The sequence below is a fragment of the Musca autumnalis genome, unplaced genomic scaffold (genome assembly GCF_047663935.1).
Source record: "Musca autumnalis isolate F117 unplaced genomic scaffold, ASM4766393v1 scaffold_3, whole genome shotgun sequence".
Classification (NCBI taxonomy): Eukaryota; Metazoa; Arthropoda; class Insecta; order Diptera; family Muscidae; genus Musca; species Musca autumnalis.
Window position 1 is genome coordinate 186,775,825 of NW_027411866.1, and position 123,237 is coordinate 186,899,061.

At 37.3% G+C, this 123,237-nt stretch overlaps 3 protein-coding genes across 6 annotated transcripts; 2 read left to right on the forward strand and 1 right to left on the reverse strand.

The window, feature by feature from the left end:
- The first annotated feature begins 3,474 nt into the window (after positions 1 to 3,474).
- On the forward strand, positions 3,475 to 74,824 carry LOC141398596 (synaptic vesicle glycoprotein 2B-like). Of its 3 annotated transcripts, none has more exons than XM_073976006.1 (8): positions 56,289 to 56,427; positions 62,654 to 62,762; positions 63,116 to 63,220; positions 63,285 to 63,609; positions 63,690 to 64,050; positions 73,744 to 74,070; positions 74,155 to 74,444; positions 74,514 to 74,824. In XM_073976006.1, exons 2-8 carry the CDS (start codon positions 62,750 to 62,752, stop codon positions 74,722 to 74,724), a joined length of 1,632 nt encoding a protein of 543 aa, XP_073832107.1. In that variant the 5' UTR covers positions 56,289 to 56,427; positions 62,654 to 62,749; the 3' UTR covers positions 74,725 to 74,824. The 3 variants fall into 3 exon arrangements, with proteins under 3 accessions (XP_073832106.1, XP_073832107.1, XP_073832108.1); XM_073976007.1 differs by having other exon boundaries at positions 56,399 to 56,415; XM_073976005.1 differs by lacking the exons at positions 56,289 to 56,427; positions 62,654 to 62,762 and adding an exon at positions 3,475 to 3,843.
- Positions 74,825 to 81,595: 6,771 nt separating this feature from the next.
- On the forward strand, positions 81,596 to 96,765 carry Had1 (beta Hydroxy acid dehydrogenase 1). The gene is made up of 4 exons (XM_073976008.1): positions 81,596 to 81,901; positions 82,058 to 82,436; positions 96,154 to 96,571; positions 96,642 to 96,765. Exons 1-4 carry the CDS (start codon positions 81,858 to 81,860, stop codon positions 96,752 to 96,754), a joined length of 954 nt encoding a protein of 317 aa, XP_073832109.1. The 5' UTR covers positions 81,596 to 81,857; the 3' UTR covers positions 96,755 to 96,765.
- Positions 96,766 to 101,471: 4,706 nt separating this feature from the next.
- On the reverse strand, positions 101,472 to 122,147 carry LOC141398598 (protein rogdi-like). Of its 2 annotated transcripts, none has more exons than XM_073976009.1 (6): positions 121,900 to 122,147; positions 117,533 to 117,604; positions 117,178 to 117,309; positions 116,703 to 116,860; positions 109,573 to 109,693; positions 101,472 to 103,822 (listed from the first exon to the last, which is right to left on the reverse strand). In XM_073976009.1, the coding sequence occupies exons 1-6, from the start codon at positions 121,939 to 121,941 to the stop codon at positions 103,577 to 103,579; spliced, it is 771 nt and encodes a 256-aa protein (XP_073832110.1). In that variant the 5' UTR covers positions 121,942 to 122,147; the 3' UTR covers positions 101,472 to 103,576. The 2 variants fall into 2 exon arrangements, with proteins under 2 accessions (XP_073832110.1, XP_073832111.1); XM_073976010.1 differs by lacking the exon at positions 121,900 to 122,147 and adding an exon at positions 119,167 to 119,334.
- Between the last annotated feature and the right edge of the window lie 1,090 nt (positions 122,148 to 123,237).

Sequence of the window (123,237 nt, forward strand, 5' to 3'; positions counted from 1 at the left end):
CAAAACAACACTTTGAAATATTAATTGATAAATTGAGTGCAAATCCAATGTGCACATGGGTTCCATCTATACAGCCGAATACACCAGGGAATTTCGTTTTTGAATGAAAATGATTTTTGTTTTGTCTTTTTTCCTCCTCCGTCAACTTCGAAACGATCCAATTTGTCCTCTATCAAGTGGACAACTTCCTTCAATACGTTCGACAATGTAGGTTGAGCCATGGAATTGTTGTAATCATTGCCATGGGACTTTTGGAAACTTCCCTCCGCAAAAAATCTGAACGCAGCGCAAACTTTTAAAAGTGGGGTTATTGCTGTTGATCAGTAACTTACTTTGAAGTCATCCTTTAACGTTACCATAATGTAAAATACGGCATCCTTTGGCAATCGGAAATACGCCTTAAACCTAAAATAATTTAGTGATTATACAGATCTTTCCAACATGAGCTTCAACTTACAGTACAGATGGCAATTCCATTTGATTCGACTTGTCCCTCAAATTTCTTCTAATAGATGTCATGTTCTGTACATTTTCTTAATCATCAAAAAATAAAACCACTGAACTTATCATTTTAAAATAGTTTCTTTTTGGCGAATTGTGCCTTTTGGATATAATAGAGTTCACAAGTTTGAAAAAAACACTGATCGATAACACGTTTATCGACAACCCACCAATAATACAAAATTTCATCTCAGTTGTGCTGACAATTGAAAACGCAACTCAAGTTTAGTGGCAATGCATAATCGACCCCTTAGCCCCGTACGTCTGTCTGCCTGGCTGGGCTGCGAAGGATAACTCTCGAACGGATTAACCGAACAGGTCGAACATTTGGCTTTCGTAATATTTTAGTTTAAATTCGAAGATGGACCATATCGGTCCACTCCAGCGGGTACCTTTCCCACAAAAGTTCAAAATTTGTCTGTAAAATGGTGTGAACGATAACTCTCGATTTGGTCCAAACCTTGCACATCGTATTATTCCCGATCTATATCTAGGTAGATCGGGTATGGAGTATATTAGTCCACTCTTTCGGGTACCTCCCACACAAAATTCGGTTAAAGTGAAATTTAAGAGCACCTCGCGGAGAGTTTTGAACATTTTTTCAGCAGGTTGTCTTTGCGGCTCCCTTTACGACGGTACACTTTTTTTTGGCGCAAGTCCATACTTCCTAAGAAATGACCTAAAAGCTCCAAGAAACCCTGACGGAACCAACCAAAATGGCAAATCTCAAGGTAATCGTCTTGAATTTTTTTTCATCAGGTTGTCCTTGCGACTCCCTTTATGGCGGCACAATTTGTTTCTTGCGCAAGCCCATACTTCCTGAGAGAATGGCCTAAACGCTTATAGAAACCCTGACGGCACCAACCAAAATGGCTAATCCGCAAGAAAATTCTCGCAGGGAGTTTTTGATTGGTGCAGACTTTGCACATCGTATTATTTCATCTAGTCATGTATCAGTTTGGAATATAAACTACTTCGGTCTACTCCCACAGCAAAATTCGAAAAAAAGTAAAGTTCAAGAGCTCCTCTTGCATCGTTTTTGATTCTTTTTTCAGTAGGTTGTTCTAGCGGCCTCATTTTCAACGGTACAATCTTTTTCCGGAATAAGTCAATACTTCCTGAGATAATGATCCAAGCACCAAAACTCTCCCCGCACATACTAAAATGGCTATTGTGCCAGATAACTCTAAAACTTCTTCAAAAATTTCTTTCAAACATAGTTTAAGTCCCAATTTGCATTAGGCGAGTTTACTTGCGGCAAGTCTCACTTTGTAGGAGAGACACGTAAGGTGTATGGAAGTGGAAAAAATTTGCTCGTACCGGCAATTTTCAGGCAATTCCTTTTATATTTTTCGTTTTTGACATTATTTCCAACTTGCCGAAACAGAATTGTTTGTATAACGCAAGAGGCAAGTTTAAAAGAGAACGAGAAAAATTGCCGCATGTAAACTCGCCTAATGTAATTCGGGACTAACGTAATTTAATATTTCGAGTCCTTTATGAAGAAGTTTAGTTACTAAAAATTTTTGGTATATGTCAATGATTTGGTATAGCCCCACATTACGGTACATACAGATTTTAAAGCAGATTCGTGATACAAGATCAATATATTTTGATTTTTTGTCAGTGGCTGAGGGTATATCTCCGTCAGCACAGCCGACTCATACTTTCTTATTGGTTTTGGGATAAATCGGATACAGTTTCCATACCGGTTAACTTTTTAAACCTCTCGTAAAAACGCGAGTGATGTGTCGGTTTCTTAACTGATAAAGAAACGATACACAGAAAAGGCGAATTAATCCTCTATACTTTCAAAAACATTTCTCGCATATTTTTCAACTTTGCAGTAACCGTTTCTGCCGTTCTTGTGGATGGATTTTCACGATCTGAGATTTATATGATCCAGAACGCAAAAAAAAAATAAAGTATCGCAGGGTACCAGCACACTCAAAATTATATTGTAAACACTGTACCCAAAAAAATAGGTTTAAAAAATCGCACTAAATGTTGGTCTTTGGCAATAGATTACTGTGATGCTGTATAGCCCACATAGTCAATACACATATCAAATTATGCGTAATCGCGAGTACTTTAATCCTACGATTGTTTTTTTGAAATACCCGAGTGCGCGTCCAAGTTAAATCAAAAATACAAAAAACACATAAAATCCGGCTTCAAAATGCCAGCAAAGGTGAAAAGTGATACATTTGAAGTGTAATCTTCCTTTTGTATTCTTCTACTTTTACTTTGGACCGATGTCCGTCATTTGAATGGTTTAACCAGCAATCGAATAGCAATGTAAAAAACCTCGATAGCTTCAACGTGTTTTTGCCTATGGTTATTCCTTAACGCGGTCATAACTTTCACGCAAATTATTTGTTTGCTAAATTTTTCAGCTTTGTTCAAAAACACTTAATTTGATCCAGTGCTGGTAAACTACAATAGTTCGCGTATTATAATTGTACAAACCTTGGCTTCATGGAAACTAAATTTTTTTGTCCTTTACTCATAAGTATTTTCCATCACGAAAAAGGCAATTAAGTAAGCTTTCAAAAAAGGGGAAAAACAACAAAATCGATTGAAAAAATATATGAGTTATGAAATTTTTTGTGTTTTAATATTTTCCCTTACTTTTTAATATTTTCTATTTCTTAACATTGGAACCACAGTGCGTATTATTGTTATAATAACCTTTCTAATTAATAACAATAATACGCACTACATCCCAGTGCTTTTAAGTCCAACACATGCCTCAGAATTCCCTTCCCAATAATGGTTTTATATATTTTTCTTATTATTCTCAAGAGCACATGTACTGACAATAGCAAACCATTCCCTTGGCATGCACTGTACATGTATGTAACTGTGTGTATATTAATTATTGATTGTATCGCAGCGAGAGAGAGAACATGAAGTATGTTCTGTTAATGTACTGTACACACATGTTCTTGTTAAGGCATGCAAATGTATTTCGTTGGTCATTGGCAATTTTTAGTTTACCAAAGTTGCTCTTCGAAGCAACAACGCGACTACGGCGACGACCACGACACAGAGAAAGCAGAAAACAAGTAAAATGAAGAATAATTAATTTGTTTATTTTATATATAAATAAAAGAAAAACAAAAAAGGAAACTAAACAGGAACGGTGGGAAATTCGTACGGTACATACACATGTATTATTGTTTTGGCATGGTGACAGATACAAAAAAACCAAAACAAATTAAATAAATATTTTTTTCACGGGCTAAAAGTTACAAAATAGCGGCAACAACAAAATGACTTCTTCAAAGGTGAATGAAACTAAAAACGTGAATGTTAAAGATGATGGTGCCAGTGAAAATTGTAAGTTCTATTATAAAAAAAAAAAAAAACAAAATTGATAATACCGAAAAAAGTGTTTAGATTATAGCTACTACTACTTATTGTAAGTATGGTATATAGTTCGCGGAATCAACAAATTGCTAATAGCGGCAACAAAGTCAAGTGGCTGCATGAAATATTAAAAATTTTTTTTTATCAACAGAAGTATAGAATAAAAACAAAAACCAAAAAATGTGTACAATTCAAAAAAACATAAGCACGTACATAGGTACATATTTACACTTAGCAACTATGAAGAGACCAACTTATCGGGTTAGTGGGATAGAGTACTATTACAATGTCAGAATTCACTGAAAAAAAACAGAAAATCACCGAATGGTATAGAAAATATTTTGAATAGTATATCAACATGTGCTTCGCTAAATTGTAATTTTTGTGCGTTTACACCATTTCCACGCTATACTACGGCTTCAAATTTGATTCACACAACAGAAACGTGTTTTTTTTGTGAATTTTTAATTACCGTGTAACAACGGTAAGTTTTATAAGATCACGCAGTATCTTATGCAGTATTTTGTGATAATTTTATTTGTTGATACATATATTTATTATCTAGCGCTTTACATAAATGACTAACATGTAATAAATTGGTGATAGTGTCCAGTTTATTTTGATAAAAAAACAAGTAACAAGTAAAAAATTATCAGTCGGCTTGGCCGACAGAGATATACCCTCAGCCTGTGTATATTGAAACCATTTTTCCCAAAAAACGTATGTATTTAGAGGGTTTTAAAAATTTTGGGCGTATGAAACGACAAAAATATTGATAAGGATTAAAGAGCAAAAGTTTTGCGGAGGAAATACTTAAAGGAATGGATCGACATTGACCATTATGGAAGCGGATCTCCAGCCACCCTTCGGGCTGTTTGCTCAAGAAGTGTGTATTTGCCCCTGAAAAAACTTTTACCATCGAAATTGAGGCAGCGAATGCAAGTTGCTTCAACAAAAATCAAAGTGATTCGATAGCAGGTCTTAAAGTGAACTTATGCGAAATTTTGTTTGGAAGGTACTGGATGAAGTGTACAAATATAGTCCATATTTGAACCTGATCTATATCTGGTAGATATATTAGGATGTGTAAAGTATGGACCAATTCGGCCCCTCCCTTCAAAAGTTACCGTACGAACAATTTTTTTTGTGGGGGAGGTACCTGAAGGAGTGGACCGATATGGCATATGTTCAAACTTAAACTATGTTTGGACAAAATATTGCTAAGGCCAAATTTTGGTCCCAATCGGCAGATTCGTTCGAGAGTTATCTTGCGCTCCAACCACCTCACACGGTGTCATTGGGGTTTTGTGCAACTTTCAGGCTATTTTCTCAGGAAGTATGGACTTGCCCCTAATGAAACTTGTACCGTCGTATGGGGGGCAGTGAATACAAGTTGCTAAAACAAAAATCAAAGCGATTAGAGAGATGACCCTAAACTGAACTTATCCGAAAATTTGAGTGGGAGGTACCCGAAGGAGTAGGCAGATTGAGTCCATATTGAAACCTTATCTAAGTCTGGTACACATTTCACGATGGGCAAAGTATGGTACAAATCGGTTACGCCCTGCAAAAGTTATCGTGCGCACAAATTTTCCGAAAATTTTCGAACTTTTGTGGGGGAGGTACCGGAAGAAGTGGACCAATATAGCCCATCTTCGAACTTAAACTATGTTTGGCCAAAATATTACGAAAGCCAAAATTTGAACAGAATCGGTTGATCCGTTCGAGAGTTATCGTGCGCTCCAGCCAGCCAGACAGACAGACGGACGGACAATGCTCAATCGACTCCAATTTGTCTGAAACACATTTCGTCCAAACATACTTGGGGTCTAAAACCATTATTTCGATGAGGCACATTTTGCCCGTATGAAAGTGTTTATACCCTCGTTAACATAAATGCTGAGGGTATAAAAATCAAAATTATTCCAGAGGAGGTCCTAACCTGCACTTTCCCGAAATTTGGTGTGGAAGGTATCCGAAGAACTGATCGATGTATCGTAGGAATATTACAATGTCCAAAGTATGGATCGGTTACTGCCTCCGAAAGTTATCGTGCGCACCATTTTAGCGAAGAGTTTTGAACTTTTGTGGGGTCCATATTAGAACTTGATTTAACGTTGGGCAAAAATATTACGATTGCCAAATTTTGGATCGAATCGGTTTATCCGTCCATGAGTTACCTAGCGCTCCATCCTTTTTCTCGGAAAATATGGACTTGTCCCTGAAAAAACTTAAACCCTCGTAATGGGGGCAAGTTGCTAAAACAAAAATCAAAACCACCGAGATGAAGTCCTGCACTTTTCCGAAATGTTGTGTGGGAGGTACCCGAAGGAGTAGACCGATATAGTCCATATTCAAACTTGATCAATGTTTCGTAAAAATATTTAGAGTTGGACATTTTGTTCCTTTTCCAAAAGGAACTAGTTCCTTAATATAGTTCCAAATAATTCCGTGAGCGATATAGTTCAATGAATCTTTCTCTTTCATCGTTCATTATGTTTCCTTCGTTCCAAATAGTTCCGAGAACGACATATGTAGTTCAATGAATCTTTCTCTTCCGTCGTTTTTTTTATTTCCTTCGCACCAAAAACTTCCGAGAGTGAAGTAGTTTAACGAATTTTTCTCTTTCTTTTTGTTTTCATCTTATGGTGGATTAATTTACATACAAATAAATAAATTGCAGGAGGAGTGGTTTACGTTTATATTACAATGTGACCGCATCTGAATGATGAATGAACCAAACGAGAAAGATCGAAGTGAGTGTGGAATTAAATAAAGAAAATCAACTATACAAATGTAAGGAATTATATGAACGACTGGAACTACATATACGAGGGTCACTAGAAAACTTTCTGGCCTAGGCAACACGCAGTATCGCCAGGCCTCATTTGACATTTTTTTTTTTTTTTTTTGGAAAGTTTGACAGTTTTTAGCCTAGGCGTACTTAGGACAATTTGTAATGCGACCATTTGTTGGGTTGTTTTCAGTGGCTTTATTGTGACACCTCCAAAACACGGTTTTTGAACGCTTTTACAGCATCTTCTGGCGACGAAAATCATTGACCACGCCTTTTTCCTTGATGTCCTGCAATCGAATGAAGTCATTGGATCCCCAATCAGGGCATGGCCCATCAATTCCACGTTTTGTCCGGTCAAACAGGCGCTAGTTTGAATCGATGTGTGAGAGCTCGCATTGTCAAGATGCAGATCGATTCGATTTGTTTTGTTCGTTTTTCGAAATTCTCAGAAGACTTCAGGCAAACAAATTGTAGTTTAACACTCAGAATTAACCGTCCTTCATATCTCAAGCCGTATAGTCGCCACACGGTCAGTTTTGCCAAAGAAACAGGGGACCATTTGCTTCGAAGGACTTCTTCCATGAACAACTTTCGTTGGATTGGACACGCTTTCGAAGACCCAAATGGAGGATTCTTGTTTTGTTTCGGGCTCCTAAGCATAGATCCAAGAATCGTCGTCTGTGACAATCTTATAAATGTCGTTTGAAGCACCGCGATTGTTCTTATTCATCCGCCGGATCTAGCGAGAAAAAAACCATTTTTTGTGGACAGGTGTTCATGCAATATGTATCAAATGTGAGTTGGTGGAAGAAATGCCCATGGATACCTCTATCTCACGGTATAAAACTTGGCGACCGTTCACCAACGGCTTAATTTTTTCCTGGCCAATTTTGGAAGACCATAACGACCTTCGTTATTTGCGAGTGTCGGCAACGATTGAATTCATTAAACCATTTTTTCATAGTGATATAGGATCGCTCTTTATCGGCATACAAAGATTTAATTTGATCGCTGCACTCTTGAGAGATTATCCATGTGGAAATTTGTAAAAAATTATAGGACGAAAATGTTCACAAGTAAATTCCATTTTATTGCAAAGTGATTTTTTCAAGTCAGTAAACAACACAGCACATAGTCGTATGTCAAACTGTCCTGAGTACGCTTATGCTAAAAACTGTCAAACTTTCCAAAAAATGTCAAATGACGCCAGGCCAGAAGGTTTTTTAGTGCCCCTCGTATGAACTAAAGGAACTATATAAATCCAAGAGCCGGGTATAGTTCCAATAGTTCCTTGTCCGGAATAGTTCCTTGGGAACTACACAACTCTAGAAATCTTACGATGTGCAAACTATGGACAAAATCGGTTGGTCCCTTCGAAAGTTATCGTGCGCATAATTTTTGCAAAAAAACAAATAAGTTTTGTGGGGGAGGTACCCAAAAGAGTGCACTGATATGACCCGTCTTGATTTAAGTTTGCGCAAAATACTACGACTGCCAACTTTTGGACCGAATCGGTTTGTCCGTTCGATAGTTATCGTGAGCCCCTGAAAAAAACTTTTACCGTCGTAATGTGGGCAGCGAATACAAGTGGCTACAACAAAAATCAAAACTATTCGAGAGGAAGTCCTTAACTTCTCTTTTCCGCAAATTTGTGTGGATGGTACCCGAAGGAATGGACCGATATAGTTTCTATTCAAACTTGATGTATGTCTGGGAGAAATATTTCGATGTGCAAAGTATGGACCAAATCGGTTACTGCCTTCGAGAGTTATCGTGCGCATACTTTTTGCGGAAAATTTTGAACTTTTGTGAGGGAGGTACCCGAGGACCCATCTTCGAACTTAAACTATGTTTGGACAAAATATTACGAAAGCCAAATTTTGGATCAAATCTGAATCTGTTCGAGAGTTTTTGTGCGCTCCAGGCAGCCAGACGGACATTGCTAAATTGACTCCAAATTGTATGAAACGTATTTCGTCCAAACATACTTGGGGTCTAAAACCATTATTTCGAGGAGGCACATATTGCCCGTATGAAAGTGTTCATCCTCTCTGAAAGATAGGGTGTTTCGTATATGTCATTGATTTGGCATAGTTCCTACCCCATTTTGAAGCAAAATCGTCATACAAAATCAATATATTTTATATACGGCATAATTATTATGATTGTTTCTTTTTTTGGTCAGAGTACGGCTGACTGATACTTTCTTACTTGTTAATCATACCAAGTGCATATACGGTCGTTAGCTTAAAGGTTGATATGTTCCCCACGATGTTAACGTGTATATGAATAGTGATTACAATAATAAACATCAGTTTTTGTGTGGAGATCAACTTAGAATTAGTAGAATAAACATGTCGGTGATTTTTCCTAAATTTTCTGTTACTAAATCACAAAATAAATTTCAAATTATCGGCTTGAATTTATCACAAGTAGTATGTAATAAAAATTGTCCTCTTTTATCACGAATGTTATGAACCTTAAGTAGCCATAAAGCTCAATAAAATATATAGGGTTAAAAAATCGTATAATACGGATTGAATGTGCCGTAACTTTTGCACGTATAACCAAAAATTAGCTCAATTAATTCAATTAATTAAAAACTTTCATAAATAATGACCTTCGTCCCAATAAGACAACAATAAACAATTTTTTTTGGCCGGATTCGAGAATCGGATTTTCTTTTCAAAATTAATTTCTTTTAAAAAATGTTAAAAATTTAAAAAAAATTAAATTGAAATAATGATCTGGCAGAAGGTATTCCTTGTGCACCTGATTACAGTAATATCTTTTTTAATGGCAAGTTCGCTCTTCCTGACATAATACCCCGAACTAAAATTGCTAGTGGGCACTATTGAAAGGAGTGGCCCCCCCATTCAGATTAAGTTCCAATATGGTGGACTATATGATCCACTTCTTCACATACCTCCTTAATCCACTTTAAGATCACTTCTCGAAACTAGTTGGGTAGTCCTTTTGATCAGGACTAGATCACACTATACCTACCAAATTATAGGCCCTAAAGTGTTCCAATATTTAGGGAGCTCTTTTTCATATATGTATCTCCCGGACAAAAGTGCAGATAAGTACAGATTTATTATTCTTTGTGGTCCCTATTTTAATCTCAATACTTATTTCGATAATGGCCCGAAAGTTCCAAAAACCCCGCCCAAGTGTTGTTCTCTTAATTTATAATAGGTTTAAATCCATAATACTGGAGTAAAAATGTGGAGTAAAATGTGTTGAAACTGTCTGTGGTATAATTAGGTGCAATGCTTAGGACACCTACCACACAATCGCTTAAAAATGTTTGAAAACTTCCAAACACACATTTTACAAAAATGCGATTTCTTTTCAAAATAGGGATTAGATTAGATAGGGATTATTATTTGTACAGTCATAGTCTGAGGGTATTTAGCTGGCGAGAAAGCCCACTGATTCTTTTTTACTAGCTTTTTTCTTCAATGCGTTGAAGTGTAATGCGTTTTGTGCAGATTGTTTCGATGCCATTGCCTGACATGACCTAATAAAGACACAAATTTCAAGCTAAAACTGTGTCTTTTGTTTTACCATAATCAAATATTTTAGCAATTTTTTGTACATATTACCTTGTTTAAGGACATACACTTTAGTATAGATTGAAAAAAAAAATATATAATAACCCCACGGTCAAGGTTCGTTATTATTATTTCCAGTAATATTATTTTTGAGAGTTGGCCTTCTAAAAATAAGTACAACTATATAAAGTTAATGTAACTTTAATTGTACATTTACATTTGTGGCAGACAGGCAGAATAAACAACATTTAGCCATTTGTATGACAAAGGCTGCTTGTATTGAAGAGACAAGAACGTAAGCGATAACAACTCTCATGGGATTGCGTCACGTGACTTTTATGGAGTTCAATTACCTTTTGTGTACACAGGGTGTTTTATACCCTCAGCCGTTAGGCTAAAGAGGGTATATACACTTTGATACGACCAAAAATGTGCCCCATCGAAATAATGGGTTTAGTGCCCAAGTATTTTTGGACGAAATTCGATTCAGACAATTTTGAGTCAATTCGGTCCAAATTTTGGTAGTTGTTATACGTTGTTTCGGGGGGAAGTCCATACTTCTCGGGACAATGACCTCAAAGCTGCAAGAAACTTTGACAGCACCAACTAAAATGGCAAATCCGCAAGAAAACTCTCGCAAGGAGTTTCTGATTGGTTCAACTTTTCACATCGTATCATTTCATCCAGTAATGTATGGAGTTGGATTATGGAGAATAACGGTCCCGTCCTTCGGGTACTTCCCACACAGAATTTGGGCAACGTGTAGTTTAACAACTCGTCTCGGATAGTTTTGAGATTTGTTTCCAAAAAAGTTGTTCTTGCGGGCCCTGTTCCGACGACGCAATTTGGAGGCAAGTCCATAATAACTAAGATAGTAATTCTTCCACAAACATCTCATACTGGACAAGGGAGACTTCTCTCATATCTTGTAGAGAAGTTTTACATGGCTGAAATACTCAGGAAATGTCACCAACATTACTGAGTGGTATTTTGCCACCGTTGAAAAATTGATGTTGACTGGCCGGAAAATCGAACCCGCGACATTCAGCGTGCAAGACGGGTGTGCATGCCTTTGCACTACGGTGGCACCTACTGAGATAATGGCACAAAACCGCCAAAAAGCCTGATGGCACCCAGTAGTTTAGGAATCGATTTTTTGGCGTCACCGATTGTTAATTTTCATATAGGATTCGATAGTAAACATACTGAAACTAAGAAAACCAAAAAAATATGTCAAAATTTTGGAAGGTATGGGTCCAATTCGCAATTTTGGAAAATACGTAATTTTTGCAAATTTTTGGAGAAGGAAATAGCAATTTCTCGAAAACTATAGCAGATATTGTGTTCATTGTTTTTTAGTTAGGAAGGTAGGATTGTTGTCTTAAAGAACCATTTCAATAAATTACCGTAGCGTTTAAACGAAATGATCTATTTCATTTTTCCTCAGGCACTAAATTTTAGTGAAATTCCAACTGTAGTGGACTAGAATTTTTAGAGAACAGCTTGGAACAAAGTTGCATTTTCACAGAATGATGCTTGAGAGAGTTTCCTTTTTAAGTCCATATAAACTTTTGTACCCGTTCCGTCGTTTTTACACTTTTTTATTTTTTTGAATTTAACCACGTAAAATGTATGTTTTTATACCCTCAGCATTTATACTTTCATACGGGCAAAATGTACCTCATCGAAATAATGGTTGTATGTTTGAACGAAATCCGTTTCAGAAAATTTGGAGAGGATTTAGCTATGTCCGTCCGCCTGTCTGTCTGGCTGGTGCGCACGATAACTCTCAAATGGATCAACCGATTCGGTCCAAAATTTGGCTTTCGTAATATTTTGCCCAAACTTAGTTTAAGTTCGAAGATGGGTTATATCGGTACACTCCTTCCGGTACCTCCTCCACAAAAGTTCGAAAATTTTCGGAAAATTTGTGCGCACGATAACTCTTGAAGGAAGTAATTGACTTGGTCCATAATTTGCACATCCTAATATATCTACCAGACTTAGATGAGGTTTTAATATGGACTCAATCGGTCCACTCCTTCCGGTACCTCCCACACAAAATTTCGGAAAAATTCAGTTTAGGGTCTGCTCTCGAATCGCTTTGATTTTTGTTGTAGCAACTTATATTCACTGCCCCCCATACGACGTACAGAGGGGAAATTTGTGTTAAAAGTTGATTAAAAGGCCTAGAAAGCTCATTTATAGTCGGATTGATATAAAATTTTGCACATCATCTGTACAAGGATTAATCCTATAGAAAATAATGAAAATCGGTCCAGATTGCAGCTTCTATATATATTCGCATCTGATATGAGATAAAAATTCACCAAAATCACTGAAATTTGACACATGCAACCTGAACTAGCCTAAAAACACATTGAACCAATTTTCAAACAAATTGGTACAGATGTATATATAGTCCCATATACATATATTTCATTCCAAATTTTATTTTTTGAAACTTACTTAAATTAAATTTTTCTCAATTCACATGAGAAAAGCCGTGAATGTTTCTGAATAATGCAAACATATTTGATAGGTGTTGGTTTAGTCTAATAAATAAGAGTCCCGGTTATAAGGCGGAACAAAATTTAGTGTGAGTAAACCTTACAATTCCATAAAAAATATTTCATATTTTAGTTGAGAAAAATTAGATTTTTTCGGAATGGCGCAAATATGCGAAATTTTTTATGATTGAATCTGATATTTGAAACTCAAGCGCATAAAACATTAGAAGAAACTATCGTCGGGAAACGACGGGGAAATATACTTTTTCACTATTGAAATTGTAGTAATCTTAAAAATGATAATAAAAAATTTTCATAAAGAGGATATGTATCACCATTATTAAAGAGCAAAGATGTAAAATCAATCTGAAAATTTTAAATGCTAATCTTGTTCGGAGACTGTACAAAAACAATAAACCTTGAAAAATATACATTTTCGCGAAAATAATGTCATTTTAATGTTCACCTAATTTCTTAGTTTTCGAAAATTTACTTTTTGTTTTCAGTATGGCTGAGTTTAATCGACTGCTGCATTGGATCGGTTAATCTTACAAAGTCGAGGGTGGTTATAGCAAATGTTGAAAAGAGTCTGGTTGCCGTTTATCAACATTTTTTCTCAAAATAAAACGATTATCATACTTTGGGTTTTGAGCAACTTTAGGCCTATGTTTCCCCTCTGTGCGACGGTACAAGTTTCATCAGGGGCAAGTCCATACTTCCTGAGAAAATAACCTGAAAGGTGCAAAAAGCCCTTATTACACCGTGTGTAGTGGTTGGAGCGCAAGATATCTCTCGAACGGATCTGCCTAATCGGTTCAAAATTGGGCCTTCGTAATATTTTGCCCAAAATTAGTTTAAATTCGAAGATAAGCCATATCGGTCCACTCCTTCAGGCACCTCCCCCACAAAAGTTCAAAAATGTTCGGGAGTGACCGATTTGGTCCATACTTTACACATCCTAATATATCTACCACATATAGATCAGGTTCGAATAAGAACTATATTTGTCAGCTCCTTCGGGTACTACCCATACAAAATTTCGGATAAGTTCACTTTAAGACCTCCTCTCGAATCACGTTAATTTTTGTTTAAGCAACTTGCATTCGCTGCCTCCATTACGACGGTAAAAGTTTTTTCATGTGCAAATTAATACTTCTTGAGAAAAAACCCCAGTGACATCATATGTAGTGGCTGGAGAGCACCATAAATCTCGAACTGATCAACCGACTTGGTGCAAAATTTGGCCTTCGTCATATTTTGTCCAATCTTAGTTTTAGTTCCAAGATAAGGACAACTTCCGGTACTTCCTCCCAATATTTAAAAAATTTCACTAAAATGGTATGAGCGATATTTCTTCAACGGGGGCAACTAATTTGGTCCATACTTTGGATCCCCTAATATTTTGTCCAAATTTAATTTCTAAAATGGCCCATATCGATCTCCTCTTTAGGCTACCTTCCCACAAAAGTTTTACATTTGTGTCTAAATGTCTGTTCGTAGATCCTTTGAAAATGTATACCGATGCTGTTCGTTGTGGTCCTGTTTACAGCGATATTATGTTTTCTGTGGACCATGCTTCCTGGCATACTGGTCCAAAATATATACGATGACCCACTGCAATAACCAATGGGTGTGATATTTGCCGCAAAGATGACTCCCAAAATAATATCCTCTTCCATAATGGACAATATCGGTCCATTCTGTTAAGAACCTCCTCTGCAGCATTTTGTACTTTAATCGGCAAGTTTAAATGTCCAAAAACGGCCACAAATTTCTTAAAGACCCTAAATACATTCAATCTGCCCGTAGGCGAAAGTTTCAATTCACATAGGCTAAGGGTATATCTCTGTCTGACTGATACTTTTTTACTTGTTTCCCACAAATGGAAATTTTTTTAATATATGAATTTTTATAAGAGGTATATGAGTTTTATGAAAAACCAAAGTGTATTTTTTTTAATTTTGAAAACAATTTTCGAAACATTTTTTTCCAAAATACAATGTTTTTAATTTTTCCAAATTTTTTAATTGAAAAACTCAAAAACACTCATATTTTGGTGCAAAATATGAAAAACTCAAATTTTTAACTTTGGCCTTGAATTCCTCTGCAACTGCTCGACCGAATTCGAATGTTTTAAGTGCATCGAAAGCTGATTATGTTATTAAAAATATGAAAATATTTACAGAGTTTTGACCAGAAAAAAAAACGATTCTAAACCACTGTGCGGAACTAACAAAACCGGGCAGTAAGTTGTACATCACATTATTTCTTACAGCCTCGAATTATGTCCGAATACTGACTATATCGGACCACCCTTTCGGGTACCTCCCACACAAGTTTTGGAAAAATGCAGAAATTGACCCAAAAGCTCAAAAAAACCCTATATACGTCAGAAGTATTGTGTGTGTTTCCATTCCTTAGATCCGGACTGAGGGCACATCTCTGTCGTCCTATGTGACTGATACCTTCTTACTTGTTTCATTTACATACATATATATTTGTAATGAAATGTCATTCATACTTTGGGAAACATACGAATATGTATCTTCAGACATACTGGGTTCAGTAAATACACAAATATTTACCTGTAGAACATAAGTGAGTCCACTAAACAACATACGCATTTAATTAGACTAAGCATTTCAATGTAATTCAATCTTTGGAACACCTTAAATATACATACGATACTTCCATCACCACCAAAAGGATGTATGTTCAGGGCACTGAACGACTGAACGAATTATAAACCAAAACAAAAAACAAGTGAGCAACGGCTATAGTCGGGATGGGGCCGACCATGTGATACCCTACACCACTACCCCTGTGCATAAGCTTTTCACTGGTAAACATTTCTTTTGGGAATATAATCCGACTACCACCAAAAATAATATGCCTCTTTCTCTCTGGGACCCCCATAAGCAACCAAAATTTCGTGACAATCCGATCAAAATTACGACCTGTAGCTTGATTGCAAAAAATGGAAGAATTGGATGCATTACCGACTATTGTGGTATATCCCTTGTTTGGCCACCTTCTCCAACCTACTTTACACCAATTTAAAGACAATATTTTCTTCTTCTATTGACAGGCTTTGCCGTTGGAATACCCATACTAGAAGTTGATATATTCACAAAGAATAAAACTTTGAATTTGTCTCCACATGAGCTTTTCCCCATTCCGACCCTTAAATATTATCCGACTATCGCCACAATCAATAGGCTTCTTCCTCTGTGGGGCCCGCATCTATTATGACTATCCGATCAAAATTTCAACCGGTAGCGTGATTACAAAAAATGAAAAAATTGGATATATTAGTGACTTTTGCGATATCTCGGTTGTTTGCCCACTTACGCTAACATACTTTGTATCAATATAAAGGAGATCTTTTCTTCTACCATTGGCGGGCTTTCTTTTTGGAATACTCCTAACAGAAGCGGAAATATTCGCATAAGAAAAAACGTTGACTTTTCTCCACATAAGCTTTTTGCTTATTCGACTCCTGAATATTATCCGACCATCACCAAACTTTATAGGCTTCTTCCTATGTGGGACTCCCAAATTCGTGACGATCCGATCAAAATTGCGACCTGTAGCGTGATTACAAAAAAATCGGAAAATGGGATGCATTACCGACTATTGCGATATCTCTGTTGTTTGACCACCTACGACAGTCTACTGTACATCGTTATAAAGATGATATTTTCTACTTTCCTTGCCAGGTTTTGCTTTTGATATACCTCTTAAAGAAACAGAGATATTGGCTTTGAAATAAAACGTAGACCTTTTCTTCAAATAAGTTTTTGCCCATTCTTACCCCTGAATATTATCCGACCATCATTAAAATCAGTAGGCTTCTTCCTCTGTGGGACCCTCATTAACCCCCAAAATTTCGTGACGATCCGATCAAAATTGCGACCTGTAGCGTGATTACAAAAAATTGGAAAATTGGATGCATTATCGATTATTGCCATATCTCTGCTATTTGATACCTACGACAACCTACTTTACATCGTTGTAAAGGTGATATTTTCTACTTTCCTTGCCTAGTTTTGCTTTTGATATACCTCTTAAAGAAACAGAGATATTGGCTTTGAAATAAAATGTTGACTTTTCTCCAAATAAGTGTTTGCCCATTCCGACCCCTAAATATTATCGGACCATCACCAAAATCAATAGGCTTCTTCATCTGTGAGACCCCTATTAACCCTCAAATTTTCGTGACGATCCGATCAAAATTGCGACCTGTAGCGTGATTTCCAAAAAAATGGATAAATGGGATGTATTAACGACTATTGCGATATCTCCGTCATTTGGTTACCTACGCCGACGTAGTTTGCATCATTGTAAAGACGGGATCTTCTACTTTCATAGTCAGGCTTTGCTTTTGGAAAGTTTACAACTTAAGCTGTGATATTCGTCAATATAATTAAAATCGCAAAAATGAAAATTGGTGTTTTATTTGCTACTATTGTGATATCTTCGTTGTTTGATCACCTACGAGCACCTACTTTACATCATTAGAAAGGCGATATTTTCTACTTTAATGGTCAGATTTTGCTTTTGGTATACCCCATATAGAAGCTGAGATATTCGCTTTGGAAAAAAACGTTGTCTTTTTATCCACCTAAGTTTTTTGCCCTTTCCGACCTCTAAATATTATCCCACCATCACCAAAATCAATAGGCTTCTTCCCCTCCGGGACCCCCATCAACATGCAAAATTTCATGACGATCCGATCAAAATTGCGACCTGTAGCGTGATTACAAGGTTTAGATGGACAGACGGACAGACGGACGGACTGACGGACGGACACACATAGCCAGATCGACTCAGCTCGTCATTTTGGTATATATAAGTATGGGTCTACGACCATTATTTCGATGCGTTACAAACTTTTTGGGCAAAACCAACTTATAATACCCTCCCCACATAGTGGTGTAGGGTATAACAAACAATGCCCTCATCATTACGTAGCTAATAAAAATGTCAACCCACATGTCGAAATTAAAATACTTTAACTGTTATTTATAAGTAATTAAATGAAATATTTGTGTAAGCGAGTTAATTATATGAAAGGCAAACATACTTTTGTAATTATTTTCTAAAATCGGCGTATCTGAAGTTTTCTGTCTTGTGCACTTTATTAAATTAAATTTTGTAATTAAATGGAATTTATGGAATTAAAATTAATAGTTGGTATGTTTTTGTTTTAAACGTGTAACAGGAACTATAACAAATAAGTAGGCTGATATTATTGAGAAAAAAAATCTTATGTTGCATGTGCGGGAGTTTAGAACATTCAGGTCATTACCGAGAGAAGTGTAGATAAAAGAATTATAGCGTTGCAACAAATTACCACCAGCAATGCTAAACACTTTAGTTCGGTGGTTTATGAAGGAGTGAAACAAAATATTGGCTTTCCCTAGAAAAAATAACATATTGTAGTCATGTTCTTCAGCACTATCCGAGGCTGGAATTAAAGCACAAAAATTTTGTACTTTTACGTAGGAGGTATCCCAGCAAAAATAGTCATTACAAATTGGCCTACTTTCTCATTATTTTAACACGGGCATGTCATAGGGAGTAAGTACTTATTTTTTGGCACTTAAAAGTAAGTTAATAAGTACTTAAATAAGTACTTACGACTTGTAGTAACCAGGGAGTAACTACTTATTTATCTACTTTTTAGAGGCCAAAAAATAAGTACTTACTCCCTATGACATGCCCATGTTAAAATAATGAGAAAGTAGGCCAATTTGTAATGAGTATTTTTGCTGGGATCTTAAGCAATGGAATGACATAGTCCATCTTGGAACTGCATCGAACCCGCAAAGAACATTATATTCGGTAAAATTTTCAAAACTATCCGTTAATTGCTTGCTCATCAACTGATCTTTAGGGACAATATGGGCTTTTGGTGGTACCCGAAGGTGTTTTCCGAAATTGATGCACGTATTTATCATAAAAAAAAATTAACGGTGGGCTTTAATGGAATTTTCGCTGATGCATTTTCAAAATCGAAAAATGACGCAGTTTTTAAGATGTTTGAGATAAATTCATAAATATAAAATCAAAACAAATATTTATAAATGAAACTTTTATTTTTTTTTTAATAAAATAATAAATTTTGCACAAAGGTATAAAGGCAAAATTTAATTGACAAATTTTAAAAAATTCAGAAAAAATAGTAATCGTCCAAATCCCATTACCACATAGGACTTAACATTTTTGTAATTGAACGTAGTTTAACCCAGATATGCCCACTGTCCTATATATAGGACACACAAAATTCTTGCTAATTTGATATGTTATGTTTATAAAAGTACCGTTTATGCTGGTGATATACTCAGTACACATCTGTAGCTCTTGGGATATTATGTGATTCCATTATTTTGAGCTACTATTTTTGAGTTTTGAGGTCTAGTTCATCGAAATTGCCACCTATCCCTTAGTTTTTACAATGATTTGCGTTATGACCGATTAATTATTGGGTAGTTTTATAACGAAAACATACACGATGTGGAGCCTACTACGAAAAAATGTTAACTAGATGCCGGAAAGGTGTCTTTGGACTATATGTCAAATGTTTTGTGTCCCATAACTCCCAGTTATATGATAAAACCCTGTGCCCAAAAGTGGCCTCAAAAACCACTTTTTTCAAAAAAATTTTGAAAAACATATAAACGTTCTGTCATTATTTTACATTTGCTTCTAAAATAATATAAAAATACTTTTAAAATGATCACGATCAAGCAATGGGCATATCTGGGTTAATACAAACAAATTTAAAGAAAATCGAAGGGGTCGAACATCTTTAAAAATTGATTTTAAATATTAAATCGCGAAAATAGCATCCAAGCCCACTGTGAAATTTTTTTGCTATTTTTTATTTAATAGCCGATAAAACAACAAAACATAAAAAAAAAAGATTTTTTTCAAATTGGACCAATATAAAGAAGTTATGAGTATTTCTTTGCATGTAGTTTTTACAGAATTTAACTTATTAAAGGCGCGATATCTCTGGAACCGTTAGTCAAAAGAAATCTGAAAATACATATACTAAAATGTTTTGCTAATGAGCAGCATCACCACAGCAAAAAATAAAGGAAATCAAAAACCTCATCTTGAAAAAGTGTCCGATTTCACTCAGAAATCCCCATATATAGTTGTAACCAAAATCAAGGACAATCTTCAATGAAAAATAATATAAAAAATACTTAAAATTTTAATAAAACAAGTATTAAAGTATCAGCCAGCTGTACCCACCGAGATATACCCTCAACCTCGAACCTAAAGAAAAGAAGCAAAATAAATATTACTGACGTTTATAGGTTTTTTTTGAGTTTTTGGGTCAATTTCTCAGGAAGTATGGATTCGCTCCCGAAAAAAATGTACCGTCTTAACTAGGTTCGCATACACAACATGTTGCACAAAAATTAAAAAACTATCCTAGACGAGTCCTTAAATTGTACTCTTTCCAACCTTTGTTTGGGTGGTACCCGAGAGATTGATCGATTGTAGTCAATATTCGGACATAATTCGAGGCTGTAAGAAATAATACGATGTACAACGTTTGGACCAAGCCGGTTTCTTCCTTCGAGGGTTATAATACGTACTACTCAGTTTAGTTGGCGCCGGTATGCTTTTTGCATATTTTGGGATATCTCAAGAAAAATTACTTCGTCGTAACAGGCCCGCAAGAAGAACTTTTTGGAAAACATTCCAAAACGATCCGAGATGAGCTTTTTTTCTTTATTCAAAAAATTTCTTAACAATTTTAACAATGTTGCCCCCAGCGCCTTGGAGGCATTATTGGGGCGAATTACTTAAAATGTTATCATTTATGACATGTTTTATTTACTTGGGACTCAAAAATATAATAATAATAATAATAAAAAATCATTAGGTTTTTCTTTACATCAGAAGCATCTCTACGAGTATAGTCTCTGGAGTATAGTGGTGGATCCATGTCTCATCAACAGTTATGAAACGACGCTTAAAATCCATTTTATTTCGCTTAAAACGATCCAAACAAGCTTGAGAAATGTTTATTCTTATGCGTTTTTGATCGACTGTTAACAAATGCTGCACCCATCTTGCAGAAAGCTTTTTCATCTGTAGTTCTTCATGCAAAATTAAATGGACTCGATCATTTGAGATGCCCATGATATTAGCAATTTCACGCACTTTTATTCGTCGATCATTTAATACCATATCATGCACTTTGGCTACAATTTCTGTTGTTGTTGCTGTTTTTGGACGTCCACTACGTGGTTCATCTTCAATGCTTGTACGACCACGTTTAAATTCAGCAACCCAATTTTTTACTGTTGCATATGAGGGAGCACTTTCACCTAACACATTCACCATATCATTATGAATTTCTTGTCCCGATAAACCTTTTTTATGTAAATATTTAATGACAGCACGCATTTCTAATTTTTCTATTGTAAAAAATTGCGGATGCGTCTTTTTTGAACACCTGTTTCTATATGAAGGAGTTGCCAGATCGAAACAAAATTTAACATGTGTTCATAACAGAGATGGAAGTTTCCAAAACACTTTTTTCTGTTTATACCGCGCTTTTTGTGCTAGGCTAAGAAGTTGCTTAACCTTAAATAATTTTAATTCTCTTTTGAAGGATGCAATTGTCTCTAGATTTTTAATACGATTTGGGATGCGATTCTACTCTAAGCATCCATTATGTTCTCTGCGTTGCTTTGATAATTCCAGTCGACACCTAGCTACTCTCAAATTAGATCTATTCCTGGTATTAAACGCCGTCTGATTAATGTAAAATTGAATTGATCTTGGTCCCATATTATGCACGAATTTAAATATATATGTCGACAGTTGTAACTTGTACATACCATATAACAGTAAAATATCGTTTGCAATGTTTTTATAAAGGCAATGGGTAGGATATAAAAGTGTCAAATTAAACTCTATTTTTAGCGATTTATTTTGCAATCTCTGCAGTGCTTTCAAATGAATAATTTTACTGTATGCATAAATCATTATCATGTAATTAAAGTGGCTTTGAATGAGAGAATTGTAAATCAGGAGCTTCGTATTGACATTTAATATATTCTTTAGTTTGTATAGTACTCCGATGGCAGGTGCTACATTCTTTTCAAATAATCCATATGCGTATTCCATTTCAAGTTATTTTAGAGGTATATTCCTAAATATTTTAGTGATTCACATTCCACAACTCGTGTATTTTCAATTGTAATACTGAAAAATAAATCATTTTGCAAACATCGAGGACGGAATCTAATTATTTTGGTTTTACTTGAGTTGATTACAAGCTTGTTTAGTCTGCAATATTCCAAAATAAGCTCAGCGTCATGTTCCATTTGAGACTTTAGAATAATATCATGGTGATATGGGTAGAGTAGAGCAATATCATCCGCGTACATAATCAATTTTCCGTAGAGCTTCAGATTAGATAAATCATTAAGGTACAGAGTAAATAATAAAGGACCCAGAACGCTCCCTTGAGGGACACCATGCTTTACTTTCCCAACGTCTTCTTTTACTCCATCAGTTGCAACAAATTGTTTCCTATTTGTAATATAACTCTCGAAGAGTTTTAGCTCTTTCCCCTCACACCGTAATAGGACAATTTTTCCAGTAGAATATTATGATCAACGAGATCATACGCCTTAGAGAAATTGTAGAATGGTGCACCTACACCACCAACGTTTGCTTCAATACCATCACAAATTAAATTCATAATATTTATTACCGCTTCTTGTGTTCCACTACCCTTTTTAAAGCCAAATTGCATGGGATACAATTGGCCAGACTCCTCCAGAAAAGACGTAAGTTGCATATGTATTAACTTTTCAAACAACTTATCTACTAATGACAACAAAGCTATTGGACGGAAATCTGAAGTTTTGCATGCATTTGTCAACTTTGGTATTGACACTAGCTTTGCCAGTTTTAACACCTCAGGGTATGTTGAGATGCTTAACATTGCATTAAATGTTAAAGCTAGATGTTGACTAATGGAATTCTTTGAAGCAATCATAACTTTCCCTGAAATTCCATCAGGCCCAGGACACTTTCCAGTTTCAAAACTTGAAATTAATTCAACAATATCAGTTGTATATACGGAATGAAAATGAACACGGTGTGCCTTAACCAAATTTAAATGGAAGGTGCTTACACCTGGGAAGTTTTTGCAGATTCTGAAACTACAATGCTCATAGATGAGAAATATCAAGAAAGAAAAAAAAACGCCGGAGGGATTTTCAAATAAATCGCGATTTAAGTTCACATTTTAAGGATTTCACGATTTTGCTTGGAAACCGCGAGTCCTATGTAAATGGGCCTAAGGAAAATGTTGTAGCTGTGAAAATTCTCCACAAGAATGACCTTTATGATATTTTCGTAGATTTTACCGTTTTTGAGATATAGAAGTTCAAATTTAGACAATGCACTGACTGTATCGCCTCCTTATAAAACAATAACTAACTTTTGATGAAAACCGCTTACACATGGGAAGATTTCGCGGATTCTGAAACAGCAATGTTCATAGATAAGAAAAATTAAAGAAATAGAAAATATCGCCGGAGGGATTTTTAAATAAATCGCGATCAAAATTCACAATTTTAGGTTTTCACGTTTTTGCTTAGAAACCGCAAGTCGCAACAAAATGAGTGTAAAGAAAATGTTGTAGCTATGAAAATTCTCTACAAGACTGACATTTAGGTTTTTTCGTAGGTTTTATCATTTTGGAGATATAGAGGATCAGTTCAAATTTTTAGGTTTTTATCTTAAGTCTTCACGATTTTGCTTGGAAACCGCAAGTTATATCAAAATGGGACTAAAGAAATGGGAAGATGATGTATTTTTTCCAAGGTTGTACTATTTTCAAGATATATATGTTTAATTTGGGAAATTACAGTAATGACATTGTTTTATAAGGAGGCTATACAGTCAGTGCATTGTCTCAATTTGAACTTCTATATCTCAAAAACGGTAAAACCTACGAAAATAACATTAAGATAAATCCTGTGGAGAATTTTCACAGCTACAACATTTTTTTCAGACCCATTTAAATAGGACTCGCGGTTTCCAAGCAAAATCGTGAAAACCTAAAGAACCCCTAAAAATGTGAACTTAAATCGCGATTTATTTGAAAATCCCTCCGGCGATTTTTTTGTTTCTTGATATTTCTTATCTATGAGCATTGTAGTTTCAGAATCTGCAAAAACTTCCCAGGTGTAAGCACCTTCCATTTAAATTTGGTTAAGGCACACCGTGTGAAATGTTGAAAAACATCGTGTTAAACTGTTTAAGTTGTTATAATGATCACCATTATTGGATGTTATAGTATTCTTTAATAGTGTTGGCATATTTAGAAAATACTTGTTGAAAATATTACATTTCGTTGTCACATCATTTACAATTTCATCCCTATCATTTTTTGAAACAAGTGGCTTTTTACATTTTCTCCCCAAGCATTCATTAAGAAAATTCCAACCTTAAAGCTCTCTTTAGATGCAATTTTAATAATACGACTTATACGTTTCAGTGTACAATCAATTTCCGTATTCCTACCCTGCTTCCTTCTCCTTTCAAGTAGTTTCTTCTTATATTTCCTAAGTAGTTGTTGTTGTAGCAGCATTTAAACCTACGTAGAAGCATAGGTTTAATGCTGGATTGGCAGCCGCTGGCCGAAACACTATGGTTCCGGGTCAATGAACCCGCTGCCGTGGGATTGTATATTTCCTAAGTGATTGTAACTGGTTATTTTCCCAAGGTGCTATAAGACTCTGTGATAACAGTTTGTTGTTCTTTATTGCGGTATTTTCATCTACAATGTCTTTAATAATAGAGATTATATTTTCTGCATCAATAGAAGGATTTCCAGAGTTATTGTAATTTGCAAAATAGTTCCGAATGGTTCTGCTTATATTGCTGTAATCGTACTGCTTTATTATTCTTCTGGTTACCTGAGTATTTTTAGACCACTATTCATTTGGCACCATATAATATTGTGATCAGAAATATCGCACTCAATAGAAAATGTAGCTCGGGCGTGAAATAAGTTCATGACATGATTTATAACATACGGCAGTTAGTGTCGTAAATAAATCAGAAGATGCCAAAGGTGTTAATTGATCAATATTAGAATCACCAACAATTAAACATGCAGTGCGACAGGGATGACACAAGTGGTTTTCCAAATATGCTAGGAATGTATTTAAGTGGCATTTAGGAGAACGATAGAAGGTAGTAAATTTTAGCGGCATTCCATTAACTAAGAATCCATTTAACGAGATTCGTATAGCTTCGACAAAATTTGTGCTTTCACATACTTCTATTGTGTATGTTAAATGTTCACGAACGTATAAAGATGTACCGCCATAGCCATCATCTCTGCAGCAATGCAAAACATTATATCCCGGGATATTATACATTTGAGTTATAGCTTTATCAAACCAAGTTTCCTTTATAGCAATTATGCTTGGCAAAACTGGGAAGTTAGCAACAATAGATTTAAATTTATTAAATTTCCTGAACGAAGAAATGCTTCTGACGTTTACAGATATAATACTGAATGGTCTGTTCCAGTACTGCGAATTTTTACTATTTTTTTTCGATAACATAAAGGAAAAAATGTTATCGTAGTAAAAAATAGTAGCTTCTTGCAGATTCTTGAACAGATCAATAATTTTTCAACAAATGAATCAATATTTGTAAAATATTTATTTTTATTTATCATAATGTATAAAAAAGGATAAACAAAAGTTACTTAATTCATGATATAATTAAGGTTAACAGGAGATACGAAATCAGCTTGATCATCATTTTCATTATCAGCATCATCTTCAGAGACAGCCACTATTCTCTAGGATCTTCTTCCATGGAAATTATTAGTTGTAGCTTCAAGTAAAAGGACAAGCTTCGGCTTGTTTATAACACTCTTTTTAACATATATCTTGTTACCGTTGGTATAAATATGATTGTATTAAAAATTTTTCAGGGTCTTTGTATTATTAAATAGTTCCAAAGATTCTCTGCTTAAAAAGTCATTTATATAGATTGATTTTGTGTTATAATTTTCTTTCAATTTCTTCTTTGCTTCCATAATCTTATTTTTCGCAGTTTTTGAACTATTAAACTGCACTTTTCCCAAATTTTTGTGTGAGAGGTACCCGAAGGACGGGATCGATACATCCTGATACATGACTAGATAAAATAATACGATGTGCAAAGCTTGGACCTATCAGAAATTACCTGCAAGAGTTATCTTGCGGATTTGTCATTTATGTTGTTTGGGGGGTAAGGTATCATGGAGCTTTTAGGCCATTATATCAAGAGTATGGACTTGCTCCCGAAAAATTCTAACCGACAAATTTTACAGCCGCAAGGACAATATGCAGAAAATGATTCAAAACGATCCGACAGTAGATCTTAAACTTCACTTTTTCCGAATTTTGTGTGTGAGGTACCGTAAGGAGTGGACCGATATAGTCCATATTCGAACTTGATCTTTGCCTGAAAGTAATATTACCATATGCTATGTTGTGACAAATTCGTTTACTAGTTTCGAGAGTTATCATTTTAGCTGAAAATGTTGAATTTTTGTGGGGAAGGTGCCGGAAGGTGTGGAGCGATATGGCCCATCTTCGAACTAAAACTAAGTTTGGACAAAATACTACGAAAGTCAAATTTTGGACACGATCGGTTGCATCGTTCGAGAGTTATCGTGCGCACCAGCAAGTCAGACAGACAGACGGACATTGCTCAATATTATACTTGGGGTCTAAACCCATTATTTTGATGAGACACATTTTTAGTCGTATCAAAGTGTATATGCCCTCTTTAGCCTAAAGGTGGAGGGTGTAAAAATATTTCATTGAAATCATGACCAGAAAGACAACCTTCGGTAAACATTTCCAAACGATCCTCGAACAGCTTGTAAATGGGAATGAAGCGAATATTTTGAACATTTGTGAGGAGGGCCCTTCCCTTGTCAGAACTTGATTTAAGTTTGAGAGATATATTACCTACGCTGTACAGATATTAGGGCAATGTAAGTCACTCTTTTTTAAAACGATCGTGTCTACTACACTGCCGACCAAGAAGAGGGCACACAAAATTCTGAATATTGGCATCTTTTGACAGTGTGTTAGTAAGGTTGTATGCACGCATGCTGCAAAACAAAACCAAATCAAAACATTTGCTCTCTTTTGTGTGCTCTTTCAACAATATAAAAGAACGGCATTGGTCTACTAGCCATTTTACTGGGTCATCGTAGGCTTTTTAGACATTTTGTCAGGAAGCATGGACTTGCGCACGAAAAGTTGTAAACATGACCTCAAGGAGTACATTCGTTGAACGTTAAAAACGATGTTCGAACTAGGTATAAGCAATGGAAAGCGAAAATCGAGTTTTAGACTTTTTGATTTTTGCTTTAACTAAAACATTGACTTTTCGATCTTTGGATTTCGACTTCGATTTTTTCCTGCCAAGGAATATCTCCTGCTGTTCTGCAGGAAGGAACTTCTGTCTGTCTGTGAGGTACCAAAAAGAGTGGACCGCTATGGCCCATCTGCGAAATTTATCTAAATTTGGACAATATACTACGAGTCGCAAATTTTGGAATACATTTTTCGATCCTTTCGAGTGTAGTCATGCTGGTGGGTGTGCCAGTTCGGCAGGATGGACAGAGCGAATTCGACTCCAAATTGTCTGAAAATGATTTTGCCCAAACATACTAGGATCTAAAACCATTGGTCGAACGAGACCAATTTCACTGTGTGTAATTTTTTGAGTCATGGTTTATTAACCATATTCTGACACCGCAGCGTGATAGAAGACCAAAAATAAGACGATACGTGTTCCGGCATTCTCTATCACTTCAACTTTCGCGGTTATGGGCCCCCAAAGACCTGAGGCCTTGATGTCGAAAGGGATCATTTTGTCAGGCACATATCTTCTAAACCACTAAGAATTTGGGTTAACTCGTAGAAGAAAAGTTGTAGCTCTCATCTTAAAGAATAATAATTGTAAACGCATAAAATGCATTCAACCTCACCTTCAAGGTCAAAATCGTCAAGGTCAAATTTCCCTTTTAATTTTTTCTCGGATTTTAGTCTACAGATATCAAACCGATCAAAATTGAAGCAAACAACCAACTGGAAAAATGTTCCTTAGATCTTAGTAAACAACTTTCTAGTCGGTGAATTGTTTGCTTTGCTATTTTGACCATTAAGAACCGTTTCTACAGAGTTCGTATGTTCTAGAAAGTTGTTAACTATGATCTAAGGTACGTTTTTCAATTTTGATCGGTTTGATATCTGTAGACTAAAATCCGAGAAAAAATTAAATGGGAAATTTGACCTTGACGACTTTGACCTTGAAGGTCAGGTTGACTGCATTTTATATTTTTACAATTATTATTATTTAAGATGAGAGCTACAACTTTTCTTCTACGAGTAAAACCAAATTCTTAGGCGGCCATCAGACCATCTGCATTTTCGCATGTATGCTGTCACTTTGAGCATACTAATATACAGAACAGCTGATGTCATACATGTGAAAAATCAGATGGTCTGATGGCGGCCTTAGCGGTTTAGAAGATATGTGCCTGACAAAATGATCGCTTTTTACATCAAGGCCTCAGGTCTTTGGGGGCCCATAACCGCGAAAGTTGAAGTGATAGGGAAAAACGCCGGGACATGTATCTTCTTATTTTTGGTCTTCTATCACGCTGCGGTGTCAGAATATGGTTAATAATTTTCGTGTCGCTCAGTGTTTTTTATCGTATCCAAGTAGAATACTTCTCTTTTGCCTAAAGGCTAAGGGTATACATTTCTTTCGATATTGACAACTTACGACAACCTACTTTTTATCAATTTAAATTTGGCTGAAAAAAGTTGAAGGCGCAGACATATACACTAAGCAACCCTCCACAATAACCCAGCAAAATGTTCGATGCCAAAGATGCTATTCAAGAATGGGTGCAAGTGAAATGGAATGTAATTTTTTCAGCATCTTCACTCATTCTTTTTACAAGAGCGTGACCCCCAAAAGATGAAATTCATTTTCAGATCCAAAGCATGTCATCTTTACTAACTCGATGGAATGGCATCTTCGACAATTCTTTGGCATGGCATCTATACCAATCCTTTGGCATCCCATCTTAACCAATTCACAAGAATAGCATTTTCACAAATCTTTGGCATGTCATTTTCACCAACCCTTTGGCATGTAATTTTCACGTCTTGTTCGGAAAATGGAAAATGCTGTATTGAAAAATGATTTTCATTTTTTTTTTATTTTATTAATTCAAAGGAATTAATGAAATAACTATAATTTATTTATCATCATAAAGTTTACATCTATAATTGCAGTTTGTTCTCGTTGTTGTAACAGTAGTTAATATGTTTGTATTCTCATTTTTCTGCTTAATCTGAATCTGGGTCTATCAGTCGTAAGAATGTGGCTATTTCACTATTTATATGCAAACTTAAGTTTCTTAACAGGATTGGTAGGGCAATTGAAAAGGAGCAGTGTGTCGTAGGGGCCTGTGCTGTATGCTGGGCAGATGTTTTCCACTGTGTCATTAGTACTTGCCCTAAAGGAATTTTGACGGCTGCACCATCCCGAGCGTATTGACCCAAAAATACTCTGGTTTATCCTGACAGCTGGCGCTTCTCAGCTGCGATAGATGGTGGATGTTCTCCAAGGACCGCATTCACACGATAACTGTTTACTGCATCTGCGACTGCATTCGTGTGAATGCTACTTAAACCTGGTTAAAAGGTTTGTCGTTAGACTTCTCTTTCTAGATTATGAGCACGGCTTTCTCTGAGAGAGTCCTCTGCTAATATGGAGATGGCCTTCAGCGCAGTTGTTGTGCTTCTTACGGATCCTATGCTATGGATCGGCAACTGGAAAGTTATTTCTGATGCTAGAAGAACTATAGGCACAAGGGTCCTTGCTACGGGCGACAAAAGCGAAATCGGATTCACCTTTGCTGGCATCCTTTTCGGGCTTCAGTAGCTGGCCTATTTTCCAGACTTCGTGAACGATGTGTTTGGCAAGCGACAGGTTGTAAATTTAAGTGAGAAACTTGACTTCCGGCCGTCCCAGCTGTTGCAGTCTAAACACCGCCGCTGCACGCAACAGAGTTTACTTCCTCCGCAGCAGGTTTTGATTTATCTTACAAAATGATTTTACTTCCCATCAGTGCAGTGCAGATTTCGACATTGACTCCAACTGCAGATTACTATTTCGTGAATTTTATTTTACAACGTTTTGGAAATGTTTGTTGTTTTGTAGGGATCTACAAATCGACTTGTTGAGCAGGGTTCTCTAGAGCAGGCAAGGAAACTTTTATAATTGGTATGTTCCTTTACTTTTAAAAATGGTAATTGTTGCAAAAATGGTAAATGTGGTGAACTACTCTCATATAAATTGTATGTTTTTAAAAGTAAGGAAACACTTTGCGGGGAAAAACTGGTAACCTCAGGCACGTAAAGGAACACGACTAATACCAAAGAGTGCAGACCGACTCTACTTTTAGCTTAATGATTGGGACTTCCTAGCATAATAAATCTTACATTGCTTTAAACGTACATACTTAGATAAATAAAAGAATGCATACATGTGTAAAAATAAAACAAGTAAGAAAGTATCAGTCAGCTGAGCCGACAGAGATATACCCTCAGCCACGTACCCGAAGAAAGAAAGTTAACACAATACTTCTGTAGGTTTTTTAGCTGTTGGGAAAATTTTCCAGGATGGAAAGGGCCACAAAAAACTACATGTTGCAACAAAATTCAGAATGATCCAAGACGAGTGCATTTTTTCCAAACTTTGGGTAGGGTGTACCCATAGGAGTGATCCGATGTAGTACATATTCGGACCTAATACAAATCTGTAGGAAATATTTTTTTTATTAGTCTATGGATATTTTCCTTACAGACTATATAATTAAATATGTTGTACTTAATTTTCTGAATTTAAATATATTACAATTTTACTTTTCAATTTACAAAGTTTGAGCTAAATCGATTTCTCTCTTAAAGCGTTATTTTACACATTAGCCAGTTTAGGTGGTGCCGGTAGGATTTTCATTATCTCAGGAAGTATGGACTTTCCCACTAAAAAAAATTACAACGTCGTAACAGGGGCCGCAAGTGCAACCTGCTGCGTCACAAATTAATAAGATCAGAGAGGAGTTGTTAAACTATACTTTTTCCAAATTTTGTGTGGGAGGTACTCAAATGAGAGGACCGATATAGTCCATATTAGAACTCGATCTATGCCTGAAAGTAATACATATTACCAATAGCAAAGTTTGGCTCAATTCGGTTATTCCCTCCTAGAGTTATCATGCCCACAATCTTGGCGAAAAATTTTGAACCTTTGTGGGGGAGGTACCGGAAGGAGTGGACCGATATGGTCTATCTTCGAATTTAAACTAAGTTTGGACAAAATATTGAAAGACCCAAAATTTTAACCAAATATGTTGATCCGATCGAGAGTTATCGTGCACTCCAACTACGACACATGGTATTATATGGGTTGTTTGCAGTTTTCGTGCTGATTTCTGAGGATATATGGACTTGCTCCTGAAAAAAATTATATCGTCGTAATGGGGGTAGTGAATACAAGTGGCTGCAACCAAAATCAAAGCGATTCGAGAGCAGGCCTTAAACTGCACTTAAGCAAAATTTTGTGTGGGAGGTACCCGAAAGAGTGAACCAATAGGGTCCATATTGGAACCTCATCTATGCCTGGTAGAAATGTCGCGATGTGCAAAGTATGGACTAATTCGGTTACTCCCTTCAAGAGTTATCGTGCGGACAATTTTTCCGAACATTTTTGAACTTTTGTGGGGGAGGTACCGAAGGAGTGGACCGATATGGCCCATCTTCGAACTTAAATCAAATCTGGACAAAATACTTCGATACCCAAAATTTGAACCGAATCGATTGATCCGTTCGAGAGTTATCGTGCGCACCAGCCAGACAGACGGACGGACATTGCTAGATCGACTCAAAATTGTCTGAAACGGATATCGTACAAACATACTTGGGGTCTAAAACCATTATTTCTATGAGACACATTTTTGGCCGTATCAAAGTGTAAATACCCTCTTTAGCCTAAAGGCTGAGGGTATAAACACAAAATTTATCTCTATTGGATCGATGGGATGGGTTCAAATGCTAAGGAAAAGATCGGATCTATCACGACTTCCTTTGAATTGGTTCAAATGCTGATGAAACGATCGGATATTTCACGACTTCCTTCGAATGGGTTCAAATGCTAATGAAAAGATCGGATCTTTCACGAATTCATTTGAACCAATGCAAAAGATCTAGGGAAATCATGGCATCTCATGGAACCACTTCCATAAAATTTTGCTGGGAAACTGAATAGCTGAATGATACTCAGAACTTATTCTAGAATGTCCCATGTCTCTACTTGCAGGGTATTCATATTAACCTGTTCTTTTTCCTTTTCTAAAGAATCACATCATTAAACGTCACTTTCTAACAAATGTCTATAAGCACAGGTAGGTGTAACATCCTAACACCACTCTTGTATAACCGTTTATGGATGTCAAACTCGATCTAAACACAATTAATAAATTCTTATTAGCTATTTTGAAATCTGTCAATGTGCATTAAAAATAAAGATCAACAACAGTAGGAGGGCACACATGGCCAAATGAGAAGACTGTCAAGAAATTTTGACATTTGTTAAAAGCGGAATATCTTTGCAATGTGTCACATCGTCTCACAGTAAATTCCCCATTTTATTATTGCATTAAACGTTTTCTATCAAATAATTATACCCTATACCACAATGTGGAAAAGGGTATAATAAGTTTGTTTTCCCAAAAATTCATGTAACGCCGCGAAATATTCGTCGTAGACCCCTCATGTGGTATACCAAACTTCATATCTCGACGAGATAAAGCGATTTAGCGATGTGTGTCCGTCCGTCCGTCCGTCCGTCTGTCCGTCCATTAAAAATTGTAATCAAGCTAGAGGCCGCAATTATGGACCGATTGTCACGAAATTTAGTATGGAGGTCGGGTTTGGACCAGAACAGAACTGATTAGTTTTTGGCGATGATCGTGAAATGTTAAAGGGATGAAATGGACCAAAAACAAAATTTTTGCTCGATTTTGTAGCCGCTCTGTAGGTCGCAATAATAGTCCGATCGGCGCGAAATTTTAAACGTAGTTTTGGTTTGAGATGAAGAAGTAGCGTGCAAGTCAACGGTATGATCGGATAATATTTAGCGGGTTAAATTGATCAAAACTTTTGTGTGAAAATTGGTAAAATTTCTAATGCACATCTTATAACAGCTAGCCCGGAAAGCTAGTGCACAGGGATAGTGGTATAGGGTATCACATGGTCGGCCCCGTCCGACTATAGTCTGTTCTTACTTGTTAACTTTTAAGGTGTTATAAAAACTAACGGCGAAGCAGTTTGAATGGAAACTTCAAAACTAATATCGCCTCATTTCAGACAAATAATGAAATGAAAATATATTAAGCACATTTATATGAAAATTTATATTAGCCTTAAAGTATGCTTACTTTTCAATTGAATTGTATCAAAAGAAAAAAATAAATTTTACTTGACTTACCGCATGGATAGAAATTTAATCTGTTCTTATCTATGTCACAAATGTTAAAATAATGGGTCTCATGCATAAAACGTTAGCTTGAGCTCGGACTCGATTTTTTGAGTAAAAGGTGCTTGTCGTATGCATAATAAAATTTGATGTATTTGCTTTTACTCACTGCTCACGTTTGATCTCTTCTTGCTCAGTTTGAACTTAGAAGTTGAAGTTAGATGAGATTGTTCTCATTTTCATATGCATTAAAACAAGGTTTTGCTTACTTTTGTGAGCTCTTGCTTAAATTTTGTGGAGCATGCCTTTTAGTTGACTCGCCTACATTAAAAGGGAATCATGGCTGAATATTTTGTACCACAAATAAATAAAAAATGTTATCAACAGCGTAAGACAAATTTAGCAAGTGAGGATAAAAAATTATACAGGTTTGTAATCTTAATTATTATTTTTTATATAACTAATAATAAAATGATAAATGCATCGATTTGATGGTAGTAGCATTTGCTGGTTAGCGAATTATTTTTTTGAGGAGTCAGCAGAAAGACGTGGTGGTGCCATCAGCAACATTGATAAAATTCGACTCTATTTAAGATTCTGTGCAGATCCTGGATTATAAAATGGTATAGCCACAGATATTGGAATCCATCAATCAACTGTGTCGCGAACAATTGCGGAAGTTGCAAAACTTACATCTGCCAAAGCAAGCGAATGGATAAAATTCCCGAAAGATGCAGATCAAATAAAAGATTGTCAAAGGAAATGGCAGGCAAATTATTGCTTTCCATTTGCAATTGGAGTTATTGATTGTACTCACATAAAAATTAAAAAACCCACAAATTTATTATTATCATTTGCTTCTACTTCACTTCCACTTGACGACATGTTTGCACTTCAATAACAATTAGACGTTTGATCTCAATTTACTCAAGTAATTGCAATTGGTTTGAACTCATTTTTATGCATACGAAATTGAGCAAAAGCTGTTGCTGTTCGATCTAACTCAACTTACGAGCAATTGCTTACTTGACTCAACTCATCGCTTTTACTCGTTTTTATGCATGAGACCCAGTGGGTTCACCTAAAAAACAAAAAGCGTCTTTTTTAATCATTTCAATATGGAAATGGTGTTATTCATGTATGTAAAATATTTACGTATTTTTCCATGCGACATATTGAACGTTTATAAATTGTTATTCATCACGTTTTTAATTGAAGCGCGTAGCGATGGAAAGCAAAAACCAAAAACAAAACAAAAGAACAAAAAATATAAATAAACAAATTCAAAGAATCAACAACTACTCTGGCCTCAGATACAAACAAACCAATAGAATTCGGCACCCTATAATATAACATGGTTTTGTGGTCACGTTTTAAACGACAAGGCAATTTTGTAAGAAGAAATGCGAAATCCGAACAATAATTTGCATAAGAAAGAATTTTGTAAACAATGTTCCAAATATTTATTTTTTATATTTTTGGTGACCGACTCTTAAGCTGAAAACACATTCAACGTTTGAGTAAAGTTTTGTGTCATTTCTGGTAGAAGAATCATGGTAGAACAAATACAAGGTAAAGTTAATACTACAACAAATACAACTCAACAACAACCACATTGAAATTTGTTTTTGTTTGTAAACCTTAGTGTCAACGTAAATGTAAACAAAACAAGGAAATGTCTATAAATTATTGGAATTTAAAAAACAAATAATTTTTCACATTTGATTGAATATTTTGGAAAACATGAATGAAAACTCGTTAGATTTTCAATTTGAATGTTTCCATATCATTCCACTAAATGCATAATTTCTCGCAGAAAGTAGAATACTTGCAAAAATGTTTCGGGTCGCTGGTAATTCATTGAAAAAAGAGAAGCTGTTTCAATCATTTGCTTTTGAAAACAAAAAAGCACATGTTTATTAGGGCTTTATTCTTTTCAAGTTTAACAAAATACCACACATATTAACAAATATCGTACCGTCTCTATAAGCGGTGTTTTAGTGTGCGGAATGTCGTTCGGACCTGGAGGAGGTTACATGTCAATGATATAAAGTCGTCTTTATGGGAAATAGTTTTTTTTTCTGATGAATAAATTTGTTCTTCAAAAATATGTATCCCTAATATACATCGAACATAGAAATAAATACATAAAATGTCGTATGGAATTTGACACTAACACTTCACCCCAGTTCAGTCAGCTGGGTATTGCTGCTACCTTTTCTTGTTCTACCATGTAGAAGAATATAGAAAATTTGAAACTTGACAGCACTTTGTATTTTATTCAAACTTTACTCAATCGTTGGATGTGTTTTCAGCATTAGGGATTTATCAAATGGGAAAAGACAAATGTTATACAGTCAGCAGCAAAAGAGTATCAATACCACTTACTTAGATGGCCCGCTACAAGACATTTGTCCCATAAGCCGAACTAAGAAATGTTTTCAATTCCTCTCTATTTCACTTGTTTACTCCACCGAAGCCTTGGCCTTCCAGTTCTGCTTGTGCCACAATGCGGCCGTATTTATTTGCCTTTTTAGCGAGTTCATCATCACTCATTCTTATGACATGGCCTAGCCATTGCAATCGTTGTATCTCGTTACGTTTAACAAAACTGATGTCGTTATATACCCGATACATCTCGTACTTCAATATCGTTAGCATAAGCAAGTAACCTATGGCTATTTGTGTATACTATGCAATTTCTTTTGACGTTTGCATCTCGTATAACCTTTTCCAACAGGATATTGAATATATCACAATAAAGGCTGTATCCTTGTCTGAAACCTCTTTTGGTACTGAACTGTTCGGAGAGGTTCTTTCTTATTTTAACTGAGGACCGAGTCATTTAGAGTCATCTTACAAATGAGCTTTGCGGATATACCAAATTCAGACATGGCTTGGAATACCTTTGAACGTAAGGGAATGTCGAAGGCTGCTCTGTAGTCAACAAAAATATGGTAAGTGTCGATCTGCATCTCTTGGGTCCTTTCTAGGATTTGGCGCAGTGTAAATATCTGTTCATGCGTTTTGCTTTAGCCGTTCACACAATATCCCTGACACTATCTTATATGCCATTGGGAGCAGACTAATGTCCCTATAATTAGAGCACACATTCTTACCTCCTTTCAGCAAAGATATCAGCAAACAACTTTCTGGAACATACAAATGTCTATGACCGGTTCTTAAATGTGAAAATAGGCAGAAACTTTTGAAAATATTCGATTTTTATACTTTTTTCTCCGATTCCGGTCCACAAACTTTTAGACCTTTGCTGCAAAAAGGTAGTGGTCTGAATCTATGTTTGCTCCTCGGAACGATCGTGCATCCAACACGCTCGATGAATGTCTTCCATCTATCACAACATGATCAATTGGATTATTTGTTCTTTGATCTGAAGACAGCCAGGTGCCCTTATGAATATCGAGATGCTTAAATCTGGTACTGCTGGTCACTGTGGACACAGATGCCGCCGAGTCGAACTGCAGATATACCGACACCAGGTATATTTTTTCATTTACTTCAGCATAGTAGCGCCCGACGTTTACAACTATAGAGAGAAGAAAAACACACATAGATAGTTTATATAGTTTAGTCCAGTCAGTGGGCTCGTCCTGTACAGTCCATAGTTCCCTTTATAATCCTCTCAATCGGAGCTTTAGTTGCCTTTTCAGTTTATTTGGATGACCTCGACAATTGGTCCTCCAGTAAACGGGTTTCTTGAGTACGCAGATAGTCTAACTCCCTCTTATGTGTCGCTCAGGAGTTCAAGTTACTGGATGTCGTTTTTGACATCCTCATCCTACTTGATTCTAGCCCGGTTTACTTTAACATAGACTGCATTTGAGACCTAATACGTCATGCTCTTAATCTTTTCCAGACTGACCAGGGGCCCCACCACGAGAAGATGCAATTTCTCCCTGTGGAAGAAATCCCATCCCTTCACGTTGAAGGTCTGATTTTGTATCAAATTCACAACAACAACTACTGTATAGAATTTCACTCATTATTTTCCATGTTTATTTTGTTATTGTTTTTGTCGTACACTCTCTGCGAGTCGATTGACATTTCGCTTGACCATTGCATAACAAACCAGATTGAGGATTCTAGAAGAGGTTATGCTTCGGCTAGCGAGTATAAATACGCGAGAATGGGTGAGTTTGTTGTAATTCAGATCACGAAATATAACCGTCAGCTAAGTATAGGGAAGAGTAAACTAAGTAAAGTTGCGTGCTTCGAAGAGTTAAGTAGTGTACTTAATAAAAGTAAAGTTGTTTGTAATTCAGTGAAGTTACCTTAATAAAGCCTTGTAAAATCTTAATCTAAAAGAACCCTCGCTTTATTTGGTACAAATCGTATCGGGAATAAAACGGAGTCTAGACGGGTAAGTAAAACCTAATTCCATAACAATATGTTTCGTCTCGAGTTTGTTGTCCGATCGAGCAACGAACACGGTCGCTTTGGTCAGGAGATTTTTATCATATTTCCTCAACAGCTTTATTTTGCCCTCTTACAAATGAGTTGTGATATATTTGCTGATTATCTTCTCGACTACGAAAGAGTTTGCATGCGGGCCGAAGTGGAACATTTACAGGTTTCTCCTTAACTCACTGCTGACGATTTCAATTCAACCACACCCCTGCAGAATTGATCCAAGAGATTTTTGTTCACCATTTCTTTATGGTTTGCTAATGGTCCGAAGGCTGATGAATACTACCAGACCGTCTACTGGTGTAGACACATACGCATAACGAAGATCGTCCTTGTTTTGTTTTTAGCTATTTTGTCGTAAGTTAATGTTGAGACTATTCCTGTCCACGCGACTATCTTCTTCATCAGAATGTTTCAGGATTTTCTTTTTAATCCTTCTTGATTTCATCAGGAACATCCTTTAGTCATGTTTAGACGTGACTGGTTCTTCTTGAACTTGTGTCACACGTCCCCCCGACTGCTGATCCTTATTTGCAAACCATCTCGTGAACATACTCATTAGTAGGGATTACCCCGACGGTAATGATAATTTGGCTATTGCTATCAGATTCGGAGTCTGAATCGACATCTGTACCTGATGGTTGGTTCAAGATTGAAGTATTCCTGAGCTTTCCTCTTCCCTCTGTTTGCCAATAGTATGAGTGCTTGCAGTAGTACCTTTGATCACATGTCACAAACACATAATTTCCCCTGACTTAGACCACTTTTCCTTTTATCGTCTTCGTAAATAGACAACCCGATTTCATAACCTGTGATTGTCGTACTTTTCTTAACCATGGGAAACCTGATGGGCAATGGTTCGGAATGCAACATTGGTAGAGGATTAAGTAAATATTGGGCAACGGGTAAATCGCCCACAACTCTGGGAATAAGGATGATAGAACGGCTGTTACTTTCAACGGCGTGACAGTAGCATACTCAAAGCTATTTAAAACGGCAGTTCATAGAGGACCCCCAGAATGATAGGGCGAAGAGAAGTGTACTACGCCGTATAAGAAGAGCCTCCCAGGCGAGAAGGCGCCACAACAATGGGTGATGTTGCACACGTCATCCGCAACGCGAAATCATCCAAAGCGTTGGGACCACGAGGAATATCAATGGAAATGCTTAAGCAACTGGATGAATCCGGAATTGAGTATTTAACAAGTGTCCTCAACCTATTGTTGGTCATCCATATTGTTCTAGAAGCCTGCAATGTTGGCTGGATGGTTCCGCCACTCAAGCCTGGCAAGGATGCCAGCAAAGGTTAATCGTACAGACCGATTTCCCTCCTGTCCCAATTGCAAATATTCTAGTGGCTCTACTCCTCCCCACGATGAGAAGTTGTTTTCCAGTTGCCCAACATCAACATGGATTCCGGAAAAAGCATTGTACTACAATAGCATTACATGGCATATCCACACTTATCAGTATAGTCCTGAATCAGAATAAGCCGTGCGACCGAACAGTCATGGTGACACTTGACCTATAGAAGACCTTCGATACCGTCATAATGCTAAGCTGTTCGAAGATATAGAGATGACCACTCTTCAGCCATGTTTGAAACGTTGGATAATCCACTATATGTGCGGACGCCAGTCGTTTGTGGAACCAAGAAATCCAAAACCCGTAGAGTGGAATAGGAAGTTTCCTAAGGCGGGGTGATATCTCCGGAACTGTTTAACTTCGAAATTCCGAAGTTACACATCCTTCATATGGCATAGAGATCGTAATATATGTGGATGATATTATGTTCTTGGCGTCGGGTCGGGTCGTCGATGACATTCGGGACAGGTCAAGTGTCTACATAGCTGACCTATTGCCGTTGGTCCATCTGAGTAATATGTAAATATCCGCCGCTAAATCCACTACCACACTGTTCACCACTTGGATGGCTGAAATAAGGCTCCCACTGAACATATTGGTCGACCACTAACTATCCCAAATTATTGGGTGTAACGTTCGATAGCAAGCCACAACTACAGGGTGCGGCTAAAGTAACTATATGATTTGTTTTTTAAATAACTATTGAATGGAATGAAAAAACAAAAAAATTTATGATAAAAAGAAAGTTTATTTTATGTTATTTTTTTACATTAATTATGAAAAATAATATCTGTTAAATGAGAACCGTTTTCTCTAACGCAAATTTCTTCTTGAATGTTGTCCTTTAGTTGCTGCAAGGTTTGATAAAGATTTTTGGGATTTTGGGATCTCCAAAATCTGCTGTTTTGTTTATTTACGAAACCGTTCAAGTGAAAATGCGCTTCGGTCATCATTAAATTTGGCAAAAAAATTTCATTTTGATCAACGAGATTTAAAACTGCTCTAGCATATTCCAAGCGCAATACGAAGTCCTCAGGATTTAGTTTTTGGACTAGTTGGATTTTGTAAGGGAAGAGCTGCAAATCGTGTTTTTTTTTTAAATTCGCCGAAGAGTACGGTCAGAAAGCTGCAACTGGGAACATCGTCTTCTTGTTGATGTCTCCGGATTTTCTTCGATGCTTTGTCGCACAGCATCAATATTTTCGGCCGATCTGCCAGTTCGAGGTCTGCCCGTACGTCTTGAATCTCCGACAGTCCCATATTCAGCAAAATTATTCACCAACGAACGAATGGTTGGACCCGTTGGAGCAGTTCTTACACCATAAAATCTTCTGTATGCACGTTGAGTATTAATTATCGAACGATCATTTTCAATGAATAGAAACACAATCTTAGTTCTTTGCGCAATTGTATAGCGTTCCATTTTTAAATATTCTCCCAAGTTTAATTTCTGAAATAGGAAAAAGAAAAAGTTAAATACTCGCAAGCAAAGAAGTTACAATTGTTTTACATCATATAGTAACTTTAGCCGCACCCTGTATTTGCAGTAAGATTAGGTCCAAAAGTCGATGGCCGGCAGCACTTGGGGGTGTTGACAAAGAAACCCTGTTGACCCCTTACATAGCAATAGTCCGGTCTGTTGTAAGCTATGTGGCGCCAGCGTGGTATGCAAATGTTAGCGCTACACAGAGGAAGAATATTCAATGCCGCCTTGAGGACTGCGACCTTTTACCTGTGCATCAGCAAAACATGATGTTATCGATGCAGTATCTGCTTGGGTGTTATCGCAGGAAACATCTCTGTCAGGGACAGGATTCCCCTTCCCAAGCACGTCAGGAGAAATCTTCATGATCTAGTGAGAGAGAGATCCAAAGATATAAACGAGAATTTCTAGACCAATGAGCATATCAGACAGGCTTGGATAGCATTCACACTGATGAAGTCGCACGGGCAGTGTGAATGCCGTACTTGTGGACCACTCCCATCATTCGCAGCAGAAGAACGACAGCTGCCAAGGTAAACAAAAGTGGTTTTAGCTCAGTTAAGATCCGGACAAAAATTAAACATACAGGAGTCGACTGGTATCCAAGATGTTGGAAATCTTCTCAGCGAAAGCCGAAACAAAAAGTCATTTGCTGAAATAATAGAAAAATTTTTAAACACCAAAATTACATTTTAATTTTACAGATATAATATGTATGTAAATAATAGCATTGATCGCCTAAATTCGAAAAACGAATAGGCAAATAAAGAAGGAGATCCGGACGATCAGTCGCCTTAGTTCTTATTGGGCCCGAATTGATGTCACTATACCAGACATGACCAAAAAGAGAACGGAGAAAATTCAAAATATTGGCAACTTATAACAGTGTTTTAGTAAGTTTGTATTCACGCAAGCTATAAAACAATAACAAAGCAAAACATTTGTTCTCTTTTGTACGCTCTTTCTGTGCATTCGGGTCGTGTGTGTGTAAATTGCCGAAAATCATCGGCACCGCCGTGCCAAAGAAGAACACATTTGCACTATACCCAACACTTGCTCATCATGTGAATTGGGACCACACAACAAGCAGCATTTATTTTTTATGTTAGAACATATTTTTTGTGGGTGGAGAGAGGATTTTTGTCAAAGAGAGTAACAACAAGGCTCTAGCGGCTGCGGAATGTTGTTTTATAATAAAGAGCTGTGTGTATGGTGTAATAGGGGACGCAGAAGCTTTGGCCAAACACGTGTGTTTCGTGCTTTGTAGTTGCTAGCCAACGTAGCAAGCGAAGAGGAAAAGAACAAAATGGTATTAATTATGTTGTTCTTTTTTCTTCAGTTTTCTAAATACAATCGTTGAGTAAAGACGGTAAAGTGAGTGAATAAATCAGTGTTCTGTGTTTTTTTAAAGAAATGGTGATTTTCAGTAAATTAAATGCCCAATACATTTTATAATTGTGGTGTCAGGTGTCAAGGCTCCCATATCTGTGGGAGAGATTTGCTCACGATCGCTGTCCGACGACGACTGCTGGTCATTGTTTATTTTGTCCCTGAAGCGTATCTTCCTTCTTCCATTGATGTTTTTTTTTTTTTTTTAGAGGAGCACCCCTATCGAGAATTTTTGTTCGTAGGAAACTCGACGTTTTTTTAGGCAGGTGATCATATAACTTAGATTCCAAGCAGGTTGTATTACTTAGACTTAGTAAATATTTATAAATGTTCCCCACTAATAAATTCGTTTTTTTTAATAAAATACTTCAGTTATATTAATTTATTTCTTAAAATATCCCCCCCTATGTGCGCCGATCTAGGGATCGTCGATTATACCCTGACATTTAATTCGTAACTTATCGCCCTCAGATCAACTGAATTGTCTATTATTTTTATTTGATTTACCCTCTACCCAAATACATCTTTATACTGGGTATACCGCCATCCATAACTTGTGGATGCGCCTAATAGTATTTAGCTGTGCTTCCCAAGGACGAATATATTATTTGGCTTTATGTAATTGCGCAGGTTCTATTGTATAGGGATTCTTCCGCAGTTTCATGTTATGCCGTAGTTTGATTTATAAGAATTTTAAAACACATAAATTGATGATATTGTAACACAACAAATTTCCAAAAATTAATTTGCATAATAACCTTTAACCATTACAATGAGTTCAAGGAATTTCTTTTGAGCGACCTTAAAATTGCTTCCAAATAAAATATGAAATTCGTGCTAAGCTTAAGCAACAAAATTAGCATATTTTTGAAAATATGCTAATCTTTGCAGGAGAACCGAACAAAATTATTTACTTCAAAATGCAACGCACTCGTTGAACTGAAAGGTCACACATGCAATGTAATAAGGATTTATTGTTTGATAGTTATCACGCCCTTCTCTTGACATACGATTTTCAGATTTATAATTTGTAGGGTGCATTTCATAGTATCCTATCAGTTCCATGGTACAAGAATACTTGTACTATGTACAAGTATGAGTTAATGGTTTTTAATTATTGAAAGAAATAAACAAACTTGACAATAAATAAAATATACACACACGTACGACAATGTTATTGCCACAAAAGAATAAGTTGGCAGTTTTTATTTTTAGTAACACGTGAATATTTTTTGTTTTGATTTTTATTTAGTGCAACAATTTATTTTATTAATTGTTAAATAAAAATTAAGATTGATGGGCAAGAAGCGGATAAAATATATCGTCACCATAAATGCCAAAAGTCGTAACTAACAAAATAATAATTTTACAGGAGAAGCAAACAACGTTATAAAATGAAAAAGTGTTTTATGGAATATTAATCTTATGATGGCGAGTATATGGGAAATTATAAATCATTTACGAATGGGAGTAAGTAATAAAACCAAAACCGTGGAAACGCTTGTTTATGGGATCCGTCATTACAACAAAATCTGCAATGTTATGCCATTTTCCGAAATGCCTTTTGTTGAATAGGATCGTTATTTTTTAACGTAGAAGTTTGAAGCTTTTTAACGTAGAGTAGGGCTGCTCAAAGGGCGCACTTCTGTTGTCGGTGTGTGTCAATTTGCTCACTCACACAATTGAAAAAGAGAGCTTTTGTTTTTGATTGAATGAATGAAAATTTTCAATACATACATTTTTTCCATTACACAGGACAACCCAACAAACCAACATTACTCGAACAAAACATCATATTTGAATTATAAATTCTTGTGTAGCCACTGGAGAATAAACGAAACTCGATTCTCTTGAAAATAATGAATGTATATGCTAATTATTAGCTTATCCGTGTAATTGTAAAATGTATTTATACGAATTGTTTTTCGTAAAATTTATAAAATTAGACTGAATGGTATGTTGGGAAACTATAAAAATGTTTGTGTTTCAAAACCACCACAATAGCAAAATGTGTTTGTAGTTGTATGAGCAGCCCTAACGTAGAGCATGTATTTTAGTCTTATCTATTAGATTCAATCAAAAAACTAATTTTGACTTTTTTGGTGATACGACTTCGGGCATTTATGATGACGATAGCGCCAAAACGGCCTAACCCACATGCCAAAAAATCGATTGCTGATATTTTTCGGGCACATACGCATAGTTCCATGATTCGACACCTGAATCCATCTTATAAGCTACGTTTGAGGCACCGCTATCGTATTTTTTCGAAATTTCTTGCACCGATCAACACGGGTTCCAACGAGAAAACCCCAGTTTTGCCGCCAGGTGTTCATGCAATATCTAATGATAGTTGGTGGAATAAATGCCCAAGGTTGTCTCTATGTCACACTATATACCATAGCGATCTTCTATTATCCATTCAGGCACGGCTTAATTTTTTTCTGACACGACGGACGTTTTTGGACGACCCTCACGATCTTCGTTTTTAGCGAATTGAATTCACTAAACCAGTTTTTCATAGAGCTATAGGATGGTCCTTTATCGACATACACCCTTTGACCCACCCACATCGAAAGATGTGAAAAATAATCGGACGAAAAATGTTCGCAAGTAAAATACATTTTTTTTGCAAAGTAATTTTTTCAAGTCTCTGTAAACAACACAGCGCATAATGGTATGTCAAACTGTCCTGATTACGTTTAGGCAAAAAACTGTTAAACTTTCCAAAAATTTCAAATGACCAGAAACTTGTTTAGTTCCCCTCGTATCTATAGAATGGTAACGCATAAAGTCTCCAAATTTTGGATGTGTGAAGGAATTGGTTCTAGACCAATAAATTGCCAAATTATATTGAAATCGATTCAGATTTGAATATAGCTCCCATATATATTTTCGTCCGATTTCATGTATTTGGTGCTTGAAACATGCTATACATGCCCGATTTGAATGTAATTTAGAATGTGTGACGGAAGTTGGCCTACAAATAAATGCGCTAAAATTAATGATTGGGAAATAGCTCCCATATTTTATTTCATTTTCAGCCTATGGCCTAGTAAACCTTACAGACTGACGAAAATCGTATATCTAGTTTACATTATTTTAAGTACATAATCTTATTTTCCTCTGATTTCTTGTATTTGATGACCGATTTCATTGAAATTTGGAATGTGTGACGGAAGTTGGCATACATATAAATGCGCGAAAATATATCTAAATCGGTTTAGCATTGGATATAGCTCACATGTATTTCATGTATTTGATGCACCAACACTATATGTATGCCCAAGTTCAATGAAATTTTAAAGTGTGGCGGAATTTGGTCTAGATATATGTAAGTTTGCCAAGTTATATTGAAATCGGTCGAAATTTGTAAAATGTGTGCAGAAATTGGATTAGAAAAATGTTCTACAAAATATTTTTAAAACGGGTTTCAGGTTATACTTTTGTGACAAAATATCACGCGGGTAGACATAAGGGATAACAAATAAAAAATTATCAGTCGGCTTTGCCAACAGAGATATCACGAAAAATTTCAAAAACTGTCTTTTCCATTTGAAAAAAGTAAAAAAAAAAAATTTGTTATTAAATCAATGATTTTTGCTACATAATAATTATATAATAATTGTTTCACAAACATGCCAAAATGGACAAGGCAGACTTCTCTCATATCAATGAGTGCACCCCGAACGGCGTGTCTAAAGACACCACTTGTAGAGAAGTATTACATGGCTGAAATACTCAGGAAATGTCGCCAACATTACTGAGGGGTATTTTGCCACCGTTGAGAAGTGTTTAATATTGCCTGGTCGAGGTATCGAACCCACGACCTTCAGCGTGCAAGGCGGGTGTGCAATGCCACCATTGCACCACGGTGGCACCCAATTTGCTACATAAATGAAGAAAAAAATTGTCACGTCAAATCTTTTTTTTTGTAACTAACATTGATCGTTGCGCGCAAAAGATATATGCGTTTTAATTTTAATAATTAGAAAAAATTCAAAAAAATCGCGGCTTAACATAATAAGATGCTATATCCTATTACTGTTTACAAAATTGTTACCATTTGCGATAATGGAATAAAACTCATGAAAAGCCTCAGCGAATTCGCGAAAATTCGATTTTTTTACAAAATTTTACGTATTTACAAACATATTTTTCAAAATAATAGCGCTTGTACTTGCAAAAATATTTTAAAAACTTACAACAGCATCCATACATTGTGAGAAATACGAAGAAAATATGAAGAAAAAATAAAAATCATATTTTTTGTTTTATAGAAAGAAAAATTTTGAGTTCTTCGTCTTTTTCGTCAAAATTTCACCCAATATTGAAGATATTCCGTTGCAACCAAATGTTGGCTTAGTTTTCCTTTTACCGAACATTTTTAGCTCATTATATTAAATCAGAAGGATTTCCAATTGGGATATAAAATTAAAATGAGGTTAAATCTAATTATTACAACACTTGAAACGCATAGAAACCGCGTAATAGTGGAAATGACATTTTAGAAAAAATCTGTTATATCTCCGGATTCGCGAACGTTTTTAAATATCTGTTTTCGCACATTTTAAACAAGCGTTTCGCTACATTTATCTAAGTAGGAATGAAACATCTAAAACGCGTCAAAATACGCGATATTTTCAAAAACATTTTTTCAGATTTTCGAAATTTCCGAACATATCCGCCGATCTAGTGGATGAATTTAGACGAGCAATGGCTTGTTAGATTCAGAAAGTAAAAAACTAAATTTACGCAGGTTTCCACTGAAATCGAATGACATTTGTAAATTTTGAATCCAAAAAACATAGTTTTTAGAAAAATGTACGCACAAAAATTTCGACTTTGAGCGCAGATTGCCGTGATCCTTTGAAGGTTACACGCCCTAGTTATACATTAAAAAAGGCGAAGTTGCGAGTACTACAATCACATAATATGCTTTTGGATACATCCGGCTGCGCGTCCCGATTGGAGCAAAAATTCAAAAAACCCAATTTTTCAGTCTTCAAAATGTCAGCATCCGTTTGAGATATATACAGTGGATATATTAAAACATCATACATTAGAAACCTCATCTCTGAAGTATATTCGTTAACTTCTTCTTCGAGCAGTAAATTATACATTGTGTTGTAAAGCCACTAATTGGATATTAACACAAAACAAGTAAAAAAGTATCAGTCGGCTTCGCCGACAGAGATATACCCTCAGCCTGTGTAAATTGAAACACTTTTTTCCCAAAAAAAAAAAAAAAAACCTATGTATTTAGGGGGGTTTCAAAATATTGGTCATATGAACCGACAAAAATGTTGATTAGAATTAAAGTTCAAAAGTTTTGCGGAGGCGGTACTTAAAGGAATGGACTGACATAGACCATTATGGAAGTGTATCTCCAGTGGTGTCATAGGGGATTTTTACACCCTTCGGGCTGTTTTCTCAATAAGTATGGACTTGCCCCTGAAAAAACTTTTACCGTCGTAATTGAGGCAGCGAATGCAAGTTGCTTCAACAAAAATCAAAGTGATTCGGTAGCAGGTCTTAAAGTGAACTTATTCGAAATTTTGTGTGGGAGGTACCGGAAGGAGTGGACAAATATATGATGAGCCGATTTGGTCCAAAATTTGGCTATCGTAATATTTTGTCCAAACTTAGTTTAAGTTTGAAGATGGGCCATATCGGTCTACTCCTTCAGGTACCTCCCCCACAAAAGTTCGAAAATGTTCGGAAAATTTGTGCGCACGATAACTCTTGAAGGGAGTAACCGATTTGGTCCATACTTTGCACATCGTGTAATGTGTACCAGACTTAGATAAGGTTTTAATGTGGTTCAATATGGCTCAATCGGTTCACTCTTTCGGGTACCTCCCACACAAAATGTTGGAAAAATTCAGTTTAGGGCCTGCTCTCGAATCGCTTTGATTTTTATTGTAGCAACTTATATTCACTGCCCCCCATACAAGTTTCATCAGGGGCAAGTCCATACTTCCTGAGAAAATAGGCTGAAATGTGTAAAAAAAAACCCTACGACACCGTGGTTGGAGCGTAAGATAACTCTCAAACGGATCTGCCGTTTCAGTCCAAAATGTGGTCTTTGTAATATTTTGTGTAAACTTAGTTTAAGTTCGAAGATAAACCATATCGGTTCACTTCTCCAGGTACCTCCCCCACAAAAGTTCAAAAATGTTTGGAAAAATTGTGCGTAAGATAACTCTTGATGAGAGTGACAGATTTGGTCCATACTTTACACATCCTAATATATCTACCAGGTATAGGTCAGGTTCGAATATGGACTATATTTGTCCACTCCGTCGGGTACCTCCCACAGACATTTTTGGATAAATTTACTTTAAGACCTGCTCTCGGATCACTTTGATTTTTGTTGAAGCCTCAATTACGACAGTAAAAGTTTTTCAAGGGCAAGTCCATACTTCTTGAGAAAAAAGCCCAAAAGTTGTAAAAAACCCCCTATGGCACCATATGTAGTGACTGGAGAGCTCGAACCGAATACTGCGTTCGTCCAAACTTTGGATATCGTAATATTTCTTCGAATATTACATGAAATTCGAAGGTGGAAGGAGTGGACCTTCCGATACCTCCCCCACAAAAGTTCAAAAATGTTCGCTGAAATGGTACTGTAAATATTGTCGAAACTCAGTTTAAAAAAGCCCTATTTATCGATATCCCCGCAAATTTTTGCGCTTTAATACTATCCATATTGTTTGGAAAACCCCCTAAATACGTAAGTCTTTTTTGGAAAAAAAGTATTTCAATCCACACAGGCTGAGGGTACATCTGTGTCGGCAATGTCGACTGATACTTTTTTACTTATTTTGTCGGGCTAAAACAGTTTATTTTACCAAAATGCGTTCAGAAGTTATGGTATAGTACAACTGTTCGCTAGTCACAATACCCCATACCTCATTTGCAATATAAGTTAATTTTCTACAAAAAGGTCGATATACCCTCAGCCTATATGAATTGAAACTTTCTTTTATGAACAGATCGAATGTATTTAGGGTATTTATGGTCATTTTTGGACATTTAAACCTACCGACAACAATGTGGATTAGGATTAAAGTTCAAAAGTGATGGGGAGGAGGTACTTAAAGGAATGAACCGACATAGTCCATTATGGAAGTGGATCTTATTTTTGAGTCATATCTTTTTGATAGATATCGCTACCACTAGTCATTTCAGTGGGTCATTGTATAACTTTTGGACCAGTATGCCATGAAGCATGGAATTGTCCACGGAAAACATAATATGACTGTAAACAGGACCTCAAAGAACAGCATCGGTATACATTTCCAGAGAATCTTCGAAGAGACCCTAAACTGCAGTTAGACATAAATATTGAACTAAATTTGAACTAAATAAAGTTTGGAACAAATTGGTTGCCCCGTTCAAGAGATTTCGTGCATACTATTTTAGTGACATTTTTTAAATATTGGGGGGAGTTCCGGAAGTTATTGCTCATCTTCGAACTGAAACTAAGTTTGGAAAAAATATGACGAAGGCCAAATTTTGAACCAAATCGGTTGATCAGTTCGACAGTTATTGTGCTCTCCAGCCACTACATAGCTACTATTTTTTTCAAGAAGTATGGACTTGCCCCTGAATAAACTTTTACCGTAGTAATTGAGACAGCGATTGCAAGTTGCTTCAACAGAAATCACCGGAAGGAGTGGGCAAATATAATACATATTCAAACCTGATATACATCTGGTAGATATATTAGGGTGTGTAAAGTATGAACCAAATCGGTCATTCCCTTCAAGAGTTTTTTACATTTTTGAACTTTTGTGGGGGAGGTACCTGAAGCAGTGTACCGATATGGCTTATCTTCGAACTTAAACTAGGTTTGGACAAAATATGTTCTGGAGTTATCTTGCGCTTCAACCACTACACACGGTGTCATAGGGGTTTTTTGTACCTTTCAGGCTATTTTCTCAGGAAGTATGGACATGCCCCAGATAAAACCTGTACCATCGTAGGGGGGCGCGGTGAATACAAGTTGTTATAACAAAAATCAACGCGATTAAAGAACAGACCCTTAACTGAAATTTTCCGAAATTTTGTGTGCGAGGTACCCGAAGAAGTGGACCGATTGAGTCCATATTGGAACCTCATCAATTTGCAAAGTATGGGCCACATCGGTTACTCCCTTCAAGAGTTATCGTGCGCTAAAATTTTCCGAACATTTTTGAACTTTTGTGGGGGAGGTACCTTGAGAAGTGGACGGACAGACGGCCGACCATGGCTAAATCAACTCCAAATTTTCTGAAACGGATTTCGTCCAAACATACTTGGGGTCTAAAACCATTATTTCGATGAGGCACATTTTGTCCGTATGAAAGTGTATATGGTAATTTTCAAATTTCCTTTGCAATTCCATTGGAAGAAATGTTAAAAAAAATTTTCCGAGCACATCCGCAATTTTTAGAACATAGATTAAGAAAAAAGTCGTGGTTTCAAATCTGTTCGCGTTCACAAAATTGGATGCTGCGCTCCAAAGTTATGGGGGGTTTAATTCCCTTATAAAGAACAAATATTTAAAAATTCAATTTTTGCTGTAATAAGAAAATGTATATATAAAGCGTTAACAGCATTTAAAATCTATCCGTAGATGCCTAAATATTTACTAAATGTATTTCTATTTTCGCGGAAAATCAAGAAATACTGAAAAAATCTTGGAGTAAATTTAATTTATTCTAATTTAGAGTCCAAATAAAACTTGAAAAAAATAAATTAAGAATACGTACGTATTCTAGACAACGCGTAGAAAAATATGAGACCAAAATTTTAACGATAGGATTTATAACTGCCATATTAGAGCAACAACAAAAGACGAAAACTTATTGTTGGAATATTATTTCAAAAAAATATTTTTTGTTTAATACGAAAAATAGAAAAAACATTTTTGGGAGTTATTCTACTACTTCGCTAAATTTCGATGCAAGGACTGGCGGACTTCGCTGAAACTTCTTCAGGGAAAATGCGATGACAAACTCGAAAGAGTATTTGCTTACTTTGATAAATAATAGGATTATGAAATAGAAAGTAATATTGAAATTACAACCAAAGAAAAAATATAAAAGTTAAAAAACGTATAAATCGCGAATTCGTTAAAATCAGTTAAGGCGCATGCGCTTTTCAGATACAGCGAGTTCATCTCTATCAATATGTTGCGATTTTTCCACTTTTCATTCAGCGGCCAAAGTGTGCCGTCAGCTGCATCTTACTGTTCAAAAAACCTTTAAGTCGGTAAAAATTGCGCGATGTACATAAGATTATAAGGCGCATCCGATTTCAGTGACCGCCTATAAAAAATACGTCATTATAACAAATTTTAAACAAATTCGTCAAGAACCGCGGATGTGCTACTAAATTCCATTTTGTACGAAATACGAATATTTCTCCAGAATCTCGGCAATTTATGCCACATGGTTTCGGAAAATAATATAATCGCGTATAAAGGATACCATTTATGTAAAAATAACCAAAGAAAATCGCGGTTCAATGCGCGGAATCATCAAAATATAATTTTGCAGAATTTCCTACTTTCAACGTATCTATGACCGCCGTTTCAGTGGATGGATTTGAAACCGGAAGGGTTCATTAGATCCGGCGCGTAAAAAAACTAAAATCACGCGGGGTTCAAGGGTAGCTGAGTCACAGTTGTAAATTTCGAAGCCAAAAAATAGGTTTTTAAAGAAAATTTACGCACCAAAATTTCGACTTTGGACTCCTACTACTAGGGAGCTGTATGAAGCACACTCATGAGATATACATCAAACGACGTGGAATCACGAGTTCTACAATCCAATAAATTTTTTGGGTAATTATCTGGATGCGCCCTCCAATTATAAGAAAAATTCAAAAAACCCAGATTTCAAAACTTCAAAATGTCAGCATCGATTTTAGGGGGATGCAGTGTATATATTGAAAAGTCATACCTTAGAACCATGTTGCCCAAGGGGTATTCTTCAATTCTTTCTTTGAGCTCAGGTCTGAATTTTCCGTGGTTTGACCAGAAATCAAGAAAGAACACAAAAAAACTTATAAACTTCAACACATTTTTACCCATTTTTTAGTATTACCACCAACACAGCTTCCACATAAATTATTTGTTATGGTTCATTTTATGCGACCGCGGCTAAAACACTTCAATTAATATAAATATATTCATATTGTATAAAATATATTGACAGTTCGCGACTTATTAAATGGTGAACCTCAACTTCAACGATTGTAAAACATTTTTGAATATTACCATATACCCTCGTTAGCATAAATGCTGAGGGTGTAAAAATTAAATTATTTAATTTCTGATTCATTATTGAAGGAAGCTACTTTGAAGTCAATAGAAGTCATCATTATAGTGTACTTATAGTGGGTGAGGATTAAATATCATATATCTGAGAGACTTCTTAAGTGGGATGGACGAAGGGGGATACAGTTATCTATATTTGCTTATGGCATATCTAAATCATTATTGGAGTAAAAACTGTCAATTCAAGTGGGAGTTACCCATATATATGCACAAGGAAAAACTATGTCCTCAAACTTAAGTTACTCAATCGTACTGCTATTCCTTATTTAATAAGCTATGTTCAATTTGTCGAAATTAAGAGTGTATAGCGTGCTTATAGCTGGAAAGGTTTAAAGATTTAGGAAAAGTCTTACTACATACAAACATACCATACAAAAATACCATAGCATAAACGCCAAACAAGGGATTGAATGGGTAGAGAACGTCTTTCTATCTCCTAAATTTATACATTAAAATATTTTAAAGAATAAAGCTATTGTATATATAAATATGAAATAGCTTAACGGCATCTATAATAAAAGCATTATTTGTTGACATAACAAATAAAAACTTTGTATATACAAAACAAATATGATGATAGAAAATACGAAATACTCGTATGTATGGCTTAGTGAATGAATCAAATAACCCTTAAGACAATCAAAGAATCGACCAATTCAATTTTCAATGTTTCATTTTACATATCAGAAACTGGAGCACTTTTATTTTTTTTTTTTATTTATTATATTTTTTATTATTTATTATATTACACAAACAGTTTATTTATTATCGATCTAGACATTTAGCACTTAACGAAAACAAAGTAATTTAAACATTGTCATAGCAACTGGTATTCTTTAGGGTTTTTTTTTCTTAGACAACAAAAATAATGTCTGGAAATCATAAAAGTCATTGACACACAAAATGTAAATAGAAAATATTCAAATTAGATAAAGAACAACATCATACACTTGAAGAAATAGCAAATGTGAAGATACATGCATATGTACATATAAATTACACTCTTAGTCTTATGACTAATGATATGGACTTTAGATACGTTTCAAATGAGCTTCAGCAAAAATATGCGATTGGGTAAAATCCATTTTAGAACATTTGTAGTCGATTTCGGCAAGTCCGCATGAGTCGAATAGCCCATTACAAAATAATATAAACAAGCTACTTTCTGCATTACCAGTATGTTGAAAAATAATGGGATATTTCTTTAAATATTTACAAGCCAAAACTACTTGCTTTACTCATTACTAAGTAATGAGTACGGTGGAGCATAGCGTTTGTGTCCGACTACAAAACTGAGAGTTCAACGCTCACCGTCAGTACTCGAGTTTTTATGGCCATCGAATAACTAGTTATTCAGTGCGATGTGCCCTTGTTAAAATAATGGGTTATTAAGTTGATTTGTAAATAGTTACGGCTATCAACAAGTACTGCAAAAACCCATTATTTGGTAATGGGAAGTTTTGCTTTGAAGTATTCCATTGTAAATACATGGTAAGATATTCATGGAAAAGTCCCTAAATAATCACATACGCAGTGTGTGCTAGAAATTTGGATTGTTAATTTCTATATGGGATTCGATAGTAACAATATTCAAAGCAAGGAAACAAAAAGGTAGGTCAAATTATTGGAAGGTATGGGCGTGGCGTCCTAAAGACAGCAATTTTTTTCCAATTATGGAAAATACGTCATTTTTACAAATTTTTGGAAAAAGGAATATCTATTTAGTAAAACTTGAAGCAACATTTAAGGGAGAGCATGCCAAAATGGCTTTCTCTTTTACTACTTTCTGCTCGGCAAATGTTATGGTGTAAAAAGTGGAAAATCTCTAAAACTGCCTATTTATTTTACAATTAAGGCAAAAGAAAAGTAAACAAGTAAAAAAGTATCAGTCAGCTTTGCCGACAGAGATAAACCCTCAGCCTTTGTATATTGAAAAAAATTTTTCCCCAAAAAAGTATGTATTTAGGGGGTTTTAAAAATTGTGGGCGTATGAACCGACAAAAATGTTGATTAGGATTAAAGATCAAACGTTTTGCGGAGGAGATACTTAAAGGAATGGATCGACATTGACCATTATGGAAGTGGATCTCCAGCCACTACATATGGTATCATAGGGGGTTTTTATAACCTTCGAGCTGTTTGCTGAAGAAGTATTGACTTGCCTCTGAAAAAAATTTACCATCGCAATTGAGGCAGCGAATGCAAGTTGCTTCAACAAAAATCAAAGTGATTCGATTGCAGGTCTTAAAGTGAACTTATCCGAAATTTTGTGTGGGACGTACCGGATGGAGTGGACAAATATAGTCCATATTTGAACCTGATCTATGTCTGGTAGATATATTAGGATGTGTAAAGTATGGACCAATTCGGCCACTCCCTTCAAGAGTTACCGTACGAAAAATTTTTCTGAACTTTTGTGGGACAGGTACCTGAAGGAGTGAACCGATATGGCATATCTTCGAACTTAAACTTTGTTTGAACAAAATATTACTAAGGCCAAATTTTGGACCGAATCGGCAGATCCGTTCGAGAATTATCTTGCGCTCCAACCACCTCACATGGGGACATGGGGTTTTTTTTTTTGCAACTTTCACGCTATTTACTCAGGAAGTGTGGACTAGCCCCTGAATGAAACTTGTACCGTCGTATGGGGCAGTGAATACAAGTTGCTAAAACAAAAATCAAATCGATTCGAGAGCAGGTCCTAAACTGAACTTATCCCAATTTTGTGTGGGAGGTACCCGAAGGAGTGGACCGATATTTAAACCTCATCTAAGTCTGGTAGGCATTTCACGATTTGCAAAGTATGGATCAAATCGGTTACTCCCTTCAAGAGTTATCGTACGTACAAAATTTTCCGAACATTTCGAACTTTTGTGGGGGAGGTACCGGAAGGAGTGGATCTATATAACCCATCTTCGAACTTAAACTAAGTTTGGACAAAATATTATGAAAGCCAAATTTTGGATCGAATCAGTTGATCCATTCGAGAGTTATCGTGCGCTCCAGCCAGACAGACGGACGGACATTGGTCAATCGACTTCAAATTGTCTGAAACACATTTCGTCCAAACATACTTGGGGTCTAAAACCATTATTTCGATGAGGCACATTTTGCTCGTATGAAAGTGTATATACCCCCGTTAGCATAAATGCTGAGGGTATAAAAATCTCATATTATCCAGAATTCAAGAGAACAACCGAATAATTTTTCACAACTTAGCAATAGACTTATTTTAAATAAAAGTAAATTTATTTGTTTTTACACACATCCCTATAAAAATGACTTCCATTTAAGTCATTCATAAGAATCCCGTTTAAAATAATTCAAATGATTCGTTTTACCTGTAAATCCATGGGTAAACATATCGTCTGGTGTAAGGTACATTGTTTTGAAACGATTTGTTTATTGGTATATTTACTCTGGTTCAAGGTGATTAGATTATTACACTAGTCAACAAATGTTATTTCTGATTTTAAATAATTTCAACAATTTTCAATTTAGAGGCCGCTCTCCAAGTACATATTTGAAATATGTACGAGAAAACGATATCAACATTTTTTTCTTGTTAGGTAAACAATTCCGAAGGGACAATGGAGATTTCACTCATATCAATGAATACACCCTAATTCATATTAGCTCAATGATATGGGGCGCAAATTTTATAGCTCAGTCTGAACGGGGTATCTTACGGCACAACTTGTAGAACAGTTTCACATACTACACAGTTTCACATGAGAATCGAACCCGATCGTACAAAATACAAGGCGCCAACTTTCGTATAAAGATTTAGTTTGACACATTTCTTGCAACAGTTATTTCCTTTATCACATCCCTCGCGATTATTTTCAGTAACTGTAGTTAAGTGTAGGTAAGTGTTTTCTATCACATATGTAGCTAGGGAAGATTTTTATATAGGCTGCTGCATTAATTTGAGGTCAGTTTTATAAAGACATGGAAACAGTTAACAGATCATCATCAACGTGATATTTTCGTCTAAATGTTAAAAGATAAATAAAAAAAGTTATTGTGAAATGTTGCGTCGCTGTTAAATAAGTGTACAAATTAAGGTGCCAATATTGAATATTTTCAAAATACCAAGAATAATGAAAACATATTATAAATAGTGAAAGATAGGCTCCTGAAAGAAGAACAAAAAGGGTTTCATAATTAAGTTGATAGAATTGTGATTACATAAGTGTCAAATGAAAACAAATTTCAAGATCTTTGTTCTAACAAAATTCGCATCGATATTAAAAATGAAAGTCTGACATAATGCCCGAAAACTCTAAAAATTCTTCTGGTGACCAAATAAAATGGCTAGTGGGCATGATAACTATCGAATAACTGACATTGTAATATTTCTCTCAAGCTTAAATTAAGTTAGCTTAAATACTGAGAGTTTATAAAACCAGTAGTCAATTCGAAGGATTATCCAGGGGATAATTACACTATGCAACACTGAAAATGCTTTTTGAAAGAACATATTTAGACTACAAAAACTCTAGTAGCGTTTTGTCCTGTCAGATCTAGTTCGGATTTTATGGCGTAGATGCGGGGCTAAATCTACACTGTTTTGCATTTATCAGGCCTTTATCTCAGAAACGAATAGGAATTTGGCCTTGCTGTCTTTAGAAATATTGTAGCCATAAACTAGTAGAATTTACATTCTAAAAAAACCACATAAGAAAAACTCCATCTAGGGCATCAAAATCTTTAAAATATAGACAATTTTACATAATTGCTGAAATTCTGGTCAGTATCGGCTAAACTATTGGGAGTTGAACCAAGTTACCTTTTGCAAAAATCTTCCAAATAAAGTTCTCAACAATTCTTTAGAACATTCTGAAACTCTAAAATGCTTACTTCATGTTGTTTCAGCGGTATTTTGCATCATATATTTTACAACACGTATTTCAAACACAGTTTACACCAACAGTTTATTCTCGCATTTCGGATTTCACTACATTATTGACATTTTTATTAAATCGTCGTTGAAAAATGTACTGAAAACAACGGGATAGAGACATTTTACAACAATGACATGTTCTGAAGAAGTGTGTATTACATTCCAGGGAATATTTTTCCAAAAGCAAATATTCAGAAACAAGTAAGAACAGCGTTAAGTTCGGCCGGCCCGAACTTGTTATAACCTCCACCACCAGTTGTAATACAAAATTTCAGCAATTTCGGTAAAACAATGTGAAGCACCGTTCTATCGGGGGTATTTCAAAACGTCGATCTATGCAGAGAAATTTCTGACGGAATGTTTTTAGACTCAAAGAAAATTCAATACCAAATTTCAGCCATTTTGGTGGAATATTGAAGCCACAATCTTTAAAATACCGAAAATCGGGAGGTACCTTTCCATGGGGGCTATATGAAGGCGTGGACCTATGCAACAAATTTAAAGAGGAAAGTTTAAAACACCCAAACGATGTCTAAATACCAAATTTCAGCCATTTCGGAGCAAAGTTGAGGCCACAACCTTCAAAATACCGTTCTATGGGGGCTACATGAAGGCGTGGACCTATACCGACAAATTTATAGGGGGAAGTTGTATACCCCCAACAAAGGCTATATACCAAACTTCAGCTATTTCGGTGGAATATTGAGGCCACCACGTTCAAAATACTGAAAATCGGGAGGTACCGTTCTATGGGGGCTATATGAAGGCATGGCCCGATACCGACAACATTTTGGCAGAAAGTTAAATACCCCCAACGAAGACTAAGTACCAAATTTCAGCCATTTCGGTGTGATAATGAATCGAAAACCTTCAAAATACCGAAAATCGGGAGGTACCGTTCTATGGGGGCTATATGAAGGCGTGGACCGATACCAACGAAATTCTGGGGGAAATTTTTGTACCCTATAAAGAAGACTAAGTTCAAAATTTCAGCTATTTCGGTGTGATAATGAAACTAATACTTTCAAAATACCGAAAATCGGGTGGTACCGTTCTATGGGGCTATGTCAAAACGTGGACCGATATAGCCCATTTTCAATACCAACCATCCTGCAAGTAATAAAAACTTCTGTACCTCTGGCTCTCTATCTTTAAAATTGCGAGCTCTATCTTGATTTCAACAGACAGAGGGACGGACGGACAGACGGACATGGTTAAATCGACATAGAATTATGGGGTCTCCGACGAATATTTCGATGTGTTACAAACGGAATGACAAATTTAATTATACCCTCCATTTGGTAGAGGGTATAAAAATTTAACGGTTTTGGAGATACGGTGCGAAATATATAAAATATTGTGGCATTTTTGCATATATTTGGAAATTTGAGGCAATAAATGTAGTTTTTCGAGTTCATTATTTCTCCAAATATTTTATTCTTGTCCTTATCTACAAATTTGCTTCAGTGGTCAGAAGAAGATTCGCATTGCTTTCAGAGATATAGCCCCGAATTTCTTTAAGAACTCAATATTTAACCATGTTTATATGGGGTCATAAAATCCGAGCTGGATCTGACACAACAAAACCCAACTAGGGTTTCTTGTCGTTTGGGTCTGTACTTTCAAAAAATCCTCAGTTCGAATTGTTTGCACAAGATCACCTTAAAAATGTTGCACAGTGTTATCTAATGAACATGTCTATTAATCAAATTATTGTGTCATACTTTGGTAAAAAAAAAACTAACAAGTAAAAAAGTGTCAGTCGGCTTTGCCGACAGAGATATACCCTCAGCCTGTGTATATTGAAACAATTTTTCCGCAAAATACGTATGTATTTTGCGCGTTTGAAAAGTTTTGGGCGTTTGAACCGATAAAAATGTTGATTAGGATTAAAGATCAAAAGTTTTGTGGAGGAGATACTAAGAGGAATGGATCGACATTGACCGTTATAGAAGTGGATCTCCAGACACAACATATGGTGCCATAGGGGTTTTTTTCGGGCTGTTTGCTCAAGAAGTATGGACTTGCCCCTAACAAAACTTTTACAATCGTAATTGAGGCAGCGAATGCAAGTTACTTCAACAAAAATCAAAGTGATTCGATATAAGGTCTTACAGTGAACTTATCCGAAATTTTGTGTGGGAGGTACCGGATGGAGTGGACAAATATAGTACATATTTGAACCTTATCTATATCTGGTAGATATATTAGGATGTGTAAAGTATAGACCAATTCGGCCACTCCCTTCAAGAGTTACTGTACGAACAATTTTTCCGAACATTTTTAACTTTTGTGGGGGAGGCACCTGAAGGAGTGGACCGATATGGCATATCTTCAAACTTAAACTATGTTTTGACCAAATATTTCTAAGGCCAAATTTTGGACCGAATCGGCAGATCTGTTCGAGAGTTATCTTGCGCTCCAACCACCCCACACGGTGTCAGGCTTTTTTCTCAGGAAGTATGGACTTGCCCCTGATGAAACTTGTACCGTCGTATGGAGGAAAGTGAATACAAGTTGCTAAAACAAAAATCAAAGCGATTCGAGAGATGGTCCTAAACTGAACTTTTCCGAAATTTTGTGTGGGAGGTACCCGAAGGAGTGAACCGATAGAGTCCATATTGAAACCTTATTTAAGTCTGGTACACGTTTTGTGTGGGAGGTACCCGAAGGAGTGAACCGATAGAGTCCATATTGAAACCTTATTTAAGTCTGGTACACGTTTCACGATGGGCAAAGTATGGACCAAATCAGTTACTCCCTTCAAGAGTTATCGTGCGCACAAATTTTCCGAACATTTTCGAACTTTAGTGGGGGAGGTACCGGAAGGTGTGGACCGATATAGCCCATCTTCGAACTTAAACTAAGTTTGGGTAAAATATTACGAAAGCCAAAATTTGTACCGAATCGGTTTATCCGTTCGAGAGTTATCGTGCGCTCCAGCCAGCCAGACAGACAGAGTGACGGACGGACATTGCTCAATCGACTCCAAATTGTCTAAAACACATTTCGTCCAAACATACTTGGGGTCTAAAACCATTATTTCGATGAGGCACATTTTGCCCGTATGAAAGTGTATATACCCTCGTTAGCATAAATTCTGAGGGTATAAAAACGCCCTGAATGTTAGGAGGGAGGTACCTGAACCAATTGACAATAATATTCAAAGCTTGGACCAAATCTCTTATTTCCTTCAAAAATTACTGTGTGCAGCAGATTGAAACTAGATTGAATCCAAATTGTCTTAAAGTGTGCGCACGATAACTCTCGAAATAACCAAACGATTCGATCAAAACTTTATTCTCGTAATAGTTTGCCTCTGTCCACTCCTACGCATGGACAAAAATTCAAAATGTTTCCCTACAATGGGGAGTAACGGATTTGGCCTAAACTTTGGAAATCGCAATATTTCTACCACACAAAGACTAGGTTCGAATAAGGATTATATCTGGTCATTTCTTTGAGTTCTTCCCACTTACAAAATCCCCGAAAGGACAAGGGAGATTTCTCACATAGTCATGAGTGCACCTCGATTCATATTGGCTTAATAACATGCGGTCTAGTTTTTATCGCCGAGTCCGAACGCCGCACAGTGTTGTCGCTTCCATACAAAAGTGGACAAAAATAGAAGGCGTTGACCTAGGGTAATTAATTTTTGCACAAGTACTTATGAGGGAAGAGGAATAAAAAATATCAACTTTGGTCCATATCGGTTCAGATTTAGAGATATCCCCCATATATATATTTTCCCGTTTTTGCTACAAATCGTTCAGCCTTCAAATTTAATATGTGTTATTTTCTTAGGCTCCTGAATAGCTCCCATATATATCTTTCCCCGATTTTGGTATAACTCGGTCAATTTTAATCGAATAGCCCTCAAATCGTATATGTGATATTTTCTTAGGCCCCTGAGTACTTTTAACGATTTTCGCAAAAATCGGTTCAAATTTGGATATAGCTCCCATATATATCTTTACCGATTTTGCTATAAATCGCTCAATTTTTGATGAATAGCCTTCAAATTTAACATGTGATGTTTCCTCAGGCTCCTGTTCAGCTTTACCGATTTTGATTTGATTTCGCAAAAATCGGTACAGATTTGGATATAGGCTCCATATATATCTTTGACCGATTTTGCTATAAATCGGTAAATTTTTGAAAAATAGTCTTCAAATTTAACATGGAATGCGGTGTGGCTTTTCTAGTTTCACTGATTTTGACAAAATCGGTTTAAATTTTGATATAACTCTCATTTATATTTTCGCCCGATTTTATGTATTCTATGCACTAAACACGCAATGTATGTGAAATATTGATTAAATTAGGAAAATGTGACGTAATTATTCGTAATTGAGTGACATCGGGTAAAATTATATATGGAATCTATATTCAAAACTGAACCGATATGGACCAAAGTTGATATCTGTCATTCCTGTGCCCTTATAAGTACTTGTGCAAAAATTCATCAACCTAGGTCAACGATAAAACTGAAGAGGAGCCTGAGGAAACATCCAATTTTAATTTGAAGGCTATTCATCAAAAATTGTAGCAAAATCGGGAAAAGATATATATATATATATATTGAATAAATACTGAATTTTTGGTGTAGCTACTCAGGGGCCTAAGAAAATAACACATAATTAATTCGATTAAAATTGACCGAGGTTTAGCAAAACCGGAGAAAGATATATATGGGGGCTATATCCAAATCTAAACCGAAGGTTGTAGGGATGGGCAGAATGTTTTTACACATTTCGCTTCCGAAGAGATGTCCAATTAACGAAAATCAAAAGCCAAGGTGGCAATAGGTGGCAATCAAAAGATATACTCTACAAAATATTAAGAATTTATATTTTTTTATCAAATTTAAATGTTTAATTCTTGATAACGGTATTTTGCTCATGTCCAGTTGATGAGAGCTTATTGTACTAAAATTTTATATTTATAGCCCATCATCAAATTCCCATCCAAAACTTTTAATATTATCATCAAAATTTTGAGAAATAAATATTTTAGTGGTCGTCTAATTTTCATATGAGTATCGCTTTAGATTACCTGGGAAATAATTTTTAATATTTAAAGAGCTATAACTTCATTATGGATACACATCGTATCCGATGTGTTTACTGTAAGAAAAAAACTTAAACATATATAAAAGTTAACGTCACATTTAACCCCGCTGCTTACATCCCTGGTAGATTGTATGATTCCTGAGCCTTCTAATCTTTCACTATATTTAGGCATGTGCTTACATCATGTCTTGGTATTTTGTTGTAAATTAATTTTTTTGTTTAATAACATTTCTCCTGCTCTGTATTTGACTAAATCTTCTTATCTTTTTTGCAAATAATTTAACACCTCCTTCCAAACAAAAAATAAATAAACAGCCCTACGCGAGTTATTTATAAACGGAAATTTTCGAATAGAGTTGAACGTTGTTGTTTTGTAAAAAGAAAATAAAAGTTGTTGTAAAATAAGTAAAAATGGTTGTAAACGGTAAGCGAATTATATTTGAAATAATACTGAATATATAAAATGATATTATAAATAAAGATAAATCACGTGTTTGGAAATATCTAGAAAATCATTTAGTGACAAAAAATTCAGAAATACAATGTACTGCTATATGGTATAAAAATATAAAATTTAAAATATGTTAATAAGGTTATTTTAACACGAATATAAACTCATTAATATATTACAGTCTGCTGCACATAACATTATTTTTTTATCTGATTTGAAACATGAAACTATAGCTGTTTTTTTTCTATTTTAAAAATAAATTAATAAAACATATCGAATTTTTCCCAAAACTGATCACGCAAACCTTTACCGTTTTCACATTTCAGTACTTCCGATTCAAAAAACTTCAAATGATTCCATAAAGGCAACAAATGGTAAACTCAAATCATTGGAGGAAGCGATAACATTTTCCGAGGCTTTAGAAAAGACTGGTGAGTGTGGAACCCAATAATTTGAACACTAATTTCATTAACTTTGTAATTTCCTCCACTGTAGGTTATGGAAAATTCAATTATCTTGTGATAATAGTTGCCGGCCTCATCTTGGCAAATGTTTTGCTGGAAACCTCGGCGGTGGCATTTTACATGCCTGTGGCACACTGTGATCTGGAGTTGACAAATTTCCGTAAGGGCCTGCTCAGTGCCATTGGTTATGTTGGCATGATAATCAGCTCACATTTGTGGGGCTTTTTGGCCGATACCAAAGGTCGCAAACGTGTCATTATGCCCACTTTAATAGCTGGCTTTGTGGTAACTGTAATCTCAAGTTTTGCCATGGATTTTTGGACCATGTTAATTTTAAGGCTAATTAATGGTATTTTGTAAGTATTCATCCGCAATTGTTTTACTTGTATTTCAATTCCACCAATTTCAATAACGTGACACCAATTTAATATTACAGTGTCTCCGGTGCCTCGGCCACTGTCTATGCCTACATCAGTGAATTCCACGTTGATCGTACACGTTCCAAAGCAATGATGATCTCTTCGTTTATATTTGCCATCGGTGCCATGTTTATGCCTTTCCTCTCGTTTGCCGTCATCAATCGTGAATGGCGTCTAGCCATTCCATTCATGGGTTTAGTTTATAAACCATGGCGTTTGTTTGTCATCGTTTGCGGCATTCCCGGTCTTGTGTGTGGCATTGCAATGTTGTTCCTACCAGAAAGTCCCAAGTTTTTATTATCCATCAACAAGGAAAAGGAAACCAAAGAAGTTTTACAACAAATGTACCGAATTAATGGTGGAAAGGAAAAGTTGTTGGTAAGTGAACCCGTTTGGACTTTTTGACACGAACTAGAGATGTCATCAAGGGACTTTGTAAGACATGTTTTTAAGTATATCATTGAGGAAATTTTAAGAATATGTTTGGTTAGACTATCATAATTGCGCTACATATTCGCACTTAGAGAATAATTATTGTGAGTCTTCGGTTAGATGCAATAGATGCGGGGAGTGGGTGCATCTCGGGGGTTGTTCTGAACTCGTCCATGCGAGAGATTACGACGTGAAAACAGTCCCCACGACTCCCCGCAGTCCCCCAACAGCAGCCGCACATGCAGCAATTAACTCTTGCCATTGCTGTTCCAATCTCCGAAAAGACATCCTTTTTCCAATTTAATTGCAATGGACTCCGAGGTAAGATCGATAGAAAAATCCACTATGATTTCGTGAGTCGGAAGAATGTCATGGTTGCGGCGGTACAGGAAACCAAGTTCAACCACAATTGCAATTCCACGGCAGCGAGTTCTGTCGTACCGGATTGACATCCGTGTTTCGACCCGCGGCTGCTACACCAGTGTACATATGCTTGTATTTGTATCCCGGAATTCCTGCTCCGCATTCTTTTGGTCCGTGCCGGGACGGAGAAAAACCCAGAACCACTATATTTGTGCTTAATTTTTCACATCCGCAACTATAACCATATCAAACCTTCGGTTAGATGCAATAGATATGAAGAGTGGATGCATCTATGTGGTTGCTTTGGACTTGTCTACGTGAGGGACTATGTTGCTGCATGCTGCTTGAACACAGCCCCCAGTGAGTCGTCGTCATCAGATTACGAAACTCCCCCGCAGTCACCCCCAGCAGTAAACGCACACGCAGCACTTATCACCTTCCGTTGTTGTTCCAATCCCAGAAAATGCATTCTTTTTGCAATTTAATTGCAATGGACTCCGTAAGGTAAATTCAAGGAAATAGTGGACTTCAAGAGACGGAAGAATGTCGTGGTCGCGGCGGTGCAGGACACAAGCTCAACCAAAACTGCAGCCTACAGCGGTTTGATGGTTACAACGTACCGAGAGAGGATCGCACAAGCAGTTGAGGTGGAGGATTAGCTTTCCTATTGCACCAGTATTGAACCTGGCTCTAATGACTCGTACATGGAATGTTTGGGGTTGGCAGTCAGGTGCGGAACTGCCGAGGTAGAGTTGCTGAACGTATACATCCCACCGATAAATAGCTGTATCTCAGATTACAAGTCTGACATTAGCCCGCTTTTGGAAGGTCATAATTATCTGGTCCTGGGGGACTTTAATGCTCAACATGAGTTGTGGCATTCGGCCCACGGAAACGACCAGAGGGGTATGGTGCGGGTAGAGCAGATTGCTAGCTCTACATTTTGCACGGTCACTGAGGACGCCCCTACCAGAATTAGAGGAGAGTGTCACCGTTCGCTGGGCATAATACTCGTGTCACCTGGGCTGACAAATGACGTCACCTGGCAACTCGTCGTTTCTCTTGGAAGGCCGCATTTGGAAGATCATAATCATCTGGTCCTGGGGGACTTTAATGCTCACCATGAATTGTGGCATTCGGCCCACGGAAACGACCAGAGGGGTATGGTGCGGGTAGAGCAGATTGCTAGCTCTACATTTTGCACGGTCACTGAGGACGCCACTACCAGAATTAGAGGAGAGTGTCACCGTTCGCTGGGCATAATCATCGTGTCACCTGGTCTGACAAGTGACGTCACCTGGCAACTCGTCGTTTCTCTTGGATCAGACCATCTACCCATAATAGTCTCCATCAGCAGAACGCATGACTCCATCACCTCTAATTACCACTTCAGAGACCTTCTGATGTTCGGGTAGCAGAAAAGACGTTCCGAGATATCGTCATGGTTGCAGCCACTAACCATCGGGTATGTTCTGAGACACACTTCACCTCTCACTTCACGCCTCAAGCATTTTGATCACCACATTTACTCCTATTTTTGCGAATTTTTTGGGTATTCAGGGTATTCAGCGTAAATGGGGAGAACAAAGTGCTTGAGGCGCGAAGTGAGAGGTGAAGTGTGTCTCAGAACATACCCGCATATACCTAGTGGTCGAAAACGAGAATAAGACCAAACTTTGCAGCAGAGGCGACAGGATTAGCAAATGAGAGTGATGAGCTTCATCGTGCCAACCCCAGAGTCAGGGAGCTGACACTGAAAGTTAACAGGTTGGTCAGTAAGCACAAGCGAAACAATCATCTGAAGAGTTGCAAATTTGGAGCCGGAATAAGTGAATTGTGGACAATGATTAAGTCACTATCGAACCCTCGAAAATGAAAGATATGACCTCAGTCACGTTCGGCCACGCATCCAGGGAGTGACAGGGCGAAGAAAAAGTGTACTACGTCGCATTAGATCTCTTTCTGCGGAGAATGAACCACCACAAATTACAATGGATGATGTTGCGAATGTCTTCAGGAACGCTAAATCATCCATCATAATGTTGGGCCCTGATGGAATCTACATGGTAATGCTGAAACAGCTGGATGTGCCGGGAGTCGAGTATCAATAAAATTCTCAACCTGTCCCACATCGTTCCCGAAATCTGGAAAATGGGCAGGGTGGCCATGCTACTAAGCCAGACAAGGATGCTAGCAAAGTTGAATCGTACAGTCCGATTTCGCTTTTGCCACCCGTAGCAAGGCCCTTTGACACTTCAGTCCTCTCCAGTGTTAGAAATAGCTATTCAACCATTAGCATGGGTAAGCAGCATAGCACAGCAGCGCTGCACGCCATCTCCACACATATAAGACGAGGACTCAACCATAGCAAGTCGTGTGATAGAACGAGTGATGGTGGCGCTTGACTTACCACAAGCCTTTGATACTGTCAAGCAGTCCACCCTGTTTGAGGACATCGAGCAGACAACCCTCCGGCCAAGCTTGAAACGTTGGATAGTCAATTATATGTATGGACGCCAGTCGTACGTGCAATTCAGGAAAAATAAGTCCAAACCCCGTAGAGTGAAACAGGGAGCTCCCCAAGGTGGTGTGATATTTCCGGAACAGTTTAACCTCTACCTCTCCTGTATTCTACCCTCTCCAGACAGCATTGAGATCGTAACGTATACGGATTGTACGATTCTGACGTCAAGTAGGTTAGGTTGTTGTTGTAACAATACAAATATGTTCGATCGTATATTATTTCAGTTATCAGGTTCAGGTTCCTTTTTATCGAGATTCAAAAATTCTGCAACTTGGACTGGTTGCTTCGATAAAGAATCTGAAGATAGGTGAGTGGGGTTAGCTGGGCAGCTAAAAACAGGGTGTTGTGTTGTCCAAATCCACTCCTCTTAGCCTATAAAGGGGGTAGGGGGAGGAGAGGAAGGGAAGGACGCTGGAAAGATATAGGATAGGAGCAGATATAGGAGAGAGTTAGGGAAGAAATTAGTTTGTTGATTTTCCTATGGCATCGGGCACCTTCCTTGATGTTGTTTTGTGAAAGGCTGAACTCCTATTTGACTGATCTTACCGACTTTTCCACGCGAGGTATATTCAAATATCCGACACTGAATTGAGCCAGTGTGGTCCTCAAATATAAGTGCAACGCAATGGAAAAGTGTTCAAACCTATATCATGTTTGCAGTGGGCCATCTACATGAGGAGACAAAGATTCTTCCAGTACAGCAACACAATGACATGCTTTCGTTGCTGTACTTTCTCGGGTGTAACCGTGAGAGTGGAGAGGACCCCAATCCCTCACCCTAACATGTCAGCACTTGCTCGGGTGTAACCGTGAGAGTGGAGAAGACTCCCCATCCCGCATGACATGTTTGGTTCTGTCCTCGACTGATATGCGGCGATATGGCGTGTAATGCAGTGGAATTGCCGTAAACCATGTTGGGGAGTAGTGACTCTAGAATCTTTGCTAACCTTTGCACAAGAGGGAGACGGTCTGTACGGCTCCGCTCTGTTGGCGTCATCAGTAGGAACCACCTTGTCAAATTTCAAGGTTTCTGGTACAATATGGGTGGATAACGATATATTGAGGTAACTTCTTAAATTCTCAACTCCTGGCTTAAGCACTCCTCTTAGCCTATCGCTATCGGGGTACTCTACAACTTGCAGGTGAAAATAACATGAGCACATCTTCGAATCTCTAACTGTCACGCCGTTGAAAGTAACAGCCGTTCTATCATCCTTATTTCCCGGATTAGAGAGTGATTTAACCGTTGATGACCAGCTGCCAGGGGTGATCGGGAATGATGACGATGTTCGTTAATGACGAACAACGTTGATGATCGGGTTCTACACTGGTCGGGTACGACGAGCCTGATTGACAATCGGATTATGCGCTGGTTGGGAAGACGAAGCTGTTTGACATTCGGGTTCTTCGATTTAACGATGATCGGGAACGTGTTGATTACTGATTATTTGGTTGACGACGATATGATAAACTTCGGCAACTCGGCTGACCATGATCGTGAATTCGGCTGATGAACGATGACAGATGTCGATGAACCGGAGCGACAAAGCTGGTTCGTTATACGATTTAGTGACGATCGGGAACGTGTTGACTGATGACTTGTGGAGCTCGGCTGATGATGATCAGGAACGACGATGTAATAACTAACTAACGCTACTATAGTTACTGCTACGAACTCGTACAAACTACTACGTATCTCTATAAACAGGGAACCGACATTCCTGTGAGGGACAGCCTACCGAAGTATCTGTGTTGGACGGAAAGCCGAAGCCTCAGTGTGGGACAGAAAGCCGAAGTGTCTGTGTTGGACTGAAAGCCGAAGCCTCCGTGTGGGACAGAAAGCCGAAGTCTCTGTGTGGGACGGAAACCAGAAGCCTGCGTGTGGGATATAAAACCAAAGTTTCTGTGTGGGACAGTAAACCAAAGTCTCTGTGTGGAACAGTAAATACTGGGGGTTATCATGAATGAAATTTCCCCCTGAGTTCTGTTTTTCCGCCGTTGCAACTTAAGGGAGAAAGTGAAAAAATTCACGGAGAATTGCAGTTCATGATAACCCCCAATAAGACTCTGTGTGCAATGTATCAATAGAACCGCCACAATGGGTAGTCCTTTCCAAAATTTACCAACACTCCACCTTGATGGATATCAAGCCGCCAGCAGTAGCAAGCTGACCTCAACGGCGAAAACTGGAATACTAAAGGCTCAACTGGAATGAAGTGAATGCGAATTATTGTGCATTGATTAAAGCAAGCAAATTACTTCAATGTATGACTGACGTAGATGGAGGTGCTGTTGACTGCATATCGACGCATTGCTATTATGATTGTAGGGGAAGACCGTAGGTGTTGTGTTGTATGTATGCATGTGACACTTGTCACGTTACAGGTTTAGTCACTTTTTCCGCTTACGCTCACCCACTGGCCTGGCCTTTTGATTTCGAGTCTAATGGCCTGTTTCTCTAAGACGATTCGAATTCAAATTCGAATTACTATCAAAATCCTGTTGTTGAAGGAAATGTTTGTTTGATTGAAAATAAAAACAATTCAAACATTTTTCAAAAAAAAAAAACAGACGTTTGGTAGTAGTTCGAACGAATTTGTATTCGAATCGTCTTGGTGAAACAGGCCATAAGTTCCCTTACACGAAGCTCATCGCACACATTTGCTTATCCCATCGCCTCGGCTGGGAAATTTGGTATAATTTCGGGTATTCGACCAGATGGTATGTATCGAGCAGCCGTATTTCGTAGGTACTCCTGTTCGTCCATCCGTCTCGCTGGCTAGTGCTCACGATAACAGTCGAACGCATCAACTGATTTGGTCTATAATTTGCCATTATTGATCTGTTCGCAAATGGGTCATATCGTTCTACTACTTCACACAAAAGTTAAACAAAAAATCGCTAAAGTTGTTGCTCTCGAAGGCAGCAATCGATTTGGTCCTCACCGATTTGGTCCACACTACTATTTTCTTCAGACATAGATCAGGTTCGAATAGGGTCTATATCGGTCTAAATTTCAAAAAATTTTCACGAAAGTGCCGTTTTGAATATGTCTCAGATCCTTTGGATTTTTTAGCCCTGGTCCTTCTCGTGGCCCCAATTAACTTTTTTAAAATAACTTTTTTAGGTGGAAAATCCATATTTACACCCGCCTTGCACGCAGAAGATCGTGGGTTGGATTCCCCGGCCAGACAACATCCAAATTTTCAACGGTGGCAAAATACCCCTCAGAAATGTTGGCAACATTTCCTGAGTATTTCAGCCTTGTAAAACTTCTCTATAAAGTGGTGTCGTCAGACACGCCGTTCGGACTCGGCGATAAACAGCAGGTCCCACATAATTGAGCTAATATGAATCGGGGTGCACTCATTGATATGAGAGAAGTTTCCCTTGTCCCGTCTGGAATGTTTGTGGAACAATTATATTATTATGATTATATTATTAAGTCCATGTTTCATGAGATAATGATCTAAAAACAACCCAGCCGGCACCAACTAAAATGACTGATGAGCAAGATAATTTACGAACTGAGTATCAGATTTGTCGGAAACTTTTCACATAACAAAATGTCTTCCCAACAATATGGTCTTTATCGGACAACACCTTCGGATACTTCCCTCACAAAATCTTCAAAGTTTTCAATAGGGTGCAATTTAAGGGTTGTTCTAGAATCGTTATGAAAATTTTACCGAAGATACTTCTTGTGGTCCTGTCCGGTGGTATGTTATCCGGATGTGTCTAAGGGAAGGACTCTAAACCACATCTGGCGGTTTGGATGCTTGGGCATATGCCATGCAAGCAGGAAATGTCGAGTGAGCAACGCATTATATTGCTGCACTAACTGTATCCTTGCTTCTTAATGCATGAGGACACATCCGATTGCGGTGCACAGGGCGATAGTATCGCTAATCGTCTAATTGCTTTATGGGTAGTGAAAATAATATCCTTGTCTTTACCCCTGGTGCTACCGGAGATGTCTGTGGACTTGAAGCTTCAGAACTGACGCATGCTTGAAGAATGTTAGAAGGCTGTCGAAGGTTAGGTTTGGGGATGTGTAGTCAATATATATTGACTACGCCACTCGGAGACCTATCGGTCCATTGTGATCATCCATAAATCAGAAAAAAGAGCTTCAGAATTACCTGAAAAGACAAAAGAAGAGAAAAGAGAGAAAAGTAAATAAAGGAGGGTGGGGTTGGGAAAGTAATAATAAATGGATTATTAAAGATGAAGATGTAATAAAGAAAGGAGGATGGTTTATTTGGTGATTGTAGAAAACTATCAGAGAAGTAGTCACGCTTATGGGTCGCGCCGTCCCAGCCAATTCAAATTTTTGATGATGTTTATGATTGTTGGTTCCATGTTTGAGTAGAAGGTTATATCGCTTTCGAGTTAACATCGGGCAACGACAAACGACGTTTCCTCCTCATCTTCACAGAGCCTGCAATAGTCCACGCCATCATCCTGCAATTTGCCGATAAAAGCTCGGATGTTGCAATGACCGGTAATGACTCCCGTCAATACCCTGATTTCTGACTTGCTCAAATTTAAGAGTGAAGTTGTTCTGTTTGTTGGTAGAGTCGGCCAAATGGCCCTTGACACGTTGCACCTTGGTTCATTATGCCATAGTTCCTTGGCTTGTTCTTCAAAGAACGTCTCCACTCTCCGAAAAAGGTGACATATGGGTGGTTTGATTGAATCAGTGATTGCTAGACTTGTTGATTGGGATCTATGTCTTGCCAGTTCATCTGCCTTCTTGTTTTCCACAATGTCACAGTGTCCCGGTACCCAGCAGAGTAGAACAGCGTTTGTGAGGTTCGCCAAAGCAGTTCTACATTCAAGAACGGCCTCAGACTTGATGTTGGAGGATTTGATGGCTTTAAGAGCCGGCTGACTATCAACGAAGATAGTCAAAGGTTCAAAGATTTCTGCATCCAGACTTTTTATCAACTCTGCGGCCATTTTGATCGCGAAGATTTCTGCTTGGAAAACACTACAGTCGCTGTTCAACCTATATGAGTATTCGAGACAAAGCTTTTCGCAGTAGACGCCAGCTCCGGTACCTTCTTCCATCTTGGAACCGTCTGGGTAGAAAGCCAGACCGTTCAGAGAAGGGTTACTACGGATCCAGTCATCTCTACTAGGGATAACGACCTCAAAATCTTCAAATCTTTGAATTGATTATAAGTAGTTGCTGAATTTCCCCTGCAGATTTAAGCTAAGGTTTGGTCCTAGCTCCCGAAGAATGCATGCATGTCCATAGGTGCTGTCACGCCAACGATTCAATTCATGTAGCCTTTAACGGCACTACGTGCTGCTTGACCTTTGATGCTGAGTCTCATGGGAAGGTTAATCTAGGTACTGTTGGATCGTTGGAAATATACCATTTTCCGATCTGAATAGAATTTCGGATTGCTGGTTGCATCGGATTTTTGTGACCAGAACCATAACTTTCTATGCTGCAGGAAAGTGTTGAATGTTGTTTGTACCGATGTCAGCTCCAGTGGCTAGTATGTATAGTACAATAATCCGCATACGTGATGAGTTTTATGGCTTCTGGTGGAGCAAGGAATTTGGAAAGTTAGAAGTTGAAGGGCAGGGGCGAGATGACACCGCCTTATGAAACACCCATTATTAATTTACGGCTCTTTTACTTCTCGCCTCTGAATTCCACATATGCCTACCTGCCGTTTAATCTCCCACCTGTTGGTTATGTTCGACAATGTAGAACCCATGAAAGCCTTTCACAAACCTATAGCCACGACTATGGTGCGTTCGACGGGACTTGTGTGATTTAGTCCATTAGCAATACAATTGACGATCAATAATAATCAATAAGCCTCTTACCTCCATAAGCCACTTAAGCACACACAAGTGTTTTTGGGTCTTATGTGTTTTAATACAAGTGTTTTAATGCACTCAAGTATTTTTTCCACCACGACAAAAAACAATTACGACGCATCCTGACCGTTGTTTGTGCGTTAAGAGTAAAATAAGTGTCCATTGTCAAGTGGCTCAACAAGTGGAAGCACACACAACATTACAAACATTTTCCTTACAATCCACTTTTTTATCTTTGCTCTCAGTCTCTCTGAGAGCATGAGACACTCGGTTGAATTACAAGGATTAAAAAAAAGGAAATATTATTGAGTACACAAAACTATTTGGCAGAGCATAACCAATTGTCTAAATATATACATTTTAAGATAACTTATTTTTTGAGCGGCTAGCCACAGTTGTACTTAATTTCTTGAAAAATTTTCCTTACAATCCACTTTTTGATCATTTCTCTCAGTCTCTCTGAGAGCATGAGATACTCGCTTGAATTACAAGGGTTAAAAAAATTAAATATTATCAAGTACACAAAACAACTTGGCAGAGCATAACTTATTTTTTGAGAGGCGAGCCACAGTTGTACTTACTGTTTAGAGTGGTTAGCTACACTTACACTTGTTTCTTAGAGTGGCAAGTCATACACTTGTTTTTTAGCAAGTGGCTCATGAGTGTCGAAATCAGCTACTGGGACATTTCTATGCTGTAGTGCCTCCAGATTCTAGAGCAGCCAAGATCACCCACATACGTTAACGTGACTACCGCAACAACATACGATCTCTTCATTCTCATACGTCGTGGTTTAGCAAAGGAAAGAGACTAATGTACACTCTTCAAGAGTTTAGAATAAACTCACAAATACGGACTGACTTTCTTCCTTAAAATGCAAAAATAATATAAATTCCCATTCTGTTTTTCAGATACCCCATTTAATCTCCGAAGAAGATGTCGATACTGGTATTGAAAATTCAGAAAATAAAAAATCCTATGGCATATTGAGTTTTCTACAAACAATGTGGAATCAAACAGTGCCATTATTTCAGCGAAAATATATTCGTTCAACGGCGATTGTTTGCATCACCCAATTTTGGCTTTATGTCATTACCAATGGCCTGTACATGTGGTTCCCCTATATTATAAATGCCATGGGTGAATTTATGAAAAATAATCCGGGGCAAAATGAATACCTCTGTCAGATTGTTTACTATAAACATGAACATATAGATAATAATGCGACAGATAATTCGGTAAGCAATGGAAGATGGAAGATAGATGGTCAGAAATAAGACAACTTTGAAATTCAATATTTTTTTTTTTTGTTCTTTTCACAGACATTTATTGATTGCCCCGATAAGCTGGAGAATACCACCTATATGTATTCCCTGCTAATGGAAATTTTATATGTTTCAACATTTGCCGTTATAACTGTGATAGTAAATAGGGTTAGCAAGAAATGCATAATGGTCATTATGATCATATTCTGTAGTTCCTGTGGTCTGGCAGCTATTTGGTTGCCATACACCTCAATATCGGCCATATTGTATGTGATGTTGTTTTTGGTGGGGATATCGATAAATGTCCTGGGTGCCGCCACAGTCGATTTATATCCCACCCAATTAAGGTATGTATTCCTCAACTGATATTTGTATTACTAAAATTAAATTTATATTTATTTTTCCGACTTTTCCAGAGCCATGGCCATGTGTGTCTCACTGATGATGGGCCGCATTGGCAGTGTGATCGGTACAAATATTGTGGGTGCCTTAATTGCTACCAGCTGTGAGATGACTTTTTACATCTCCTGCTTTGCTATGCTATCCTGTGCTATTTTAATTTTATTCTTACCACGAAGTATTTCTACAGAAGTCTCACAAAAGAACAAAGCCCAAGAAAATCCCTAAGGGAATTCATTTGTATTTGGTATCATTTCTAAAATGGACCATCATTACAAAATCTTCAATATTGATACTTAAAAAATCAGTGATATTTCGCCTCAAAATATGTAGTTAGAGTTTTTTTACATAAATAATTACAATCTATTTTCATAGCTATAATTAGAATATGAATAAAAACTGAAAAGTCAATTCCATTTTAACTTAAAAAAAAATAGTGATTTGTTTTCAAATGAAGTGGACTAAGAAAGTTGTTTAGAAAATAAGTCATTATCAAAAGATTTTTTTTTACAAAGAAAGACAGACTTCTTTAGGATATATATATTTCAGAAATGTTATTATCGGCTTGAGGTAAAATTAAAACACTTATGAATGGAAGTCGACTTTGTTCAGAGCTCTGCCTAGTTGACATAGACCGATGACTTGACGTATGTAGCCCCAAAAAATCTAAGAGTCGTCAAATCGCATAAACGAGGCAGAGAGGATTGGACGATTTTTTAAGATTTTTTTGGTCATCAAATTTTCTCTTAATAAATCGATTGAAACGTGTGTTGTGTGGCTTGTGATACCATCCTATTGAAACCAGATGTCGTCCAGTAGTGGGATTCTGTAACTCATTACTGTTGGAGTATAGGATGGGGATGTGGAAATAGGATGGAGATTCGTACTTACGTGTACGAAAACTACAAAATGGTACTCAATTTAGTACAATTTGGATTTGTGTGAACGGATCAAGATGGAATCCTGAAATTTCGAATTAAGATTATTGTTGGAGTGTATGAATGATGTAGTTTTGAAATTGATACTTATGTATATGAAGAGTACTAAATGGTTCTAAATTTAGTACAATTTGGATGTGGGTGAACGGATAGATTTGGAAACCTGAAATTTGGAATTAAGATTATCGCTGGAGAATAGAATTGAGATATGGAGGTAGTTTTGGAAAATCGTACTTATGTGTACGAAAAGTACTAAATGGTACTAAAGTTAGTACAACTTGGATTTGGGTGAACGGTTAGAGTTGAAAACCAGAAATTTGGAATTAAGATTACAGTTGGAGTATAGAATTGAGATACCAGGTAGTTTTGAAAATTCGTACTTATGTGTACGAAGAGTACTAAATTTAGCACAACTTGGATTTGGTGAACGAATAGAGCTAACATTTGGAATTAAGATTACTGTTGGAGTGTAGGGTTGAGATATGGAGGTAGTTTTGGAAATTCGTACCTACAAGTACGAAAAGTACTAAATGGTACTAAATTTATTACAATTTTGATTTGGGTGAACGGATGAACCTGAAATTTGGAAAAAAGATTACTGTTGGAGTATAGGATTGGGATGTGGAGGTAGTTTTGGAAATTTGTACTAATGTGTACGAAAACTACTAAATGGTAGTAAATTTAGTACAATTTGGATTTGAGTGAAAGGATAAAGATGGAATCCTGAAATGTCGAATTAAAGTTATTATTCGAGTGTAGGATCGAGGTTGTTTTGGAAATTCATACTTATCTGTACGAAAAGTACTAAATGGTACTAAATTTGGTACAATTTGGAATTACGATTATTGTTGGAGTTGAGGAATGAGGTAGTTTTGGAAATTCATTCTTATGTATACGAAAAGTACTAAAAGGTGCTAAATATGGTACCCTTTGTATTAGACAAACGGGAAGAGCTAAAATTGTGAAATTTGGAATGAGAGTCACTGATGGAGAGTTAGAAAGGCGTACTAAAGGGTTTTTGAAAATTCGACCTATGAGTGTACGAAAAGTACTAAAAGTTACTAAATTTAATACCAATTGTATATATTGAACGTATACAGCTAGAATCTTGAGATTTGGTATGGGAATCAAGGTTGGGCGTGGTGATGATATAAGGAAATGGCTTCGGAAATTTTTACTTATGTACTAAATTGTATTAAATTTGGTAGAAATTTGATTTGGTTGAACGGATAGTGCGGGAAACCCAAAGTTTGGAACTAAGATTGCTGAGGGAGTGTACGATAGATGTATGGATGTAGTTTTGGAAATTGGTTCTTATGTATACGAAAAGTACTAAATGCTACTAAATTTGGTACAAATTGGATTTGGGTCAACGGATAAAGCTGGAATCCTTAAATTTGGAATTATGATTACTCTACAGAATTTACATATGGAGATAGGTTTCGGAATTCGTACTTATGTGTACTAAATTGTACTAAATTTGGTACAATAGTGCTGTTGGAGTACAGGACTAGAGTACAGTACTAAATTTGGTAAAAATTGGAACCTGAAATATATCTTGTAGAAATATTACGATATTCAAAGTACGGATCAAATCGGTTAATCTCTTTTAGAGTTATGGTGCGCACAAGTTTTCCGAGCATTTTTTAACTTTTCGAACATAAACTAAGTTTGGACAAAATATTACGAAGGCCATATTTTGGACCGAATCGACAGATCCGTTCGAGAGTTATCTTGAGTTCCATCCATTACACACGATGTCAAAGGGATTTTATGCTCCTTTCAGGCTATTTTCTCAGGAAGTATGGATGAAACATGTACCGTCGTAAGCAGGACAGTTAATACAAGTTCGCGAAAACCTAACAAAAAAACCTAAAAATGTGACCTGAACTTCTAAATCTCAAGAATGGTAAAACCTAGGAACAAATCATAACGGTCAATCCTCTAGAAAATTTTCACAGCTACAACATTTTCATTAACCTCATTTGGATAAGACTTGCGGTTTCCATGCAAAATCACGAAAACCTAAAATAAACCTAAAACTGTGAACTTTGACCGCGATTTATCTAAAAATCCCGACAGCGATTTTTTCTTGTTTTCCGATATTTTTCATCTATGAACATTGCTGTTTCAGAATCCGCAACAACTTCCCAGGTGTAAGAGGTTTTTATTTAAAGTTAGTTGAGGCGCATCGTGGTGCATGACATTGTTTTATAAGGAGGCGATACAGTCAGTGCATAGTCAAAAATGGTTAACCCTACGAAAATATCATAAAGGTCAATCTTGTAGAGAATTTTCATAGCAACAATATTTGTTTAACTCTTTTTGATAGGACTTGCTGTTTCCAAGCAAAATCCTGAAAACTTAGAAAAACCATAAAAATGTGAATTTTCACAGCGATTTATTTACAAAGCGCTCCGAGATTTTTTTGTTTTTTGATTTTTCTCATCTATGAACATTGTAGTTTCACAATCTGTTAAAACTCCCCAGGTCTAAGCTCCTTTCATTTAAAGTTGGTTCAAGAGCACCGTGCTGTATCATACCGACAGTCTGTCTGGTTTGTCGTGCTGCTGACGCTTCTCAGATGCGATAGATATGCTTGTTGATCTAGGGGTTCTCTCTTGTAACACTGGACCTCTTCTTCTAGATCATGAAGATTCTCCTTGACTTGCCTGAATGAACGGGACCTATTCACCTATCCATGGTGATTGGGATCGCCCTCACAGTAATACCCGAACAGTTACTGCAGCGAAAGCATGTAAATGTGTCGTTGTACTTTACGAATCATTGCCTCCTCATGGTCCATTGGAGTCATGAGGAGGCACCCTGTTGCTGTTCACTCAACGCGGCTTTGAATCAACGGCGCTTGGACTTCTTGTTCCTAAATTCGACTTACGACTGACGTACAAACATATACTTGATTATCCAACGTTTCAAACTTAGTCGGAGGGTTATCTGCTCGAGGACCTCAAACAGTGTTGAGTGCTTGACAACATCAAAAGCTTTTGATAAATCAAGCACCACCATCACTGTTCTATCACACGTCTTGATCTGCTTGAGTCCTCGACTAATATGTTGCTATGCTTACGGTGCCCATGCTTATGATCGGTAACTGGATAGCTATTTCTGACACTGGAAAGGACCAAAGCCTCAAGGGTCTTTGCTACGGGCGACAAAAGCAAAATCGGTCTGTACGATTCACCTTTGCTGCTATCTTTGCCTGGCTTCAGTAGCGGGACCGACCACCCGGTCCATTTTTTAGACTTCGAAAACTATGTGCGTGAATAGCGACAGGCTGAGAAAATTAGTGAGATACTCCACTCCCCACTCAGCATAATTTGATGCTCTTTTCTTCGCCCTGTCACTCTCGGGTTGCTCGACGAACTGTCGATTGAAATAACTTGCGCATCTCTTCAGCTCAGTCAACGTAACGTCACCGAACGTGACTGAGGTCCTATCTTCCTTCCTTTCAGGGTTCGAGAGTGACTTAACCGTTGCCTACAATTTACTTATGCCGGATCCAATTATGCAACTCTTCAGATGACTAACCGCTTGCTCGGCTTATGCTCGCCGACCAGTCTGTTAACTTCCACTGTCAGCTCCCTGACTCTGGGGTCATTGGGGTTGACACGACGAAGCTCATTACGCCCATTAGCTAATCCCGTCGCCTTTGCTGGGAATTTTGGTCTCACTTCGGGTCTTCGACCAGCAGGTATAAGGTCAGCGGTTGCAGCGGTGTTGATGTCTTGGAACGTCGTCGAACATTTGAAAGGTTGGACAGATCTATGAAGCGGTGTTTAGTGAATTCTGTGAAACTCCCATCCGCTTATGCTCGCCGACCAGCCGCTAACTTCCAGTGTCAGCTCCCTGACTGTGACACGACGAAGCTCATCACGCCCATTAGCTAATCACGTCGCCTCTGCTGGGAATTTTGGTCTCACTTCGGGTCTTCGACCAGCAGGTATAAGGTCAGCGGTTGCAGCGGTGTTGATGTCTTGGAACGTCGTCGAACATTAGAAGGGTTGGACAGATCTATGAAGCGGTGTTTAGTGTATTCTCTGAAACACGGCCAATAAGCTTTTCCAAGATTGATGAAAGTTCGACTTCATTTGTCACCCGAGGTGACGCGATGGTCATGTCTGGCGAACTGTGACACTGTCCGGTAAATCTGGCATGGGCGTCCTCATTGACTGTGCAAAACATAGAGCTATCAATCTGCTCAGCCAGCACAATATGCCACTGGTAATTGCCGTGGACCGAATTCCACAACTGTCCCTAAGACCGGTCGGACTTTGCAAAAGCGGGCTAATGTTGGGCCTATAACCTTCGGGCTAATGTTGGGCTTATAAGCTGGAGTACAGCTATTTATCGGCGTGATGTATATGTTTAGCTACTCTACTTCTACCTTTTGGTGCGATCCTTCCGCGACCATGATACTCTTCCGACTCATGAAATCAACTATTTCCTCGATCGTAACTCCCTGTCGTAGTCCCTCGTATGGACGAGTCCAGAACAACCCTTGAGATGCACCCGAAGGTAGAGTGTGGTGAATGCGGATGTGACAAACTGAGCACACGGAGCAGACATTCCGGGATATGATGCTCCCAACGAATGTAAGTTGTTAGAAAAAAAAAAACAAGTAAAAATGTATCAGTCGGCTTTGCCGACAGAGATATACCATATACGCATAGTGTCATAGGGATTTTTATAGCTTTCGGACTATTTTCTCAGGAAATATGGACTTGCCCTTAAAAAACTTACACTGTCGTAATGGGGGCAGCGAATACAAGTTGTTACAACAAAGATAAAAGCGGTTCGAAAGCAGGCCTTAATCATTTTTCCTAAATTTTGTGTGGGAGTTGACATATATAGTCCATATTCAAGCCTGATCTATGTCTCGTGGAAATATTACGATGTGTATGGACCAAATCCGTTATTGCCTTCAGGAGTTATGGCGGGCACACATTTTCCGAATATTTTCGAACTTTTGTGGGGGAGGTACCGAACTTAAACTAAGTTTGGACAAAATATTACGAAAGCCATATTTTGGACCGAATCGGTTGATCCGTTCGAGAGTTATCGTGCGCACCAGCCAGACAGCCAGACGGACGGACGGTCATTGCTAAATCGACTCCAAATTGTCTGAAACACATTTCGCCCAAACATACTTGGGGTCTAAAACCATTATTTCGATGAGGCACATTTTGCTCGTATGAAAGTGTATATATACCCTCGTTAGCATAAAGGCTGAGGTTATAAAGAAGCAAAACGATTCGAGAGCAGGCCTTAAACTGAACTTTTCCCAAATTTTGTGTGGGAGGTGATTGAAGGAGTGGACCTATATAGTCCATATTCGAACCAGATCTATGTCCCGTAGAGATATGAAAAGTATGGACTAAATCGGTTCTTGCCTTCCAGAGTTATCGTGCGCTCTATTTTTGAGAAGAGTTTTGAACCTTTGTGAGGGAAGTAGCTGAAGGAGTGCACCGATATGACCTATCTTCGAAGTTAACCCAAGTTTGGACAATTATTATGACGCAAAATTTTGGACCGATTCGGTTCGAGAATTATGGTTGGCTGCAATGACTACACATTGAGCCATAGGGGTTTTTTTACAACTTTCGGGGAATTTTCTCAGGAAGTATGAAGTATGAAAACATACTTGGGGTGTAAAACCATTATTTCGATGGGGCACATTTTGCCCGTATTAATTGTATATACCCTCGTTAGCATAAATGCTGAGGGTATAAAGATGTGGAGACTCAGGTGTGCGACGAAGGCTCAGAAAGAATTTTAATTTATTGCTAATTTTACCATAGAGCGGGCATCTAATTAATAACCACTAAGAGATTTTTCAATATTTAAGAGAATTCATCAGGTGAGAGCTTTGAATGTTGGCCAAACAGACATTAGTTAGTGATTCTCCTGAACTAAGCAATAAAAAAGACCAACAATTGAAAGATGTGGCATCGTTCTCCCAAATCAAAGATGTGAACATTATTCAAAGTTCCTAATTAACTAATGTTGTCAGACAACATAAAACAGATGCCCAAATTTTTAACTATCTAGCTTTTTTGCAATCAAAAATACTACAAGCCTTCGGAAGTCTCTTGCCATTACAAGTCTCCCATGTGCTGTGTTGTGAATAAACCAAGAGAGTAAAACCTTATAACCACTAAAAATTCTACCTCAATTCGCTCACCTATCCATCAACTCTGCTGGTATTGCGAAACAAAACAGAGGTTTCTTGAATGGAAAAGAATCAAAATAAAAATTAAAAGTTGTTTAGCTGTGATACAGTTCAGTCAATTAAAAAACATTCCGCGGTAGGCCAACAAATACAACAAACCCTATTTTTCAACAATAATAATAAAATAAAAAATTATAAAAATAAGTCCGCCAGCAGAGAAAAAACGCAAAACAATGGCCACAGCCGGTAAACGAGAAAAGATTGGTATTGTGGGAAGGTAGGTCGGGGTGGGGGTGGTGTTGATGGTGGTTTGTTGTACCAACACGTTTGGTGGCCGGTTTTGCGACAGTGTAAATTTGACCTAATTATTTGGATATTTTGTTTGCAAATAATTGAGGGTATTTTTTTTTCTTCTTCAAAAATGTTTTTACAGTGGCTTAATTGGACGTTCCTGGTCTATGCTCTTCGCCTCTGTCGGCTATCAGGTGATGTTGTATGACATTCTACCAGAACAGGTGGCAAACGCATTAAAGGAGACACAAAAAGAGTTGAACTCTTTGGAATCGAAAGGTCTACTTAGAGGCAAATTAAGCGCCAGTCAACAATTTGCCTGCATTTCGGGTACAAATGATTTGAAGCAGTTGGTAAAGGGTGCCATATTCATACAAGAATGTATACCCGAACGTTTGGATATGAAAACCAATCTATATAAACAACTTGATGCGGTCGTTGAAAGTCACACAATCTTGTCCAGTTCGACGTCGACATTTTTGCCCTCACTGTTTAGCAAAGATTTGAAACATCAATCAAATGTAAGTATGTACAGCAGATAATTTTTATTTTCAAATCAAAATAATTTCAACGATGAATGTGAATTGAGGTGATCTGTGCCAGCTGAAGGCAAACTTGAATAATGAATTCGAATATTTTTTCAAATGACAATTAATCGATTTTGATTAATTTTAAATGAAATGGTCAAAGCTGCTTAAGTGCTAATTATGTGCTAGATATACACGGTGCGCCTTAACTAACTTTAAATGAATTACAATGTTCATACATGGGAAAAATAAAAAAAAGAACAAAAAAATCGCTGGAGGGATTTTAAAATAAATCGCGGTCACACATGTTTAGGGGTTTTCTAGGGTTTCAAGATTTTTTCATTGAAACTGCAAGACATATCGTAATGGGACTAAAAGCAATCTTGTAGCAGTCAAAATTTTCTACATGATTGACCTGTATAACCTTTTCCTAGCTTTTACCAATTGTATACCCTCAGCATTTATGCTAACGAGGGTATATACACTTTCATACGGGCAAAATATGCCTCAACGAAATAATGGTTTTAGACCCCAAGTATGTTTGGACGAAATGTGTTTCAGACAATTTGGAGTCGATTGAGCAATGTCCGTCTGTCCGTCTGTCTGTCAGTCTGGCTGGCTGGAGCGCACTATAACTCTCGAACGGATCAATCGATTCGATCCAAAATTTGGCTTTTGTAATATTTTGTCCAAACTTAGTTTAAGTTCGAAGATGGGTTATATCGGTCCACTCCTTCCGGTACCTCCCCCACAAAAGTTCTAAAATGTTCGGAAAATTTGTACGTACGATAACTCTTGAAGGGAGTAACCGATTTGGTCCACACTTTGCAAATCGTGAAATGTCTACCAGACTTAGACGAGTTTCCAATATGGACTCAAACGGTCCACTCCTACGGGTACCTCCCACACAAAATTTGGAATAAGTACAGTTTAGGACCTGCTCTCGAATCACTTTGATTTTTGTTTTAGCAACTTGTATTCACTACCCCCCATACGACGGTACAAGTTTCATCAGGGGCAAGTCCACACTTCTTGAGAAAATAGCCTGAAAGTAGCAAAAAAAACCCTATGACACCGTGTGAGGTGGTTGGAGCGCAAGATAACTCTCTAACGGATCTGCCGATTCGGTACAAAATTTGGCCTTAGTAATATTTTGTCCAAACATAGTTCAAGTTCAAAGATAAGCCATATCGGTCCACTCCTTCAGGTCCCTCCCCCACAAAAGTTCAAAAATGTTCGGAAATTTGTTTCGTACGGTAACTCTTGAAGGGAGTGGCCGAATTAGTCCATACTTTACACATCGTAATATATGTACCAGATATAGATCAGTTCAAATATGGACTATATTTGTCCACTCCATCCGGTACCTCCCACACAAAAATTCGGATAAGTTCACTTTAAGACCTGCAATCGAATCACTTTTATTTTTGTTGAAGCAACTTGCACTCGCTGCCTCACTTACGAGGGTAAAATTTTTTTCAGGGGCAAGTCCATACTTCTTGAGCAAACAGCCTGAAGGGTGTAAAAACCCCCTATGGCACCATATGTAATGACTGGAGATCCACTTCCATAATGGTCAATGTCGATCCATTCCTTTAAGTATCTCCTCCTCAAAACTTTTGATCTTTAATCCTAATCAACATTTTTGTCGGTTCATACATCCAAAATTTTTAAAACCCCCTAAATACATACGTTTTTTGGGAAAAAAATGTTTCAATATACACAGGTATATCTCTGTCAGCAAAGCTGACTGATACTTTTTTACGTGTTGAAATATAGAAGTTCAAATTGGGACAATGCATTGGTTTTTTTGATTTTTCCCATCTATAAACATAGTAGTTTCAGAATCCGCAAAAATTTTCTAGGTGTAAACACCTTTCATTTAATTTAGATATGAGAATATAGAATAGAGATGGTAAAAAGTTACTGAAAAACATACATTTTTGACATGTAGTATGATTGATTACAGTACGTGATTGAAGAGAGGGTTTGGAAAGTCAAATCTAAGCATTTTTTTTGGAAAGATTTCTTATCAGAATTGATGGGTTGGCATAAACAAATGTCTTTTTTTAATAATTGTCATTCAAACCCATTTCATACCTCATACAGCTCCCATCTCTGCTCATTAATAAGCCAAGTGCTAATCAGATGTGACTTCATTAACAACGCTACGAATATCTACAGCACTTACCCATTAAGTCCTAAGCAATTAGAAGTACACACTTGTTTCATTATTTTTCTATAACAATAGCCATGCCATAAAGATAACACCTGTTGAGGTTTACCAACCAACCGGCAAGGTGAAGACAAGTTGATTTAGAAGTTGTTTTGTTTTTTTCTAAGTACATCAACACAACTGCATTCATAAATTCAAGTTAATGTTTATAAATTAAAAAGAGCTTCAAAGAAGTGCAAACAAACAGCTTGTGACAGTTAAGTGGTAACTTATTTTACAAAGAATGACCCAATTAGGAACAGTTCACCCCAGTGCACGATGGGGCCGATGACAGGTTTTTGAGGCAAAAAATCACAGGAGCAAGCTAGACCTTCCAAATTTCGTGCATATGTTTATAATCGGCCTAGAAACTAATCTGCCAAATTTGGTTGATATCGGTTCATATATAGATATAGCTCTCATATATATGTTCGCCCGATTTCGAGTAATTGATGGGCCAAACACGAAAATTCTGTCCAATTATGATGATATTTGGAATATGTGGCGGAATTCGGACTGTTGCCAAGTTATTTTGAAATCGGTTCAGATTTGGATATATGTAGCTCCCATGTATATTTTCGCACAATTTGAGGTATTTGGTGCAACAAACACGCAATTTTCGTACAATTTCGATTAAATTTGAAACGTGTGACAGGATTCGGTCTAGAAATATGTTTGCCAAATTATATCGAAATCGGTTCAGATTTGGATATAGCTCCCATATATATTTTCACCCGATTTTAGGTATTTCGTGCAGCAATCACGCTATATTCGTCCAATTGTGATGAAATTTAAAGTGTCTGACGGAATTTGGTCTAGAAAACATTATTGAGACATCATATTGAAATCGGTTCAGATTTCGATATATCGTTTATAAATTTTCTCTGTCGAAGTTAATTGTTTTCTCATTTTAGTTGTTTGATACAGAACTTCCTTGAGAACATAGTTTAAATATTTTTATACCCTCAGCCTTTAGGCTAGAAAGGGTATTTACACTTTGATACGGCCAAAAATGTGCCTCATCGAAATAATGATTTTAGACCCCAACTATGTTTGAACGATATCCGTTTCAGACAATTTTGAGTCGATCTAGCAATGTCCGTCTGTCTGTCTGTCTGTCTGTTCGTCTGTCTGTCTGTCTGGCTGGCTGGTGCGCACGATAACTCTCGAACGGATCAATCGATTCGGTTCAAATTTTGGGTATCGAAATATTTTGTCCAGATTTGATTTAAGTTCGAAGATGGGCCATATCGGTCCACTCCTTCAGGTACCTCCCCCACAAAAGTTCAAAAATTTTCGGAAAAATTGTCCGCACGATAACTCTTGAAGGGAGTAACCGAATTATTCCATACTTTGCACATCGTGACATTTCTACCAGGCATAGATGAGGTTCCAATATGGACCTTATTGGTTCACTCTTTCGGGTACCTCCCACACAAAATTTTGCTTAAGTGCAGTTTAAGGACTGCTCTCGAATCGCTTTGATTTTTGTTGCAGCCACTTGTATTCACTACCCCCATTACGACGATATAATTTTTTTCAGGAGCAAGTCCATATATCCTCTGAAATCAGCACGAAAACTGCAAACAACCCATATAATACCATGTGTCCTAGTTGGAGCGCACGATAACTCTCGAACGGATCAACATATTTGGTTAAAATTTTGGGTCTTTCTATATTTTGTCCAAACTTAGTTTAAATTCGAAAATAGACCATATCGGTCCACTCCTTCCGGTACCTCCCCCACAAAGGTTCAAAATTTTTCGCCAAGATTGTGGGCATGATAACTCTAGGAGGGAATAACCGAATTGAGCCAAATTTTTCTATTGGTAATATTACTTTCAGGCATAGATCGAGTTCTAATATGGACTATATCGGTCCACTCATTTGGGTACCTCCCACACAAAATTTGGAAAAAATATAGTTTAACAACTCCTCTCTGATCTTATTAATTTGTGACGCAGCAGGTTGCACTTGCGGCCCCTGTTACGACGTTGTAATTTTTTCCTGAGACCCAAAAAGGTCCAGAAAATCCTACCAGCACCACCTAAACTGGCTAATGTGTAAAATAACCCTTTAAGAGTGAAATCGATTTAGCTCAAACTTTGTAAATTGAAAAGTAAAATTGTAATATATTTAAATTCAGAAAATTAAGTACAACATATTTAATTATATAGTCTGTAAGGAAAATATCCATAGACTAATAAAGAAAAAAAAATATTTCCTACAGATTTGTATTAGGTCCGAATATGTACTACATCGGATCACTCCTAAGGGTACACCCTACCCAAAGTTTGGAAAAAATGCACTCGTCTTGGATCATTCTGAATTTTGTTGCAACATGTAGTTTTTTGCGGCACTTTCCATCCTGGAAAATTTTCCCAACAGCTAAAAAACCTACAGAAATATTGTGTTAACTTTTTTTTTCGGGTACGTGGCTGAGGGTATATCTCTGTCGGCTCAGCTGACTGATACTTTCTTACTTGTTCTTTTGACAAATTGGCCGAAACAGAGGCGGCATGAACAAGAGCTTGGTATTGTTGCCGTGTTCATAGGAGACTTCCGAGGCAAGTTGTCTTCCTTCACTATAATCCACATTAGGGCGCCCTCTCTTCTTTCTATCATTACCTTGTTCTAGCGTAAATACTGTGTCGCTAGCTAACCATAAGCTTTCAAATTGTAATACACGATTTGTTTACCTCCAATTTTTTTTCCATTTTTGGTTAAGGCGTGCGTGCACAAATGTTATAAACTTGTTTTTTAACTCCCGTCACGAAGTTGTCTTTGACACCTCGATTAAATTTTGCAGAAATCCAGTCTATAACGAGTTTAGGTTTTCGCTGATTTTCCAACCAAAAATAAAAAATATCCAAATTTTTAAGTTTTACGAAATCTGGAAGTTGATAATTTTTTTATTCGCAAGTATACGCAAAAATTCTTTTCAAAATCTGTTAGCCGACATTGTCACCTTTCACCAGATACATATTTTTACGAGAAAGCACGGTGAAGCCAAAAGTTCTACTCCAAAGAACACATGGACGATACCACAGACTACATCAAAAACAATCACTTACTGACACAACAAATTATTGACCACATCTAATATAACATTTACACTTTTAATAATAATCTTAATTTACATACCATTACCCGTATTTTCCATTTTTAAAAAATATATAATATCCACAGATCAGGTTTTGGCGCCAAATTACTTAAATTGTTTAATTACGACTGAATATCAGAAATTAAAGGAATGCAAATTATGACATCTTTGGCAGCTTGGCATGTCGCCGGGGGCAGTTGCCAGATAGTAATTTTTTAGTTTTGGAGGTTTGAAAGTGTTAAGAATATAATTCCGTTATTATTTGATTTCAATCACTGACTTGAAAAAATGACTTTTTGCCTCAAAAACCTGCCATTGGCCCCATCGTGCAGTGTTAAAAAGGAACTATTAGTTTTTTTAACTGAATTGGAAAGGACACACACAAATTACTTTGAAATTATATTTTTATACCCTCAGTCTTTCGGGCAAAAATGTAAAGACCTGCTATCGAATCATGTTGATTTTTATACCCTCAGCCTTTAGGCTTGTGTGCTAATTTCTGGTTTTAATTCAAAGGGGAAAATCGATTTCGTTTTTTCGTTTTATTCGGCACCCTCCTAAAATATTTACTTTCTTAGCTGGCTCATTACAGAACATTTGTTCCATAGACCGAACTAAGAAAAGATCTCCAATTCTCTCTGTTTCGTGCTTCGCTTTTTGGAATACCGCGCCTTGACATCACTTCATCCACTTGTTTGCGCCATCTATTCTTTGGCCTGCCAATTCTGTAGCTCAAATTTATACGCCTTTTTAGCGGGTTCATCAACGCTCATTCTTATGATATCGACTAGCCAACGCAATCGCTGCATTTCGATACGTTTAACAATATTGATGTCGTTGTATGGCAGATACAGCTCGTGGTGCATGCGACGTCGATATTCACCGTCAACGCAGATTGGTCCGTAGATCTTTCAAAGAATTTTTCTCTCAAACACACCAAGCACTGCCATGTCTGCTTGCGCAAGTACCCAGGCTTCGGAGCCATACATCAGCACGGGTAGTATCAGTGTTTTGTAGAGCGTTATTTTTGTTTGACGAGATGTGGCTTTGTTTTTAAACTGCTTACTTAAACCAAAGTAGCATCTGTTGGTCAATACAATTCTTCTTTTTATACCCTCCACCATAGGATGGGGGTATATTAAGTTTGTCACTACGTTTGTAACTACTCGAAATAATCATTGTAGACCCCACAAATTATATATATTCTTGATCAGCGTGCAATTCTACATCGATATAGCCATGTCCGTCCGTCTGTCCGTCTGTCCGTCTGTGGAAATCACTCTAGCGTCCGAACGGATTGACGTAGGTTGATGAAATTTTGGGAAAATATGTTATATTTACGTAGGACTTTTGGTATTGAAAGCGGGCTATGTAGTTCCACACTTTCGTATAGCCCCCATACAGAATGACGCGTGACGCGTCGGCGTTTTTAGGAATTTTTAAGATATTTGTCCCATTTTACCACCGAATTGGTTGTAATTTGGTATTTTGTGTCTCCAGAAGCCAACGTGGTGCAATGGTATGCACACCCGCCTTGCACACATAAGGTCGTGGGTTCGATTCCCCGGTCAGGCAACATCAAAACACTTTTCAACGGTGGCAAAATACCCCTCAGTAATGTTGGCGACATTTCCTGAGTATTTCAGCCATGTAAAACTTCTCTACAAAAGTGGTGTCTTAGACACGCCGTTCGGACTCGGCGATAAACTGTAGGTCCCATATCATTGAGCTAATATGAATCGGGGTGCACTCAGTGATATGAGAGAAGTCTCCCTTGTCCCTTATGGGATGTTTGTGGAACAATTATTATTATTATTAGAAGCCAAAAAACATTGCTACCAAAGTTGGTTTATATAGGTCCACGTTTTGGTATAGCTTCCATATAACGCCCCATATAAAGTACGCGTCACTTTAATATATTTTGAATGTATTAGTCCCACTTGACAACAGAATCGGTTGTAGCTTTGTATTTTGTGTTTCCGGAGGCTAAGAAACATTTCTACCATAAAATGTTTATATAGGTCCACGTTTTGATATAGCCCCCATAGGACGATATCTACCGATTTTCGGTATTTTGAAGGTTTTGGTCTCATTATCACACCGAGATGGCCGAAATTTGGTATTTAGTCTTCGTTGGGGGTATAAAACTTTCCCCCAGAAATTTGTATGTATAGGTCCACGATATCATATAGCCCCCATAGAACGGTACCTTCCGATTTTTGGTATTTTGAAGGTTGTGGCCACCGAAATGGCTGAAATTTGTGGTGGAGGGCATAACAAGTTCGGCCCGACCGAACTTTACACTTTTTCTACTTGTTATTGTAACAACTTGTATTCGGTGCCCCATTACGACGGTACAAGTTTTTTCAGGGGCAAGACCATGCTGCCTGAAAAAATAGTTCAAAAGGTTTAAAATACCCCTATGGCACCATGTGTAGTGGCTGGAGCACACGATAACTCTCGAACGGATAGGCCCAAAATTTGGACTTCGAATCCCTTCGGTTTTTGTGGTAACAACTTGTATTCGCTTTCCCCAAGTCTTCAAGGCAAGTCCTTAATCCTTGAGATAATGGTCCAAAAGATAGATCCACCCAAAAAATAGCAGCAATCACCAGAAAATGCTATAAAAGCGTTCAAAAACCATGTTTTGGAGTTGTCTTAATGAATGCACTGTAAACTACCCATCACGTGGGCGTATGTCAAACTGTCCTGAGTACGCTTTGCAAAAATGACGTATTTCCAAAATTGCGAACAAATTGTAGTTTTAAGGACCAAAGTTCTAAATAACCCGACCGGCAACAACTCAAATGACTGATGAGTACAAACTTACGGATTGATAATCCGATTTGGCCTAAACTTTTTTCATCGTAAAATTTCTTCCAAACGTATATCAAGTTCCAAGTAGGTCTATATTGGAAAACACTCGGGTAACTCCCCCAAAAAAGTTCAATATTTTTGCTTAAGTGGACTTTAAGGGCTGTCGAGGCTCGTTTGCAAATTTTTAACGAAAGTACTTTTTGGGGTCCAGTTTACAGCGATATAATGTTTTTCGACCATGCTTCCGGATCCTATAAAAAATCCTCAGTGACCAACTAAAATGTCTGATGGGCACCATAATTATCGAAAGGCGTGATTGACGTTGGTCTAACCTTTGCCCATCGTAATACTTATTTCTGCCTTAAATCACTCCTTCATGTACCTCCCACAGAAAATCGCAAGATGTGCAGATTAGGGTCATGTCTACAGCAGTCAGTCCTCCCGGCTCGTATTACGACAGTCCACACTGACTCTCTCTCTTAAAAGAAGTTCTCGTAATCGTTCTTCCAAACTTACGTCAAATTCCCCACAAAAGTTTAAACATTTAGTCTTAGGAACAGGTTAATAGGTTGTTCGATGAGCATAAACGGAACTAGTGGCTAGATCGTCTGAAGAGTTGCAAGATTGAAGTCGGAATAAGTGAATTGTGGGCAAGGGTTAAGTCATTCTTGAACGGTGGAAAGAAGGAAGATAGGACAGGAGTGATAGGGCGAAGGGAAGAGTACTGCGTCGCATTAGACCTTTTCCTGCCTAGGATGAACCACAACAGTTTACAATGGATGATGTTGCGAATGCCATCAGGGACACTAAATCATCCAAAGGATTGAAACAGATGGAAGAGCGGAGTGGAGTCCGTAAGTGTGAAATAGAGAGTTTGATATATGGCGTCAGGTACCTTCCCTGATGTCATTTCTGAAAGGCTAAACTTCCATTTGACTGATTTTACCACATTTTTCCATGCGAAGAATATGCGTATATCCGCCACTAAATCTACGGCCAATCTATTCACCACGGAGAGGAACACAGAGTTGAATGTCTTGGTGGATGATAGCAGAATTCTGATCACAACCGACACCAAAATTCTAGGAGTAACATTCGACAGCATGTTCACGTCGTCCGTGTATACCATAGCTATCTGCGACAATCTGAGATGTGGGAACACGGTTCTCAAGTCACTATCAGAAAGGGTCCATACAAGCAACCCTTCCTTCGAAATGGGACCATAGAGTAACCCTTTCTTTCATAAAGCGTCCATACGAGCACCCTTTCTTTTAGAAATGATCCATACAAGCACCCTTCCTTCAGAAAGGTCCACAGAAGCACCCTTTCTTTTAGAAAGGGACCATAGAAGCACCCTTTCTTTTAGAAAGGGACCATAGAAGCACCCTTTCTTTTAGAAAGGGTCCATAGAAGCACCCTTTCTTTTAGAAAGGGTGCATAGAACCACCCTTTCTTTTAGAAAGGGTCCATAGAAGCACCCTTTCTTTTAAAAAGGGTCCATAGAATCACCCTTTCTTTTAGAAAGGGTCCATGGAAGCACCCTCTCTTTTAAAAAGGGTCCATAGAAGCACCCCTTTTTTTAGAAAGGGTCCATAGAAGCACCCTTTCTTCCAGAAAGGGACCATAGAAGCACCCTTTCTTTCATAAAGGGTCCATAGGAGCAACCTTTCTTTCAGAAAGGGTCCATAGAAGAACCCTTTCTTTCATAAATGGTCCATAGAAGCAAACTTTCTTTCAGAGAGGTTCCATAGAAGCAACCTTTTTTCAGAAAGGGTCCATAGAAGCACCCTTTCTTTTGGAAAGGGTCCATAGAAGCACCATTTCTTTCAGTAAGGGTCCATAAAATAACCCTTTCTTTCAGAAAGGGTCCATAGAAGCAACCATTCATAGAAGCGCCCTTTCTTTTAGCAAGTGTCCATAGAATCATCCTTTATAAAATAAAGGGTTCATAGAAGCAGCATTTCTTTTAGAAAGTGTCCATAGAAGCAACCTTTTTTTCAGAAAGAGTCCATAGAAACGCCGTTTCTTTCAGAAAGGGTCCATAGAAGAAACCTTTTTTTCAGAAAGGGTCCATAGACGCATCCTTTCTTTCAGAAAAGGTCCATAGAAGCACCCTTTCTTTCAGAAATGGTCCATAGAAGCACCCTTTCTTTTAGAAAAGGTCCTTAGTCTTTCAGAAAAGATCCATAGAAGCATCCTTTCTTTCAGAAAGGTCCATAAAAGAACCCTTTTTTCAGAAAGGGTCCATAGAAGCAATCTTTCTTTCAGAAAGGGTCCATAGAAGCAATCTTTCTTTCAGAGAGTCCACAGAAGCACCCTTTCTTTTAGAAAGGGACCATAGAAGCACCCTTTCTTTTAGAAAGGGACCATAGAAGCACCCTTTCTTTTAGAAAGGGTCCATAGAAGCACCCTTTCTTTTAGAAAGGGTCCATAGAAGCACCCTTTCTTTTAGAAAGGGTCCATAGAAGCACCCTTTCTTTTAAAAAGGGTCCATAGAAGCACCCTTTCTTTTAGAAAGGGTCCATGGAAGCACCCTCTCTTTTAAAAAGGGTCCATAGAAGCACCCCTTTTTTTAGAAAGGGTCCATAGAAGCACCCTTTCTTCCAGAAAGGGACCATAGAAGCACCCTTTCTTCCAGAAAGGGACCATAGAAGCACCCTTTCTTTCATAAAGGGTCCATAGAAGCAACCTTTCTTTCAGAAAGGGTCCATAGAAGAACCCTTTCTTTCAGAAATGGTCCATAGAAGCAAACTTTCTTTCAGAGAGGTTCCATAGAAGCAACCTTTTTTCAGAAAGGGTCCATAGAAGCACCCTTTCTTTTGGAAAGGGTCCATAGAAGCACCATTTCTTTCAGTAAGGGTCCATAAAATAACCCTTTCTTTCAGAAAGGGTCCATAGAAGCAACCATTCATAGAAGCGCCCTTTCTTTTAGCAAGTGTCCATAGAATCATCCTTTATAAAATAAAGGGTTCATAGAAGCAGCATTTCTTTTAGAAAGTGTCCATAGAAGCAACCTTTTTTCAGAAAGAGTCCATAGAAACGCCGTTTCTTTCAGAAAGGGTCCATAGAAGCAACCTTTTTTTCAGAAAGGGTCCATAGACGCATCCTTTCTTTTAGAAAAGGTCCATAGAAGCACCCCTTTTTTAGAAAGGGTCCATAGAAGCACCCTTTCTTCCAGAAAGGGACCATAGAAGCACCCTTTCTTCCAGAAAGGGACCATAGAAGCACCCTTTCTTTCATAAAGGGTCCATAGAAGCAACCTTTCTTTCAGAAAGGGTCCATAGAAGAACCCTTTCTTTCATAAATGGTCCATAGAAGCAAACTTTCTTTCAGAGAGGTTCCATAGAAGCAACCTTTTTTCAGAAAGGGTCCATAGAAGCACCCTTTCTTTTGGAAAGGGTCCATAGAAGCACCATTTCTTTCAGTAAGGGTCCATAAAATAACCCTTTCTTTCAGATAGGGTCCATAGAAGCACCCTTTCTTTTAGAAAGTGTTCATGGAATCATCCTTTCTAAAATAAAGGGTTCATAGAAACACCCTTCCTTTTAGAAAGTGTCCATAGAAGCACCCTTTCTTTTAGAAAGGGTTCATAGAAGCACCCTTACGTTCAGAAAGGGTGAATAGAAGCACTCTTTCTTTCAGAAAGGGACCATAGAAACACCCTTTCTTTCATAAAGGGTCCATAAAAGAACCCTTTCTTTCAGAAAGGTTCCATAGGAACAATCTTTCTTTCAGAAAGGGTCAATAGAAGCACCATTTCTTTCAGTAAGGGTCCATAAAAGAACCCTTTCTTTCAGAAAGGGTCCATAGAAGCAACCATTCATAGAAGCGCCCTTTCTTTTAGCAAGTGTCCATAGAATCATCCTTTATAAAATAAAGGGTTCATAGAAGCAGCATTTCTTTTAGAAAGTGTCTATAGAAGCAACCCTTTCTTTCATAAAAGGCCCATAGAAGCAATCTTTCTTTCAGAAAGGGTCCATAGAAGCACCATTTCTTTCAGCAAGGGTCCATAAAAGAACCCTTTCTTTCAGAAAGGGTCCATAGAAGCAACCATTCATAGAAGCGCCCTTTCTTTTAGCAAGTGTCCATAGAATCATCCTTTATAAAATAAAGGGTTCATAGAAGCAGCATTTCTTTTAGAAAGTGTCCATAGAAGCAACCTTTTTTTCAGAAAGAGTCCATAGAAACGCCGTTTCTTTCAGAAAGGGTCCATAGAAGCAACCTTTTTTTCAGAAAGGGTCCATAGACGCATCCTTTCTTTTAGAAAAGGTCCATAGAAGCACCCTTTCTTTCAGAAATGGTCCATAGAAGCACCCTTTCTTTTAGAAAAGGTCCTTAGTCTTTCAGAAAAGATCCATAGAAGCACCCTTTCTTTCAGAAAGGGCCCATAGAAGGACTCTTTCTTTTAGAAAGGGTCTATAGAAGCACCCTTTCTTTTAGAAGGGATCTATAGAAGCAGCCTTTTTTCAGAGAGGACCCATAGCAGCACCCCTTACTTTCAGAAAAGGTTTATAGAAGTGCCCTTTCTTTCAGAAAGGATTTATAGAAGCAACCTTTCTTTCAAAGAGGCTCTTTAGATGCGCCATTTCGTTGAGAAAGTGTCTATAGAAACACCCTTTCTTTCAGAAAGGACCTATAGAAACACATTTTTTCTTAAACGGTCTATAAAATCACCTTTCTTTAATGGTGGAACGCGGTGGAAAAGTATTCAAATTTGTCAGGAACCGACCTGAGAACTCATGTCTTCAGGGAACCATCTACATGGGGAGACAAATATTCTTCCACAATGGCATGTTTTCGTTGCACAGATGTTAATTTAAATACCTTTTAAATGTTAAAATTGGCATTTGCAATCAAATTGATTGATGATCTTCTTTGAACTCTTTCAAGTAGTTATGGTTATTATTGGGGTCATTTTGTGCCGGGTGTATTGTTTCATTTGTTATTAATTGCTGTAAACAGTTCTTATCAAAAAAATACTTGACGTAACTAAACCTATGCGAATAAAGTATCAATTGATTATTTTATAATGCAATTCGTATCAAATAAACAATCAACGCTATCAGAAAATGAAATAAACTCTTGACAGCCGGTCAAGATGGAAACAAAGGCAAAGATAACACTTAGAAAAGTCATTGATTAGGTTACATGCCCGTTAAATGGTTCACACACCCCTCGTATAATAACATTGAAGCTTTAGTATATCATCTTGAATTTACCAGTTGTTTTTTTTTACATCTGGATTGGAAGGTGAAAAATCCAATAAAACACATGGCACAATTCATTCCTAACAAGTTTATTTGCGGTATTTACATGAAAGCTGTTACAAATTTTACTCCTCCTGTCTTTACAAAAGTTGATTTGCCTATCAATACTATATTTTTTGTAAACAAAATCGATAAAAAGTGCAATAAAACAAGGCGGTCGACCTACAATATTCCAACAAATGTTATAGAAGTCATCCTCATGTTGATATGCAGCCGCTGAAACACACATTTTTATTTTGCGATTAGATTACCACAAGCTACAACAAATTAACCCACAAATGCTCATCGTTGTTGATTCTCCATTTACAGGTAGTTGTATCACATCCAGTAAATCCACCCTATTATGTGCCATTGGTTGAAATTGTACCGGCACCATGGACTAAACCCGAAGTGGTAACTAAAACTAGAGCCCTCATGGAAGAGATTGGTCAGAAACCGGTAACATTGTCTCGTGAAATTGAAGGTTTTGCCTTGAATCGCATTCAATATGCCATTCTAAATGAATGCTGGCGTCTTGTGGAGGCTGGCATTCTAAATGTTCGTGATGTAGACAGTGTTATGTCGGATGGTTTGGGTATGCGTTATGCCTTCTTGGGTCCCCTGGAAACAGCCCATCTCAATGCTGAGGGTATGCGTAATTATTACGAACGTTATACCAATACCATATATGCTGTAAGTCAGACTATGGGTCCAACACCCAAAATGGAGGGACCAACGGCGGAAGTTGGTAAGTAGAAATTGTTTTAAATGGTAGTGTATTGGAAGTCGTTTTTTATGTTAATTTTTTGCCCTTTCAGTTGCTGATCAATTGGAGGAAATGGTACCGTTGGATAAATTGGTCGAACGCCGTCAGTATCGTGATAATTGTTTAACACAATTGAGTATTTTAAAAAATAAACTGAATAAGTAAAAGTTATAAAACACGCCGTATATTTTCAAATGTATGTATGTATATTAAAATGCAATTTTGCATTAAATAAAATTAGAGATTTATGTAAACAAAATTATAAATATAATTGTAAGCATTACATATCCAAAAGTGTTTGTATGTATAATAAATCATGATTTTAAATTTTATCACTTTATTTCATTCTTCGTCCCCAAAATGTCGGAACATTTTGTTCATTAATTTCAAAGATATAACGAATTTAAAAACAAGTAAAAAAATTATTCGGCTTTGTCGACAGCCTAAATGTACTATGAAAACTATATCTTATAAATAATATTTGGAAAGTTACAGCGTAAATTGTACTTACTTTTCCACTGACAGACGAATTCAACACAGTCTAATCCAAAAAAACTATACTCCATCTTATATTGCAAAAATACCACTGGAACATTCGGGAGAAATATGGAGAATAAAATGTTAGCGTTGTAACATTTCGGGTTTATATCTTTGAAGGTATTTGCTTCATATTCATGAAAAATATATAACATTGTTGTAGCCATAATCACAACGAATACCACTATAAAATTGTCAACAGGTTTCCAGAAGTGACCTTAAACTTGATTAAATAGCAAAAGGGGTGACGTAGGGGATTGAAGCTACCAAGGAACGGTCCTGACCGGCTTTAACATGGCAAAGCCCAGCTGCCATGACACAAAGCATGAGTTTGGTTGCGGATTTGTAGTTGGTCGGAGGTTAAAACATCTGGTCTCCAGCTTCACCCCAGTGAATGAAAGACTCGCTGCAATTCGATTAAAAGCAAAATTCTTCAACATCAGCTTTATTTGCGCCCATGCTCCCAATGAAGACAAGGACGAACAGACCAAAGATATATTTTACGAGCGCTTAGAAGAAACTTATGACCGTTGCCCTGCACAGACATTAAAATTATACTAGGCGATTTTAATGCCAAAATTGGAAAGGAGAATATCTTTGGCCCAACAGTCGGGAAATTCAGTCTCCACAGTGAAACATCTGACAATGGTATGAGGCTGATAGACTTTGCAGCTGCAAGAAACATGGTAGTTAGCAGTACCAGATTTAAGCATCTCGATATTCATAAGGGCACCTGGCTGTCGCCAGATCAAAGAACAAGTAGTCAAATTGCTCATGTTGTGATAGATGGAAGACATGCATCAAGCGTGTTGGATGTACGATCGTTCCGAGGTGCAAACATAGACTCGGACCACTACCTTGTTGCCACAAAGGTACGTACCAGATTAAACGTAGCAAACAAAGTGCGAACAGACACAACACGGAAGTTGGACATCGGTAAGCTGCAATCACAACAGATAGCCACAGCAAAAAATCGAGATGTACAGGAGCCAGAATAAAATCCTAAAGTTCTACCAAAGAGTGAAACATCGAACAGATGGCTTTGGTACAGGCACATCCTCCTGTAGAGACCAGCAAGGTAATTTGATAACTGATACAGGTAGTGAGCTCAGGATATGGAAATCCGATAGTAGCGAAGACGGCGAAGATGCCACAGATCCACTCCCAGAAGATGGTATTGAATGTGTACCGCCCAGCCAAGATGAGGTAAAGATAGCAATAAACCGGCTGAAAAATAATAAGGCAACAAGAGGTGATGACTTACCAGCCAAGCTATTCAAAACCGGAGGAAGATAAGACTGTGTGGTCTAACTATATGGGCATAAGTCTTCTCCCCATTGCCTACAATATAGTGTCTGGGATGCTGTGCGAACGACTAAAGACGACCTGTGCGAACGACTAAAGATGACCCAAGAGATGCAGATCGACACCTACCACCTTTTTGTCGATTATAAAGCAGCCATCGACAGCCCGCTACGTTCAAAGGTATTCCAAGCAATGGCTGAATTTGGTATCCCCGCAAAGCTCATTGGGCTTTGTAAAATTACTCTAACTGACACAAGATCTTCAGTTAAAATAGGAAAGAACCTCTCCGAAGAGTTTTGTACCAAAAGAGGTTTCAGGCAAGGACACAGCCTTTCGTGTGATCTTTTCAAGATCCTGCTAGAAAAGGTTATACGAGAAGCAAACGTCAAAGGAAGTGGCACAATCAACACCAATAGCCACATGTTTCTTGCTTATGCTGATGATACAGACATCATAGGACGATCAGTAAAAGTAGTAACCGATACCTTTATGAAGGTCGAAGGAGAATCTGCTAAAGTGGGTCTGGCGGTAAACGGCGAGAAGACCAAGCTGATGGTGTCGACGCGCAATGCGTCCATTGAGATCGGACCAACTGTTGAAGTTGGTTCCTATAAATTTGAGTTAGTAAAAGACTTCGTATACCTCGGCACCGCCCTAAACACAACAAACGACATCAGTTGCGAAATAAAAAAAGAATTGTATTGGCCAACAGATGCTACTTAGGCTTAAGTAATCACTTTAAAAACAAAGCCACAAATTCGAACAAAAATAACGCTTTACAAAATACTGATACTACCCGAGCTGATGTATGACTCTGAAGCCTGGGTACTTGCGCAAGCAGATAAGGTAGTGCTTGGTGTGTTGAGAGAAAAATTCTTCGATAGATCTACGGACCGATCTGCGTTGACGGTGAATAACGACGTCGTATGAACCATGAGCTGTATCTGCTATACAACGACATCAATATAGTTAAACGTATCGAGATGCAGCGATTGCGTTGGCTAGGCCATATAATAAGAATGAGCGATGATGAACCCGCTAAAAAGGCGTATAAATTCTAGCCACATGGCGGTGCACACAGAATTGGCAGGCCAAAGAATAGATGGCGCAAACAAGTGGATGGAGAGATGACAAGGCGCGGTATTCTAAAAAGCGAATCACTAAACAGAGAGTATTGGAGATCTTTTCTAAGTTCGATCTATGGAACAGATGTTCTGTAATGGGTCAGCTAAGTAAGTAATGTTCCAAACTCGATTTTTTGCTTTTTTAGTGTTTTATAAAAATTTCCAGACAGATTTACATTTAGAATTGTTAATGGATGAAATCTGTTGGGGTGCCACCGTAGTGCAATGGTATGCACACCCGCCTTGCACACATAAGGTTGGGGGTTGATTCCCCGGCCAGGCAACATCAAAACACTTTTCAGCGGTGTCAAAATACCCCTCAGTGATGTTGGCGACATTTCCTGAGTATTTCACCCATGTAAAACTTCTCTAGAAAAATGGTGTCTGAGACACGCCGTTCGGACTCGGCGATAAACTGTAGGTCCCATATCATTGAGCTAATATGAATCGGGGTGAATTCATTGATATGAGAGAAGTCTCCGTTGTCCCTTATGGGATGTTTGTGGAACAATTATTATAATGGATGAAATTTTCCTGGAAATGTTCGAGAAAAAATACTTCCTACCGATGCCCTCTTTAATGCAAACTTGATAACCACAGAGAAAACTATCATCTTCTGAAAACTGTTTTTATAGCGGTATTTAAGTGAGATTGGGTTAGCTTTATTGCTGTGGATTGTTATTTTATGTTGTCGGTCTCATTGACGAAATTATCAGAGAAAAAATCACACTAAAGTAACCAAATCTAGCTTTGGACCATGTTGATGATTTTCCAAAGTTTTTTGAAGATTTGATGATTTCCTACCAAAAACTGTCGGCAACGCTGCATTAGAGTCCGGCTCAAGCGAGATAGGTCCGTATAGAAAAAAAGTCTGGTGCAATAGGAACTCTAATCCCCCCACATCCACTTGCTTGATGCTTTCTCAGTATATTGTAACCATCACAACGCCGCAAGCTGCAGATGTTGAGCAGCGACCATGATATTCTTCCGACTCATGAAGTCTACTACTTCCTTGATCTTACCATGCAATTAAATTACAAAGTAAATGCAGTCCCAGAGATCAGAACAGCAACTCAATTCATGAAATATTTTTTTTAAATTTTGTGTAACCGAAAATTGTTTAACTATTGTCAACCAAATATAACGATGCAATGTTCGATCTGTTCCGAGAGTTATCTTGCGCACCAGCCAACATTCTTTGCAAATTTCTGTTAAAAACTGCAAGTTCAAGATAGTTAAGGAGTTTACCTCGGTACCGGCATTTAGCTCCTTACTGGACTACAATTTTGCACTTGGAGTTTCAAGATATCAAAAAACTTCTGCACCAAAAATGGTATAGGGCCCACATAACGGTACCTCCCCATTTAAGGTATTTTGAAGCTTGCAGCTCCATTTTAGGACCGAGCAAATAAAAGTGTACCGCCCGATTTCAGGTATTTTTACGTTTTTTGCTACATTTGCGGACCGAATTACCTATAATTTGTTTTTTTCATGTTTTTGGATTTGGAGGCGATACATTTAGTGCATTGTCCCAATTTGAACTTCTAAACCTAAAAAACTGTAAAACCTAGGGAAAAGTCATAACGGTCAATCTTGTAGAGGATTTTTACTGCTACATTTTTTAGTCCCATTACGATAGGACTTGCGGTTTCCAAGCAAAATCGTGAAGACCTATTTAAACCCTAAAAATGTGAACTTTGACCGCGATTTATGAAAATCCCTCCGGCGATTTTTTTAGTTTTTTTTCATCTATGAACATTGTAGTTTCAGAATCCGCAAAAACTTGCCAGGTATAAGCACCTTTTATTAAAAGTAAGTTAAGGCGCACCGTTGTAAGATGGATTTCGCGATTCAGACTGTCCTGGTATTGCATTCCTCCCAACAAATTTGTTATTTCCGATCTAATAAAAAACATATTTGGAAGTTATTATCATATGTTTCTTTTTATTATTAATTACAATGCATTTTCAAAAAAAAAAGAGACATTTTTCGAAAAATGGACATTTAAGAAACAATAAAACAAACCATTTTCAAATTTGTTTATAACAATACTGGTTTCTTGAGATCTCAATGGAGAAAAATGAATACGAGTTGTTTTGTTTTTACTTACAAACATAGTTAATAGAGGGAATTAATAAAGTTAATTATAGTAGTTTTTTTTTCTTTATGTATAATAAATGTGATGGTATACAATAAATAATAAATGAATGAATGGAATACAATAAGCCTTTTATTTCTTAATATATGTTTATACTTTGCCGTTTTTTTTTTAATACGTTGTCAATATTTTGTTTATTAAATTTCTACATCATACTTTTGTTCTTGCTTAAAAGTTATTGTCATAATTTTTATGAATAAATTACGTGAATGTGAATTCATGTTTATATTTTAGATATATACGTACGTACATCAATCGTCAATTTATTTGTTGCTATGTTTTTTTTTCTCTTTAAATCGTCACCTAAAAACAATTGCTTCTTTGTTTGGTATGTTGTGGTTATGTTAAATGTAGAATATATGTATGTTCTCATTTGTTATCTCTTTTTTAGTTTCTCAAAATTATATTTTCATTTTATTAATTCTAAATACAACAACAACTTTAATAACTTCCCAGCAAAATGTTTGCCTCCAAAGATGCAGTTAAATGATATGTACAAGTGATCTGGATGTGCATCAAATTATGCATTTTCACTGATGATTTTTACAAGAGCGTGACTACTGAAAGATGCACTCCAAAGCACTGCATTTTAACTAACCCTTTGGCACTGCATTTTAACTGACCCTTTGGCATTGCATTTTAACTAACCCTTTTGCACTGCATTTTAACTGACCCTCTGGCACTGCATTTTAACTGACCCTTTGGCATTGCATTTTAACTAACCCTTTGGGGTAGAATAGGAGGCAGTCCAAAGCACGTGTTTGGTACAGGCATTCTGCGGAAATTGTGCAAGCCAGAACAAATAAAATGCATTTATTATTTGTGCAAAACAAAAATATTAACAACTTTATTACATTAACACAAATTATGAAAATTCTCCATTGAATTCAATCGCAAACATGCGTGTTTCCTCCGCTTGCATTTGTTCCAAGCTGAACTGATTTTGCTTCATTTGCTAAATGGGTTGTCTTCCCATCACCAGTTAAGATTTCGACACGTACTCCAACAGCACTCCATTCGGAAATTTTCTTCTGGTGAGTTGCCGGAAAAATGTTCACAAATTAAATATTATTTAAATATTAAATATTATTTAGTTTGTATTAACAAATGTTTGGACATGTTAACACGCTTATCTCTTTTTGGAAAATGAAAGCCGCTGCCTGTAGAGATGTACAATCTGATTTATGTACATATAGGGATCTCTAACAACTGCTAATAAAATGTAGCGAACGGAGTGCCTTTTTCACGACTCCGTTTGGACTGCATCCGGATGCTGTTAAATTGTGAGGAATTGGAGTGCCTTTTTCACGACTCCGTTGAACTGCATCCGGATGTTGTTAAAATGTGACAAGTGGATGTGATTCTTTGGATTGCATCCAAATGCGGTTAAAATGTGAGGACTGGAGTGCCTTTTTCACGACTCCAGTTGAACTGCATCAAAACATGCCGTGACAGAACTAGTCCACATTGCACTACTTCCAATTTATTTTGCTGGGTTATTAGTCTAATGATGTTTATTGATTAATTCTTTTTTATGTGTTTTTTTTTTTTCTTTATTAAGTACATTTAATATGAAGATACAGTCTGTGCCATAAAAGTATCATTTTTCAACAGTTTTCAAACACTTTTTTGGCCATCTGCATGCATGCATTTTTTATACATATAACTGACTTCACTGAATATAATAATATATTTAACGAATTTTAGTTGTGTATATTTTTTCTGTTTTTAAAAAGGAAAATTATATATTCATGTATATAAGGAGTTTGACTAAAATTATACAGAATTGATTTAAAATACACACTTTTATAAATATAATATAATAAATTGCATATAACAAAATGCAAGCAGCATAAAATTTTACTAACTTATAATACTATTTATTTTAAATGCGTTCATTTTATCTTTTAGTTGTTGGCACAGTGTTAAACCAACTGTAAATAATACTAGGACATCGTTGAGCCAACCAACCGAACATTCAGCTTGGGTTGCCTCCATTTTCACCGTACCCTGTACATTGAGTAACTGATAAACAGCGATGATCAATTTATGGCATTGTAAGAAGAAAGATATTGCTTGATCTTCGGGCAAATTTGGCGTTAAGGATTTCTGAAATATACAAAAATTAAATTTAAACCAATTCGGCAAAGGACATATTTGGATCACAATAATGTGGTATTGTATTATTGTTTCCCAATTAAAACTCCTACATTGTTAAATAAACTGCAGATCACTTTAACGGATTACAAGATGCAGCACACTACCATATCCTGAATATGTAAATAATTGTATCCATCCTTCAACCAGTAATACTCTTACTAATAATATTCATAGAAAGCAATCCACGTAATTGTTCTATCCTTCCAGTTCTGCTGATAACTAGACAGCGGAATTTCATGCAATCCATACTTTTGGTCCGATTCATGTCAAATTTTGGGATTGAGCATATTTTTGGCTTCTGATTAAATTGCAATCGAAACATATGACATATGCAAAAAATATGCAAGAGTGTTTGTGTGTACAATTTTTCTGTTTAAAATTCTCTTCAGACAAGTCAATAAAATAGAGAAATGTAACCACAGCCACAACCTTCAAAATACCGAAAATCGGGAGGTATCGTGCTATGGGGACTATATGAAGGGCTGAACTTTACCCCCAAGCAAGACTTAATACCAAATTTCAGCCATTTCGGCGGGATATTGAGGCCACAACCTTCAAAATACCGCAAATCGCGAGGTACAGTTCTATGGGGGCTATATGAAGACGTGGACCTATATCGAGTAATTTCAGGTGGAAAGTTGTATATCCCCAACGAAGACTAAATATCAAATGTCAGCCATTTCGGAGGGATATTGAGGCCACAACCTTCAAAATACCTGAAATCCGGAGGTACCTATACCGAGAAATTTCAGGTGGAAAGTTTTATACCCCTAAGGAAGACTTAATTCCAAATTTCAGCCATTTCGGAAGGATATTGAGGCCACAACCTCCAAAATACCAGAAATCCGGAAGTACCATTCTATGGGAGCTATATGAAAACGTGGACCTATACCGACAAATTTCAGGTGGAAAGTTTTATACCCCCAACGAAGACTAAGTACCAAACTTCAGTTATTTCGGTGGGATATTGAGGCTACAACTTTCAAAATACCGAAAATCGGGAGGTACCGTTCAATGGGGGCTATATGAAGACGTGGACCTATACCGACAAATTTCAGGTGGAAAGTTGTATATCCCCAACGAAGACTCAATATCAAATTTCAGCCATTTCGGAAGGATATTGAGGCCACAACCTCCAAAATACCAGAAATCCGGAGGTATCGTTTTATGGGGGCTATATGAAGACGTGGACCTATACCGAGAAATTTCAGGTGGAAAGTTTTATACCCCTAAGGAAGACTTAATTCCAAATTTCAGCCATTCCGGAGGGATATTGAGGCCACAACCTCCAAAATACCAGAAATCCGGAAGTACCATTCTATGGGGGCTATATGAAGACGTGGACCTATACCGACAAATTTCAGGTGGAAAGTTTTATACCCCCAACGAAGACTAAGTACCAAACTTCAGTTATTTCGGTGGGATATTGAGGCTACAACTTTCAAAATACCGAAAATCGGGAGGTACCGTTCAACGGGGGCTATATGAAGACGTGGAGATATACTGAAAAATTTCAGGTGGAAAGTTTTATACCCCCAACGAAGACTCAATATCAAATTTCAGTCATTTCGGAGACATATTGAGGCCACAACCTTCAAAATACCAGAAATCCGGAGGTACCGTTCTATGGGGGCTATATGAAAACGTGGACCTATACCGAGAAATTTCAGGTGGAAAGTTTTATACACCCAACAAAGACTCAATATCAAATTTCAGCCATTTCGAAAAGATATTGAGGCCACAACCTTCAAAATACCTGAAATCCGGAGGTACCTATACCGAGAAATTTCAGGTGGAAAGTTTTATACCCCTAAGGAAGACTTAATTCCAAATTTCAGCCATTTCGGAAGGATATTGAGGCCACAACCTCCAAAATACCAGAAATCCGGAAGTACCATTCTATGGGAGCTATATGAAAACGTGGACCTATACCGAGAAATTTCAGGTGGAAAGTTTTATACACCCAACAAAGACTCAATATCAAATTTCAGCCATTTCGAAAAGATATTGAGGCCACAACCTTCAAAATACGAAAAATCCGGAGGTACCGTTCTATGGGGGCTATATGAAGACGTGGACCTATACCGAGAAATTTTAGGTGGAATTTTGTATACCCCTAAGGAAGACTTAATTCCATATTTCAGCCATTTCGGCAGGATATTGAGGCCACAACCTTCAAAATACCGGAAATTGGGAGGTACAGTTCTATGGGGGCTATATGAAGACGTGGACCTATACCGACAAATTTCAGGTGGAAAGTGTTATACCCCCAACGAAGACTAAATACCAAACTTCAGTTATTTCTGTGGGATTTTGAGGCTACAACTTTCAAAATACCGAAAATCGGGAGGTACCGTTCAACGGGGGCTATATGAAGACGTGGAGATATACTGAAAAATTTCAGGTGGAAAGTTTTATACCCCCAACGAAGACTCAATATCAAATTTCAGTCATTTCGGAGACATATTGGGGCCACAACCTTCAAAATACCAGAAATCCGGAGGTACCGTTCTATGGGGGCTATATGAAAACGTGGACCTATACCGAGAAATTTCAGGTGGAAAGTTTTATACACCCAACAAAGACTCAATATCAAATTTCAGCCATTTCGAAAAGATATTGAGGCCACAACCTTCAAAATACCTGAAATCCGGAGGTACCTATACCGAGAAATTTCAGGTGGAATTTTGTATACCCCTAAGGAAGACTTAATTCCATATTTCAGCCATTTCGGCAGGATATTGAGGCCACAACCTTCAAAATACCGGAAATTGGGAGGTACAGTTCTATGGGGGCTATATGAAGACGTGGACCTATACCGACAAATTTCAGGTGGAAAGTGTTATACCCCCAACGAAGACTAAATACCAAACTTCAGTTATTTCTGTGGGATTTTGAGGCTACAACTTTCAAAATACCGAAAATCGGGAGGTACCGTTCAATGGGAGCTATATGTAGACGCGGACCTATACTGACAAATTTCAGGTGGAAAGTTTTATGCTAAGTTTACATTTACGAAATCCACTCGATTTCAACTGTCAATTCCATAGCTTAAACGTCAAATGAAATCTCATCTGAATTTCATTTGACGTTTAACCTATGGATTTGACAGTTGAAATCGAGTGGATTTCGTAAATGTAAACCAAGCATTATACTCCTAACGCTTCTCGTCGTGGGAAAGAGTAGATTCCTTAGAATCTTCGCTGGCCTGTACGATTTGCATCCTTGCCTGACTTCAGTAGCGGGACCAAAACCCTGGCAACTTTTCAGGCTTCTGGTAAAATATGGCAAGCTAACGATTGATTAGGAACACCTGTCAAATACTCAACTTCGGGTTCATGCAGTTGCTTAAGCATTAAAATTAATATTCCACGCGTGTCTCGTTTGCAACATTGCTCATCGTAAAACGTGGTACCTCCTCGGCTGGGAGGGCACATTGTCATGTCGTTGAAAGTAACAGTCGTTCTATCAATCTTCTTTCCCAGATTTGAAAGTTATTTAAAAGTTGTTATGTAGCCAACGACTGCAGATGTGATAATGTCCAGGAAATTCTCTTAGTCGAGGGTTATAGGAAAGGGAAGCTCTTTCAAGTGATGATTGCTAAATTTTCTGAATCCTTGCCAATCAGCTTTTCATGGTTCAAGAAGGAATGGCGGTGAGGGTTATGAAGTCAGGTGCCACAATTGAGATGTCTGGCGTGCTATGGCAATCTCCTCTTACACTCGTTGGAGCTTCTTTTTTCACCGGGGTGTTATGCGACCTCGTGCCCATCGGTGTTCCCAAGGTTTGCAGTTAGGGTACCAACTGTATTAGAACGGAGCCTCGTGTGATACCTGGGCACCTCAAGGAGTGTTAGAGCCCTAGTCATGGTAGAGGAGGGCTATGTCATGATTGTCCTTATCTCCCCCATTAATCAAATCTATATGGATGAATCAAACTTTTTAAAACACACCCCAAAAACACAAACCCTTAATCAACCCTCGATATCGACCTCAGCTATGACAATTGACAACGATGCACCCAATGCAGTAATGACCCCACCCGCGGGCGGGGACGACAGATTAACGACCTTGACAGTGGACGTAGTCAGCGACGCCATTCACTCTCAGAGCAGGGAAGTGCTCGATCTCCTGAAGGCGAGCGAGTCTCTCAGATTGAGTCAGGAGAGCCCCGCGCCGTGGGACTGGGAGGACTTCCGTCTGACAGACGATGAGATGGATGTTACAATCATTCCATCTCAAACGTCCAAGGAAGTACCTCCTTCAGCCACTCAGGGGAGTACAGTTCCTGTAGTCGAGAGACCAACTCCCTCAGGGGAAAAAACGTGGGTCGTTACCGACAAGCCCTTCCTGTCTAGGCAAGATGCCTTGGTAAAAGGAGATGAAGAGGAGGATCTGACAACCGACTCCTCGTCCCCGGCAACCAAGAATAGTGGGCCCAGACAGAGAAAGGATAAATATACCTACAAAGGGTCATTTAATACTGCAAAAGATTTATAGGCAGGAACCCCGCTGAGGTAACTCAAGCGGAATTTCGGGAGATCGGATTGAAGGTTCGATTTGTGAGGCGCTTTGGGCGCAAATACCCTTACGCTGAGAAGATCTTCCTTCCGATCGATCGACTTCCAACCCCTGGAAACGAAGCATTGTCCAGCCCAACGGCTGTGACGAAGGCAACGTTTTCAGGTAACAATGGAAAACCGGGAGTATCAGGCTGCTCGAACCCTTTGCGTCGGACGGACAACCACTCGGCCTCTTTTGCTGGAGTGACCACTCACCAGATGGTACAAAGGGCTCAACCGGGGAAGACCGTCCAAGTCAGCCAAGGTTCGAAACCCCCACAACCTATAGGTGAGAGGACGCGGGCATCAACAAGACCCGCTAGGATGATCTCCCCGGTTAAACTCCAGGTTGCGATTATTGATAGATCTGATCCGGATGGCATGATCAACGACGACCACTGGCTCCTGGTGGAACGTCTACTGAGGAAGGTTATAACCTCAGACGAGGTAGATGCCAGGAATACCGGCTTTGGCAGGGCAGTCGTCCATATGGGCGTCAATGTCCTTAATTGTCAGGATGAGGAATCTAAGGACTTCCTTATCCATACGATTGAGGACTCTGGTGCATTGTGGGACGGCTGCAGGCTAGCCGCTGTTCCTGTTGTCGATTCCCAGGGTAGGCGAACTAAACTTTTCAACGATGGCAAAATACAACTAAGTTGGCAACATTTCCTGAGTATTTCAGACATGTAAAACATCTCTACCATAATATCTTAATACACGCCGTTCGTACTCGTCGGTAAACAGTAGCTCAATAAGCTAATATGAATCTGGGTGCACACATTGATATGAGAGAAGTCTCCCTTCTATCACCACCTTCAAGAACCACTAAATCCCAAGTTTTAAATGAGGCTTATTTTGGTTCGTATCAACGTGTATATACCCTCGTTTAATTAAAGGCTGAGGGAAAAATGGCGACTTAAAAATCAAGATCGAAAAACTATGGTTAGAACCCAAAAACTCAATTTTTGTTTCCTAATTAAAAAACTCCTATACTCCTTATTAAACTGCAGATTAATTTAACATAGTGTTTTTTTCCAAATCTTAACAAAAAGGGCAATGGGAGTCCTTTCCAGTTTTCTACAAAATGCTGGCAATAAATTAAATAAATGTACAATATGTACATAATTATACTTACCATATTACGACCCTTCATTAAGTCATCAATGGATTTTTTCTTTGGTATAATAAGACTAGTACGTCCTCGTTGTAATGCTCCAATCAATTCGCCAATTATTTGCAGAACTTCTTCGGAGGAACTAAAATTGTGAATATATGTATGGATTTAGTTTGAATTTATTCTCATTATTTTGTTTTAAATTCACATACGCACACACATCAACAAATAAACACAAGTGCACTTATAGCAATAAAGCAAATAGAATTTGTATACAAGCCAAAAAGAAAGCCGCAAGGAACATTCAATTATTATAAACAAAAAATATATTGGGAAAATGCATAACAATTCCATTCACATAAATTAAAATAATAAATAATAGACATTAATTTTTATTTACAATTGTAAATACGTGTGTTTGTATATCTAATAATATTAATTGAATATGAGAGTAAACACAAAGAATGCCGATTGAGATATATAGGATGAAACGAAAGATGTAACACAGAAAAGTTATAATAAATTGACGTACAGTTCAATATGATTAAAATAAAATAGTTTGAATCGATAAGTGCATGTAATGTACATATTAAATCTAAATGTTATAAAATCTACCTAGTAGTTTAAATTATAACCGCAAATTGAGCTGTGGTTTAGTGAAAAGAATATCAGATAAGCCCTTAGCAACAATTTGAGAAATGGAAATACATAATTGAGAAGATGCATTTTTGTACTGTATTGTCTTCTTTAAACGTTTTTGTTAAAAAAGAAAAATTATTAATATGACCTGAGAAATTTAATTGGCAGTAAATAGTAAAGTAAAGAATTGGAACTGCAAAAATTATATTTTTCTTCTTTCATTTTGGTTCTATGCCATGCATATGTACATATGTATTCCACGGACATTTCTAAATCTTAGGTCTTTTAGCAACAGCAATGAGCTGGTAAAATTTTCTCATCTATTGGACAATGAATGTGGTCGTTAGAGCAATTTCTTGAAAATTTACATTTAGCCCCATTCAAATTACTGTGGAATTAAAAGTCTCTCTCGGGTTAAAATTTCATATTTAAAGTTTTTGGATCAAATGGAAAAAATTTGAACGAAATTTGCAATAAAAAACATTTGAAAAACACAGTGTTGAAGTGTTATCACGGCGTGTTAACGTGCAGAGCCAACACTCATAACTTCATGGAAGGCATACAGATTGGGTGGACAAATAATCACCACTGTAAAAACAAATTGCATTTGAAAGAGAAAAAGTTCGATGACAAAGAAGGCACTCCACAGCCGGAATGTCTGATGACCCGCTACCCACGTCGTAACCGGTCACATAATTGTGGTACACTGAGGTCTGCGAGAGACCGAACAACTATTTAAACGATCTTACCACCTTTTTCCATTCGAGGAATATGCAGATTTCCGCCACAAAATCAACAGACACTCTGTTCACCACATGGACAGCGCAGTTTGGAAGAGAATTGAATGTCGTGGTCGACGGTAGCAGAATTCCGACAAACTGCCCCAGAATTTTAGGGGTCACATTCGACACTACTTTCACGTCGTGCGCACACGACACAGCTATCTGCGACAAACTGAAGAGTAGGAACAAGGTCCTCAAGTCCCTAGCCGCCAGCACTTGGGGTGCAGATAAAGAAACCTTGTTGGCCACGTAAAACGCGATAGGTCGGTCTGTGGTAAGCTATGCGGCTACAGTCTGGTCCCCGAGACTGTGTGACACGAACTGGAAAAAGATTCAAACTTGCCAGAATGCCGCCCTGAGAATAGCGACAGGGTTCCTCCTCAAATCTTCAGTGGACCATCTACATGAGGAGGCAAAAATTCTTCCTGTAAAGCAACACAATGAGATGCTTTCGTTGCAGTACCTGCTTGGATGTTATCGTGTGAGCCATCCCAATCACCATCTTGTGGGTAGGCACGGCCCATTCAGGGAGATAAGGAAGGATATCCATGCTCTAGAGGGAGAGGTCCAACGATACAGGAGAGAACCCCTATATCAACATCCTCCATCTATCGCAGCTGAGAAGCGTCAGCTGCCACGACAAACCAGAGTAGTTTTGGCTCAACTACGCTCGGGATATTGCAGTCGCCTAAATTCGTATTGGGCGGAAATCGATCGCGCCGTGCAAGACATATGCCCAGTATGCGGCATGGGCCCGCACGACACACAACACCTTTTTAACTGCCCCGCCAGACCTACCCATCTAACTCCAGTGGATCTGTGGCTACATCCCATCGAAGCAGCCATTTTTCTGGAACTGGAGATAGACCCAGAACATATAAACATAATAAAAACAATGTTACAACAACAAATATTTGAAAAATGGTTATTTTTCTTTATGCAAAAAATGGTGCCGTCTAGCGTTCTCTTTAGAAACTTTTTACTACACGACAAATTTGGGCTGGTATAAAATAACAATAACCACCCAGCAAAATAAATTGGAAGTAGTGCAATGTAGACTAGTTCTTTCACGGCATGTTTTTATGCAGTTCAAACGGAGTCGTGAAAAAGGCACTCCATTCCTCACATTTTAACCGCATTTGGATGCAATCCAAAGAATCACATCCATTTGTCACATTTTAACAACATCCGCAGGCAGTTCAACGGAGTCGTGAAAAAGGCACTCCAATTCCTCACAATTTAACAGCATCCGGATGCAGTGCAAACGGAGTCGTGAAAAAGGCACTCCGTTCACTACATTTTGTTAGCAGTTGTTAGAGATCCCTACATGTACATAAATCAGTTTATACATCTCTACAGGCAGCGGAATACATTACAAAAAGAGATAATCGTGTTAACATTTCCAAACATTTGTTAATACAAACTAAATAATATTTAATTTGTGAACATTTTTCCGGTAACTCACGAGAAGAAAATTTCCCAATGGAGTGCTGTTGGAGTACATGTCGAAATCTTAACTGGTGATGGGAAGACAATATCAAACCCATTTAGCAGATGAAGCAAAAGCACTTAAGCTTGGATTAAATGAAGAGCGGAGGAAACACACATGTTTGCGATGGAATTCAATAGAGAATTTTCATAATTTGTGTTAATTAAATAAAGGTATTAATATTTTTGTTTTACACAAATAATAAATGCATTTTATTTTGTTATTCAAAACACGTGCTCTGGACTGCCTCCTATTCTACCCCAAAGGGTCAGTTATAATGCAATGCCAAAGGGTCAGTTAAAATGCAGTGCCAAAGGTTCAGTTAAAATGCAATGCCAAAGGGTCAGTTAAAATGCGGTGCAATGGAGTGCTTCTTTCCGGGGTCACTCCCTTGTAAAAATCATGAGTGAAAATGCATAATTTGATGCACTTCCAAATCACTTGTACATATCATTTAACTGCCTCTTTGGAGGCAAACTTTTCGCTGGGCAGCAAAATAAATTGGAAGTAGTGCAATGTAGACTAGTTCTTTCACGGCATGTTTTTATGCAGTTCAAATGGAGTCGTGAAAAAGGCACTCCATTCCTCACATTTTAACCGCATTTGGATGCAATCCAAAGAATCACATCCATTTCTCACATTTTAACAACATCCGGAGGCAGTTCAACGGAGTCGTGAAAAAGGCACTCCAATTCCTCACAATTTAACAGCATCCGGATGCAGTGCAAACGGAGTCGTGAAAAAGGTACTCCGTTCACTACATTTTATTAGCAGTTGTTAGAGATCCCTACATGTACATAAATCAGTTTGTACATCTCTACAGGCAGCGGAATACATTTCCAAAAAGAGATAATCGTGTTAACATTTCCAAAAATTTGTTAATACAAACTAAATAATATTTAATTTGTGAACATTTTTCCGGTAACTCACGAGAAGAAAATTTCCCAATGGAGTGCTGTTGGAGTACATGTCGAAATCTTAACTGGTGATGGGAAGACAATATCAAACCCATTTAGCAGATGAAGCAAAAGCACTTAAGCTTGGATTAAATGAAGAGCGGAGGAAACACACATGTTTGCGATGGAATTCAATAGAGAATTTTCATAATCTGTGTTAATTTAATAAAGTTATTAATATTTTTGTTTTACACAAATAATAAATATTTTATTTATTTTGTTATTCAAAACACGTGCTCTGGACTGCCTCCTATTCTACCCCAAAGGGTCAGTTAAAATGCAATGCCAAAGGGTCAGTTAAAATGCGGTGCAATGGAGTGCCTCTTTCCGGGGTCACTCCCTTGTAAAAATCATGAGTGAAAATGCATAATTTGATGCACTTCCAAATCACTTGTACATATCATTTAACTGCCTCTTTGGAGGCAAACTTTTCGAACTTTTTGAGGGAAATCTTACAATGTACAAATGATGGACCAATTTCAGTCATTCCTTTCAATAGTTAAAGTGCCGACCAGCCATTGTAGTGGGACACCATAGGATTTTTTAGAGTTTTTGCTCCATTATGTCAGGAACCATGGACTTGTTTACGAAATAAACTATAAAGCTGTAAACAGGACCGCAATAATCGAACAGTCATTAAACTGCACATAAAATTGTAACTGTTGTCAGGGATAGAACTTCTATATAGAACTTCTAGGATCTTGATGTACGTTTCGAAGCATTTTTTACTCAGGAAGTAACAGGGTCAGCGAAAACAACCGGCTCCAAAAAAATCAAAACGATCTGAGTAATGTTTTTAAAATGAGATATTGCCAACATTTGGGTTAGGGTACCCTATGGAGTGGACCCAAATAGTCCATATTCAAACATGATCTATGTACGAAAGAAATAATCGGATACTCCCTTCGAGAGTTATCTTGAATTAAAATTTTGTGTCTAATCAAACGGTGAATGAATTTGATGTTTCTTGTATTCCTGATTTGTATTCTATAAGATTAAATCTAAAGCGGTTGGTTTTGTTAGTTAGTTTTCAGATTAAATTTCTGAGGCTTGTGTTCCCCTTAATTGGACGTCATTTGGTGCATATTGTTAATACGATGTTAACTGTGTCTAAGTTTCCCGCAGATTGGAAAATTTCTAAAGTAGTGCCTATAAGGAAAAGTAATGATTCTCTGGATTATAGACCTATTTCAATTATGCCGATAATCTCAAAGATGGTTGAGCATATATTGAAAGATCAAATGCTGAGTTACATCAATGAGCTATCACTGTTGCATGATAGCCAGTATGGATTTAGATGTAACCGTAGTACAACGTCCCTCCTTGTTGGATTGACTGACAATGTGAGGAGGACTGTTGTTGGGGGTGGTTAATCACTTCATTTTGATTAAGAAATTGCATAGTTTTTTTTTTAATTTTTCGTCTTCAGCGTGTAAGCTTATCTTTTCGTATTTGTTCCGGAGGTTGCAATATGTGAGTTGTAAAAATGTGTTTCGAGTATGCTACCAGTGAGTAGCGGTGTGCCCCAAGGTTCTGTCCTTGGGCCTTTGTTGTTTGTAATGTATATTAATGATTTTGTTTGGTTGTATTAATAGTAGAAATTGTATGTCATTTGCCTTTGCTGATGATATACAGGTTTCGTTTAAAGGGGAATATGTTTTTATGGACGTTTTGCAGTCTTCTATTGATTTTAATATTAATATGTTAGCCACGTGGTTGTCCAACAATGGGCTCTTACCAAATACTAGTAAGACTAATGCTATGTTTTTTGGCAACTTCCAAGAGAGTTCTATAAATGTTTCCATCTATAGAGAGTCTATAGATGTTGTAAGCTCGATGAAGTGTCTTGGTTTGTTGCTTGATAGTGGTTTGGTATTTGATCTGCATGTTAATTGTTTGGTTTCCAAGGAAAACTTTATTTTAAGAAAGTTATACTGTTTGGATATTGTCCTACCTAAGAAAATTATGCATTGATAATGCCGCATTTTTTGTATTGTATTGAGGTTGTTGGTGGAAGTTGTGGCTATGTTTTGCGTAAGCTTAAGCTATTGCTTAATAGAGTTATGCGCAATGTTTTTGTGCTTAAACGTCGTGATCATGTCTCTTCGTATGTAGAAGAGTTTCTTGGTAGTTCATTTGATGCTTTTTTGAATATTAGGTGCATGATGTTTTTCTTTGAGGTGATAAAAATCCAAGCCCCTTCCTCTGTTTTAGATTTATTTGTGTTTAGTAGATCTGTCAGGAATAAACAAATTCATGTACCGCTTTTGACCCCTTTGTTGGAAAAATCCTTTTTCGTACGGGTGTGTTCAATAGTTTACCGCAATATCTTAAGACATTAAGTGGCTCCTTAATCTGTTATAATAGGAAGTTATTTGAAATTTTCAATCGGAGTGATTTTGAAGATTAATAATTTTTTGACTAGTACATATTTTTGTTATGATTGTTTATGTTCCTTATTTTTATTATTGCTTAGCTGATTTACTAAGCAGATCTTTATATTTTTTTAATTAAATCATGTTAATGAATTTTAAGACTATTAAGTTTAATGTATTGTTAGTTTTAAGCTTTTGGAGTAGTGTATGTTTTGTAGCTTATGGAACCGCTCTTGGCCCTATGGGCTAGGTTCCCATTTATGAAAATAAATTGAAATTGAAAAGAAACAGAATTGTACGTCAATGTTCGCAACCATTTTTTGTGACTTTTAAACGACTAGGGGATTTATGTGGGTTAACGATGTTTGTCGGAAGTTAACTACGAACTAACTCTACCGATAGCTAGTGTCAACTGTCAACTTTTATTTGAAATTTCCATTCATAATTTTGCGTTTCAATTTTACCGATTTTTGTCATTAACTCAAAAAATAAGTTGGAGTATCGCACTACAGATGGTAACATTCATTATCATTTTTTCCGTTGGAATGGATCTAACATTTTTTGTAAATTTAAATGCCTAAATATAATCCGACCATCTCCAAAGTTAATAGACTTCTTTCCCTCTAAGAACGCCAGGACAACACGTTTTAGAATGACATAAACGGACCGAGATACAAATATAGCCATGTCGATTCAGCTCAAATTTATAACACCCTCCCTACATAGCAGTGTAGGTAGACTATAAAAATGTCTGGCCTGGCTCAGGTGCTTAAGTGTGCAAAGCCAATTGCATAGAAATAATACTACATTAAAACAAAATTATGGTACATTATAAACAACATCTAAAGCAGCATTTTTACTACATGCAATACCAGATAACATAACGAAATTTAATAAATGCAGAACTTACCGAAATTTATAATTTTCATCGACATTGTCAATATGATTAATGGCCTGTTGTAAATGATTGGCAGCATCTTGTACTTGTTGTAATTTCCAGGGAGCTTCTGATGTTATTGCAGTTCGTTGAATTTGGGATGAGGAACGTTTCAATTTAAAACTAATTTCCTGTAAGCAAAAAGGAGAAAATATTATTTGTACAATGTTATATGTAAAAAAATGTAATTTGAAGAGAAGTCACTTGTTTCGGTGTTATATATTTTTATTCTGTAACACCTTGTTTATTTTAATCTCACAGTGTATTGTTTATAACAATAAATTAGTCATCTGCATAATTTATAGAAGCCTTAATATAATACATTATTCACAAAACTAAAAATTTCCAAATATTACTATCATAAATAATTACACACAATTTGCAAACTTTGTTTTCCCTTTTTATGAAACATCTTCTTAGTTCATAGGTTTTGTTTTATATACTTTACCGCTTGTGTAATACTATCTCCAGTTAATGTTAGAGAACATTTTAGTTGATCCTGTGCCGCAACCAAATGAAATTTTTCAGTTCGTTTACCCTCATTGTCGTACAGGGGGACAGGAAAGCGGCGGGCACACTCCTAAAAGTAAACGAGACAAAAAAAAATGTAATAAAAATACCAACACAGGTGGAACGAAATGTTTGTTCTGGTTTTTTGAGGGACGCACTTGTACATTGTATTCTACTTATGGGGTAGTGGGAGATTGAAATGTGTGTCAAATTTTGAAAAAAAAAACCAGATAAGAACGAGGGTTGGTTTGATAAATACTCGTTGCTATATTTATATCAATTTGTTTACTTACCACTAAAATTTCTCTTAGCTTCCTCAAAATAGAATGAACCTCATCTCTCATAACCCATTCAAATTCAATTTGCTGAAAGTAATAAATGGAACAAAAAATCAATATAATTTAATATCAAAAACCGTTTGTTTTTTGTACATAAATCTTTCAATTGCCATTTCGTTTTAAATATAAACAAATACTATCCAAAAAGAATCAAATTGATTTGACTATTTGAAACACTAATGTTTTCTTTTTCGGTAGTCTGGTTGATATGGATGGAACACCTACACTGCAAAGGAAAATATTTTCCGTTCACAATGGCAGTTGTTACAGTATATTTTGTGAAGTTTGTAAAGTATATTTTATTAAATTTAAAAACTACTCAAATGTGGCAAATTATTCTTTCTCTCGAATTTGAAGAAGGAGTTTCATTTGAAATTACCAAAAATCGGTAGAAGTTAAAATCCAAAATGATGAATTAAATTTTTACATATTTGTTTCGAGCACTTTTGCTATTGATAAGTCCGGCAGGTTTCTTCGCTAAACTACCGAAAAAGTTGTATTAATAAAAATTACACTAAATAAAATTACACTTAAAAATGTCAACTTATCGGTAATTATGGGTAATTCTGTCGTTAACTATAGTTAGAGAACTTCACTACTCAGAGCTTTGGCAAATGCTTCTATCTTGTTCTATATTTTTCACGATCCATAATGGCGAACAATGCCAAACCTTCTTCACTAATAAATTAGTTGTTTTAAATATTAAAACAACAACAATGGGATTAAGCCAGACTATTTTGAAAAATCAAAATTGTAACAGCTATCCCAATCAAAAACGCCACCAATGTTCTATTTGGGAAACACTGGCACGGTTTGTGTATGGTTGGTTATGGCTAGAAAAAGCTACCAACAACATTTTGTTGTGTTGTTTTCGTTGAAAATCAACGACGCACAATAGTGAAAGAATATTTTCTTTGTCAGGGTTGTGTGAGGTTGCCAAAGACAAACTTCTCATTGAAGTTTCTTGTTGGTTCACCTTTATACTTCGAGCTGACGTTTGAAGTTTGGGTATAAAAAGTTTTTTGTTGAAGAAGTTATTGAATAATAACTTCCGTGGAGAATATCCACAAACAAAAAACAAGGGAAATGATGAGATCCTGTGGCGAGGATCGAAACTAGTCTTCCCTGCCTTACCCCTTGGCGAACAATGCCAAACCTTATTTACTAATAAATTAGTTGTTTTAAATAATAAAACAACAACAATGAGATTAAGCAGACTATTTTGAAAAATCAAAATTGTAACAGCTATCCCATTAAAAATGCCACCAATGTTCTAAAACACTTTTAAAGTTTTTTTTAATAAGAATTTCAGCTTTCCGAAATCTAATCCTGCAATTGCTACAGCAGCAAATTCAGCATAGATGTATATCGAATCTACAATTACAACACACACTTCACCTCTCACTTCACGTGTCAAGCATTTTGTTCATCCCATTTACGCTTATTTGTCGGGTATTTTATGGACGGTGTATATTTTTTAAATACCCTAATGAATATTAGCTTCAAGAAATTCGCAAAAATATGAATAAATTGGATGAACAAAATACTTGAGGCTTGAAGTGAGAGGTGAAGAGTGTCTCAGAACATACCCGGTAGGTTCACAACAGGTTCAGGGGAAGGGTCAGGTTAGGATGGAAACCTGGACTCATAAAGTCCGGTTATTTGACACGCAAGTCCGCCTACAGGTGTAGACCCCATTCTACTGATCTTATTACGACAAAATGTTATCGCTTATAAAAATAATTTTGGTTCGGAAACTATAGCAGGAACCCTGAAAAAGTCAAACAGGTTTCATTATCAAAAAATATGTGCCAAAGTTTAGCTTACACTTTAACATTTAAAATTGTCTAGAACGGAACGCCACCATAAACAACTTGGGAATAAGTACTTGGACCAACTCTTCTAATGACATTTTGTAGTGGTAGATATTGGTGCGATGATTAGGGAAATGTATTATTTTCTTTGGGGATCCGTTTACCCCTTTATAAGTTCCGAAAATGGGGGTGCAAAACCCGGTTATACTGAACCGATTAAGGCAAAGCGTTTGAATGCTTATAAAATGCCTATCCAACAAGTGGTCACATGATTTAACGGGTTCAGTAGTCATTATTCTCTGAAATAAACAGTTTTTTTAGATTAGCTCAGCTTTCAAATGATACCAATTTAATCGGCTCAGTAGAACAAGTTCAGTTTAGGGGCTCTCTATAAAAATTGTGTTCTTATGCAACTTTAAAGAACCCGTATCTGAGAAAACTAACTTCTTCCAGAATACATATAGTTGCACTGAGGACTATCCGCATCCCTAAAGTCGACTTAACTTTTATAACGGCGTAATCAGTGCTCCAAGATCCGCCTCTCGGGCCTAAAATGTGCTTAAGGATCTACCACTGCAAAAAAATCAAAAAAAAAAAACTTAAACTAAAGTCATCAATAGCTAATTCTATTTTCGTTCATTGAAAACATTTGGAACAAGTGTCGTTTAGGGGCACCTCTCGGATCGGTCCGAAATTTTTACCATAGGTAGCCCTTGGCATCCTGAATAGTCCATACTTCCCGAGATATGGGTCTTGACATTTCGGAAATTTCGTACTTTCGGACCTTTAGGTTGTTTAGGGGCACCCGGCATACGTTTTAAAAATAATAGTGATAAAAGTAAAAAAGTCAAGACCCATCTCTCGGGAAGTATGGACTTCCCCCCGGAAAATTATATATAGTTGTAGTCAGGATGCCAAGGGCTGTCTACTGTAAAAATTTCAGCCCGATCCGAGAGGTGCCCCTAAACAACCTAAAGGTGCGAAAGTACGAAATTTCCGAAATGTCAAGACCCATATCTCGGGAAGTATGGACTTTCCCCCGGAAAATTATATATAGTTGTATTCAGGATGCCAAGGGCTGTCTACTGTAAAAATTTCAGCCCGATCCGAGAGGTGCCCCTAAACAACCTAAAGGTGCGAAAGTACGAAATTTCCGAAATGTCAAGACCCATATCTCGGGAAGTATGGACTTCCCCCGGAAAATTATATATCGTTGTATTCAGGATGCCAAAGGCTATCTACTGTAAATTTCAGCCCGATCCGAGAGGTGCCCCTAAACGACATTTAAGCCAAACATTTTTTTATATTTTGTCTGCAAATCAATATAATAGGCATTTAATTCGTGCTCAATGAGACCTCGAAAATCATCCTTCAAAAAAAAACTTAAACTAAAGTCATCAATAGCTAATTCTATTTACGTTCATTGAAAACATTTGGAACAAGTGTCGTTTAGGGGCACCTCTCGGATCGGTCCGAAATTTTTACCATAGGTAGCCCTTGGCATCCTGAATAGTCCATACTTCCCGAGATATGGGTCTTGACATTTCGGAAATTTCGTACTTTCGGACCTTTAGGTTGTTTAGGGGCACCCGGCATACGTTTTAAAAATAATAGTGATAAAAGTAAAAAAGTCAAGACCCATCTCTCGGGAAGTATGGACTTCCCCCCGGAAAATTATATATAGTTGTAGTCAGGATGCCAAGGGCTGTCTACTGTAAAAATTTCAGCCCGATCCGAGAGGTGCCCCTAAACAACCTAAAGGTGCGAAAGTACGAAATTTCCGAAATGTCAAGACCCATATCTCGGGAAGTATGGACTTCCCCCCGGAAAATTATATATAGTTGTATTCAGGATGCCAAGGGCTGTCTACTGTAAAAATTTCAGCCCGATCCGAGAGGTGCCCCTAAACAACCTAAAGGTGCGAAAGTACGAAATTTCCGAAATGTCAAGACCCATATCTCGGGAAGTATGGACTTCCCCCGGAAAATTATATATCGTTGTATTCAGGATGCCAAAGGCTATCTACTGTAAATTTCAGCCCGATCCGAGAGGTCCCCCTAAACGACATTTAAGCCAAACATTTTTTTATATTTTGTCTGCAAATCAATATAATAGGCATTTAATTCGTGCTCAATGAGACCTCGAAAATCATCCTTCCTTTCCGCACAAAACCAAAAATATTTCATAATTCCTTGTGCGTAGGATTGAACAGATTCGTCTTCGCTTATCGTTATTCCATCGTCACTTGGGTTTGTTTAGTGTTAGTAAATGTGGTACACACACACGCCACAAACACCTATGCATGCATGGTTTTGTCTGTCTTGTCGATGAACAGCAAGAAAAAAACAAATTATTGATTTTTGCAAATTTTCTAATTGTAATATCTTCACACTGAACGTTTGCTTAATATTTTGTCAATTTTCATTTATTCAATTTCTTCTCTCATCAGTTTGTGGTGTTTGTGATTAAATTTTGCACATCCTCAATTTTCTTTTTGAGGACACTTACTAAGTTTTTCACTTCTTCACTTTCTATGTCTTCCATCATCATTATCACTAAAATTTATTATTTTTATTTTTCCGAAATAAATTCTTTTGATTTTTTTACGCTTTTTAAATTAATTGTTAACACTTTTCTTTGAGGAGATTTCAAACAAAACAACAAACAATTTACACGGAAAAAACTTAAGTACATATGACAAAAAATCTAGTTCTCATTGCCAGACTCTCTTTTGTGTACTGACGGATTGCAAATCCTTGCAGAGAACAAAGACAAAGGAATTGTGTTTGAACGGCGTTAAGAATGGTTAATGCTTTGGTTCTTTTTGAACAGGCTTTGGAAATTTTTAAATGGCAGTGGTAATAACGGTAATTTCAACATTATTAAACAGTGCGGGAAATTTAAGGGAGAATTAATATTTATTTTTTCTTGATGTTTCATTACTTATTTCAAAATTTTTTAAATATTAATGCTGTCTAAAATCGTCCACAATGAATTTTTTTAAAATATAAATAAAAAATTGCATAAATGTTTAATTATTCATGGTTCACAAAAATTAAGAGTACGTTTTCACAATTTGACTGTGTGCTAGCACACATGCGGGCTCTGCCCTGTTCTTATGGCCCCGGCACATACGATCCGTCGTGCGTCGCGTCAAGCGTTGAAAACAACAACCACATGGAAAAAGTGTAAGTGATGCCAAGTTTGTTCTTGAAGTTTTCATGTGGTTGTTGTAACGCGACGCACAACTGACCGTATGTGCCGGGGCCTTTAAACCTAATCAAGGCAAATTTATATAAGGTATATGCATGAATAACAACAACTAACAAATTTACAAAAACAATGTCTTATCCCAGACTATGAAAATTTTCATTAGAAAATCTTTTAAATTTTCATTGAGGTCCACACATATATAAGAAATCATATGAAAATTTTGATATTTTCATTGCTTTGCATTGGTTTGAGAGTTACGAATTTAAACACAAAGAATATTTTCAGATTACAGAACCTTGTGTACAGAGTTTCACCCCCTTCACACCTCTTACTTATAAACTCATTTTCATGTTAATAAAAATTTTCATAGTCTGACATAAGACAATATTAGCTCTGTTCCTTTACGTTCAAGATTCTTCAAGTTTTACCACTTTTTACTCGAAAAGCGTTCCTTTAATTCAGACAACATACAATTCATATGGGAGCAGTTTACAACTTTTGCCGGTTTTACCATTTTCAAAAGTAAAGGAACAGACCAATTGTTGTTATTGAAAAATGAATTGTCAAAGAAAATATTGAAGAATAGGGTGGTTCCAAAAATTTTCTCAGGAAAACATAAACATATTTTGAAAA

Bases quoted from the DNA above. Each gene is read 5' to 3' on its own strand.
- LOC141398596 (XM_073976005.1), top strand. From the start codon at position 3,777: ATGACTTCTTCAAAGGTGAATGAAACTAAAAACGTGAATGTTAAAGAT. The intron at 63,221-63,284 runs GTGAGTGTGGAA...CCTCCACTGTAG, and splicing joins CGAGGCTTTAGAAAAGACTG to GTTATGGAAAATTCAATTAT. The intron at 64,051-73,743 runs GTAAGTGAACCC...TCTGTTTTTCAG, and splicing joins GTGGAAAGGAAAAGTTGTTG to ATACCCCATTTAATCTCCGA.
- Had1 (XM_073976008.1), top strand. From the start codon at position 81,858: ATGGCCACAGCCGGTAAACGAGAAAAGATTGGTATTGTGGGAAG. The intron at 81,902-82,057 runs GTAGGTCGGGGT...ATGTTTTTACAG, and splicing joins AAGATTGGTATTGTGGGAAG to TGGCTTAATTGGACGTTCCT. The intron at 82,437-96,153 runs GTAAGTATGTAC...CTCCATTTACAG, and splicing joins ATTTGAAACATCAATCAAAT to GTAGTTGTATCACATCCAGT.
- LOC141398598 (XM_073976009.1), bottom strand. From the start codon at position 121,941: ATGATGATGGAAGACATAGAAAGTGAAGAAGTGAAAAACTTA. The intron at 117,310-117,532 runs GTAAGTAAACAA...GTTTACTTTTAG, and splicing joins AGCTAAGAGAAATTTTAGTG to GAGTGTGCCCGCCGCTTTCC. The intron at 109,694-116,702 runs GTAAGTTCTGCA...TCACAATTTTAG, and splicing joins GATGAAAATTATAAATTTCG to TTCCTCCGAAGAAGTTCTGC.